The sequence below is a fragment of the Amblyraja radiata genome, chromosome 1, assembly GCF_010909765.2.
Source record: "Amblyraja radiata isolate CabotCenter1 chromosome 1, sAmbRad1.1.pri, whole genome shotgun sequence".
In the NCBI taxonomy this organism is placed as follows: Eukaryota; Metazoa; Chordata; class Chondrichthyes; order Rajiformes; family Rajidae; genus Amblyraja; species Amblyraja radiata.
The window spans coordinates 49,347,135-49,482,241 of record NC_045956.1 but is presented as its reverse complement, the minus strand read 5'-3'; the positions used below and the strand labels follow the sequence as shown (position 1 = coordinate 49,482,241).

Below are 135,107 nucleotides of genomic sequence, written 5' to 3'. Positions count from 1 at the left end.
GGGGGGGGGGAGGGAGGGGCGGAAAGAAGAAAGGAAGAGGAGGAGCCAGAGGGCTGAGGGAGATCTGAGGTATAAACTGCCCAAGCGAAATATGAGGTGCTGCTCCTCCAATTTCTGGTGGTGCTCACTTTGGCCATGGAGGAGGCCCAGGAAGGTCGGATTCGGAATGGGAGGGGGAGTTGAAGTGCTGAGCCACCGGGAGATCAGGTAGGTTATTGCGGACCGAGCGGAGGTGTTCGGCGAAACGATCGCCAAGGCTGCGCTTGGTCTCACCGATGTAGATCAGCTGACATCTAGAGCAGCGGATGCAATAGATGAGGTTGGAGGACGTGCTGGTGAACCTCTGTCTCACCTGGAACGACGGCTTGGGTCCTTGAATGGAGTCGAGGGGGGAGGTAAAGCGACAAGTGTAGCATTTCTTGCGGCTGCAAGGGTAAGTGCCCGGGGAGGGGGTGGTACGGGTGGGAAGGGAAGAATTGACCAGGGAGTTACAGAGGGAGCGGGTCCTTCTCTTGACTCTTGACTCTGTGATCTGCCAGGTTGCCAGGGACACATTGTGAGACAAACGTCATCTGCTCTTGAAGGATCATCAGCTCAATAAAGGATGCATTGTGGTCTGCCTAGATCCTGGTCTTCCAGTGTAAGAAGAACTCTGCAAATGAATGCTGCTGACTGGCAAATTCCAAGATGTCGGTGTAGAATGCTGATAGACACACCAAAGCTCGACACAGCCATTGCTAAATCTCTGTGGGGAAGAGCTACCAGAAGAGCTTTGGGGTTTTTTTTACACTAAATTGGGCTTTTAATTTATTCATGAATTAGTCACAGGAGCAGAATTAAGCCATTCGACCCATCAAGGCTACTCTGCCTTTCAATCATGGCTGATCTATCTTTCTTTCTCAACCCCATTTTCCTCACTTCTCCCCATAATCCCCGACACCCATACTAATCAAGAATCTGCCAATCTCAGCCATCTGTGGCAATGAATTCCATATTCACAGCCCTCTGACGAAAGATATTCCTCTTCATCCCCTTTCTAAAGGTGCGTCCTTTTATTCTAAACTCTCCCACTAGTGGAAATATCCTCTCCACATCCACTCTATCTGGGTCTTTCACTATTTAGTAAGTGTCAATGAGGTCCCACCCTCTACCTTCTAAAGTAAACTCCTGCGGGTACTGGCTGTTAAATGTTATTGCACTTTTATTGTTAGTTTGTTTTTGTTATCTATTGAGTACTGTGTTTACAAACCGGCGGTCCTGCTGCTGCTGCTGCAAATAAGAATTTCATTGTTCCGTTTCGGGATATATGACAGTAAAACACTCTTGACTTTCTTGACTCTTTGACTTCCTTCGTTACAGTATGATGTGGATTCCTGTTCTTCCCTAATACAAGGGAAAAACAAAGAGGTATTTCTGACATTTCTGAGGTCTGCTCTGTGCACATGTGCACAATGCTGCACACATCAAATAGCGACACCACACTTGCTTTCGTATATGATGTTGCAACCCCCATTGAAAGTAAAAGAGTGAACTTCATTTAACACCTTTTGCAGGTTTACAGGGCTTCATTTTCTTCTTGATTTTTGTAACTGTGCTTGATTTGATCTTGGAAACTCAACAGAAGTTGTTGGCACAGCATCCACCTCTGGCCTTATTGGTGGCATTGCCTTGATCCGATTATGTGCCAATCTGCAGACTGAACAATTGCAGGACTTAGAGCAAGAGCAAATTCAAACACGATCCTTCGCACTGTTACACTGGGGACAATCAGTATATTCTGAATCCCTCAATCATAAGAGACAAAACTTGGAATCATATATCACCACAATCTATCCAAGGCCCCATTTCCACACCTCCAACCTGCTGATGGTGTTAGCACAGCAATTCTATCAAGCAAAATGGACTTCTTTGAAAAACATTGAATGTCATGTTTGAACAAAAACCTAAGTAAATATTTATTTATTTCACAGAATATGAGCATCACAAACATTAATTGCCTGTCTCTGTATTAACAATACATGTGCAATTTTTGGGGAATCACAGTCACACGGCGGTGGAGTTGCTGCCTTACAACGCCAGAGACCCGGGTTCAATCCTGACTACGGATGCTGTCTGTACGGAGTTTGTACGTTCTCCCTGTGACTGTGTAGGTTTTCCTTGGGTACTCCAGTTTTCTCCCACCCTCCAAAGACCTACAAATTTGTAGGTTAATTGGCTTCATTTGTAAATTGTCCCTAGTGTAGGATAGTGGTAGTGTGCGGGGATCGCTGGTCGGCATGGATCCGGTGGGATGAAGGACGCTGTATTTCTAAACTAAACTAAACTTAACTAAATTGTAAGATCATAATATGATAGGTGAATTGGTTGAATCAACCAAGCTATTGAAAATAATAAACATATAATATTATTCTTTACATAGATCTTCTGTTGTAGGTGCTCAAGGGAATAGTAGCTAATTTTCCTTCAACAAACTGATGAGTAGCTTCTGGATAATCCAACTCTCCAGAATGTTTTGCATTATCAATGGCAATGTGCATGATAATCCTCTTAACAAAAGTGGAGCTGAAACATCAGCAACTGCATAGTGCAAGGGGATTTTGTTGTATCAACACAGCAGTTTTCTATTGTAAATGAAACTTCCGCAGATCTCTCCAACAATTACAGCCATGAACCAGGGAGGAAACCTGTGTGTCATTGACAGCACAGTGGCGCAGCGAGTAGTGCTTCTGCCTCACGGCACCAGTGACCCAGGATCAATCCCGATCGGGTGCTGTCTGTGTGGAATTTGTACATTCCCACTGTTACTACGTGGGTTTCCTCTGGGTGCTCCGTTTTCCTCCCACATCCCCAAAGACGGTTGGATTTCCTGGTTAATTGGCCTCTGTGAATTGCCCCTAGTGCATAGGGAGTGGATGAGAAAGTGGGATGACATAGAACTAATGTATGAACAGGTGATCAATGGTCGGCATGGACTCAGTAGGCCTAACAGCCTGTTTCCATGCTGTACCTCAACACTAAAACCAAATGGCCTCACACTAAGAGACTGTGGCCCACTGAAAACTGCAATCTACGACCACTTAAGAGGGGGCAGCGTTGTTCCATCTGTAATGTAGCAAATTCAATTTTATTGCTGTGCTATTATTAATACTTGAAAATTATGTGATAATCACCTACTTCCTCTATTTTGTAAGTATTCACAAATTGCCACATTCCCATGCATGGGATATTATTGAGCAAAAATGAGCCACTATGCTTAACATTACAGTAAACACATCAGAAGCACTAAATGTTCTAATGTTTAATTTTGAACATGAGACACAGGGTTTTTAAAAAGGAAGTGAAAGCCACTATATAAATACACACTTCCCTCTTCAGTTTTCTCTGGATGCTAATATAACCAAAAACAACATTTAAAATACATTCAGATACATGGAAATGAAAGTTTTAGAGGGAAATAGGTCAAACATAGGCAAACAGGACTAAGATTGGGTACAAAATGCTGGAGTAAAACAGTGGGTCAGGCATCATTTCTGAAGAGAAGGAAAAGGTGATGTTTCGAGTCGAGACCCTTCTTCAAACACCTGAATCTGAACATCCAACATCTGAAGAAGGGTCTCGATCCGAAACGTCACCTATTCCTTTTCTCCAGAGATTTGGCCTGACCGATTGAGTTACTCCAGCATTCTGTGTCTATCTTTGGTACAAACCAGCATCTGCAGTTCGTCCCCACACCAAGATGGGGCATCTTGGTCTGCATAGACAAGTTGGGCTGAAGGGCCTCTTTCAATGTTGTATGGCTCCAAAACTATGACTGTTCATAAAGTCTTCAGCTCCTTTAATCAAGAATAAAGTGTCACCGAGACATTAATAATTCAATAAAAGAATTGAGACACTGCAGATGCTGAAATCTTCGGCAAAATATAAAATTGCTCACGAAACTCAGCATGATAGTCAGCATTTGTGAAAGGAGCTGTGGAACATGAAGAAGGTTCCTGACTCAAAATAGTGTTTGTCTATTTCTGAGATAGACACATAATACTGGAGGAGGGTGTGTGTCCTCCCATTGGTACGGAACTTTTGCATTTTCAGCAATATTATTCTATAAAAATGTGAGCTTGAGAGTACATAATATTTTCTGTGGTATTCATAACACAACAATGATAAAAAGATCTTTGTTTTGATTGCACCTACCAACATCCATATTATTACATTACAGTTAATATGTACCGAGGGCGTTTTTGAAAGTGGGGAGGCTGAGCGATCACTGATCACTGGCCTTGGGGATACCCGATGAGGGAGTGGAGCAACCGAGTGGGGAGAGAGTGCGGAAGAAGGGTGTCCCCCCTCCCATGTTAGGAATTTTTTGAAATTTAATGTATTAAAATCATGTTTTAGTGCATTGTAGAAGTATGATTTCAATGTTTTTTGTATGAAGTATTTTTAAGAGGTCACTTTTTAAGGGGTAACTTTATCCACACAAAGTGTGGTGGGTGTATGGAACAAGCTGCCGGAGGAGGTAGTTGAGGCAGGGACCATCCCAACATTTAAGAAACAGTTAGACTGATACATGGATAGGACAGGTTTGGAGGTATGGACCAAAAGTAGGTAGCGTAGCTGGGATGTGGGCAAGTTGCGCCGAAGGGCCTGTTTTCACACTGTATCACTCTATGACTACATTATACCTCCACCATGCATGATTGCTTCAAAATCAAGTGATCGAGTTTTATTGCCATATACTCAAGCATAGAAACATAGAAAAAGGTGCAGAATAGGCCATCGGCCCTTCGAGCCAGCACTGCCATTCAATATGATAGACAATAGACAATAGGTGCAGGAGTAGGCCATTCGGCCCTTCGAGCCAGCACCGCCATTCAATGTGATCATGGCTGATCATCCCCAATCAGTACCTCAATCCTGCCTTCCCCCCATATCCCCTTTTAAGAGCCCTATCTAGCTCTCTCTAGAAAACATCCAGAGAACCTACCTCCACCACCTCTCATCCTAAACTCCACAGTGTACAAGCCCAGTTGCTCCACTCTCTCAGCATTTGACAGTACCGCCATCCCGGGAATTAACCTTGTAAACCTACGCTGCACTCCCTCAAGAGCAATGATCATGGCTATTCATCTAAAATCAGTACCTCTTTCCTGTTTTTTCCCCATATCCCTTGATTTCATTAGCCCCAAGAACTAAATGTAACTCTCTTGAAAACATCCAGTGAATTCTCCTGCACTGCCTTCTGTGGCAGAGAATTCCACAGTTTCACAACTCTCTGCATGACGAAAGTTTGTCCTCGTCTCAGTCCTAACTGCCCCCCCCCCCATTATTCTGAAACTGTGACCCATGGTTCTGAACTCCCCCAACATCGTGAACATTTTTCCTGCAGTTACAGTAAGTGAAAATCTAGCAGGCAAGCAGGATGCTTTCTCCAACCACCCCCATTTGAAGTCCACTATCTTCCACCGTTTCTACCCAGTGCTTGGTACTTACTTCCAGTAGCCACTGGTTGTCCTCCAGGATGCACCGAGCCGCAGCCTGATCCATGCCGGTCACCTGGGCGAATTTGGCACAGAGACTCTCACGGCAGCGGCGCAACGCTTCCGATGCCTTGCACTGAGGCTGCTCCATGGCCGGAGCAGTGAGCAACTCGCCAGCCCGGCAAACATTCGCCAGCCCCGCTCCCCGTCCGCATCTGTCCCCGTCGCTGCTGCTGCTTCCAACACCCATGGCCCATGTAGTTGATATGAGTTTTGAAATTTTCGTTGATCACAGAATTTCTCATGACAGAGCGAGAGAAATTTGTGATAAGTGTGGGAATTTGGCGAAATGCGTGATTCTCATGCTCAATGCATGGGAGTTGGCAGCCCTGCCTCTCTATCCCCCTCTCTCTCTCTCTCACCTTTTCTCCCCCTCTCTCCTCCTCTCTCTTTCCACCTTTCTCTCTCCACCTCTCTCTCTCCCCCTCTCTCTCTTTCTACTCTCTCTCCTCTCTCTCACCCCCTCTCCCTCCCTATCTCCCACTCTCTTTCTTCGCTCTCCCCCTCTTTCTTCTCTCTCTCTCCCCCGCTTTCCCGCTCTCTCTCTCTCCTCTCTCCCCCTCGCTTCCCCCTCTCCCCCTCTCTTTCTCCCTCCCTCTCTATCTCTCCCTCTCGCTCCCTCTCCACACACTCTCTCGCATCTCTCTCTCCCATCTCTCCCCTCTCTCTCTCTCCTCTCTCTCACCTCTCTCTCCCTACTCCCTCTCTCTCCTCCCCTCTCCTCTCTCTCCCCCTCTCCCCTCTCTCTCCCAATTTCTCACTCCCACCACACTCTCCCCTTGCTCTCTTTCTCCTCTCTCTATCTCCTCTTTCTCTTTGCCCCCCCATCTCTCTCTCTTTACCCCTCTTCCCCCTCTCTCCTTTACCACCCCTCTCTCTTCCCCCTCTCTCCCATTCTCTCCTTCCCCTCTCCTCCCTCTCCACCCCCTCTCTTCGCCCTTTCTTCCCTCTCACCCCTCTCTCTCTCCCCCCCTCTCCCACCTCACTCTCCCCTCTCTCCCTACCTCACTCTCCCCTCTCTCTCCCCGCTTCTCCCTCTCCCTCTTCCCTCTCCCCATTCTCTCCCTCTCTGTACCTCCCCTCTCACCCCCACTCTCTCCCCCCCCCCCCGTCTCCCTGTCTCCTTCCCCTCTCTCTCTCCGCCTCCCTTTGAGAGTCTCTGTCCCTTCGGCCCTAGGCTTTCTTCCCAACCAATTGTTCAAGCGCTTTTGATTGCAACATGCGCCTTAATTTAGTTCAACAATGAAACTGACAAGTTACTAAAGACTCACTAGGGCCCTGTACAACTGCTGGACCTCCTTGCTCCTATACTCAACTCCTCTTGTTATGGAGGCCAACATGCCATTTGCTTTCTTCACTGCCTGCTGTGCCTGTATGCTTACTTTCATTGACTGTTGAACAAGGACCCCCCAGATCCCATTGTACTTCCCCTTTTCCAAACTTGACACCATTTAGATAATAATCTGCCTTCCTGATTTGCTACCAAAGTGGGTAACCTCACATTTATCCACATTAAACTGCATCTGCCATGCATCTGCCCACTCACCCAACCTGTCCAAGTCACCCTGCATTCTCATAGCATCCTCCTCACAGTTCACACTGCCACCCAGCTTTGTGTCATCAGCAAATTTGCTAATGTTACTTTAAATCCCTTCACCTGAATCATTAATATATATTGTAAATAGCTAGGGTTCCAACACCAAACCCTGCAGTACCCCACTAGTCACTGCCTGCCATTTTGAAAGGGACCCGTTAATCCCTACTCTTTGTTTCCTGTCTGACAACCAATTTTCTATCCATGTCAACACTCTTCCCCCAATACCATGTGCCCTAATTTTGCCCACTAATCTCCTGTGTGCGACCTTATCAAAGGCTTTCTGAAAGTCCAAATACACTACATCCACTGGCTCTCCCATATCCATTTTACTTATTACATCCTCAAAAAATTCCAGAAGATTAGTCAAGCATTATTTCCCTTCGTAAATCCGTGCTGACTTGGACCGATCCTGTTACTGCTATCCAAATGCACCACTATTACATCTTTAATAATTGACTCCAGCATCTTCCCCGCCACCAATGTCTGGCTAACTCGTCTATAATTCCCTGCTTTCTCTCCCCTTCCTTTCTTAACAAGTGGGATAACTTTAGCTACCCTCCAATCCACGGGAACTGATCCTGAATCTATAGAACATTGGAAAATGATCACCAATGCATCCACGATTTCTAGAGCCACCTCCTTGAGTACCCTGAGAAGCAGACCACCAGGCCCTGGGGATTTATCAGCCTTCAGTCCCATCAGTCTACCCAACACCATTTCCTGAATAATGTGAATTTCCTTCAGTTCCTCCGTCATCCTAGATCCTCTGTCCCCTAGTACATTTGGGAGATTGTTTGTGTCTTCCTTAGTGAAGACAGAACCAAAGTACCCGTTCAACTCGTCTGCCATTTCCTTGTTCCCCATAATAAATTCACCTGTTTCTGTCTTCAAGGGACCCACATTTGGCTTAACTAATCTTTTCCTTTTCACACACCTAAAGAAAATTTTACTATCATCCTTAATATTCTTGGCTAGCTTACCTTCGTACTTCATATTTTCTCCCCGTATTACCTTTTTAATTACCTTCTGTTGTTCTTTAAACGTTTTCCAATCCGCTGGCTTCCCGCTCATCTTTGCTATGTTATGCGTCTTCTCTTTTTGTTTTATACTGTCCTTGACTTCCCTTGTCAGCCACGGTTGCCTCTTACCCCCCTTAGAATCTTTCCTCTTCTTTGGAATGAAATGATCCAGCATCTTCTGGATTATTCCCAGAAATACCTGCCATTGCTGTTCCACCATCATCCCTGCTAGGGTCTCTTTCCAGTCAACTTTGGCCAGCTCCTCCCTCATGGCCCCATTGTCCCCTTTGTTCAACTGCAATACTGACACTTCTGATTTTACCATCTCCCTCTCAAATTACAGATTAAAACTTTTCATATTACCTCCTATGATTCCTTTACCTTGAGTTCACTTATCAAATCCAGTTCATTGCACAACACTAAATCCAGAATTGCCTTCTCCCTGGGAGGCTCCAGTACAAGCTGCTCTAAGAATCTATCTCGGAGATACTCCACAAACTCCCTTTCTCGGGGTCCAGTACCAACCTGATTTTCCTTGTCCACCTGCAGATTGAAATCTCCCATAACCACCTTTATTACATGCCAATTTTAACTCCTGATGTAACTTGCACCCTATATCCAGGGTACTGTTTGGGGGCCTGTAGATAACTCTCATGGTGGTCTTGTTGTCCTTACAATTTCTCAGTTCTATCCACAGACTCTACAACTTCTGATTCTATGTCACCCCTTGCAAAGGACTGATTTCTTTCCAAACCAACAGAGTTACCCCACCCCCTTTGCCCGCCTGTCTATCTTTTAGAAAGGACGTATAACCCTGAATATTTAGTTCCCAGCTCCGATCCTCTTGCAGCCATGTCTCTGTAATTCCCAATAACGCCATGCCCACCAATCTCGAACTGAGCCTCAAGCTCATCCACTTTATTTCTTATACGTCACGCATTCATATATGACACTTTTAATAGTAAGATTAAACGAGAACTTACCAGTTTGAAGTTTGATCGTTATTTTATGAGGAGTAACGTTGAGGGATTACATGAAGAACCCGCCTGGATGCACGCGTGTCATTCTTCAAAGCAGCGGTGTGAAATCACAGATAACTGTAATGACTAAACATAGTAAGATTAGAGAAGAGATACCAGTTGAGTATATGATCAAGGGTGGGAGCGGAGGGCACGTAATCCCTCAACGTTACTCCTCATAAAATAACGATCAAACTTCCAACTGGTAAGTTCTCGTTTAATCTTACTATTTTACTTCAGAGTCACGTGAGTGACTACGTGAAGATTTTAAAGCTCTGTGATTTCATGTCGTGGAAACGAGTCCATGCATCACATCTGCCTTGATTATGGGGAGAATAGTGTTAACATCATTAGACATCAATACGATATTGAAAACCCAACGATAAATATATTAACACCAAATTATAGCCCCTATTTATGGGGTAAATTATATTACAGAACTTAAAATTGTTTCTGCAAATGTTCCAGGTTCAATGACTGGTTTGTTATAAAATCGTTGGAAAGTTTTCTCCGTTGACCATCCTGCTGTCTTGAGGATTTGGTCCATAGGAACATCCAACTTCATAGCTGCCGATGTAGCTGCAGCCCTGGTGGAGTGAGATTTAAAAATGCTAGTGTCTACTCCAGCCTTTATTAGGACCTGTTTTAGCCATCTAGAGATGGTCTGGACTGTCACTGTTTTGAGTGGCTGTTTGTAGCTGATTAAAAGTGACAATTCTTTCCCTCTGATGATCTTAGTATACTCCATATATAATAGTAAGTGTGTTACAATACAGAGACGATCATCTGCCGGGTAGGCCCTGAATTCTGTTTTGAGGCCTGCTGACCCCTGTCTGTTTTGTTTGACTAATTCATTGATGTGAAAAGTTAAATTTCCAGATGAAATAGTCATGTTGTCCAGCCTTAGTTTCTGTAGTGACTGGACCCTATGTGCCGTGACCAAGGCCCTCAGCATGATTGTTTTCATAGTCAGTTTCTGTAGGGACAGAGCTGTAGCTGGAGACCAGTTTCTTAACATGGTCAGTACAATGCTCACATCCCATATTTGGGAGTACCTGGTTCTTGGGGGATTAACATTAAAAATGCCCCTCATGAGTTTGGTTACCAGGGTGTGTCCCAACAGAATGCCGCTCTGTTCCTTGCCACAGGTATGTTGACAGAGCACTTCTGGCGCAGTTGATGGCACTATGACTGAGCCTCTCATCGTAATGGAGGCTTGCCAGGAATTCCAGAACAGACGGGATGTTCATAGATCTGTGGGTGATGTTTATTGTTGTGACAGTACTTCCCATTTCTTGATGACACCAAGTATTGTTTTTTGGTGGACTGTCTGTGGGCCGCTGAAATAATATCCACTGTTCGGTCCGTCAGTCCCAGGTGTAGTAGAGGTGCTTTCAAACTCTACAAATTAATAGGTTTATATAATTATGACATGGGTAACTTCCCCTTGTTGTGGGATGAACCAGTAAATTAGGTCTATGATGGATGGTGATGCGTGGTTCTAATACCATGCCGAGTATCACCGGGACCCATGGTTGAGTAGGCCAATCGGGTACTATCAAAGTACCAGACGCGGAGTCTTACTGCATATTCCTAAATACCCGACTGATGAGGCAGAAAGGAGGGAATGCATAAATAAACAATCCCCCAATGCAGCGAAAATGCATCTGTTGCCACTGCCTCAGGTTCTGGTTCCCATGAACATAATTCGATAGCTGGTGTGAGCCTGGATGCGAATAGGTCGATATCTGGTGTTCCATACCGTGCTGTAATTTCAGCAAATACATTTTTATCCAACATCCATTCAGTGTTTTCATTGAATTTGCGTGACCTGTTGTCTGCCACTAAATTTAGTTTACCTGGTAAGTAGGTAGCTGATATCCAAATATCTCTCTCTGGATACACTATTGCCAAATTGTGTTGGCCAGATTGTCACATAATGTCGATTTGTTTCCACCCATATGGGTGATATATGCTACCACGGTGGTGTTGTCAATTTGTAGTCTAACATGCTGGTGATATAACCCAGAATGATATGACTTAAGGCCATGGAATGCACTTAACATTCCCAGGTATTTTATGCCCAGTGTTTGTAATAATGATGCCTCCTGTGCATTCCATCTCCCCCACAGCTGGAGATGGAATTGGTAGCACCCCATCCAAGCGCACTGGCATCAGTTTGTAGTTCCATAGACGGGTAGCTGATAATGTTTGGATTGGAACAATGCCTAATGTTATCTTTCCACTATTTTAGTTCCATTATGGCCTCTGTTGGTAGCTTCATTGGTCTGTCAAAATGACCACCATAATTTTTGAGTGCTCGTATTTTAGCCCTCTGTAATTTTTGATAATGTAAAGGTCCGATTTGTGTGGCTGGAAACGCAGCCATTATAATGCCAATTATTCTTGCTACCAGTCTGATGGATGGTTTTGTGATGTCAATTATTTTGCTGCAAGCCTCCATGAAGGCTGTAACCTTTTCTTTCGGCAAAGTCACTGACATGTGAATTGAGTTAAGGGTGAACCCCAGATGATCCATTGTGTTAAATAACATCTGTGGTCACCTCTAATGGGAACTGTATAGTAAGCATCTTTTAAACGATGCTTGCCATGTAATAACCTAGGAAATCAATTGCTTAGCAGTAACAAAGGTTTCCATCTAGTAATGAATATATAGTACGAAAGTATTCAAATTAGTCAAATCTATGATGATGCGGCAACCACCATCTTGTTTATGATAAAGATTTTGGACTCGAATTCCTGTGATTCGTGTTGGGTTTCCTCCATTACTCCTTTTTTATATGGCCACTGTTGTTCAGCATGCGCTTTTGATTTTTCTTTGCCTGTAAGCATGAACATTCGGTTCGGTACATGCTGATCTGGAGGATTATGTTTTTGTATAAATTCTATGGTATAACCCTATACTTCTGAAAATATAAGTGTCGGTAGTTAATTTATTCCATGCATCCAGATAGAATTGTAATCTCCCACCAACCTCGTAAGGAACCAGACCCACCTACCTCCATGGTTACTATTGGTAGGTTTGTTACTTTTTCGGCATCCTCCGTGGACGTTGAGGCGCCGGTGTCTGGATCTGTAGTTGGGTCGGTGTTGAGGGTTTGGGCATTTTCCAGGAAGGCCGGTCTGGGCCATGGCCTAAAAAGACCGATGTTGAGTGTTCCTGGCCTTTGAGCTTTCACCAGTTTGTCTTGGCCGACTGGTGGTGTGTAGGGGTGCTTTTTCCTGGCCGAATAAGTTTTTAGATGTTGCTTTAATGAGCCCCAGGGTTTTACCCTCTTCGTCAAGTTCTTTTACCTGTTTTGATAAGTTGCCTCCAAATAGTAATATTGGTGGTTTGGAGGTTCCAGGTTTGCATAGGCCTGCAAATTAGGGTCTAAAGCCGGTTGGATGGCACTTCTTCCTAATGCTGTTTACTCGTATTGGTAGTTGCAAAATAAAGCCAGTGCATCCTGGTGATTTTGTGTCATGTCTTTTTCGTTTATTGTGCGGGCGAAAACCGTAATTCCCGCTGTTAGGACTTTCAGAACTTTCTGTAGTTTCAAGTCCCTGGCTCTGATTGAGGCTCCGACATGTTTTCAAATACACTGGTTGACACTGGGAACATTCAGTGTTTTGCAGTTCCCTGGTGGTAAGTGTCTTGCTGTGGTGTCCAATAATGCCTTTCCTTATAGCTGGTTGAATGACAAGTAGTCGATACTTGCAGCTATTTTAGGTTCCAGATTTTGGCCAGTTTGGTCGGGTTGAATAAACTGGGACACCATATCCAATAGGTTTTCTTGCACCCCATGTGCACTAGGGGTATGTTCTGCACCCCTCTTCAGGGTCAGCCCAGAATTGACCCCCTGTACTCCCCTCTGATGAGGGAGAAATACTGTGCAGCCCTACAAGAGGTACTGCTGTAGGACTTACTAGCTGCCCACGGTGACTAGTCTCCATCTCCCGGAGCCTGTCACTTTGGAGTATTTGCTCCAACAGCCGCTCCAACTGGCTCCAATGCTCTCGGGCACTGGCCACTCGCGGCTGCTCCAGTTCCTGCAGCCGCTCCAACCGGCTCCAATGCTCACGGGCGCTGGCCGTCGCGGCTGCTCCTGAAGTCGCTCCTGCTTCAGTTCCTGCAGCCGCTCCAACCGGCTCCAATGCTCACGGGCACTGGCCGTCGCGGCTGCTCCTGAAGTCGCTCCTGCTCCAGTTCCTGCAGCCGCTCCAACCGGCTCCAATGCTCACGGGCACTGGCCGTCGCGGCTGCTCTTGTTCCCCGCTCCCAGCCGCTCCAACCGGCTCCAATGCTCTCGGGCACTGGCCGCTCGCGGCTGCTCCTGAAGCCGCTCCAACCGGCCCCAATGCTCATGGGCACTGGCCGCTCGCGGTTATTCAGAGTTGGACTCATCGGAGTCAACGACTCTGTTAGTTTTTTGCTTCCCTCTACCGCCCGGCCGTGGCCGGTGCGGGAGCGAAGTCGGGCACAGCTGTTCCCATTTCGGGAGATTGCCGTGCCGTTGGCTGCTGCTGCTGGCTGCCCGCAACTCCGCGGTTCTCCCCCGCCAGCTTTTTCGCAGCCTTCGTGGATCTGGTCCATGTCTCAACCTGTAAGGTAAGTGGAAGGAACGCAGAGTCTCCTTACCTGCTGTTCCCGGCTTTCAAATTCTGCCGCTAAGGGGAACGTCGTTCCCCCTGCTGTGACTCGTTGCAATGCGTGTAGCGATATGACACGTATGCGTCCTGGCGGGGTTCTTCACGTAGTCACTCACGTGACTCTGAAGTAAAATTCGGTATTCACCTCCCCTCTCACACCTGTTCCTATTTCACCTGACTTTACTCTCTTATCCCTTCTTGAACTTTCCGTCCCATTAATTCAGATGTCTTTCGTAACTTTACCTGTACTCTCTTTCCCTTTTATTCCATCCTTATACTTCCAATTTGTCAATCCCTCCCCCCTGCTATTTAGTTTAAACCCACACGTGTAGCCCTAGCAAACCTGCCTGCCAGAATGTTGGTCCCCCTCCAGTTAAGGTGCAACCCGTCCCTTTTGTACAGGTCACCCCTACCCCAGAAGAGATCCCAATGGTCTATAAATGGAAATCTCTGCTCCGTGCACCAGTTGCTCAGCCACACATTCAGATCCCCTATCTCCTTGTTCCTGCCCTCACCAACACTCGGTATTGGAAGCAAACCAGAGATAACCACCCTTGAGATCCTGTTTTTCAGCCTTCTTCCTAAATCTCTAAACTCACGTTGCGGAACCACCTTCCTCTTCTTCCCGACGCCGTTTGTGCCGACATGCACAACTGCTCTCCGGCTGCTCCCTTTCCTCCTCGAGGATGCTCAGCAAACGGTCCGAGACATCTTGGAACCTGGCACCAGGGAGGCAACACACCATCCTCGAGTCTTGCCTGTTGCCACAGAATCTCCTGTCCGTACCTCTCAATGTTGAGTCACCTACCACTACAGCGTTACCTGATATACCTCTCCGGTTGAGCCACAGCGCCAGGGTTTGATTGAAAGACCTGCCCGCCACTTGGACTGGAAGTGTCGTCCGCCCCAACAGCTTCCAAGAGGGTATACCTGTTTTCACCAGGTACAGCCACCGGGGTCTCCTGCACTCCACACTCACTTCCCTTCCTCATCATCACCCACCTTCGCTCTTCTAGTATCCTTGGTGTAACAATGTAATTGTAGGTCCTGTCCAGGAAGCTCTCATTTTCCTGGATGATCCTGAACTCATCCAGCTGCTGCTCCAGTTTCCTAACACAGTCTTTCAGGAGCTGCACCTGGACATAATTTCCACATGTGTAGTTGTATAGATGTTCTATTGACTTCCGAAAGAGGCGATGGGATCATGGAGTTTTGCCAAACATGCAGACAGCAAATGGACAACAAGTTCCACAGTTCTTTTATTGTTTCTCTCTTGTGATCTCACTTTCCCTAGCCAACAATGGGCTTACCAGGCACTGCCCTGCCCAAGGTCATTTGTCTCCAGTCTTGGTTGGTCCTGGTTTTTTCTCACCTCCGATGCTTCACCCTCCCCCCCCCCCCCTTCCTCCCTCCCCACCTACTTTTAATCTGAGGAAGGGTCCTGTCCCGAAACATCACCCATCCTTTTTCTCCAGAGATGCTGCCTGACCAGTTGAGTTACTCCAGCACTTGTGTCTATCCTTGGTTATAAACAAACATTTGCATTTCCTTGTTGCTGTATAGTGGAATGATTGTTCGCTCCACGTCTGCCACCAGCTAGCAGCTGTCAATCATAACCTGACCAGGGTGGTCAAGGGCTAACTCCCCACAACTGCACACCCTTGTGTTCGATTCACATAGGGGCACTTTACTCATAAAAATATACATACAGGCCATTCAAACAATCTGTCTACATTGCTATTTACCCCCCAAAGCAGCAAATTATTATAACCTCAATTACCCAACTGGATCCCATTCAGTCCCTCATCCTATTCCACCCAATGCACACATTTATTCAATTCCTCTTCACTTTTTCAAACCCTTGTCTTCTTGAATGTTGGCAGTAAAATCTGGAATATTGGAAGCAAATCACATCCCCAAACACTAGGTATGTTACAAAACTTACCTTTAGCGGCGCTGCAGTTCTGCCGCTGCCCATGTGCGTGACTTAGGCGCCTTTGAGAGGGGGGCAGGTTTAAAACGCGATTTTCTCTAGGGTATTGAAATCGATGTTGATCAACCTGCCTAGTTGCTGATGAAAAATCGCTGCGAGGTTCGTTCGCTACAGCTATTTTAAAACTAAATTGGGTTATTTAATTGTTATAGTAGTTTATAAAATCACCCTCTAGAGCCGCGAACCCCGACAACGGAACGAATCTTATGTCAATGAGATTTAAAAGTCATGTTTTATTGTGAATTCTTGTGTGAATGTTCTTTGGACACTTAGGCTATTTAAAAATGTTAATCTTTCCTTAAGAAATGGATAGATGTTTAGATCTAGCAATTGAATTTTGGAATTAGCTACAATTGGGTAACTAACTAATTATATGCTTTAATTTCAGGTCATCCAAGTAAGATTGTTTAATATTTGTTTCAGAATGCTTCAATCTATAACTGAACATTTCTTTCAGTTCTCTTAATTTTTAATAAAGTTATGGGCATTTCACTGTCCTCGATCACAGCTTTTGAGTTAAGTCAATGGAAAATCAATAGGGAACAAGATGCTAATTTCCAAGTATGAAAATGGCCATAACTTTTTTAATACTTAAGATATGAAAGTGAATTAGGTGTCAAATTAAACTTATCTTTATGCTTTATCAGATGGGATAAATTGCAGACTTGATTTTTAAAATCTCAAAATTTTGTAACATTGCTACAAACACCAAGGAATTTCTCATGTCCCAAATTCAAAATCTCACTGTTTTTCCAATCATTCTGAAACCCAAACCCAGACGGATGGGGCATAGACAGAGGACACCAGACACAGGTGATTACCAGCCTTCTTTACCATAATTTGCCCCCATACACCCACATTAAGTCTCACTTCCATAGGAGCTGCTGTGGCAAAGGTGGAGAGAATTTTAAGCAGCAACATGGAGGAATTGTCTGGTGTAGAAGATTTCCACAAGCCCTGTACAGTAGATTCCTATTCTAATCAAAAGCTGCAGCAAGTAAGAATTTAATTGTTCATTTCTCCATGCATCTGGCAATTAAACACTCTTGCTTCGCTAATCAAACCAAAAAAGGACATACTGTAAAGAAACTGCAAATGCTGGTTTGCAAAACAAAAGGCACAAAGTGCTGGAGTAACTCAGTGGGTCAGGCAGCATCTCTGAAGAACATGAATAGGCGATGTTTCAGGTCGGAACTGAAGAACTGTCCAGACCTGAAATGTCCCCTTTCCTTGTTCTCCAGAAATGCTGCCTGACCCACTGAGTTACTCCAGCACTTTGTGCCTTTTTTTTTGCAAACCAGCATTTGCAGTTTCTTGTGCCAAAATTCAACCATTGCGCCTCGCAGCAAGACCCAGCTCCAAGATCCATAATGATTCACTCCTCTGCTGAAGCAGACCTTGGAGCCTGAAAACAAGAGATGGGAAAGAGCAAGAACATGCATTGATCCTTAACAGAATGCATCCTCTCTACTTGACAGAATGCATCCTCTCTAACACCGGCAATAATTACTTGCTGAAGCCTTTATTCGCAGTTCACGTTTGAACTTATTCACTCACAATTGCAAAAGTAGCAAGTGCCTCATGAGCTTTATTTCCCCAAGGCAGACCTCACAGGTTCCACCACCCACAGGAAATCCCTTGCAAGTTTTGCGGCCAGCTATTTCTGAAACTTGTCAGTGGCTTAGGAATTGAAAATAGCAGATGTTTTTATTTAGGCAAGAATGAAAGGTTTACAACACTTTGTTTTTAATTATATATTACATAATGGGAGACAGGTCTCCCAGATAAATGATTTAATTGCACTTAAACCCCATCATCTCCTTGATCCAAGCAATAACATTGCAAAACAGTAATTAGCATATAATTCCAAATGATTACTTATACCAGAATGAGACTCAGATGATTCAAAACACACTTTTAAATAAACCAAACTTAATGAGACAGCATTCTGTTCACACCCTAGTCTGGGAGACACAAGCGTTGAGCAGTGGTGGCCAAAGGGGCGGTGAAATTAGTTGCATTGTAGAACTGTTCCATTTTGATGCTTCTGGCTGGGTTTTTCTGTTTAGTCTTTGACAGAGGTACTCTCTGGTGGAAATCCTTCTGATTGCCTCCACTTCGCATTACGCTGCTTGAACCATAGCTAAGAGATACAAAAATAGTGACAAGGACATGGTTGTCAATTAATAACAATGATCCAATTAACAAATGGTGTGGAATTTTAAACATGACATTTGAACACATGACAACACAACATCTACAATGATTGCAAAACTAATCCAATCTGCACAATCAAAATTCCTTGTATGCCAAATGGATTTATGAGCATATTAATATCAGGCTCAATTTCATGGAGAAGAATATTTATTATTCAAAATTAGAGAAATATATTCTGATACTGTAGAATTGATTGGGTTGTGGCTTTGGCCGAGACTAAGGGCTGATGGGGTTAAACAGGAAGTAAGCAGGATGTGAAGGAACACAAAATTGCTGGGGAAACTCAGCGGGTGCAGCAGCATCTATGGAGCGAAGGAAATAGGCGACGTTTCGGGCCGAAACCCTTCTTCAGACTGATGGGGGGGTGGGGGGGGGGGAGAAAGAAGGAAAAGGGGAGGAGGAGGAGGAGCCCGAGGGCGGGCGGATGGGAGGGTGGGAGGAGACAGCTAGAGGCTAAGGAAGGGGAGGAGACAGCAAGGGCTAGCAAAATTGGGAGAATTCAATGTTAATGCCATACGGACGCAAGGTCCCCAGACGGAATATGAGGTGCTGTTCCTCCAATTTCCGCTGTTGCTCACTCTGGCAATGGAGGAGACCCAGGACAGAGAGGTCGGATTGGGAATGGGAGGGGGAGTTGAAGTGCTGAGCCACCGGGAGTTCAGGTACGTTATTGCGGACTGAGCGGAGGTGTTCGGCGAAACGATCGCCCAACCTACGCTTGGTCTCCCCGATATAAATCAGCTGACATCTAGAGCAGCGGATGCAGTAGATGAGGTTGGAGGAGATACAGGTGAACCTTTGTCGCACCTGGAACGACTGTCTTACCTGTTGACAGGGAGGAGATGAAACTAGTGCAGAAAGACCTGAGGGTGAGACTGAGACAGAGCAAGGATGACTACAGGATGAAGCTGGAGAGGAAACTTCAGCAGAACAACATGAGGGATGTGTGGAGCGGGATGAAAAGCATTACGGGCTACAAGAAGACCAGTGGCCTGGGGAGGGAACGCAAAGAGGACTGGGCTAATGAGCTAAACCTGTTTTTTAATAGATTTGATGGTGGGGCCTCTGCCCACCCTCCCCACTGCACCCCGACAGTCTCTCCCCCTCAATCCCCCTGGTCCACTTCCTCTGTCCATTCTTTGTCGTGTTGACCATGACGGCTGAGCAGGTGATGAAGGAGCTGAGTAGAATCCGTCCAGGCAAAGCAATGGGTCCCGATGGTGTCTGCCCCAGGGTACTCAAGGTGTGTGCCAGCCAGTTGTGCGGAGTACTCCAGCATATCTTCAACCTGAGCCTGAGCCTGGAGAGGGTTTCTGTGATGTTGAAGACATCCTGCTTAGTTCCTGGACCAAAGAGGACGTGCCCCAGCTCCTCTAATGACTACAGGCGCTGACTTGACACATCATAAAGTCCCTGGAGAGGCTGGTGCTCACTCACCTGCGACCCCTGGTTAAACCCTACCTGGACCCCCTGCTGTTCACATACCAAACAAGTTCAAGTTCAAGTTCAAGTGAGTTTATTGTCATGTGTCCCTGTATAGGACAATGAAATTCTTGCTTTGCTTAAGCACACAGAAAATAGTAGGCATTTACTACAAAACAGATAAATGTGTCCATATACCATGATATAAATATATACACACATGAATAAATAAACTGGTAGTGCAAATAACAGAAAGTGGTTGCTAATAATCAGAGTTTTGTCCGAGATGGGGTTGAGGACGCCATCATCCACCTGCTCCATCATTCGTATGCTCACCTGGATAAGCCAGGAAGCATTGTGAGAGTCATGTTTTTTTACTTCTCCAGTGCTTTGAACACCATCCGGCCGGCACTCCTAGGGAGCAAACTAACAAAGATGTAGGTGGATGCTCTATTGGTGTCCTGGATCACCAACTACCTGACTGGACGACCACAATATGTCAGGCTACAGAACTGTGTCTCGGACATGGTAGTGAGCGACACAGGGTCCCCACAGGGGACGGTCCTCTCTCCCTTCCTGTTCACCATCGACACCTCGGACTTCAGATATAACTCGGACTCCTGCCACCTGCAATTGTGGGCTGCATCAATGAGGGTAGGGAAGCTGAATACAGAGGTGTAGTCAACGATTTTGTTGAGTTGAGTGGGCTGAATCACCTGCAGCTCAACGCGGACAAGACTAAGGAGTTAATGGTGGACCTTAGGAGGAGAGGAACACCCCTGTCCCCTGTCTTCATCAATGGTGTGGATGTGCAGTTTACCAGGGAGTATACATTTCTGGGAGTGTTCCTGGACAGCAAACTGGAGTGGTCCAGGAACGCTGAGGCCCTGTACAAGAAGGGACAGTGCCGGCTGTAACTTTTGGAAGACTCCATTCCTTCAACGTATGCAGTAAGATGTGGCAGATGTTCTATCAATCGGTGGTAGAAACATAGAAACTAGGTGCAGGAGAAGTCGTATCGTAAAAGTGCACCCTGGGACACCACCAGAGCTAGTTTAAGCAAACTCCACCTAGTTAGACTTTTCTGAACATCAATTACGGCTGCCGTTCACTGCTCCAAGATTTTCAATACAACCACATCTTCCTTTACAAATATAGAAATCCATTAGGGGGCCTTTTTTCCAACTCAGGTCTCTCAAGATGTGAATTTTGTGCACACACCCATCTTGGGGAATTTCAGGCATACAACTATTCCAACTATTCAATCATTTTCCATCCAGAAATATAGACACTGTATTGTCACATAGCATGGAAACAGGCCCTTTGGCCAATTCATCCACAGCAAGGTAAATGCTTCATCTAAGATAGTTCTATTTGCCCACATCTGGCCCATATTCCACTAAACCTTTCCTAGCCATGTCAAGTCAAGTTTATTTTTCACATACACATACGAGATGTGCAGTGAAATGAAAGTGGCAATGCTCGCGGACTTTTGTGCAAAAGACAAACAAGCAAACAAACTATAAACACAATCATAACTCACATATACCTTTACATAATAAATAATGGAAGGAAAAACGTTCAGTAGAGTTAGTCCCTGGTGAGATAGACGTTTACAGTCCAAATGGCCTCTGGGAAGAAACTCCTTCTCAACCTCTCCATTCTCACCGCATGGCAACGGAGGCGTTTGCCTGACCGTAGCAGCTGGAACAGTCCGTTGCAGGGGTGGAAGGGGTCTCTCATGATATTGTTGGCTCTGGAGTTGCACCTCCTGATGTATAGTTCCTGCAGGGGGGCAAGTGAAGTTCCCATAGTGCGTTCGGCCGAACGCACTACTCTCTGCAGAGCCTTCTTGTCCTTGGCAGAGCAATTCCCAAACCAGATGGTAATGTTCCCGGACAAGATGCTTTCCACCGCCGCTGCGTAGAAGCACTGGAGGATCCTCGGAGACACTCTGAATTTCCTCAATTGCCTGAGGTGGTAAAGGTGCTGCCTTGCCTTACTCACGAGTGCTGAGGCGTGTGATGCCCATGTCATATCCTCGGAGATGTGGACTCCCAGATATTTAAAACAGTTCACCCTATCCACAGGATCCCCATTTATCCTCAATGGAGTGTACGTCCTCGGATGATGTGCCCTCCTAAAGTCCATAATCAGCTCCTTCATTTTTTTGATGTTCAAGAGGAGGCTGTTATCCTGGCACCAGAGTGCTAGACCAGCCACCTCCTCCCGGTAGGCCTTCTCGTCGTTGTCTGAGATCAGGCCCACCACCACAGTGTCATCAGCAAACTTAATTATTGAGTTGGAGCTGAACCTAGCCACACAGTCATGTGTGTACAGGGAGTACAATAGGGGGCTGAGGACGCAACCCTGGGGCGATCCTGTGCTCAGGGTGAGGGACTTCGATGTATTCCCTCCCATCTTGACTACCTGGGGCCTGGCGGTGAGAAAGTTCCAATTCCATTAGCTTCCCGGCCAGTCTGGTGGGGACTATCGTGTTGAAGGCTGAACTGTAGTCTATGAACAGCATCCTCACGTAGCCCCCCTTCTGGCTGTCCAGATGGGAGAGAGCGGTGTGCAAGACCTGGGAGACCGCATCGTCCGTGGATCTGTTCGGACGGTATGCGAACTGCAACGGGTCCATGTTCCGAGGGAGCATTTCATGACTACCGAGGTAAGGGCCACTGGACTGTAGTCATTCAGACAGGCTGGGGAGGCATTTTTTGGTACCGGTACAATGATGGATTTTTTGAAGTAGGCAGGGACCACGGACTTGTCCAGGGAGAGGTTGAATAATGTAGTGAGCACTGGAGCTAGCTGCGTAGCACAGGGCTTGAGTACTCGCCCCGAGATGCCATCGGGGCCTGCAGCTTTTCTCGTGTTCACCCGTGTCAGAGCCCTCCTCACGTCGTGCTCAGACAGCGAGAATGTGTGCACATTCCTCCCTTCAGCTTCGGTAGCCAGCCCGCTGGCGGTATTGTCGATAGTCGGCAGACCTGAGGTGGTGTTGCCCCTCTCGAAACGAGCGTAAAAGGAGTTCAGGTCATCAGCTAGGGAGGTGCCGGCACTTGCGGATGAGGGAGGGGTGCTCCCATAGTTGGTTACAATCCGTAACCCCTGCCACAGGCTTCTGGTGTCCTGCTGCTCCATCTGTAACTCCATCTTGTCTCTGTACCTCCTCTTTGCGTCCTTCACCACCCTTCGCAGTCGGTAGGACTCTGCCTTGTAGACGTCCATGTTTCCTGATGCCAGGCCCGAGTTGTAGGCAGCGGTGCGAGCATTCAGGGACACACGGACAGACCTGTCTACCCAGGGTTTTTGGGTTTGGAAAGGTGCTTACCCTTACTGTGGGGACGATGTTGTCGGTTATTGTTGCGATGAAGTCCGTGACTGCTTCCGCGAACTCACTGACGTCACTGGAACTTGCTTCGAACATATTCCAGTCGACATCACTCAGTGCATCTTGCAGCATGGCCTCTGACTGGTCGGACCACCGCTTTACGTCCCTCGTCTCTACCGCTTCCCGAACTATCCTCTGTTTATACTCCGGCAACAGGAAAATGGCAGCGTGGTCAGATTTTCCTAGGGGAGGGAGTGAAACGGCCTTGTAGCCTTTCCTGAACGGCGTGTAGCAGTGGTCCAAAGTTCGCTCTCCCCTGGTGGCACACGTGATGTGTTGGTAGAAGTTCGGCATGACCTTCTTGAGATTTGATTTATTAAAATCTCCAGCCACCACCTGTATAAATGTCTTTCAAATGCAGTTGTAGTACTTGCGTCAAATGCCTCATCTGGCAGCTCATTCCATATATCCACTATTCCAAAAAAGAAACCCTAATATTGACAAATGAAAAATTCCAGGGCAAGTACACACTTGATCTGCTTCCTGTGACATACTCTCCCCACTGATGGCAAAATCCATATTCTGCAGACACCAACAGATAATTGTGGACACAGCCCAGCCCATCACACAAACCAACCTCCCTTCCAATGACTCCATCTACACTTCACATTGTCTCTGGAGTCCATCAGCATAATCTAGGAAGAATCTCACCCCAGTCACTCCATCTTCTCTCATCAGATGAGAGGTACAGAAATGTGAAAAGGCACACCTCCAGATACAGAGACAGTTTCGTGCCACATGTTATCAGGCAACTGAACCATCCTACCAACAACTAGCGGTCCTGAGCTACTATCTAGCTCATTGAACACCCTCGGACTATCTATAATCATACTTTATCTTGCACTGTGTGGACGGCTCAATTGTAATCATGTTTAGTCTTTCCACTGACTGGTTAGCACGCAACAAAAAAGCTTAACACTATGCATGTGACAATTAACTAAACTAAACTTAATGGCAAAGGAGCTACCCATCAATGAGGAAAGGGAGTACAAAAATCAAATGCCCTAGCCTTTGTGAAATTGAAAAGGCAACAACCAGAGAATAAGGATCAGAAATATAACACAAAATAGTCTGAGATAGATACAAAATGCTGGGAGTAACTCAGCGGCTCAGGCAGAATCTCTGGAGAAAAGGGTCTTCTCCAGGAAATGCTGCCTGACCCGCTGAGTTACCCCAACACTTTGTGTCTAACTTTGATATAAACCAGCATCTGCAGTTCCTTACTACTACAAAATAGATTTGTAGACCCAAAGCAAGAAATCTTGGAAAACTTGAAGCATCTTTAGAGGGTAACATCTTAGGGAAAACAACAGCTGACATTAACCCACAAAAGGAGATTTGAGGAGGCCCAAGGAACTGCAGATGCTGGAATCTTGAACAAAACACAAAGTGCTGCAGCAACTCAGCGGGCCAGGCAGCATCGATGGAGGAATTGAACAGGCGACGTACATTCACCGGGGAAAGGAGGCTTAAGGGTTTAAAGCGGTACGTTAAAATGGACAGGATAAAGCTAGAAGGATTTCCAGAGTTTAGGGTCTTGACTGATAGGAGCACGGTTATCAAACGGAAGAGCAAATGTGGGCGAGGAACGGGGTCGGAATTAGAGGGCAAAGGGTATTTTGGAAAATTAAAGTAATAGAGATGACAGAAATAGGATTAGAGATCAAGGTGACCGCTTTATGTTCAGAATGCCATTTAACAGGGCGGGGAATAGGGACAATTCCCCGTGTAACCGAGCTGGATAACTCGGCACACCGAGTCCATGCCAACCATCGATCATCTATGTTACACCACTTTACCATTCACTCCCTGTACATTAGGGGCAATTTGCAGAGGCCAATTAATTAACCTACAACCCCGCACGTCTTTGGGATGTGGGAGGAAAAAGGAGCACCCGTTAGAAACCCAAGTGGTGCCCAAAGGGAGAACATGCGAACTCCACACAGACAGCACCCAGAGTCGGGATCGAACCAGGCCGCTGGCGCTGTGAGGCAGCAACTCTACCAGCTGCACCAATAGGCTCTACCTCCTGCGCCTTCAGAGATAGACACAAAATGCTGGAGTAACTCAGCGGGACATGCAGCATCTCTGGAGAGTAGGAATGTGATGTTTCGGGTCGAGACCCTTCTTCAGACTCTAGAGACCTTCATTCCGCGTTACCTGGGCATGAGCTCTAAAGGCGAGCCCCTGATGTAGTCACAGCCGTATGAAGAAGGGTCTCGACACGAAACGTCGCCCATTTCCTTTACTCTAGAGATGCCGCCTGACCCACTGAGTTTCTCCAGCATTTTGTGTCTATCTTCGGTGTAAACTGGCATCTGCAGCTCCTTCCCACACAGTATGAATTTCACCTACCGCTGTCGCCTCCTCCGTCAGCCCGCACTCGGCCGAGATCAACATCAGTGACGAGGCGTCAGGCTGCCTCCTTCGGGCAAAATTATCTTCCAGCAGTTGTATCTGATCTTCTTTCAAAGTTGCCAGAGGGTCGCACTTGCCGACTGTTCCACGATGCATCGCCCCGGGTTCCAGCGCGGTCGCCTACTGGAGAAACAGAGAGAAACACAGAGAGAGAGACACACACACACACACAGGCAGAGAGGGGATGGGCTGTGATGAGGCTTATTTTTTAATGATCCTGAAACATAATGCCACCCCCTTCAAATAAAAACACCGCCCGCTTCTGACTACACATGACTAACGATTCTCACGCACTGGTGAAATTGACGTGAGTTGGTCCAAAAACGACACCTTTTTTGCTCCTGAATTGCCACGGCCACGCTGTAATTACAGTTACAATCACCAAAGTTCCGCCGTTTAATTCAGCAATTACTCAAAGCGTAGTCTGGTGACCTGCAAACGCGCACCCTGTGAGAGCATGCGTCACCTCCACTGCTGTTTATACACTACATGGAAACAAGAGTAAACCACGAGCCTTGCCCAGATCTTACATCGGGGTAACCCGCCCTCGCTGGAGGTTGCTAGGATCTATGCAAACCCGAAGCCAAGAATTGGAGCCTACGAGTTTCCCGCAGTTATTCCCAGATCTCTTTGGTTACCGAGCGCTCTAAATGTTTCCCTGTAGAACTTCCATCCAACAACAGCGAGAGAAACGGATACCGAGGGAAAACAGTAGTGGGGGTGAACTTTGGAGGTAATGCTTATGACATATTGAATCTGGCCCAAAACAAACGGCACGGAACAAGTGTCAGTTCACTTGAACATTATCCTGTTCTTGGAATCAAACAATGACACTGTAATCTGATAAAGACTCTCATTTCAATAGAGCCTTTCACCAGTTCAGGATGTTCCCAACCACTTTCCCACCAATCAAGTACGTCTGAAGCATAGACACAGTTGCCAGTGTTAATGCTTCATTCTCATTGTTCAGCAACAGAACGAAAATGCTTTTAAATTCTATTGACTTGCCTCATTTAAATGTCCCCTGTCACCTTCCATTTGGCCCACGCCACTCATTGCCTGCAGTCCCTGAAATTTTGGGTAAATATAGAAAATGCGAGAAACACTCAGGCAGTATTTGCCGGAAAATATATTTTGTATATCTTCCATTCATTTCTCCTAAAGTACTGTATACCTCACATTCCCCTCTCCCCTGACTGTCAGTCGGAAGAACGGTCTCGACCTGAAACTTTACCCATTCCTTTTCTCCAGAGATGCTGCCTGACCGTCTGAGTTACTCCAGCTCTGCCTTGGGTTTAAGCCAGCATCTGCAGTTCCTGCCTACATGTTAACTCAATTTCTCTTTCCACAGATCTGCTCAGGTTGATTGGTATCTATGTCAATGATTTCGATAAGAATGTTCATGGCATGATTAACAAGTTTACAGATGACACAAAAGTGAGTGATATTGCAGATAGTGCATCTGTAGAAGTATGTTGGAGTATTCGGTGATATGATAAATTTCTAAGTAAGCAGAGGCATTGGCGTGCCTTTGTGATGATTACGTCTATATGCTGGGCCCAGGACAGGTCATCAGACATGTTAATGTCCAGCAACTTGAAGCTGCTATCTTTTGCCACTGTTATCCCAGCACTGGAGACTGGCAAATAGTACCTGGATTTCACATTGAGTGAGAGGTTATTGTTGTGACATCACTTAACCAGATATAAACCAGCATCTGCAGTTCCTTCTTATTAAATATTTGTAACGGTGAATTATACCTGCTATTTTCTCCAACAGCTTTTCAAATTGCAGGTTTATGCTGTGTTGAGTTTTGATTAGATTTACGTTAAATCTGTGGCAGGGCTTGCGTGCTGTTACTTTGTACAAGGGGACATCAGGCGGCACAAGTCGTACAGCACATCACTTCCAGATGAGCTCAACGATTTTTATGCATGCTTTGAAAGAGAGAACAATGGCACATCTCCATGAGACCCCAAGGCCCTTGACGATGCTGTGATCTCAGTCTGAGACAGTCTGGCATCTTTCCAGTGGGCACACCTGACCAAGTGTTAAAGGTCTACCTGGACCATCGTCAAACTCAGCTGAGACAAAGTCAAACTCTCGATTGTGTGTTCTGAGGTTCCAACGTGCTTCCAAGGACCATTTATCGTACTGGTGCCCGAGAAGAGCATGGTGACCTGCCACAATGACTACCATCAGGAAGTGCTTACATCCCCTGTAATGGAGTACTTCAAAACTTTGATTTAGGGTACAAATCAACTCCCATCTCACAAATGACATGGATTCACTTCAATCTGCCTATCAAGACAATAGATTGTTAGCAGGTGCTATTTCATTGTTTCTCCTCTGGACCTTCTGGATAACACAAACACATACATCAGGCTGCTGTCCACCGTAGCTGGTTCAGGATTCAACACAATCATTCCCTCCAAAAACATATCCAAGATCCAATACCTTGTCCTCTGCAATTGGATCCATACTTCCTCATCTGCAGATCTCAATTAATGAGGATCAGTGGAAGTTGTTTTGTTGCATGCTATCCAGTGATCAAAAAGACTATACATGATTACAATCTAGCCAATGCGGGATAAAGGGTATAACCTTTAGTGTAGAATAAAGTCCATTAAAGTCTGAATAAAGATAGTCCAAAGGTCTCCAATGAGGTAGTAGAAAGGTGAACACGACTCTCTAGTTGGCGAGAGGACAGTTCAGTTGCCTGACAACAGCTGGGAAGAAACTGTCCCTGAATCTATACCCATGACTGTGTGGCTAAATCAGTCTTTAGACTTCAGACTTTGGAAATACAGGGCAGAAACAGGCCCTTCGGCCCGCCGAGTCCTTGCCGACTAGCGTCCATCCCATACACTAGCACTATCCTACACACTTTACATTTTTTACTGAAGTCAATTAACCTACAAATCTTTCCATGTTGTATGACTCTATGACTCTATATCCATAAATAGCAGAAGGAGCAATGCCATTTGACAAACTAAGCACACACCCGTCCCGTCCAGCACCACCCACCCACTATAGAAGAGAGTTCAGTTCCCAATCTGAGCTCATCAGTCTCTTCAGTACTCACTACACTGGAATGGTGTCACCTCATCTGTGATCACGGGGAACTATCTAAGACCGATCTTCGCACAAAGATGCTGGAATCTGAAGAACATTCCTTGGCAATACCAGATCGTATGCTTTTCCTGAATGCACTGACAAAAAGCAATGAATATTATGAAAATCAAAGTACTTACCACTGCTAGCTCATCTGAAAAATGTGCTGCTTCAAATTCCACCTGGTTGGTTTGTTTCTGACCAAGCTTATGGTGAACGTCGGCTGCAAACAAGGAAATGCAAACACAGACATTTACATAGATTGCTTTGTGGTAAAACAGGCTGTGCAGGGTGGGTGTGGACCATTTCACAATGATAAACATTCTTGAACACTTCTCAATGTGAGAGATGTTCATGCAGCTCTCAGCAGCTGGGGCAATGTGATAATCAATGGCTGATCTGCTGCCCAAGTTGTGGGGTTTATTACATCGCTGATACCAGGGAACGTGATCAATTTAGGCACAAGGAAACACAGGTGCTGGTTTACCCAAACAATGCTGGTTTACCAAAACAATAACTCAGTGGGCCAGGCAGCATCTCTGGAGATAGACCCAAAGTGCTGGAGTAACTCAGTGGGTCAGGCAGCGTCTGAAGAAAAACGATAGGTGACGTTTTGGTTCAGGACCCTCCTTTAGACCTTTTTTGTCCAGCGAGGCTGCCTGGTCCGTTGAGTTACTTCAGCACATTGTGTCACTTTGGTATAAGCCAACATCTGCAGTTCTTTGTTTCATAACCTCTGGAGAACATGGATAGGGGATATTTCTGGTTGAGACTCTTCTTCAGAATGATTGTACGGGGGAGGAGAAAGCTGGAAGAGCGGTGGGGGTGGGACAAAGCCTGGCAAGTGATAGGTGGATACAGTTGTACTTGTTGAACAAGGAACTGTGACTTGAAGCTTACAGCTGTATTGAAGCTCAAGGGGGAAAGCCTTCTGATTTTTTATAGTAGGAGTACATTGTGGTTCGATTCAGACATTTGGTGGAGAACATTTTGTCTTGCAGATGTTGGGTATAAACCCTTTCCTCATGTATGCTTCAGTGGAAGTGTTGATGATGGCCTGGAGCTCTGTCTTTGAATGAGTGTAAACACAGGCAATATTGATGCACAGGCACGTAGTCATTCCAGCTAATTTATACAAAACAAATTCACCAAAACACAGACAGCATCAGCGGTTCCGTCAAGGGGATAACATTTGCAGTTAAAGTCCAATTCCACATACTTGAGTGCAGAAAGATCTAACTTTCCAGTGTCAGAGTCTACAGAATGGGTATTGAACAGCCAAGTAAGACTTTAAACTGAAGCTTCCGCTATTGTCTCAGGAGCATGTTGAAGATTCTATGATGATACAGGAGCTCCCCGACTTACGTAAGGGTTACGTCCCGTGGTCGTAAGTCAGAAAGAGAGTGCTACTATGCACATGTAAATTTAGTACACGTCACAGAGACCACATGGGGGCATCCATGTGAACAACCGACTGGCTTGCTGAAATGGCCGCATGTGCAGTAACGCGCTGCTCCCAAAAGGCGCAACTTAGAAATAAAGTGGTGGGCTTAAAGAACTGCTTATATGTGCATATAAGTCACCTATTACGTAAGTGCCTATATTAAGAATGGAAAGAACATTATGTACTCCAATGTCGACTGTTCATTTCCTTCCACATTTGCTGCCTGGCCTGTTGAGTTCTCCCGGCAGCTCTCCTATTTTTGCACTGGATTCCAGCATCCTCGGTCTCGGCCGAGAACAAACGGGGACCATTGGGGACTAAATGGAATACTTTGTTGGCACCCTGTCTGTGGCGACTCTTTGCATACTTGTGCATGTAAAACAATGAATTTCACTATGACATGTCACATGTGATAATAAAGTATCATTCATTCATTCATTCATTCATTCATTCATTCATTCATTCACAGAATGTGTGAGACAAAAGGATTGAGGAGTTGTAAATTGTGAAGCTAGAGGAAGGAATATATGTGGAAGGAGAGGGAGAAATAAGTTTGAGTCCAGGTGGGGCATAGGGGAGAGTTTGGTGAGGGGGGGGGGCAGAAAGGAGAAGAACAAGGGTAAGGGTCTGAAGAAGGGTTTCGGCCCGAAACGTTGCCTATTTCCTTCGCTCCATAGATGCTGCTGCACCCGCTGAGTTTCTCCAGCATTTTTGTGTACCCAGGAGAAGAACAAGTGCAAGTGTATGGCGAAACACTTATTACAAAATGTTCAGCAGTCTAGTGGCAGGAGTGAAGATTTAAGTGATACTTGCCTCCTGGCTGCTGCTGAACAATTTGTGAGGCCCTTCAAAGCTTCCTGATAGCTGCCTTTAGACCGTCTATCACACTGATACATTGTGTATCCTTTCAGAGGTGTGTCTCCTCACATGTGTTGTTCTCACATGAGGGTAATAGATGGGGTGAGTTTTTTTCTTAAGATAGAATCAAAAACTAGAGGGCGTAGGTTTAAAGTGCGAGGGGAAAGATCTAATAGGAACCTGAGAGATAACTTTTTCACACAGAGGATGGTGGGTATGTTGAACAAGATTGTTGAGGTAAATAGCTGAGGCAGGTGCAACAACACCATTTAAAGGATATTTGGAGGTACATGGATAGGAAAGGTTAACAGGGATTTGGGCCAAACATGGCTAAATGGGACTTGCTGAGATGGGGCAAATTTGGTCGGTCGGCTTTGGCAAGTTGGGATGAAGGCCCTGTTTCTGTGTTGTACGACTCCATGAATCTCTATTAACAATTTGGTCTTTGCACAACAAGCAATATAAGTTTGGCACACCAAAAGTGGTGGTCCAATGTTTAGTCAACTTACCTTCATTAATGCATTTCAGGGAAGACAATTTCAGTTGAATGTGAACCCAAGCCAACAGCAATATGATTGACTGTAAAGTGGCCTTGCAAACCATTCACTTCAAGGGCAATATAGGATGGATACTAGTGCCCGTGACACCATTGCTAATGACTGCTATGTAAATTCCAGCTGACCATTCTGTTACCCATTATTTCCATGCAAGAATCTAGAATTTCACATCAGGGATCTGGGTGTATACGTACTGCATATAAGCACTGAAGATGTCAGAACGAGCCAAGTTATGACTGCAAATTTGGCTACAACACGCACAGGGTAGGATTGGTTGCCACACAGCTCCAGTAACCAACTTTGAATCCAATGCTGTCTGTGTGGAGTTTGCATGTTCTCCCTGTGACCCCGTGGGCCCCTCCAGATGTTCCAGTTTCCTCTCACATCCAAAAGGCAAATTGATTAGTAAAGTTCATTGGAGTTTGTAAAGTGCCCACGGTGTAGTTGGATGAAAGGAGAATCAGAGTGGAGTTGATGGGTACACAAGAGATAATAGTTGAAGGTATAGGATTCCTTGGTGAGCCAGCATTGAAACGATCGGCCAAATCACCTTTTTCGTTATTGTAATATGAGAAACCAGGGGAAATGGCCTCTTCTCCAATTTCTAGGCTAAGTAAAACAGTTGCTCTAATGAATGGATGAACGCATGGAGAATTCTTGGGCCTGATCCAAAGGGGCTTCTAGTTGAGAGGAACTACAGGACTCTTTAATGGTTGACAGCAAGGTTAGTTGTGCAGATTGTGCCATAACAAGCCGCGGAAAGCTTTCTTCCGCAAGTAGATGACAGGTGCCAGACCCGCCCATTGTGTCTTTGATTTATAATTTAAGGAATAATTATCATTCTTAATGTTGTCTGTAAAAAGCTGTTTGACCACAGCAGAAATATTTTAGCGTGTTGTTCCATATTATGGAAAATCAAAAAAACATTTAGGAAATATCTTTGAAGTGTTTAACTGACATGTTTTGATCCTCTTGCCTCAGAGAAAAATCTTTGCTGCAGGAGACAGGGGCAATCTGTTTTCATTTTTGTTTATACTTGCAAATTCCATAAAGCCCCTGTTTGACTTTGTGCAGCTGCATTTGCTAAAAACATCAATAATCATTTTCTAAATTCTTTAAATGAATTGTGCACCCTCAGTCCCCTCCCCCCATCACTTCTTCAGTCTCTAAGAAACAATATTACATCAGATTTTTGTGGCTAATATTTTTATAGTAAGAACTGCAAGTGTTCTCCAGGGACTCTCCCAACTTTCCACCTGTAAATTAATTGGCTTTGGTAAAATGGTAAATAGTCCTTAGTGTGTAGGTTAGTACTAGTGTACGGGTGATCGCTTGTCGACATGGACTCTGTGGGCTGAAGAGCCTGTTTCCACGCTGTATCTCTAAAAGTCTACAACATTTCTAAAAATGTCGGTGTAAGTTTGCTGAAACTAAAAGAGCCCAGGGCACAGGAAGATTAAACCTTTGCTTTAAGGTGCGAGGAGGAATCTTAGAAGGCCGTGGGGCTAAAGACCCTGTTCCTGTGCTGTACTGTTCAATGTTGTATGTTCTAAATGCATTAAGATAGGGTGTAGGTACATCAAACAAGGCAGTAAGGCAAACACTTAACTTATTTATGAATTGAGGTTTTAAGTCCCTACTCCAGGCTGTGTTCCAGCCAGTGTTATACCACGTGACAATGGTCCAGTAATGGTCACAGTAGTACAAGCAGACATATTTGTGTTTCTGATCATTTCACTCAGGCCTTCATGAAGAAGGCATGTCAGCACCTCTACTTTCTTACATACATGTTTAAAGAGATTTGGTATATCTCCGAATACTCTAATAAACCTCTACATATGTACTGTTGAAAGTACCCTGACTAGTTGCATCATGGCCTGGTACCGCAATACCAATGTAAGAGGCTGCAGAGAGTTGTGGACTCAGTCCAGTCCATCACGTATATAGCCCTCCCCACCATTGAGGCCATCTACACGAGGCACTGCCTCAAGAATCAGCATCTATCAAGGATGCCCTCCATCCATACCATGTCGTCATCTCACTGCTACCATCGGGCAGGAGGTACAGAAGCCTGAATTCCCCCAGTCCAGGTTCAAGAACAGCTACTTTTCTACAACTATAAGGTTATAGAATCTGCAAAAACCCTAATCCCACCTCAACAATGAGATACCACGGTACAACTCTCGCACTGCCTGGGGCACGATTTTTTTTAAAGTTGTGTTTTTATGCTAATATCTTGTTTTTTGCAGTCGTCCTTCCTTTGGAAATTATATCCATAGTTGACATATAATTTGGCTTTGTGTGAATGGGATGCGTCTGTGATGCTGTTGAAAGCAAGATTTTCCATTGTAACTGTACCGCACCGTATGTGTACAACGTGACTCGACTTGACTTAGTTATTATCTGTCCAGTCACACTCTGACTCTTTTTATCCAATATTTTAACAATTAGGCAAGGACTACCGCAGGACTTAAATATGTTAGTTTTTGCAGGGGCACACCCTTAATGTCATTGGGCAAGTGTATGCAAGTGCAGATGCATAATCTCATATAGATTGCTGATTATATCTGTGTCCCTGCATGCCCACCCCTTTACTGTGAACACACCCCTCTAACTAAGTGTTGACAGCTTTTTTTTTAGTTCTTCTTTTAATGGCTGCAACACAGTATGCTTTGAAACAACCCCATCCAAGACCACAAGAACTAGCCCAGTCCATCATGCAAACCGACCTCCGTTCCATTGACTCCATCTACACTTCACACGGCCTTAGCAAAACCATCAGCATAATCAAAGACCAGTCTCACCCTGGTCATTCCCTCTTCTCCCCTCTCCTCATCAGGCAAGAGGTAGAGAAGAGAGAAAACACACACTTCCAGATGCAGGAACAGATTCTTCCCAGCTGTAATCAGGCAACTAAACCATCCTCTCACCGCTCGATAGTGGTTCTGATCTTACATCCAATAGAGACCTTTGAACTCTCTTTAATCAGACGTTACTGGACTACACAATGGTTTGAAGGTCTCTACTAAGGTAGATGGGTGGTCAGGACTGCTCACTAGTTAGCAAGAGGATCTTTAAGTTACACTAATTATTATACCCTTTATCCTTTTTCTGTACACTGTGGATAGCTTGATTGAAATCATGTATAGTCTTTCCCTGACTGGATAGAATGCAACAAAAAGCTTTTCACTGTACCTCAGTACACGTAACACAAATAAAATAAACAAAACTAAGTTAACTTTAACTCCTGGAATCCCACGGACAAGAGTCACGAGTCAAGTCAAGTGACATATGTCAATTAATAATAATAATAATAATAATAATATAAAACTTATTTTCTACTGACAATGGAACAATGAAATTCTTACTTGCAGCAACTCAACAGGCCTATAAACCCAAAGCACACGAGAATATACAATAATTTATAAAAAATCATTACATTAATGACCATAATACTAGGTAACCATTATACTACAAAAGTGAAGTCCATAGTACAACCAAAGAGACAATCAAAGACAATCCAGGAGGAACAGGAATGATGGAGCCTTATTTTAATATGTACTGTACTTATATAGGAAGAATATGGATCCACACAAAATCCTTCATTGCTATCTCCACGGGTTGGGAGCTCATGGTTTTCACAGCAAAATGTGCCAATGCTACTGAATTAGACTCTGAGTCAGATGTCTTGTCCTCCCCATTAAGCTGATGCTGTTCATTCCTGTTGAAATATTTGACTATTCACAGCACTGGGCTTACAGCTGGAGAGGCATTAGCTGCAGCTGTTGTGTGTTAGGAATCAGGATGAAGATAGAACAGTAGAACTGCAGCATTTCCAGGCTCAGTTCTGCCGTCAAAATATAAGCCCAGAAAGCAATGCTTTTATAAAGCAGAGTTTGCCTGCATTTTGTGGACACAAGGAACTGCAGATGCTGGTTTGCCAAAAAAGGCACAAAATGGTAGAGTAACTCAGCGGGCCACGCAGCATCTCTGGAAACATGGATAAGCAACATTTCGGATAAGGACCCATCTTCAGACTGATTGTAGTAGGGGGGAGAAAGATGGAAGAGAAGTGAATGGGGAAAGCCCAGGAAAGTAAAGTCAGTATGGGAATGGGAAGAGGAGTTAGAAGCAACCAGGAGATCCAGCAGGCTTTGGCGGTCTGAGCGCGTATTCGATGAAATGGTCACCCAATCTATATTTGTTCTCGCCAATGTAAAAGAGGCCACTTCAGGAGCACCTTATGCAGTAAATGAGGTACGAAGAGGTGCACATAAACCTCTGTCTCACCTGGAAGGAGTGCTGGGGTACTTGAGTGGGACTTCCTCCGTTGCCAGAATGAGGCCACATGCAAGCTGAAGAAACAGCACCTCTTATTCTGCTTGTGTACAAAAATGATCCCAGGAATGATTTGGTTAACATATAATGATCGTTTGAAGGCACTGGGCTTGTACTCGCTGGAGTTTAGAAGGATGAGGGGCCCCCTCATTGAAACTTACCAAATAGTGAAAGGTCTGGATAGAGTGGATGTGGAGAAAATGGTTCCATTAGTGGGAGAGCCGAGGACCAGTGGCCACAGCCTCAGAACAAAAGGACATACCTTTACAAAAGAGATGAGGAAGAATTTCTTTAGTCAGAGGGTTGTGAATACGTGTGAATTCATTGCCACAGAAAGCTGTGGAGGCCGTTAATTGATTTTGTTAAGATGGAGATTGACAGATTCGTGATTAGCAAGGGTGTCAGAGGTTATGAGGAAATGGCAGGAGAATGAGGTTGAGAGAGAAAGATAGATCAGCTATGATTGAATGGTGGAGAAGAATTGATGGGCTGAATAGCCCAATTCTGCTCCTTAAACGTATGAACTTATATTAAACCTGTTCAGCCACATTCTGAATAATGTTCATTGGCCATTAACATTCCAGAAGTCAACACGCATGTTGACAAGCAGAAAAAAAGAAAAACCTCTTGGTATCTAAATGTTGTTTATAACTTCAGTGAAACCTCGACTTTTCCATGTCATAGAATCATAGAGTGATACAGTGGGGAAACAAGCCCTTCGGCACAACTCGCCCATACTGCCAATCTTTCCTCCTCTCAGCTTTGAGTTATGTCCTCTATGGTAAAAACAGTTTACTATTAGAGCAAATAATTTATTGTGCTATTGGATGCCGAGGGAGCAAGTCCAAGTAGCTTTCAATGTGGACATAAGCTCACCCACCCAGGAATTTTTGAGCTGTGCATTTCTTACTACATACAGCCAATGGCTGCAGCTTCTCAGAAAGAAATTCTTGAATTGTTTTGTGTCATAAATGTCTGGAACCTATTGCTTCACTGTTAGAAAATTATTGCTGCACTTACAGCTTGGTGTGGAATCTGCTTGCAATCCAATCCCTGAATTGTTTAAAACAACTTGATCTGGAATTTGCCAGCTTACTTTCACAGAGAGTTAGGGTAGGAGTGAGCTACTGCACTTCTCTTTGCAAGCTCTGCCTTTTTCAACTGCATCATGACAGGCTTGTTCAATGTCAAATGAACAAAAGTTTTTTAACCACAGTATTGGAGTATATTATGACTTGTCTGTGTCCTCTCAAATCATGGAAGTCATTGTGGACTTCCAAAAGAAGAGAATGTTTTAATTTCTGACTATCTGGCATTTTTCATGCCAAATTTTTATTTTGTGATCTGAATTCCAATTTTTATACAGTGTTCCACTGGATTATCAATAAACGGTTGTGGTTAATTAGTTAAGTAACAAGACAACTCTGCTACTGCTCATCATAATGTGGTTGCTGCATTTAAAACATGGACTCGAGGGAGGGAACTGTGCATCTGTAGCAGAATGGAGAATGTAAATCTTATTGTGATGAGACCTAGGAATGTCCAACTTAATATTCAATTTTCCTGATTTCTGCAAATTAAATGTTCAGCCCCACCACGAGCCTGAGAGTAACCAAAGAAAATCATGTCAAGGACAAAAGTTTAAAGGAGATGTGCGGGGCATTTTTTTTACACAGAGTGTGGTGGATGCCTGGAACACCCGTCCAGAGGTGGTGCTGGAGGCAGATATGATAGCGGCATATAAGAGGCTTTTGGATAGACACATGGATATGATCACGTACAGGCACAGGAGGTTAGTTTATCTTGGCATCAAGTTCAGCATGTCCACAAAGGTTGGTGGGTATGTGGAACAAGCAACCAGAGACAATAGTTGAGGAAGGTGCTATAATAATATATAAAAGGCATTTGGGAAGGTACATGAATAGGAAATTTAGAGGGATATGGGCCAAATGTGGGCAGGTGGCTCTAGTGTCGATGGAGTGCCTTGGTCGGTGTGGGTAAGTTGGGCCAAAGGGCCTGTTTCCATACTGTACACGCGACAACATAGTAGACTGACAGGCTTGTTCCTGTGCTGTGTGTTCTATGTTCCTGCGTATTAATATATTATTGCAAATACTGCTGAAGTCTTAATATTTCAGTGTATTATGATAGTACATTTCACTCTGTGGTGAGTCATGCAAATATCATGTGTATATCTGTATGTGCTGTGCGTGTATGCCATGATATATATTCCTGGACATTGTGGTCACTGGATATGTGCAAGTATATATGAAATTTATACAGTAAACTTGAATTTCTAACTTACCATTGCCAACTATATTGAGCATGAATATCACCAAATATATTTTTGTTTGCTGAAAATGAAACTGAACAATCAGACAGTCAAAAAGCAGGTTATTGTGAAGTTGTGAAATCATTTTATTCACGTAATTTTTAACTCTTTCTACAGATCATTGCTTGGCCATAAGTAAAGCGATAACATTGTTGTCAAGCAGAGGTACAGAAAACAAAATACCTCGGAGGTTCCCAGAGTGTGGCAGTCATTATAAAATGTACGGAGAGCACAATCATTTCCATGTTACTGTTATTCTAAATGGATGTCTGGAGAACCTCTAAACTAAAGTATTCACCTGGTTCTTTACTCAGAGAGTGGTAGCGGTGTGGAATGAGCTTCCAGTGGAAGTGGTGGCGGCAGGTTCGTTGGTATCATTTAAGAATAAATTGGATAGGCATATGGATGAGAAGGGAATGGAGGGTTATGGTATGAGTGCAGGCAGGTGGGACTAAGGGAAAAAAATTGTTCGGCACGGACTTGTAGGGCCGAGATGGCCTGTTTCCGTGCTGTAATTGTTATATGGTTATATGGTTGTAAAGCACCATACACTCAGCTTGGTTTTTTTGGGTAATGCTGTGCTGAGTAATGATACTATATTCCCTTCTGGTATCCATGTCAAAGAATACATTTCGACTGCATGCCAAGCATCACCAAGGCTCAGGTTCTCCCAATATGGTCAAACAATGATCTGTTCCAGAGTATAATGTAAAAGGGACCAGTGTTGCCAGGTTTTTGTTTTGATCTATCCAGGGATTTGTTATGGCTTTTATGGAAAGCAAGCCTCTAATTGTGTGGAATTAAACCATGTTATTGAAAGCGGACATAGGAAACTGCAGCCCCAGTTAGGAAGGAAAATGTCAGGTTTCCACTGAGGTGTAAAACACTGGTTCTTTGCTCTGAAACTAATCCCACTGCCACACTCTCTTCCTGGAACCTTGCATCGACATGAAATATTTAACCTCTCTCCACTTAAAAGCTACAGTGGACTCTCGTCTATTTCTGGTTTTAAAACATATAAACCTGCACGTCTATGCAATGTAGGAGGAAACCGGAGCATCCGGAGGAAACCCTGAAATCACAGGAAGTCACACCGCAGTTACATGCAAACTCCACACAGACAATAGACAATAGGTGCAGGAGTAGGCCACATGGCCCTTCAAGCCAGCACCGCCATTCAATGTGATTATGGCTGATCATCCACAATCAGTACCCGCCTTCTCCCCATATCCCCTGACTCTGCTATCTTCAAGTTCCACATCTAGCTCTCTCTTGAAAGTTTACAGAGAACCGGCCTCCACTGCCCTCTGAGGCAGAGAATTCCACAGACTCACAAACTCTCTGTGTGAAAAAGTGTTTCCTCATCTCCGTTCTAAATGGCTTACCCCTTATTCTTAAACTGTGGCCCCTGGTTCTGGACTCCCCCAACATCGGGAACATTTCTGCCTCTAGCGTGTCCATACCCTTAATAATTTCATATGTTTCAATAAGATCCCCTCTTATCCTTCTAAATCCCAGAGTATTCAAGCTCAGCCGGTCCATTCTCTCAGCATATGACAGTTCCGCCATCCCGGAAATTAACCTCGTGAACCTACACTGCACTCCCTCAATAGCAAGAATGTCTTTCCTCAAATTTGGAGACCAGAACTGCACACAATACTCCAGGTGTGGTCTCACTAGGGCCCTGTACAACTGCTGGACCTACTTGCTCCTATACTCAACTCCTCTTGTATGGAGGCCAACATGCCATTTGCTTTCTTCACTGCCTGCTGTACCTGTATGCTTACTTTCATTGACTGTTGAACAAGGACCCCCCAGATCCCATTGTACTTCCCCTTTTCCAAACTTGACACCATTTAGATAATAATCTGCCTTCCTGTTTTTGCTACCAAAGTGGATAACCTCACATTTATCCACATTAAACTGCATCTGCCATGCATCTGCCCACTCACCCAACCTGTCCAAGTCACCCTGCATTCTCATAGCATCCTCCTCACAGTTCACACTGCCACCCAACTTTGTGTCATAAGCAAATTTGCTAATGTTACTTTAAATCCCTTCACCTGAATCATTAATATATATTGTAAATAGCTAGGGTTCCAACACCGAACCCTGCAGTACCCCACTAGTCACTGCCTGCCATTTTGAAAGGGATCCGTTAATCCCTACTCTTTGTTTCCTGTCTGACAACCAATTTTCTATCCATGTCAACACTCTTCCCCCAATATCATGTGCCCTAATTTTGCCCACTAATCTCCTATGTGGGACCTTATCAAATGATTTCTGAAAGTCCAGATACACTACACCCACTGGCTCTCCCTTGTCCATTTTCCTAGTTACATCTTCAAAAAATTCCAGAAGATTAGTCAAGCATGATTTCCCCTTCGTAAATCCATGCTAACTCGGACCGATCCTGTTACTGCTATCCAAATGTGCCGCTTTTTCATCTTTTATGATTGACTCCAGCATCTTCCCCACCACCGATGTCAGGCTAACTGGTCTATAATTCCCTGTTTTCTCTCTCCTGCCTTTCTTAAACAGTGGGATAACATTAGCTACCCTCCAATCCACAGGAACTGATCCTGAATCTATAGAACATTGTAAAATGATCACCAATGCATCCACGATTTCTAGAGCCTCTTCGTTAAGTACCCTGGGATGCAGACCATCAGGCCCTGGGGATTTATCAGCCTTCAGTCCCATCAGTCTACCCAACACCATTTCCTGAATAATGTGGATTTCCTTCAGTTCCTCCGTCATCCCAGATCCTCTGGCCACTAGTACATCAGGAAGATTGTTTGTGTCCTCCTTAGTGAAGACAGATCCAAAGTACCTGTTCAACTCATCTGCCATTTCCTTGTCCCCATAATAAATTCACCCTTTTCAGTCTTCAAGAGTCCAACTAATTTTTTTCCTCTTCACATACCTAAATAAGCTTTTACTATCCTCCTCTATATCCTTGGCTAGCTTACCTTCGTACCTCATCTTTTCTCCCCATATTGCCTTTTTAGTTATCTTCTGTTGCTCTTTAAGCGTTACCCAATCCTCTGGCTTCCCGCTCGTCTTTGCCATGTTGTGCTTCTTCTCTTTTATTTTATACTGTCCCTGACTTCCCTTATCAGCCACGGTCGCCCCTTACTCCCCTGCTAGGGTATCTTTCCAGTCAACTTTGGCCAGCTCCTCCCTCATGGCTCCATAGTCCCATTTGTTCAACTGTAATACTGACACCTCCAATTTATCCTTCTCCTTCTCAAATTGTAGATTAAAACTTATCATATTATGGTCACTACCTCCTAATGGCTCCTTAACTTCAAGTTCCCTTATCAAATCCGGTTCATTACACAACACTAAATCCAGAATTGCCTTCTCCCTGGTAGGCTCCAGTACAAGCTGCTCTAAGAATCCATCACGGAGGCACTCCACAAACTCCCTTTCTTGAGGTCCAGTACCAACCTGATTTTCCCAGTCTACCTGCATGTTGTAATCTCCCATAACAACCGTAGCATTACTTTTACGACATGCCAATTTAAATCTTGATTCAACTTGCACCCTGTATCCAGGCCACTGTTTGGGGGCCTGTAGATAAGTCCCATTAGGGTCTTTTTACCCTCACAATTCCTTAGTTCTATCCACACTGACATCTCCTGTTTTAATGTCACCCCTTGCAAGGGACTGAATTTCATCCCTCACCAACAGAGCTACCCCACCCCCTCACCAACAGAGCTACTCCACCCCCTCTGCCCTTCTGTCTGTCTTTTCTATAGGATGTATATCCTTGAATATTCAGTTCCCAGCCCTGGCCCTCTTGCAGCCATGTCTCTGTAATTCCCAATAGATAGCATTTGAGGTCGAAAGTTCTGTATAAATTTATTCTACCCCCTTTTCCTCGCTGTTGGAAAAAAAACGTAATTATCCCTTGTTATTCATTTACTGGGCAGAGGAATATTATCTTTTCCATTTAAAAATTCTTCATGGTGTTAAAACGTTGGATAATTTCAAAACCATGATTAATTCTCCATTAATTTCCCATCATTGGTCGGAGGATTCCAGTCTTAGTTCTCTCTCTCTCTCTGTCTATGACTATAGCTAACCATCCCTGTACCAGCATAGGCATCACTGGGACTTCTGGAAAGAAACTAGTTGCCCAGGTAATGTACTGACCAGGATAAACAAATGGGCTTCTTCTTCTTCTTCTTCTTAAGTAGTTTGGAGGCAGCACAGTGGTGCAGCTGGTAGAGCTGCCACCTCATAGCACCAGAGAACCAGGTTCGATCCTGACCTCGGATGCTATCTGTGTGGATTGTGCACATTCTCCCTGTGACCGCATGGTTTCCTCCAGACGCTCTGGTTTTCCTCCCACATCCCAAAGACGTGCGGGTTTGCATGTTAATTGGCCTCTGTAAATTGTTCCTAATGTGTCGGGAGTGGATGAAAAAGTGGGATAACATAGAACTAGTGTGAATGGGTGATCAATGCATGGCGTGGACCTGGTGGGCCAAAGGGCCTGTTTCCATGCTGTATCTCTAAACTAAACTAACATTTGTTTTCCACAAACGGGTCAGAGAGCATTTGACGGGAATATGGATCGGCAAAGTTTCGTGTCGGGACCTTTCTCGGACTGACTGTAGATGGGGGTGGAAAGAATGCAGGAGGAAAGGAAGAGCACAACAAAGTCTGGCAAGTAATAGGCTGACAGAGGTGAGGAGGGTTATTTGATGGACAGATGGTTGGACAAAGGCCAGAGATGGAAAGACATGCGTGAGATGAAATGAGTGAAGAGTTATGAATTGGGAAGCTGGAAAAAGAAATATAGGTGGATAGGGAAGGATTGAGACGGAGACAAAATAGGTACAAATCCAGGTGGGGCACGGGGGGTGGGGGGGGTGGGGGTTGGGGGTAGAAACAAGGAACTGTGGGTGCTGGTTTACAGAAGAAGACACCGGGTACTGGAGTAACTCAGCGGGTGAGGCAGCATCTTAGTATTTTGCACGGATTCTAAAATATCATTTTTAATTAAACAATTAGTCTGATTTCTCTGATGTTGACAGAAAAGAGGATAGAGATTTTGAAATGTTTAGAATGTCAAACTGGCCATTCAATCACTGGCGCAGGAACCTGACATTATGAAACTTTAAATCAAGGTGTGGATTTACCACCATTGATGGAAAGGATACGTTTAGTTTAGATTTTGGATCAAACATACAGATTAGTTGGAATTCAAAACAACCCAGAGAAAAGCTTCCTCTGCATTGTTGTCAAGACCTACTCTTGCTCCTACTTCATTCTCGTGTCCCATTGTATCTCATTGTCATTTAGTACAACCTGATCTGACTAAGTAAGTAAACTGCCCGTGGCTTTCAGCTGTGACTTGTATTCGCCTAGTCTACTTGATCTAAATTCTTGCAAGGCAGTTCTTGCAAGGCCCTCATTAATGCCAGAGCTCTGAAATCTTTGTCACATCAGTCTGGCCTGGATTCAACTCAAGTCCCACAGGAATTGACAGCACCCTAACTCACGTTTCCTTTGTTTTACTAAACAATATTGATTGGGCAACATTTAGTGAACCTGCATTATCCGTGAGATATGGGTCAGACCAACGTTGCATTTGATGGATGGCTTACAGTACATCTCCAATGGCCATTTTCTCCTCCGCAAATGGGTAGAGCCATTTTGGGACCACATAAGGTTCTGAAGCTTTTGTTCCCAATCTTCTTGCAATATTGTCCGTTTGTTTCACAACCTGGGAATCTTTCTGTGTCTGAGGTTTCAAGTGCAAGGTTGTATTGTCTGCAGATCACAACAGATTGTCAACATTATGAAATTATCAACTGGAAATCTTCAAACTACCACAAAAATCAAAAGGAAAACAACAATAACATTTAATTATTCCAATATAACAAGAGGATTTTGTGTCAGTTCTGCTATAGTTGTGTCTACATCAGAAGTTTTCAATTAATAGTAAAGCAAGTTATTAAGATTCATGAAATGTGAACATCTTTCTCATTTGAATAATGGCACTTACACCACTGATAATACTACTTCCAGGAACCACCTTAGAGATTGGTTCAGGTAGCTGTGTAGCAAATGGACATTTAGTTATTCAGTTTAAAATCAAAAATGAGATTTTTCTGGGGATTTTCTTTGTCGATTGCCAATAAAGATGAACAAGTGTGAGATAGACACAAAAAGCTGGAGTAACTTAGCGGGACAGGCAGCGTCTCTGGAGAGAAGTAATGGGTGACGCTTCTTCAGTCTATCTTCGGTTTAAACCAGCATCTGCAGTTCCTTCTTTAACAAGTGTGAGAATGGTTTGCAATAATCTACTAAACAAAATGAATCAAAGTACAATACAAGATATTGGTGAGGCTGCACATGGAGATTTGTGAGCATTATTTGTCACTCGGTTATAAGAAAGATGCCCTTAAGCTGGAAAGAGCTCAGAAAATATTTACGAGGGTGTTGCCAGGACTCGTACGACTAAGTTTTAAGGAAAGAATAGGCAGGCTGAGACTTTGTTCCTTGGAGTGCAGGAAACTTAAGGGTGATCTTAAAGAGGTGCAATAAATCTTAAGGGGGACAGACAGGGTGAATGCATTCCATCTTTACCCAGGGTTAGGGAATCAAGAACCAATGGGTATAGTTTTAAGGTGAGAGGGTAAGAATGTAATAGGAACACATGAGGCTACTTTTTCACACAGGGGGTGATACATATATGGAATGGGCTGCCGAAGGAAGTGGTTGAGGCAGGTACAATAACGGCATTTAAAGGACATTTGGACAGGTACATAGCTAGGAAAGATTTAGTGAGATATGGAGTAACATGGAAGGACATCTTGTTCAGTGTGAACAAGTTAGGCTAAGGGGCCAATATCCATGCAAAATGACTCTATGAACCTATGATTCTATAACAGAGATAAAGGTTTTTAAACTCCTATTTAGGTGGACGCTTTGGAGAGAATATATTGAGGGCATAAAATTAATTGGTAGAATTACAATGCTAGAACAATGAGTTTCAATGGGAATGTATGAAAGGGCTTTAGCCACCAGGTGGCACCAGCAATGGCTGCCTCGCCAACAGTCTGTTTGTCCCTTGTTGTTTTTTAGTATGTGTTAAATATATGTTTCAATGTTCTTTAGCATGTTTTATGTGAGGTGTGGGGGGGGGGGTTGGGTGAACTTTTTTTAATCTCTTACCTCGACAGAGTCGTCATTTTTTTCCCGTATCGTATCTCCGTCCTGCAGCCTAACATCAAGGAGTTGGTGGCCTTTGCTGGAGTCCGACTTCGGGAGCTCCAACTGGGGGAGCCTGCGGGACTTAACATCGTGGAGCTGACGGTCCCTGATTGGAGACCGACTACGGGAGCTCCAAACCGCAGGAGCATCGACCGCCCCAACGCGGGGGCTTCGATCACCCCACCGCGGGGGCTTCGATCGCCTCGACGCAGGGGCTTCGATCACCCTTACTGCGGGAGATTCGATCGCTCCGTCTGCGGATGGTTTGACTGCCCTGACCGAGGGAGAACTAAGGGGAAGAAGATTGGACTTTATTGCTTTCCATCCCAGTGAGGAACGTGGGGAATCTGCTGTGGATGTTTATGTTGACTTTTATGTAGTTGTGTGTCTTGTTGCTTTTTTTTTTAGTATGGCTGTATGGTAATTCGAGTTTCACTGTACCTCAATTGGTACATGTGACAATAAACTGACCTTTGAACCTTTGAAATGTCTCAGTTTTGAAGCTTTGCAATTCGGGTTGAATATGATCTAGCATATTGCTATCAGATTTAAAGCTTAAAGAAAGCACCAGACTAAAAAATAGAATGCAAGGCTAATGTTCAGTAACATGCATGGGTTAATTCAGCACAACAATACCCTTTGACCTTCTTACAAAGAAGATGGCGTGCATAGTGGCGTAGTGGTAGAATTTCTGCCGAATATGGATAGGAGAAGTTTCGGGTCGGGACCTTTTTCAGACTGACTGTAGATGGGGGTGGAAGAGACGTGTAGGTTTGTAGGTTAATTGGCCTCTGTAAATTGCCCCATGTTTGTAGGATGCAAAACTCGGATAACATAGAACTCGGGTACCAGTGTTCGGCGTGGACTTGGTGGGTGGAAGGGTCTGTTTTCGCACTGTACCTCTGAACTAAACTAAAGATCTTTCATGCAGTATAGAAATGGGCTGAACGACCCACTGATTCCATGGCCAATTTTTGTGTTGAAGGAGAATGGCCATTTGAGCTTCTCGGTCTCTGTAAGAATCATCTCTGATCTCCATTCCTGCAGTCTACCAGCACATCCTTTTGTCCTCAACAACAAACAAAGCATTGCAAGAACTCAGCGGGTCAAGCAGCATCAATGAAGGCAAACGGTGCAAGTCGATGTTTCAGATTAGGAACCTGCATCACGGAATGGAAATGGAGCAGGGAAGATTGCCAGTGTATAGCAGTGGAAAAGGTTCCTACATACTGTAAACTTTTCCCATTCCTCAGTCCTGATACAGGCTTGTGACCCAAAACATACACCTTTTGCCTCTGTAGATGGTGGTTGACCCACTGAGTTCTTCCAGAATTATGTGTGTTGCTACAGATTCCAGAATCTGCCAACTTTTTTGTCTTCATAACTTTCTTTCCTCGTGTATTTCAGGTTTTTTCTAGCATGGATCTCTGCTGTTCATCTCATCCACCTGGTGTGATAACACTGGTCATATTCCAGGTGAGGGAGGAGTTAGTCACAGATCTCTGTACAGTGAAGTGCAAAAGTAGTATAACCATTAGATTAACATCCAGAGGCATTGACTAACGGTCTATAGACTTGAGTTCAAATCCCACCAAGGCAGGGTGGACATTTAATTTTGAGCGATTTAATAACTTTGCATTTAGCATTGATTATAAAGCTATTGTTTTGATGTAGAAACCGATTTAGTTCACTGATATTGTGCAGAGAGGGAACACTGCGGTACTGCAGGGCAGGACAGTTGCACAGCGGTAGAGTTATTGCCTTACAGTGCCAGAGACCTGGGTTCGATCCTGACTCTGGGTGCTGTCTGTATTGCGTTTGTACATTCTCCCTATAACCGCGTGGACTTTCACTGGGCGCTCCGGATTCCTCGCATACTCCAAAGACGTGCAGGTTTGTAGGTTAATTGACTTCTGTAAATTGTAAAATTGTCCCTAGTGTGTACGATAGATCTAGTGTACGGGGTGATTGCTGGTTGGCGTGGACTCAGTGGGCCGAAGGGCCTGTTTCAATGCTGTATTTCTAAACAAAACTGTGACTGAGAGACTACAATCCCTAACAATGCAAGACTGAACTACCCTCAATAGTAATTGGGAAACAGATAACAATTCCTGGCTGATAGTGTGTCCACTTCCCACAGAAAAATAAAAGAAAGAAAATAACTGATTGAATAACAATTACACAAGCAATTTCTGCTGAATTTCTAATTGGCTTTATTACAGACTATATATTGTAAATAGCTCACTTCATCAGACAGGATTCTCTCCATCCACAGTCCCAGCGTGAGACTGTTTAACTGAATGCGAGGCAATATTTAGATTCAAGTCACGTCTACCAATTCAGTTGGAGCACTCTTCCTGGTACCAACTACTTCACTGTGGTCACCAGCATTGTTTGATGCCAATGACCAACAATGTTGCCTTTTAGAAGAATTCAACTAGGAAGTTCTGCAACAGCGTATTGTTGGTAAAATACCATGTGACAGCATTAAAGTACTATACTATGAATATGCAATCAGATTCAGATTCTGTGCCAATATTGATTGTCCCATTCCACTTTATAACATCAGCAAAACTTTGCTTAATTTTCATAAATATGACAGCAGATGGAAATATTTAAACAACGTGTATTGTATTAGTCCACATTGAATGCATTCAGCTTCCCTGAGTGAGATCAACAAGTTAAAATAACAACAGCAGTCATACAAACCCACACTGCTGGTTAAGTTTCGGATAGTATGAAGATTCTGGAGATGGGCCAAAATGGGATGAACTGAAAACATATTCATTATAGGCAAAATGCCAACTCCCACATCCCAAATGACATTTATAGATATTCAATGTACAGTCATTGAACAAAAGGTGAAAGAACCCTTTGTTACTTGTGGTGGGTGAAGGATGTGTTCCCCCCTGCAAAGAGTTACAATCAGGAATTACATCAGAAGTCCAAGTGTCAATAAAGTTTGGGCTGAAATATTATTTTAAGGTTAACTGAATGCATTCTTGGAAGGGAAAAAGAACAGGAGATTAAGAACGTAGAACAGCACAGGAACAGATCAGGAACAGGCCCCATGGCACATAATGTCCTTGCCAAACTTGATGCACAGTTAAACTAATCTCTACCTGCCCATAATCAATATCCCTCCATTCCCTGCATATCCATGTTAACCTTTTAACCTTTTAAATGCCCCTATCATATAGGGATCAGTGTTAGCTGTGAGGAGGATGTGGGGGCAGTGTTAGCTGTGAGGAGGATGCTAGGAGGCTGCAAGGTGACTTGGATAGGTTGGGTGAGTGGGCAAATGCATGGCAGATGCTGTATAATGTGGATAAATGTGAGGTTATCCACTTTGGTGGCAAAAACAGGAAAGTAGACTGTTATCTGAATGGTGGCCGATTAGGAAAAGGGGAGATGCAACGAGACCTGGGTGTCATGGTACACCAGTCATTGAAAGTAGGCAGGTGTAGCAGGCAGTGAAGAAAGCAAATGGTATGTTAGCATTCATAGCAAAAGGATTTGAGTATAAGAGCAGGGAGGTTCTACTGCAGTTGTACAGGGTCTTGGTGAGACCACACCTGGAGTATTGCGTACAGTTTTGGTCTCCTAATCTGAGGAAAGACATTCTTGCCATAGAGGGAGTACAGAGAAGGTTCACCAGACTGATTCCTGGGATGGCAGGACTTTCATATGAAGAAAGACTGGATAGACTCGGCTTGTACACGCTAGAATTTAGAAGATTGAGGGGGGATCTTATAGAAACTTACAAAATTCTTAAGGGGTTGGACAGGCTAGATGTAGGAAGATTATTCCCGATGTTGGGGAAGTCCAGAACTAGGGGTCACAGTTTAAGGATAAGAGGGAAGTCTTTTAGGACCGAGATGAGAAAATCATTTTTTACACAGAGAGTGGTGAATCTGTGGAATTCTCTGCCACAGAAGGTAGTTGAGGCCAGTTGATTGGCTATATTTAAGAGGGAGTTAGATGTGGCCCTTGTGGCTAAAGGGATCAGCGGGTATGGAGAGAAGGCAGGGATGGGATACTGAGTTGGATGATTAGCCATGATCATATTGAATGGCGGTGCAGGCTCGAAGGGCCGAATGGCCTACTCCTGCACCTATTTTCTATGTTTCTATGTTTCTATATCTGCCTGGTTCCTGGGCTTGCATATGTCCGAAGATCTGTCCTGGGCCCAGAACATCAATGCAACTAAGAAACTCTACTTCCTTAGAACATTGAGGAGATCCGGTATGTTGAGAACAATCTCTTGAACTTCAATGTGTGGTAGAGAACATATTGTCTTGTTGCATCACGGCCTGGTTTGGCAACTTGAATGTCCAGGAACGAAGGAGATTACAAAAAATAATGGACACTCCCCGGTCCATCATGGATACTGATCTCTCCACCATTGGTGGGGTCTAGAGGAAGAACAGCCTAATAAAGCCAGCCAGCATCATCACAGACCCACACTGCCCTGGCCATGCTCTCATTTCACTCCTGCCAACATGGTGGGAGCTAGGAGACCAGGTAGGAAACCAGGTAGGAAACCAGGTATGAAGGAAGGGAGGCAAGTATGTTTTAATATAGGAGTCCAGGTCAGAGACAAAGACTCTCCTTATGGGACTCGGAGGAGCAGACCTGCACTTGTCTATTACTGGTTGTTCAACACATTACCTTTGTGGTCGCTTCAATCTTCAGAGCAGCTTTAACTGAGAAGGGTGGTCTCAAACAGACTTTAGTTAAGAGGTTGTTGAATGCAAAAGGAGATTGTATTTGAATTCAAAACAGGGTTGAGTTTTCTGCATGACTTAGAGAGGTTACATCCATCCCCAAAAGATGCTAGAACATGCGAATGCAGTTGAAAAATCGAGTCCCAAAACTAGCCTACTCTTCTGAGTTCTGTCATGGGATGAAATTATCAGGGGAACAACGCAAAAGATCCACAAGTTCTCAAAACCTACTTTGAAAATGCACCTCTATTTTTTTCTTTAAAAATTGCAACTTTGACGCTGACTGAGCAATTCTTATCCATACTACTTAGTAGAGAAGGAACATGACGAACTACCACTATCTCATTGAAGACCTTTGAACTGTCTTTAATTGGACTTTACTGAACTTTATCTTGCACTAAACATTATTCCCTTTATCCTGTATCTGTACACTGTGGACGACTTGATTGGAATCTTATATAGTTTTTTCGCTGACTGGATAGCACACAACAAAAAAGCTTTTCACTGTACCTCGGTACACATGACAATAAACTAATCTAAGCTAAACTAAATGCACAGAGTGATATTGAAAACCACAATTCCATGCAACGGGAATACACAGAAGTTCTGACTAAATATCTGGTGCGCACCACCTCACAAACCATCCGATCGTCAGCTCTGGCCACCTCCGACCCCATTTGTGGAAGAAACTGCAGATGCCAAATTGGGCTCATTGGTTTCCTCAGAAGCCACAGAGCGAGTGTGAAACCGTGGATCAGCCCAAGGAAAAGGGGAGTAGATCTTTAAATAGTTCTATTAATTTTTTATCCCTCCTCTGACCTATTATCGTGTGGTTTCCGAAGCTTGATAGAAATGACCTGGCCCATACACAATTGCTACCACAATAAATTCTGCCAGCTATCAACTCTAGGTTCAAACTGTTTGCCTACCTTTTCAATCTTGGCTTGAACGTTCTCATTTAATGCCAACAGTTTTGCATCCATATTTTGCAGTGATTCCCATTCCAACTTTTCCATTAACTCCTCGTTTTCTTTTTTCAGGAGGTTTAAATTCAGTTGCTGGGTTTTAATCTTTTGAATAGAGTTCTGTCAAATAAAAAATATAAACTGGTGATGTTGTGTCTCTCATATCCACACTTCTTCAGATAGATCTAGCACAGAATGTCCCATTGTATTAATACAGCAGGCATGCACCTTGGAAGGGAGACTGATAATCCGTGTGAGAGCTGAATTTAAGATTAATGTAGTACCAGAATTAACTAAAACAAATTATAGATTTAATGTTGAGTATAATGTTGAATCTGTAGTGCCATGCCATCTTCCTAAAAGTCCTTCTTTGTTCACCATGGTGATTGAAGCAGAATCCACAACCATTTCTGGCCAGAAAGTTTAAATCATGGTCAGGACTTGAGGTGTGGAACTCGGCAGTCTGCCTTCATGTCTTAAAATGGTCATATGGAGGCCACTCAAAGAAATACCAAAATGTTCTAGGTTTTTTCTTCTGTAGAGTGGCAAGGATCAAGAATTGTCCTCTTCACCCCACAAACAGTCGTGGTCAGCTCTCAGCTCTCATAGTGTTTCCACACTTTATCTTGGGGATTGGCACAGCCTGAAATTCATACAGTTCTGACAAGTAAGCTAAGATACAAGCACAGATTGGTGGCTGCCGATTTCTCAGTTGATTCTGCACTTTATATGCTTATTTATGTGTGTGTGTGTATATATATATATATATTCAATGGTATATGGACACACTGATCTGTTCTGTATTATTTATGCTTACAATATTCTGTTGTGCTGAAAGCAAAGCAAGAATTTCATTGTCCTATCTGGGACACATGACAATAAACACTCTTGAATTTATGGTCCTCAGAGAAATATATTTGGTCCTCGGTCTCTTTGTTCTGTTGTACAATCACAAGGATCTCACCCAGCTTGGGAAACAAAGGAATTTGGGCCCCTCTGTCTCCTATTGTTCACATGGCACTCTTTGGTCTCTTTGTTGTCTCTATTTTGATCAACATGTCTTTACACTCTGCACTATGGTCTGCCAGTTATCCTTGCAAAAAGTGCAGGAATCTCTGGATTAGAAATGGATTTCACTTTAGACTTTAGATTTTAGAGATAGAGTGTGGAAACATTAGATTAGATTAGATTAGATTAGATTCGTTTATTGTCATTCAGATCTTTCGGTCTGAACGAAATGTTGTTTCCCTGCAGTCATACATATAATTAAAAAATGACAAAAACACACAATCAATACAAATTTAACATGCCCTTTGGCCCACTGAGTCTGCGCCGACCAGCAATCACCCTATACTCTAACACTATCCTACACACACTAGGGACAATTTTACAGAAGCCAATCAACCAACAAACTCACATGTCTTCGGAATGTTGGAGGAAACCAGAGCACTCGTAGAAAACCCACGCAGTCACAGGAAGAATGCACAAACTCCGTACAGACAGCACCTGTAGTCAGGATCGAACCCGGGTCTCTGGCGCTGTAAGACAGCAACTACAGCTGCGCCACTGTACCGCCCCCAACTGGCGGGAAAGACTCCTCTGCCACAACACAATGCAGAACCCATCATCTATGGGACAAATTATCATCCAACTTTATTGTTTCCCAGATCCACGCAGCCCGTTTTTACCTTCTCCCCAAAATTCACAAACACAACTGCCCTGGCAGACCCATTGTTTCTGCCTGCTTCTGCCCACTCTACTCCGCTTAGTGTAAGTAGAGAGAAATTGGATGGTTCTGCAGTTGAGGAAGAAAAGGAGGGCTTTAAGGCCTTCCTGGTGGGGGTTGGTGTAGAGTTACTGAATGTTCATAGTAAAGATGAGGGAGTGGGGGCTAGGAAAGCGGAAGTCATTAAAGAGACGAAGGGCATGTGAGGTACCTAGGACACAACAACTTCTCCTTTGACTACTCCCACTTCCTCCACGTCCAAGGCATAGCTATGGGCACACGCATGGGCCCCAGCTATGCCTGCCACTTTGTAGGGTACGTTGAACATTCCCTGTTCCAGGCATACACTGGCCCTATCCCCGAACTCTATCTCCATTACATTGATGACTGCATCGGAGCTACCTCCTGCACCCATGTAGAACTCATGTACTTCATCAACTTCACCATAGACTATTGACTGACGTCTATTACAAACCGACTGACTCCCACAACTATCTTGACTACACTTCTTCCCACCTTGCTTCCTGCAAAGGCTCTATCCCCTACTCCCAATTCCTCCGTCTACGCCGCATCTGCGCCCAAGATGATGTGTTCCATACTAGAACATCCGATATGTCCTCATTCTTTAGGGAACGGGGGGTTCCCCTCTCCCATCATTGATGAGGCACTTACTTGTGTCTGCTCGATACCCTGCAGCAAAAATCTTATAGCGAGCAAGATGGTCCCCTCCGCTAAAAAGCCATAGTATGGTCATGGGTAATCTTCAGCGCTATTTCCGTGACGTCATGACGTCAAGCTAATTCAGGGAGATTCTGCTATATTAGGCTGAGAGATTAAAGGATAGACACTAAATGCAGCGGGTCGGGCGGCATTTCTGGACAAAAGGAATAGGTGACATTTCGGGTCGAGACCCGTCTTCAGACTGAGTCGGGGGAAAGAGGAACTCAAACCATCCTCACCCCCCCTCCCTCCGACACGGACACAGAGCGATCGCTGCCCCCTCCCCCCCTTTTTGTGTTAAACATCTATTTCCTTCGTTTAAAAAAAAATTTCCCCCTTACCATTTCCGTACTTTCTCGATAGCTGCCATGATCCATTTGATGTCATCCTTTGCATTGCTCCTGGTCTCGGCCCGCACCGATCTGCCGGACATGCTGTGTGTGTGTGTGTGTGTTTGTTTGTTTGGCGGAGTTTGAGGGGAGAAGCGCCGGCACCAAGGGCAAGCGAACGCGCGGACAGACGGACGGACAAAAACAACGATCAGAGAACGGAATAGGTGACCAAAGATCTTTGTAGGTGACATTTCGGGTCGAGACCCTTCTTCAGACTGAGTCAGGGGAAAGGGGAACAAGAGATATAGACAGTACTGAAGATAGTGTCTCGAAATGCCACCTATGCCGCTCTATGATCTTTGTTTACATCTGCCTGTCCGCGCGTTCGCTCGATCTTGGTGCCGGCGCTTCTCCCCTCAGATGATAATAATCCATAAATCTATCGCAATGATAGATAATCCATAAATTCAGATCTCCCATTGGTGAGCATGAAACTAATGGACAGTTCTCAAACCTACCTCATCCAGTAACATCTTCCAAAGAAGGAAATCTGCCCCTCTTATGCACTCAGGCCTAATTGTGATTCTAAATCTACAGCTAAGTAGTGATTCTTAATTATCCTCTGCAATAAAGTAATAAGTCAACCAGTTGTACAAACCTCACCATAATAAATTGCATAAGGACTGTAGCAGGCATGGAAGATGATTCACCTCCTCTGGGACAATTAGGAATGGACATTAAATACAGATTTTTATAGTAATGCCTGCAACCCATTAGAGGATAAACAACCAGATTTTTAAAAACAGTTTGTTACTTTGCACACTTCATGATAACTGGTGTTTTTTTTATCACCTCCATAGCAAGAAGTGTAGGGCGGCACAGTGGCACAGCGATAGAGTTGTTGCCTTAGTCTGCCAGAGATCCAGGTTCGATCCTGACTGTGGGTGCTGTCTGTACAGAGTTTGTACATTCTCCCTGTGACCACGTGGGTTTTCTCTGGGTGCTCCGGTTTCCTCCCACACTCCAAAGATGAGCAGGTTTGTAGTTTAATTGACTTCTGTAAAAAATCGTAAGATTGTCCCTAGTGTGTAGGATAGTGTTGGGTACGGGGTGGTCGCGGGACGGTGAGGACTCAGTGGGTCGTAGGGCCTCTTTCTGCACTATATCTCTAATGTCTAAAGTTTCTGTCACCTCCTAACTGTCTGAATTACTGGGTCATCTTCATGGAGGCAACAACATAGTTAACTGCAGCTTAAGTTAGTGGATAAAAGAAAATAATTCAAAGGAGCTCATTGTTTGCACACTAATGTCACACCGTCATTTCAAAATACAAATCATTCAGAATTAATGACTTCATGTTATTGATGGTGAAGTTGAATCTGACACTTTTATTTAATATAGCTTACTGACCTTAATTAAACGTACCCGGTTGATCCAATCAGCTGATAAAATATCTTGAGGACAATCTGTGCTTTGCGAGATTGTTTGATAAGCTCTCCTCAAGTGGTGAAGTTCAATGATCAGAGCTGTGAGCTGTTGAGTAGTATAGAAAGTATCGGATTGAGCTTGCTTGGCTCTCTCTCATGGGCACAACCTGCTGACACCAAACTACGACCACGTTTGACAAAAATGTCCAGAAGCCACGTCCATGTTCCATGCTGGTAACCCTTACTCTTGCTGATTGAAGTCTTGTGCCGAAATGCCACAAAAGCCTTAATTCTAAATAGCAGCGAGCTATGGATGAGAAGACTGCCAATGGCGGCAATTTTACCTTCCAAAACACCTAGGTTGATGTCCTTGGTCAACTGTGCACTTTGTACGGGCAAGAAAAAACATCTATTTGGTGGGCAGGTATATAAGCCTGGAGAGCAGGGGGTCATTGGTGGGCAGCAAAGGGCAATCTCTGGGGAGAGGGTAAGCCACAGTCACAGAAGAAAGTGCGTGGGGTGGAGTTGCAGGGGGACTTTAGACTTTAGAGATACAGCATGGAAATAGACCCTTCGATCCACCGAGTCCGCTCTGATCAGCAATCACCCATACACTAGTTCTATCATACACACTAGGGGTAATTTACAGAAGCCAATTAACCTACAAACCTGTACGTCTTTGGATTGTGGGAGGAAAGGTTTGTACGTCTTTGGAGTGTGGGAGGAAACCTGACCACACGTGGAAAACCCACGCGGTAACAAGGAGAATTTGTAAAGTCTGTACAGACAGCAATCAGGATTGACCCGACTGTAAGGCAGCAACTATACCACTGCACCACTGTGCCGCACGACTAGGAAAAAAACATAGGGAAGTCTAAATTTTCCTTGCAAATGGCAAAGGGCCAATTCATTTTTAGTTTTGAGGTACAGTATGGACCTTAGCCCACCATGTTTACACCAACCATTAATAACATGTTCATACCAGCTCTATGTTTTCCCACTGTCTCATCCACTCCTTACAGTTCAGGGGCAATTTACAGAGGCCAACTAACCTACAAACCTGCACGTCCTTGGGATGGGGGGGATACACATCGTGCTAGTGTATGGGCATCGCTGGTTGGCGCAGAAGGGCCTGGTTCTATGCTGTATCTCTGAACTAAACTAAACATGAAGCAAAATAATAATAATAATAATGGATGGGATTTATATAGCACCTTTCTAATACTCAAGGCGCTTTACATCGCATTATTCATTCACTCCTCAGTCACACTCGGTGGCGGTAAGCTACTTCTGTAGCCACAGCTGCCCTGGGGCAGACTGACGGAAGCGTGGCTGCCAATCTGCGCCTACGGCCCCTCCGACCACCACCAATCACTCACACACATTCACACACATTCACACACAGGCAAAGGTGGGTGAAGTGTCTTGCCCAAGGACACAACGACAGTATGCACTCCAAGCGGGATTCGAACCGGCTACCTTCCGGTTGCCAGCCGAACACTTAGCCCATTGTGCCATCTGTCGTCCCATGACGACATGGGTCCTCAGTGCTGGGACAGTTACAGAACCAGCACTGGTCTGGGAAGAGATTGATTGCACCTGGGAGATGAAGATAGTGGGCATGGCAGGGTAATTAAAGTTATCGGAGCCTCCTCTGGACTGCTGCCTCACACCAGGCCTCACCGGCAACTTCAGACTGCTAAAGAAGCCTCACAATTAGGCAGTTTCTCCATCATTGCAACATCAGCTTCAATTCCTTTATGGAGAACCTATGCCACTGTCTGACAGCTTTCCAGCTTTGACTTAAAATTCAATTGCATAATCAGCCTTTGCAACTTCATGCAACTAAAAGTCAATTTTGATATTTATGAATCACAAAAATGACCATTTCCAAATTGACTTGCAAAGAAAGTCAGCCTTGCATTCAAAAATCTGCATGTGATGATGTTGTTCCACCTTCAACACTCCTCATGGGGGTTGTCAGTAAACCTGGACCATGTTGTCTGCTCTTTGGCACTGATGGGACAACAACAGTATGAAGAAGGGTCTTGACTCGAAACGTCACCCTGTCCCACTGAGCTACTCCAGCATTTTGTGTCTAGCTAAAGTTTTACTAGCACAGCTTTGGACTAGGATGCCACCCATTCTTCATTATTTGGCATGCACCTCCTACCGCTAAACACTAAATTAACTAATATCGTTCTATTACACATTGTCCATAATTTACAACCCAATACCAAATCCCTGATCGGCACCTCTGATCCTGCAGTCGCATTATTTAATATTCCATTTGGCATTCCAGTCCCACTTCCAGTCCCTTGTAATCCACCCCTGTGGTACCACCTGTCTCTTAATATTCCCTTCCTCTCCCCAACTTGATAAACTGCCAATCCCCGATCCCTTGCCAAATTGAGTATAAGCAATGGGACCAAAGACAGACACAAAATGCTGGAGTAACTCAGCGTGACATCTCTGGAGGACATGGATAGGTGACTGAAGAATGGTCCCGATCCGAAACATCACCTATGCTACAGAGATGCTGCCTGACCCTCTAAGTTACTCCAGCACTTTGTGTTATATGCATGTTCTCTTTGAACGAAAGACAAAGTGAGATCTTCCAAAATAAGTTCATATGTTGATAAGTCATAGGAGTAGAATTAGCCCATCAAGTCTGCTTTGCCATTCAATAATGGCTGATCTATCTTTCCCTCTCAACCCCATTCTCCTGCCTTCTCCCTATAACCCTTGCCACCTTTGCTAATCAAGAATTTGTCAATCTCTACCTTAACAATACCCAATGACGGCCTCCACAGTCATCTGTGGCAATGAATTCTGCAGATTCACCATCCTCTGACTAATGTAATTCCTCCTCATCTCCTTTTTAAAGGTACATCCTTTTATTAAAATGCTTGATTTGTGACTGAAACCGAGAAGAACATCTCACACTAAAGCCCGCTAAGCCCAATTATTTGCTTTACATGTCGGCGATGCCATACTAACCCAACACTCGGCAGCAATTGACACTCATACCTGGTTGACCTTTATTTGGTTCTCGTGCCTGAGATCAATATTCTTTCTCAGAAGATGTAGAAGTTGTTTTCTGTTCTGTTCACTGGATAGTTCAAGGCCCTACACATACATAAAAAATAAAATCTAACATGTGACATTTAAACATATTATATCGAGATGTATATATTTTTTACTCTTATTTTCAACTCTAATTTTTTGGGACATATTTTTTGCACTTTGTTTGACCAGGCCATTTCAGTTACATAGAACATAGACAGCACAGGAACAGGCCCCTTCCCCTTCGGCCCACAATGTTTGTGCCAAACATGATTCCAAGATAAAACTGATCTCATCTGCCTGTACATGATCCATAGCCCTCTATTCCCTGCACTTCCATGTGCCTATCTAAAAGCATCTTAAACACCACTATCATCTTTGCCTCCACCACCACCCCTGGTAGTGCGTTCTAGGCCCCCACCACTCTCTGTGATAAAAACTTGTCCCCCACAACTCCATTAAACTTCCTCTCACCTTATAGCTATGCCCTCACATGTTGGAAATTTCTACCCTGGGAAAAAGGTTCTGACCGTCTCTTCAACGTATGCCTCTCATGATTTTATATACTTGTCAAGTCTCCCCTCAATCCAACGTTTCAGAGAAAAAAGAAGTAGAAGAAGGATTTTTTGTTTCTTCACAGAATGTGGCTTAACTGGTTTAATGATTAGGCCAGGCATGCTGAGCCACATCAAAGCATAAGAGTAAACTAGGTACGTAGGTGTGGGCCTGTGGTTACATATAAACTAGACTGGGTAACGATGGCAGATTTCCTTTCCAAAAAGATCTAATGAACCAGATGTTTTTTATGATAATATGATAATTCCAAATCCACCACTACTGAAAATAGCATTTAAGTGCAGTATTTTAAAATTATTTAAATCTAAATCACTCACATGCCATGGTGAGATATGAAGTCCCATCCCCAGGTTAACTAATCAAAGCCAATGGATACCAGTTCAGCAACTTAACCACTCCCACATTTAACTGTACTTGATAGAATTACTTGAGCCTTCATTAAATAAGGATATTAAAATAATAAACTAGCTTACTAATTTTGGGGCTGCTGTATTATCTTGATGGTCAAGCTTCTCTGCAGCTCAGATTAATCCATGGTGACACATCCCCATCTTTGACGTGTTCCATGGAGATTTATTTTAGACTTTAGAGATACAGCGTGGACATGGGCCATACGACCCACCGAGTCTGTGCCGACCAGCGAAACCCCGTACACTAACACAATCCTATACACGTGGGACAATTTTACAATTTTACCAAAGCCAATTAACTTACAAACCTGTACGTCTTTGGAGTGTGGGAGGAAACCGGAGCACTCTGAGAAAACCCACATATTCACAGGGAGAACACAAAAACCCCATACAGACAGCACCCATAGTCGAGATCGACCCCGGGTCTCTGGTGCTGTAAGACAGCAACTCTACTGCAGTGCCATTGTGCCAACCCAAGATGTTCCAAGATAGCCAGCATGCCTTGACTAACTCCCTACTGCCGAGTCGGACTTTATGTCCAATGTGTCATCTCACCTTTGTTTCAGCTGTCTGCATTCCAAGCTGGCATAATACCTGGTCTCTCTCATTCTCCAGTTTCAAATTTAGTTTCACCAAACCTAGAAACATAAAACCAACTCAATATTTATTTTGAATAGACCACTGTTCCAGCGGTGTTAATGAAATATCTCATTACTGCAATATTGATGTGGCAAATCCATTCCATCAATTAGAAAGCGAGAAAGATTTGATACTGTATTATGATCGTAAAGGATTCATTATCGTGGCCTAGGTTTGAAAGACTGGGCTATAACAGCAACATTTTTAATGCAACATTTTAAATATAGGAAACATCACAGCATTGTTAAAACTTCCTGTTTTACACAAAGGGTGTAACGAGTTGCCAGAGGAGGTAGTTGAGGTGGGTACTATCATTACATTTAAGAGATATTTGGATAGGTACAAGGTTAGGATGGGTTTTGAGGGTTATGTTTCAAGTGCGGGCAGGTGAGACTACAGTAAATGGGGCATGTTGGCCAATGTGGGGTAGTTGGGCCGAAGGGCTTCTTTCCACGCTGTTAGATTCTATGACTTGGCGATAGCTGAACCTATGAAAACTTGAGATACAAGAAGCTGTAGTTTCTGTATTCTTAGACAAAAAACAAGGAGGAGCTCAGTGAGTCAGGCAGCAACTGGCAAGGGATAGACGATATTTCAGGTTGGGATCTTTCTGCAGACTTGTCTGTCCACTTCCCTCCGCAGATGCTGCCTGTTCCTTTAGCACTTTGTGTTTTGCTCAAGACTCCAGCATCTGTAGTCTCTTGTGTAACCATAGTTCAACCTCGTTGCTTTATGAATTATTTTCTTGAACAATCAGATGGGATAGACAAAGCAGGCATCCAAATTACTTGTGCACATTTCATTCATTAAATCTACTTCATAAAACTGAACAAATATTCAGAACAAAGATAGGCACAAAGTTCTAGACTGACTCAGCGGGTCAGGCAGCATCTCTGGAGAAAATGTACAGCTGACGTTTCGGGTCGGACCCTTCTTCAGACCGGAAGAAGGGTCCCAAACCGAAACGTCACCTATCCACTTTCTCCAAAGATGTTGCCGCCTGACTCACTGAGTTACTCTAATGCCTTGTGCCTCTCTTTGGTATAAACCAGCATTTGCAGTTCCTTCTTATTAAATATTTGTAACAGTTGGTGAATCATACCTTCTATTTTCTCCAACAGCTTTTCAAATTGCAGGTTTATGTTGCGCTGAGTTTTGATGAGATCTCCATTTGGCAGCTGTAACCTATTTTTTTAAGAGTGCATTTCATTAATAGAACAAAAAAAAACTTTAGTAAGCAAATGTTAGTGTTTCAAGTAATGATGTAGGTGAGTTAAATCCCAAGAAGCACTGTATCTACCACTGTTGTACAGAGAAGCAAACACTACCCTTTCACCAGAAAAATGCATCTCTGTCTCAGTCTTGGTCACATGTTGGCACCCAGGGAGTCTTTGACCAACCTTCCATTCAATAACAGTGAAGGTAAATAAAATGAGAGAGTGGAAATCCATCTATTGCCTTCAAAAGAACTGGATCAATTTCAACATAACTGTATGCTTCATCACTTCTAAGCTATTTCCAAAAGGACACATTCAGCACGTCACCGAATACTCTAAATCAAACTTCCACAGGTGCATGGTTGAGAGCTTACAGGTGTCAAGAGTGTTTTATTGTCATATGTCCCAAAGCAGAACAATAAAATTCTAACTGGCAGCAGCACAACAGGTATGTAAACATAGTACTCATTGGATACCATAATAAACAAAAAAAAGTTAAAAAACAACAATATAGTTCAAAAACAAAACAAAGCCCAAAGTTCCCAGTGCAATCAAGGCAGTTCATAGTTTAGTTGGAGTTTGTAGTGTTCATTAGCCTGAAGGTGGTAGGAAAGTTTTTCCTGATCCTGGACATTTTGTAGTTTTCAGTCTCCTATACCTTCTTCCCGCTGGCAAAAGTGAAATGAAAGCATGGCCAGATTGGTGTGGATTCATGATAATGCTGGCTGCCTTTTTGAGACAGTGCCTCCCACATAGATCTCTTAGATGGTGGGGAGGTCAGTACATGTGATGGACAGGGTAGTGTTCATCACTTCTGTAATCTTCTTCATTCCTGGGTGTCCGAGTTGCCAAACCAGTTGCTTTCTACAGTATTCAAGAAGGAACTGCAGATGCTGGAAAATCAAAGGTACACAAAAATGCTGGAGAAACTCAGCGGGTGCAGCAGCATCTATGGAGCGAAGGAGATAGGTAACGTTTTGGGGCGAAACCCTTCTTCAGACTGGGCTCTCTACAGTACACCTGTCGAAGTTCAAGGGAGTATTTGTTAACATACCAAATATCCTCAATCTTCTGAGGAAGTAATGGCATTGATGGGGTGTCTTTACGATTGCATCAATGTGGTGGGTCGAGGACAGATCTTCAGTGATATGTTCGCCCACGAACTTTAAGTTGTTGACTCTTCGTCAATGACCTGTCTATGATGACAGGTTTGTGGATCCTTGGCCTTCCTCGTCTACAGTCAATAATCAGTTCCTTGGTTTTACTGACGTTGAGAGCAGGGTTCAACGTCAGTCTGGCACCATTCAATCAGATGATCAATATCCAATTCTTAAAGATTTGGTCTCCCTTTATCGACTTATTACAAGCATATGGTGCAACACAACCTTAGGAATTAACTTTCAGAACTGGGTGAGGAGTGTGTAAAGATACAAAGCAGGTATATCCCTTTTAATTTCTCTTTCTTTTCTCTTCTCTATCCTTTGTTTTGTTTTTTCTTTGTTTCATCTCTCCCTTTTGTTTTCTTTCTCGGGCTTTATAGCTCTATGGGCTCTCTCTCTATATTTTTTCATGAACTATCAATATCACTACTTTATTTAATATTCTCCTTCTCTCTTTTTCTTGCTTTTGTTACTTTTTTTTACTACTAAATTTAAAACAAGAAGTTGTACATGAAATGTATTATGCTATTCATGTTTTATATTATTGTACATTGCTTCTAATAAAAATATTAAAAAATAAATAAAAATAATATATATATATCCTTCTTATACTCTGACTCATCATTACCTAGGATTATTGATTATTAATTTATTGTATCATTGATTATTGTACATTTATTGGTGTGTTTTGTATTAATGGGCTTGTAAAGCTGTAGCAAGTAAGGAATGAATTGTTTTGTTGTTTTGTTGTTGCCGCTACATCTGACAATTAAACACTCTTGACTCTCTTGGCATTTCTGCATGCCAACATAAATAAATGCGAATTTTAGTCTGAATGTGAGTCCGCATGCCCCAGTGTTTTTTTTTAAGAATCTGACTTCAGTTAAAGCAAACTGAAAAATAAAAAAGACCAGTTCCACATCATAAGAAATATTCCCAACTGGTTCTCCAATATTGTTTAGTGACAGAAACACCCATCGTTATCTGATTTGACATGTGCACCTTTCAGTCTCACTCTGAGACAGATGAATTTTAACTCCATCTGTGGTGGCCAGGAAGCCATTTCAATACCACCCACTTCTCAAGAAAGGATGGGATGGGTAATAAGTTCTGATCTTGTCATCCCAGAAATCAACAAAACATAATTTGAAGGTAGACAAAAATGCTGGAGGAACTCAGCGGGTGAGGCAGCATCTATGGAGAGAAGGAATAGGCGAAGTTTCGGGTGGAGACCCTTCTTCAGACTGATGTCGGGGGGAGTGGGAAAAAGAAAGGAAGAGGCGGAAGGGGGAGGGGAAGGAGGGAGAAAGCAAGGACTGAGCGGAGGTGTTGGGAGAAGCGATCACCAAGCCTGCTCTTGGTCTCGCCGATGTAGGGAATTTGACACATGGAACAGCGAATGCAATAGATGAGGTTGGAGGAGGTGCAGGTGAATCTCTGCCTCACCTGGAAAAACACCCAACACCTCCACTCAGTTCGCACTAACCAACCTGATGTCCCAGTGGCTCAGCACTTCAACTCCCCCTCCCATTACTAATCTGAACTTTCTGTCCTGGGCCTCTTCCATTGCCAGAGTGAGGCCCAGCACAAATTGGAGGAACTGCACCTCATATTTTGCTTAGGTAGTTTACACCCCAGCGGTATAAACATTGACTTCTCCAATTTCAGATAGTCCTTGCTTTCTCCCTCCTTCCCATCCCATTTCCAGCTCTCCCATAAGCCTACTGTCTCCGCCTCTTCCCCGCCCCCCCCGACATCAGTCTGAAGAAAGGTCTCGACCCGAAACGTCGCCTATTCCTTTGCTTCACCCGCTGAGTTCTTCCAGCAATTTTGTCCACCTTCAATTTTTCCAGCATCTGCAGTTCTTTCTAAAACATAATTTGAGATTTTTTACCTGAATTATCCATCACTATCACAAGTCGCAATCAGTCAGTTCTTCATGAGCCGGGATTTGACTTAGTTTTATTTTACTCTTGAACAATGTTGAAAGGAAATAAAAAGTATTCAATTTACCCTTCCTCTGAATATCTTGATTCTTTCTGTGCTTTTCCATTTTCTTGTGGATCTAGTCTGAGCATTGTGACTGTCTTCAGAAAGAAGTAAAATGTGATAAGTGAGAACAATTGACTGGGGTAATAAGTGACCATGCATGCAAAGAATATGTATAATATCGGCACAGTGGACCCTCACATACTCGTCTCCGGCCAGCAGTTCCACAGAGAGCTGCCAGTGACATGCTCCTCGCAAAATAGCTCTGCATTCATTCCTACGCCTTCTCATTGGAACACAGTGGTCAGATACCAACGCATGATCTCCTGCTCCATCACTGTGCTCACCACCAAGTCCAGCGGCAAAACAGAAATGTACCAAACTGAGGGACAGGATGCACTTCGCATCTGGCCCTTCAACTTTACACGAGCTTGGCTGGTGGAAGTTATGTAACCCCATTCACAAGTTCACAAGTTGTAGGAGTAGAAATAGGCCCATCGAGTCTAAACCGCCATTCAATCATGGCTGATCTCTGCTTCCTAATCCCATTTTCCTGCCTTCACCCCATAACACTTGACACCCATTCTAGTCAAGAATTTGTCTATCTCTGCCTTCATTCATTCATTTGAATGGAGTCACCGACATTAAAAGAAAAGGTATGTGTCGGGAAATGGCTTGTTTGTTTTTCTTTATTATAATGATTTTGATTCATTTCTGGTAAATTTAAGTTAACAATTTTTCAAATAATTGATAATTATTCAAGCCTATTTGAATTAGTTATCAGAGATATTTAAAAATAGTTGAATAGGCTTCTGACATAAGCAAAATGTCAATGGACTGCCGGGAGGTTTTGGAATAGAGTCTCAAACTACTGCCACTAAAACCCATCACAGGTCCTGTGCAGCACTGCCCCTTGGGATGAACGGCATGGAGGTGGGGCGAGGGGGGAGGGAGTGTTGGGGGGCGGGGGGGGGAGAGAATAGCTGCTCTCCATCCCAGGATTATGTGACTATGAGCACTGGCACTGAGGATTTCAGGGGCTCAGTCAAAGGGTCAGATGCACTATCATCTTCCCCAGAGCAAGGGACCTCCAGTCAATAGACCCAACTATTGCTGGCTTGACAAAGGGGACGTTTTGGATCTTAATCAGGCTGAAACAGCATTTAAAATAATAATAATCCAGATTTTTAGGATGACGACAAGATCATTTATATCTTTGGTCAATTTTGTGTATTGCCCTCCCTCTATTAGTTTGAAATTCCCCCGTTCATCAGACAGGAGCTGTTGTTTTCTGCACCTGAAAATGCCCTGGATTTGGAATACAGTCAGTGGATGAATACAGTAGTGGGCAGGTACAGCAGCTCACCATGTCAATACCTCTCCAACAGGTCTGTGTAATGTTTAGATTTCAGTTCTCTGCCATGACAGCCCCTACTAACAAACATCTTATTTCCGTAGAAATGTAAAATAAGCAGATTATATAATGGGTGGTTGACAAAATTGGTGAAAGCTTCCTGTCCCCACTAAGTCTGAAAATGACTTCCCAGTGTCTAAATGATGCTTTAAAGAGTATAAATATATTGAGAATTATGAACAGGCATTGATTCCGTAAAAGGGTTGCATTGATAATATATAACCTTGCATGAAAATCTATGAATGGTGCACAATTACTGACTAAATGTATATTTACTGTGCTGACCAAGCATCCTTGGTGATTCTGCTTTCTGTATTGCTAACATACAGTTTTTGGACTTATCATGTATGATGGTACTTTACCGTATGAATATAATTGTATATAACAACAAAACATTTTTGGTCTATGAATAACGCAAGTGCCATGATCTTTCAATCACATGCATTTGCTAAAGATTTTTTCCCTACAACAGTGTTTGCTGAAATGTGACAGGCTTGCTGGTGGCTGCAACTATGTAGGTTTAATATTTTTGTTTCAACCCCTGCTGCAGTATTGAAAACCAGAAAGAACATGTCTTCTTTTGCATTCAATTTAGTTTGGAGCTCTGATAAGGGTCCTTATTTGCTTTAGTTTTACGAAGATTATCCTCCTCTTACCTCCTGTTGCTGCTCTGTTTCTATGTCAGACTTCTGCAGTTTTGTTGTAGTGACCTTGTCGGTGTCGGCGACAGCACTCAGGTCTTCCTTACCACCTTGCTCTTGCTCCCAACAAATAAACAGCTCCTTCTTCTTCGTCCGTTCGGGTATCCTTGGATGAAACTTACACTGCGGACATGACTTGGAGCGGATCTCCTCACAGTCTTTTGATGGCACCCTATGGATTGAATTGTTAATTGTCATCACTGAGAATTAATTAAGGGCTGGACAAGGGCTATGGATGGAACATTTCACCTGTTGGTCATATACATTGAGATATCCTGGCACGCTTAGAACAATCCGATTATTATTCGCTGGTAATTTGGTAATTCGTGCCAATGTTACTTTAGGCCCGACCCCCGGATATTCGGAGGCTGCAACTGCGGGTCTGGCGGACGGCGGCACCGGGAGCCCGCGGGTCCCTGGAGGGAGACCGCTTTTCAGGGCTCCCGCAACGGCGACTTCTCCCGCCCGAGTTGCAGGGTTGAAGAGCTCCTGGAGCGGGGCCTTACATCATCGCCCCGCGCGGCTTGGAATGGCTGCGGGACTCTGCGAGCGCACGCCGGGGGCTCTAACATCAAGAACCCGGTGTGCGACCTTGCATCACCCGGCGTGGCTTTAATGGCCGCGGGACAATTCGCCATCGCCCGCCGGGGGCTTTGACTTTGACTCTGACATCGGGGGGGGAGAGTGCAGTGGAGAGATAAGTTTTTTTGGCCTTCCATCACAGCAATGTGATGGATGTTTATGTAAATTATGTTGTGTCTTGGGTCTATTTGTTTGTAATGTATGGCTGCAGAAACGTCATTTCGTTTGGACCTCAAGGGGTCCAAATGACAAATAAATTGTATCGTATCGTATCGTATGTTTTTCGTTTGGCAATAGTGCTGAAAGTTTCTTCACAACTTACATGGTAAGAACAAATTCAAATAAGACAAACAATAAGACATCATTGTGTTTGGAAATTGATTCTTAATTGGCAGCATGAAATACACTGTACATTTGTGGCTCCATGTTTTAGTCTGTTTCCCAAATCCGGTGTCACTAACCCACTGTGCAACTGCTGCCACTGTCCAAGGATGGAGTGTGTGAGCTCAATCATCTCCTGACCTGGCAGGTAACAGAGCTAATGAAATCTGCCATTTTATACTACTCTAAGCAACAAGAAACTAAGCAAAAGTCTCCTATTTGTAAAATAGTGACATCAGCCAACTTCTTATTTCACTCTAGAGCTAATATAGTGATTATATGAAAAATCATCAGTATTGTTAGTATTCTGCAATCCATACACTGCGGGAAACATCTCGTTGCATTACAGCTTGCTCATGGCATTCTTGTTTATCCTCTCTTCAAAGTCATTAGATTGTAGAAGTAAGGCAGATGCATAGCGAACTGTATGAATAGAATAGAATAGAATAGAATGCTATTTATTGTCATTCAAACCTGGGTTTGAACGAAATTCCATTTCTACGTTTTTTTTACATTACAAACACAATCCAAGACCCACACTTAACATAGTTTACATAAACATCCATCACAGTGAGTCTCCAACATCTCCTCACTGTGATGGAAGGCAAAGTCTTTATCTCTTCCCTTTGTTCCTTCTCCCGTGGTCCAGCAGACCAACTGCAGTGTCGAGGCGAACTGGGGCTCTGATGTTAAAGCCCCCGGCGGGCGATGGTAAGTCCTGAGGCCGTTTAAGCCACGCCGGGCGATGTTAGGCCCCGGCTCCATGTCCTTCAAACCCGCGATTCCAGCGGGAGAAGTCGCCGTTGCGGAGCTCGGAAAAGCGGTCTCCCACCAGGGACCTGCGAGCTCCCGATGTTCCCGTCCACCGGGTCTGCGGCCGGTGCCTCCGAACTCCAAAAGTCGGGTCGCAGCCGCACGCCACCACAGCTCTTCCCGCTCCGAAGTTGGCCAGCTCCGCGATGTCAGTTCCGCAGGCTCTGCAACTGGAGCCCTCAGGTTAGTCCCGGCCGGAGGTCACCGCCGGCTCCACGATGTTAGGCCCAACGACATCCGAGACCCGGCAGGGAATAGTCGGGTCCCCGCACAGGGAAGAGATTAACGGTTTCCCCCACAGCCCCCCCCACCACCCCCCACATATACACAGCTAAAAAAATTAATAAAAACTGACTCAAAGACATACATTTAACAAGACAAAAAAAAAAAAAAGACAGACGACTGTAGTCGAGCCGCTGCCGTTAGGCGCCGCCACTCCCACTTGGCAATGAAAGGCTCAATATTAATACCTTGATTACTCTGATTTCAAAGCCACTTGTTAAATAATTGCTTTATTTCCAGTAAGTCTGTGGAAAATGACAGTCTTGAACTACTATCTACCTCGTTGGTGATCCTCAGACTATCCTTGATTTTGCTGGCTTTACCTTGCACTAAACGTTATTCCCTTATCATGTATCTATACACTGTAAATGGCTCGAATGTAATCATGTATTGTTTTTCTGCTGACTGGATAGCACACAACAAAGGCTTTTCACTGTACCTCGGTACACGTGACAATAAACTGTAAATTGTAAATGACTCCCATCATTCCAGTCCCTTCAATGATTATTCTGACTCTTGGTACCATTAGTGAATCAACAAAACACAAACAAAATTACCTGCCATCGGCTTCATTCGGTGATAAGAAATCACTGCACTTGTGACATTTCATACTTTCCATCGTTTCCATCAGCAGCTCTTTTTCATTGAATATCTGCTGGTGTTCAGATTCCAGAGTCTTCATTTGAGAGGATAAAATTGTCTTTTCGCTCTGCAGGTTCAGAATTTGTTTTTCCAAAGCCTGGAAACTTTGTTTCAGTCCTGCTGTCTCCAACAAAAGACTTTCATTTATCTGTTGTGTGAAAAGAAAGTACATGTCTCCACATGTTTTTGAAACAACAAAAGTGACACCATGGTTACTGTGAAGAGATGTTCAGTGAAATACCCATTGGCTTTCCATCAGAAAGGGGATTTGTAGTTTGGCTGATTTTAATAGTTGCTCTGTCTAGGTATTGTTAGAAGTATTGCCAATTTAACTAAGGAATAAGACTGGAGCCATTTGTATAATCTACCATTGCAGAAGTCTTCTGCAAAAATGGGATTCAGACCTGGATAGGTGTTGACAAGATCATCTAAACCTGATGGCAGATCAATAACTTATTTCACATCTGTCCCAATTTTGAGATTAATAGAAGACTTGATCTTGACTTCTCTCAAGAAGGGTGGAAGCTCAATTTTCTGAGTGTCACTACAATTCAAAGGAATAAATTCAGCATCTTCCTAAGTCACCAGATTGCAAACAGCAAATGCATAAAGCCACACCGGCATTAAGGATCAAGCCGCATGGTAACATAAACCACTTTTGGATTACTCAGGTCTTTGCGATACATCACAAGCTGCAAGGTTTTACAGTAAGGAAGAAAGACTGAAGCTGGGAATGCAGATGTGACCAAAAGGCATCATCACTGATGTACTGAACAGAATGTCAAGTTGATAACTAGGTTTTTATCAGACCTGTCAATATCACACTAAATACAACAGGGTAGAACAGACTCTTTATGTAAGTGTGCCAGTACACTTTTCAAAAACATCACTCAAGCTTCATGGAAGGACGGGGCACTGATTGAAAACCAATCAGTCTGTGCACATTTGAAGTCCAATGAGCCCACTATAATAGACAATGTATATGGTGAAACATACAAAGAAGGCAGGCCGCTTGGTCCCCTGATCATGTACATCCCCCTATTCAATTAGAAATGCACCTTCATTCTATTTGCTCACTATTTGCTGCACATCCACCAACAACAACAACCCATTGGCTTCAGTTATGACTAGTGGCCACTGTGTTACGGGGGAAACATTCTCTGATATCGAGCTGCAATTTTCCACATCATCCACACAATTTCTGTACGTCTGGTGTATTCTCTAAACACTTCACAAGATTGTCACTAACAAGCTTCGTTCCTCCTTGCGGAAGAGAGCGAATGGAGTAACCTGAACCACTGTCCATACTGGGCGACTTAGGTGGGCACAGGAGTGCCAAGGCTATGGTGAGTAGTGAGTAGGGGGAGGAATTGCCCTGTGTTTCACACACCTCTATCCTCTCTATCCTCTCTTACTTCTCCAACAACACTTGACAACTTTTGCCTGCCTGTCATCTTTCTTTCCTACTCTCCTTTCGCTTCAACTCATATATTCCTCTTGGGTGCTGGGATGACCATCCAAACCACTCTGGGCAACTTTCCTACTCTTTTCTAGCTCCTCTTTTGCATGCAAAAGGGTTGGCTCAGTGAATTCCCACTGAGGCATCCAATGGGAACCATCAGTAATCACCCAGGAGATCTGCCACAGGGTCTCAGTAACAGAAAGTAACCAATAAAAATGCATCGAACCAGCCTAGAATCACTGCAAAGCCCTCACCTTACATCCCTGTCCCCATTAATCTGTGACCTTAGCATATCATCCCCACAAACCTTGGGTGCTCCTGGCTTTCCACTAGGTGCTTTTCCTGTTATCAACCCATTCTCTTGGTCCGTGCAAGAAAATCCTGCAAGAAAGTCAGGAGGCCTCGAATGAAGGAACTAAACAGACCTGCGCAATGTTACACAATAACGTTTGACTGGGTAACAGACTACCCGATTACAGCGTGCGTTGGTGCTGCCACACCACTGTAAATACAAAATGTTATAAAACCTCTTGCCAAGCTACTAATACCGCTGACCTCTCAGCAGGAGGTCAACGGGGCCAAACAAATATTCTAAGTTATTTCTGTGCACTTTAGTTGAGTCATAGGATCATAGAGTCGTACGGTAGGCACACAGGCCCCTTGCCCCAAATGCCCATTCTGACCAAGATGCCCCATTCACACTAGTCCCACGTTTGGTCCATATCCCTCTAAAACTTTCTTATCCATGTATCTGTCGAAACGTCTTTTCAATGCACTCTCTAATACATGTTCTCACTATTCACTCATTATTGAGCTAGGCTAGTTCCAACTGCTTCTGTAGCATGGATGACCTCCATACATCCTTACACTTCTGTTGGCGGTTAATTGTGAATTGGACACGAGGCATTGCTTTTTCAGTCCATAGCTCTCACACTTAGTTTGGAATAGCTGAGTGTGCAGATCTGATACTTGATGCTCCAGTGACACTCTCTCAGTTTCAGCCCCATCGAGGCGAGATGCAAGCTCATGGAGATCATCTTCCTGGAAAAATCAGAAAGAAAATACATGGGAAAAAGAATTATTTTAGGTTCCATGTGGTAAAGTTCATTGATTCTTCTTGGTGAACGACTTTTCCCCAACATAATCACTGCCAAAGATTCATTGCCCTCTGGTTCTCTCAGTTCTGAAAGCATACTGTCTGGTTGTATTACAGCTTGATTTGGGAACAGCGCTGCCCAAGACTGCAAGAAATTACTGAGAGTGGTGGACATTGTCCACTCCACCACACAAACCGGACTTCCTGCCATTGACTCTATCTACACATCATGCTGACTCGGTAAATCAATCAAGATAATCAGACTTGTCCAAGCCCAGTCACTCCTTCTTCTCCCCGCTCCCGTAAGGCAGAAGGTATAGAAGTTTGAATGCATGCACCAACAGACTCAGAAACAGCTTCTTCACCTCGTTTACCAGGCTTCAAAATAGTTCTTCTATAAGCTGGGGTACTGACTGATACACCTCTACCCCATTGCGGGCTTTGTCTATGGAACTAGTGCAATACAATGCCAAAAGCAATATTCTGCACTCTGTATCTTCCCCTTTGCTCTACCTATTGTACTTGAGATTAGCTTGATTTACAGGTACGTCTAGTATTAATTGATTTGAACGGATAGCAGCAAAACTATTTTGTCACCGAACCTCAGTACACATGACAATAATAAACCTAAACCTAAATCTAAACCTGAATAGCTTGCCACTTATTAAGGGATGGTGACACTAACTTCCAAACACCCCCTCCAAGGAGAAACAATCCCTACAACCTCCCTGTCAAAACTCAGTAATGATGCAGTACGTTTCCTTTATAGAAGAACAGGGGGTTCCCAGATAGCTGCTTTGGATTTAAAGGTTTAATTGTGCTGTCTCAGCTGTCTGTGTAAAATTGGTAAAACAAACAGCACTTTTTCTATTATTATAAATCTTGACAGGTAAGAGACAGGTTGAAGACCTTAACTCCAGTTGAATTCCCAAGCATCAATTCCATTCTGATGCCACTGACCATATGAAATGAAATAGACATTACATTGAATTCTAAAATAGATTACTCATCTCTTATATTCTATAGGGATTGCTCTGACCACCTCCCAGAACTATGTCATTTTGTGACTTAGGGACAGCTTAACATCATCTCTTTGTAACAGTAGACATCATGAAGATAGATATAAAGTGCTAGAGTAACTTAGTGGGTCTGGCAGATTCTCTGGAGAAAAAGGATGGGCGATTACTCATTGTTTTTCTACAGAGATGCTGCCTGACCTGCTGAGTTCCTCCAGCACTTTGTGTCTATCTTTGGTATAAATCAGCATCTGCAGTTCTTTGTTTCTACAGTAGACATCTGAACTTCAGCTCTAACCTGCTTGAACATGAAGTAGAATTTGGAGAGCAACCCTGTATGTAGTCAGGGGCTTTGTCTCTTTCCTTGGAATGAAAACACTTAAAAAAAACAAATATGTCTAATGTTTGACAGCTTGCACAATAAATTACCAGGGACTCTGATTGTACTCATGTATAGTCTTTTCTTTGACTGGATAGCACACAACAAAAAAAGCTTTTCACTGCAGAAAGAAGGAATTGTAGATGCTGATTAATACCAAAGCTAAACACAAAGTGCTTGAGTAACTCAATGGGTCAAGCAGCATCTCCGGAGAACATGGATTGGTGACATTTTGGGTCGGGCACCTTCCGGGTCAGGAAACGTCACCTATCTTTGTTCTCCAGAGATGCTGCCTGACCCATTGAATTACTCCAGCATGTTGTGTCTAGCTTTTCACTGTCCCTCGGTACATGTAACAATAATAAACGAAACTAGAATTGGACCTTGCTCTACTAACAGACAGGTTTAGTGAAAATACTTGTTTTATATACATGTTTTAATACTTGCATGTGTGACACTGGCCAGATCACCACCTTCACTCACTTCCTCGACATTCCAGCACTCTTCATGACGCTTCAAGGAATCGCTTAAAATTTCCAACTGGTTCTGTGGCTGACTTTCAGGCTAAGATAATCAGGAAGAACAAGCTTATTGAACATCATGAGTGATAAAACATATTTTTTCACTGACTAATAGCCCTGCCCCACGGTATGAGTTCATTCCACGAGCTCTCCCGAGTTTAAAAAAAATCAAACTCGTGGTAAGCACGGAAAATGAACATAAAAGGTACGTCGGAGCTCGGGGACGTCTCTTAGCGGCTCGTAACGCTAACGGCAGGTACTTGGGAAGACTCGCTAACGGCAGGTAAGCACGGGAAGACTCGTGAAGATTTTTCAACATGTTGAAAAATATCCACGAGAGCCCCGAGTACTGACGAGTGGCCATTACCGTAAATCTCCGAGTTCGAATCAGGGAAAACTCGGGAGAGCTCTTGGAATGAACTCGTACCATGGGACAGGGCTTTAACAATTATTTCTATTGATTTCTTAAAATGTAATTTGATGAGTGCCTATTCCCAATGGCAAACCTATCCACCGTAGCACATGATAGAAGTTCAGTCGCATTTTCCCTAGACTTTCCACAGAAACACACAAGTTGTAATAAACATAACAATTTTTACGGGGGTGACAATGTTGGTGCGGGTTAGAGTACTGGGAGTAGTGGGGTAGGGACTGGAGACAAACACTGATGGGCGACTGCTTTGCAGAACATTTACATTCAGTATCTAAGAGTGACTCTGAGTTTCCAGCAGCCTCTAACTTCAATTCTCCATCCCACTTCCACCCCATTGTCCTCACTGTTCTAACAAGCTAAACATAAGCCCAGGCAACATCATTTTGATCTTGTGACTGGGCACACTGCAGCCCTTGGGAGTGAATATTGAATTAAAACATTTCTGATCACAAATCATTCATGTTTGTATCAGCACTGGCAAGTTCTGGTGTAAGGTCATAAAACTACAACATTAACTTCACTCTCTCCACAGTCAATGCCTGATCTGCTGAGTATTTTCAGCATTCTCTTTTGTTTCAGATTTGCAGAATTTCTCCCCTCTCATTTAAAACTATGCCAACATGTTCTAAACATCCCTGCACTGAGAAAAAGACACTGACTATCAAGGGTAGTTATAACCCCTCATAAACCTCTATAAGGTCATCCATAAGGTCAACCAGACATATGTCAGAATAAGTGTTCAAGAAGGAACTGCAGATGCTGGAAGATCGAAGGTACACAAAAATGCTGGAGAAACTCAGCGGGTGCAGCAGCATCTATGGAGCGAAGGAAATAGGCGACGTTTCGGGCCAAAACCCTTCTTCAGACCCTCTTTGTCTGAAGAAGGGTTTCGGCCCGAAACGTCGCCTATTTCCTTCGCTCCATAGATGCTGCTGCACCCGCTGAGTTTCTCCAGCATTTTTGTGTGCCATATGTCAGAATAAACCTAGACCATCCAATCTCTCCTTTGAACTACAGTCTTCCATTCCAGGAATATCCTAATGAATCTCTTCTGTACTCTCTCTATTGCTACCATATCCATCCTGCAGTGCAGCTCATAGAGGTGTGTAAGTATAGCAGATTTGTCCCAATATAACACTGCCAAAGATTCATTGCCCACTGGTTGAGATCATTTCTTCTCCTATCAATCCCAAATGCCTGACCACTTATTTAGGGAAGTTGACACTGTTTCTAAACACCATTCCCTCGGAGAAAGAACCCCAACTTCTGCCATGTCAAGCGCCATAAAAATGCCACACGTTTCCTCCATTCAAGATAATTACTCCACTGATATTTCTTTGAGTGCTTATGTTTAAGTGTGCTGGCTCTTTTGGTTGATTCACTATGTAAAATTAGGAAACAACAACACTTTTGATATCATTATAAATCTTGAGCAATATCTAAGTAAGTGTCTGAGATAACACATATATTCTAGATGGGAGCTAACTGGTTAAATTCTCATTCGCAAATCAGCAGCTCCATTGCAATGCCACTGACTGTATGAAATGAAGTAGATATTACTTTGAATTATAAAATAGATGACTAGATTACTCATCTCTTAGTTTCAACAGGGATTGTTCTGACCTCCTCCTAGAACGTTGTCCTTTTGTAACTTAGGGACAGCGTAACACTGTCCCTTTGTAACAGTAGACATCTAAGCTTCAGCTCTAATACCATTGGAAATGAAGTAGCATTAGGGGATGAACCCCATGTGTATTCATAGGATTTTACTCTTCCCTTGGAATGGAAACAAATATTTGACAGCTTCTACAATATATTGCCTGGGAGTCTGCTCTAGAATTGGAACTTTTTGCATTAATAGACAGGTTTAACGAGCGAGACCATGTTTTAATACTTGCTTGTGCGATACTGGCCAGATCACCACCTTCACTCGCTTCCTTGACATTCCAATGTTCTTCATGATACTCAAAAGAATCACTTGAAGTTTGCAACGGGATCTGTGACTGTTTTTCAGCCTAAGATATCAGGAAGATTAAACTCATTGAACATCATAAGAGTTCAAAACATAGTTTTTTTTCAACTGAGAATTTTTTCTATTGATTTCTTAAAATGGAATTGTGTCTGAATTCCTGGTCCCATTGGGAAATCATATCCATCTGCAGCATATGATAGAAGTTCAGTTGCATATAAAAACATAGAAACATAGAAATTAGGTGCAGGAGTAGGCCATTCGGCCCTTCGAGCCTGCACCGCCATTCAATATGATCATGGCTGATCATCCAACTCAGTATCTCGTACCTGCCTTCTCTCCATACCCTCTGATCCCCTTAGCCACAAGGGCCACATCTAACTCCCTCTTAAATATAGCCAATGAACTGGCCTCGACTACCCTCTGTGGCAGAGAGTTCCAGAGATTCACCACTCTCTGTGTGAAAAAAGTTCTTCTCATCTCGGTTTTAAAGGATTTCCCCCTTATCCTTAATATACCCTGGACTTCCCACAAAGAAACACAGAAAGTTGCAATAAACATAACTTTAATTATCATGGCGTTCCCAATGGGCAATGTTCTGTATTAGTAACAATAACATGATATTAACATTTTAATCTCAGAACAGGTTCATATTTTGAATGGTACAATGCAGAATGGTAAAGGGGGGGGGTGGTAATGTGGATGGGGGCTTGGAGTAATGGGGTGGAGACTGGAGAAACAATCAGTGGTCCGAGTGGGGGCGCCATCGAGTGTGGCAACCTCGCCAGCAGCTGTCCATCCTTTCATCCTTTTTTTTATTTTTAGTCTGTCTAAAGTTTTGTTTTGGAGGTCTTTTAGTCTTTTTATGTGGGGGGTGGGGGAGGGGGAAGGGAGAAACTGTTTTTCTCAGTCACTACCTGGTCAAGGATGCGTCTTTTCTCCGAGCCGCATCTTCGCCCCCTCCTCGCCGCCTACCATCTGGATTGGCGCGACCTTTCCTGCTGGAGACCGGCCAGAGCTTCAGCTTCAGCAGCGGAGTAGCACTGAATTCCATCGTGGAGTGGGCGATGCCTTACCAGGATTGCTGTGTTGGAGCTCCGGAGTGCTGGGACTACCGACTTTCACACCGTGGAGCTGTGGTCTGCGGGGCTTCCAGCCGCAGGCGGCGCTGACTCTTTCATCGCAAAGCCTGGGATCTCTCACCGAGGTCGCCAGCGTTGAATCTCCGCCCAGCTCGGCATGTGGACTTTGGGTGCCGCGGTCTCCGGTAGGAAGCGGCCGATTCGGAAACTCCAAGCCGCTGAGAGTGTTCTTCCGTTCAAGGGCCTGAAACATCGGGCCGCCATTGTGGCGACTGCGGAGGCCTCAATAGGCCCCAACCACAGGCGAACATGAGGAAGAGGACTGAACTTTGTTGCCTTCCCTCACAGTGTGAAACGTTGATTCCACTGTGGGGGGATGTTTATATGTTTTAAGTTAAATTCTATAGTGTTGTGTTTATCTTATTTGTGTGCTGCATGGTAATTCAAATTTCACTGCATCAATTGGTGTATGTAACAATAAATGGTCTTTGTCCTTTGTCCTTTGGATGGGCTGACTGCTTGGCAAATCACTTACATCTATCTATACATAACTAAAATGCTGATCTTGTTATCTTCCGGTTTGCGCGGTCTTTCTATTTATGCAAAAACGGTACGCGACAACGCTACGAATTTTCTCCAGCTCATTCACAGTTCTCCTGTGCTGCAATTGCACCAAGATTCGTTCCGATCGGTTGAATGTTGTAAAAGTTAGCGTGGTTTAAAAATCTTCAAATCCGCGCATGCGCAGATCGATCTCCTCTCCTGCCAATCAACACGGCGCGGATTAATCTCTTCTCCTGTCACTGCCCGGGACGGTCCGCCCCTTCCTGCGCCATCGCATCTTTACTGGAGCTGAGGGACGCTCTGGATGGCCGGCGGATGACAATTTTCGGAGGGACCGGACGCGACGCGGCCCAGCTCAGCCCAGCCCAGCTCGCCAAACGGAAAACGGAGACTCTGATCCTAGCGGAGGAGAACGACCAGCGACAAGCGCCCACTGTGAGTCTCCATTGCACGGCTAGCTCCAGCCCCTACCCCTCTGGTCCCCCTCGTGGGCTCCTTCCCCCCTCCCTCGTGATGCCCCCATCTCCCCCATGGATCTTCCCCTATCTTTTCTCTGACCTCTCTTCCCCCTCCCCCCGCCCACTCTTCCCCCTCTCCCCGCCCACACCCCTCTCTCCCTACAATCCCCCCCCCACACCCCTCCCGCCCATACACACCCATCCCCCACGCCCACACACACCCTTTCCCCCACAACTCCCCCGCCCACACAGCCCTCCCCCCACAAGCTCCCCCGCGCACACCACCCCCGCCCACACAGCCCCCCCTGCCCACATACCCCCCTCCCTCACACACCCCCCTCTCCCACACATACCCCCCCAGCCACACACCCCCCCCAATGCACCCCTCCTCCCTCACTACCCCACGCCCCTCCCCTCCCGCACCCATCTCACCCATACACACCTCCTCTCCCAGCCCATACACCCCCCTCTCCCACACTCCCCTCCCCACACCACCCTCTCCCCCCCTCCTACACCTCCCCGTCCACACACACACCCTCCCCTCCTACCTCACCCTCCCACCATACACCCCACGTCCCTCCCCTCCCACACCTGAAGAGGAGGGGGATGGAGTGCTTGGGGGTGAGGGGAAATGATCCGCATCTGCGCAGTTGGGGGCTACGGGTGAGTGGTGGAATATTGTGTTGGGGGAACGGATTGCCCCAACACAAACTCAGTGACCCTGAGTTTCTAGCAGCCTATAGGGGAACTTCACTCCATTCTATGTTTTTTTCTTATCGTTTGCTTTGATTTGTCATTTTCACACCTTACCCCTCCATATCTCCAGACTCCCAATCACCTGGCTCTCAGTCTGAAGAAGGGTCTCGACCCGAAATGTCACCCATTCCTCTCATACGAGATGCTGCCTGTCCTGCTGAGTTACTCCAGCATTTTGTGTCTAATTTCGATTCTCCATCCCACGCACCCTATTCTCCTCACTGTTCCATCAATTCAATGTAAGCTCAGGGAACAACATTTCCATCTTCTGACTGGGCACATTGCAGCCCTTGGGAGTGCATATTAAATTGAAACATTTCCGATCACCAATTTTTCCTGCTTGTACAGGTCCACATCGATATTGCAGCAATTGTAGACTTTAGAGATACAGAGCAGAAACAGGCATTTTGGCCCACCAAATCCACGCCGACCAGCAATCACCCTGTATACTACGACTAGGGACAACTTACAGTTTTTACTGAAGCCAATTAACCTCCAAACCTGTACGTCTTTGGAGTGTGGGAGGAAACCGGAGCACCCTTTAAATATCTATACTCTCACCAAAAGCTATGACAACAAATTCTAGACACCCTGCCCTGGGAAAAGACACTAACGATCTTTCCTAGATATGCTTCTCGTAATTTTGTAAACCTCTATTAGATCACCCATCTACGTTCCAATGAGAATAAACCTAGACTATCCAATCTCTCCATTGCAAGCAACATCATGATGAATCCATTGTGCACACTCTCTCTCTCGCTATAGCATCCTTCCTATAGTGTGGTGACCACAACTGTACACACCACCCTGAATTGCCATGTGACCAATATTTTGTGCAAATGAAACATGACATCCCAACTTCGATACTCAAATTATTGAATATACAATTTTTTTAAAAATCTAAAAAGTCCATGAAACTGTACACCCTGGGCCAAAACATTTGGACGGTACATGCATTGGAAAGGTTTAGAGAGATATGGATCAAACGCAGGCAGGTGGGGTTAGTGTAGATGGGACATGTTGGTCAGTGTGGGCAAGTTGGGGTGAAGGGCCTGTTTCCACACTCTATCACTCTATTACTCTATGACCTGCATCATCTGCCAGTTGCTTGGTTGCCTTCCCTCACAGTGGGAAACGTTGATTCCGCTGTGTGGGGATGTTCGTGTTAAATTCTATCGTGTGTTGTGTTCTTTTTATTTGTATCCCAAATCTCGCTGTACCAATTGGTGCAGTGACAATAAATGTAAACGAACTTGAACTTTTACACTGGTTGAGGTTTTCTGCTTTGCTTTGCACTAAAACCACCAATATTCTATTTCCTTCACTAAACATAACTCTTGGCCCAGATTTTATATCAATAGAGCAGATGGAATTTGCCAAATGAAGTACAGGAACTGATTGTGTGACAAAATGAGATCATATCGGGGAAATTTAGATACATCACTGTTGCCTCACAGGATATTTTACTTTTTCTCTTATCTGTACCCTAATTCATCAATTAACTGGACAGCACTGAACGTATTGTGTCACCAGAACAACACCAGACATTCCCTCTGTTTTCTCCACCCATTCCCCAGCTGCAAAACATAATTGTTTTCTCATTTTTCGGTTCTGATGAAAAGTCATTAAACTATAGAGTCCTGCATCAGTGGTGGGAGAATTAATGGAGAAAATTCAAAGGAATCGGATTTATGTATAGTTGGAAAGACAGGGGCTGATCGGGAATAATAAGTATGGCTTTGTGTGAGACAAGTCCTGTCTAAAGAAGGGTCTCGACCTGAAACATCACCTATTCCTTTTCTCCAGAGATGCTGCCTGTCAGGAGTCAAGAGTGTTTTATTGTCATGTGTCCCAGATTGAACAATGAAATTCTTACTTGCTGCAGCACAACAGAATATGTAAATGTAGTACATTGTAAACGATTTGATAAACGAGAGAAATAAAAAAGTTCACATACTCACGTACACACACACACATATATATATTACTAGACCAAGTGCAGACCCGTTGGGTCTGTTCCCCCAACGTGCAGTTGTGGGGGGGGGAGGCGGCATGCAGCGTCACACACACTAACTATCCCCCCCCCCCCGCACTCACGCTAATTACCCCCCTTGATATTATATTAATATTATTAATTTGCTCCTTTTACCCCTTAACCACCCTATCTACTGACGCATAGCCCCCAACTTGCAGTCACATCTAGAGAGGGGGGGAGGAGGGGGGGGGTAGAGAGTGAGGGCAGAGAGAGAAGGGGCAGAGACAGAGAGAGAGGGGCAAGAGGGAGAGGGGGTGGCGAGGAGGAGAAGAGGGAGGGTGGGTGAGAGGGGAAAGGTGGGGGTGAAGGGGAGGAGAGAGAGAGGGTGAGAGTGAGGGGAAGACAGGGGGGGAGAGGTGAGGGGAGGGGGGGGAGAGGGGAGGGGGAGAGGTGAGGGGAGGGGGAGAGGTGAGGGGAGGGGGAGAGGGGAGGGGAGGGGGAGAGGTGAGGGGAGGGGGAGATGTGGGGAGCATGGAGGGTGGAGGGAAGGGGGTAGGGGTGTGTGGAGGGGAGGGGGGTTTAGGGGAGGGACGGAGGGGGGGGGGTGGAGGGGAGGAGGGGGAGAAAAAGAGGGGAGAGAGAGAGGGGGGGAGTGGAGAGGAGAGGAGGGGGGGGGAGAGGAGAGGAGGGGGGGGAGAGGTGAGGGGGGGAGAGGAGAGGGGGGGAGCGGAGAGGGGGGGGAGAGGAGAGGGGGGAGAGGAGAGGGGGGAGAGGAGAGGGGGGAGAGGAGGGGGGGGGGGAGATGAGAAGAGGGGGGGGGGGAGAGAGAGTGCCTTTTTATTTCAACCCAAACCCCCCAAACAACCATTTGCAGGCAGTGCTTTTTTACTTTAACCATATTTTCATTTTCAAACCACATTAAGGGTACTTACTCACAGTTGTGTTGACATGTGTTCAGTGTTATTCACAGCTCAGAGAAACGTGACCCTCTACCTTCCTCCAGCTTGTAAACTAATTGAGGCACACCACTTCCTGGTTTTATAGTCCAACCCCCCTGCCGCCAGCGGGGGCAGCAGAGAGAATGGGGAATTTTGTAAAATCATTAATATCTCTGTCACTTTTCATCGACTGGAAAAATCCTCGGCACACATGCGGCGGAGGGGGGCTCTGAGCGAGGTGGCCAAAAATGACGGCCGTAGGTGGCGGCGTTCTCTCAGAAATCGCAGCACAGTTGGCCAAAACCGGTCAAGAACAGACTTTTAGTAATATAGACTAGATTAAGTGGGACCCGTTGGGTCCCAGTATCACACAGGAGGGCTGGTCATCCAACGCAATATTCCACCTCTCCACCAATTCTAATATTGGTGGCCATTTGGGGGGGGGGGGGCTTTCTGGAGTGCTTTTATGGGTGTTGTGGGCTGAAGGGACTGGTTTCCAGAAGGCTAGTATGCAAATTGTGCGCCAAATGGATCCTTGGGCTGGCGTCTCAGTCAATCAAGCCTGTTGTGCTGGCAACTCACTCACTCACGGCTGGTGGGCTGGTAGTTGACTCACGGCTAATCCTTGAAATTGTATTTCAAGCAGGGTATAAGGCCACCAAATTCAAGTGCAGTTTCTTACCACTTCTAGCAGGGTGCAAGGCCACCAAATTCAAGTGCAGTTTCATACCATTTGAAGTAGGGTGCAAAGCCACTAAAGACAGCGAGTCGTGACCTCTCCCTCCTCCATCTTGCAGAGACTGAGCCACACCCACATTTCCGGGTTTTATAACCCCTGCCCCCCCCCCCCCTCCCGCCTCCACCGGAAAAGGTGTGGCTTTCATGGAGTGATTGACAGGAGATAGATTCTCAACATTTAAAAAAAAACTAATAACACTTTTATTTTTCATTGATGGGAAGAATTCTCTGCACCTGCTCAGCGGAGGGGGACTGAGTAAGATGGCCAAAAATCACAGCCGTAAGTGGTAGCGTTTTATCTAAAATCAATATACAGTGCAAACAGGAAGTAAGTGCATTTACAGTAGTGCCTTTTAACTTCAAGCCAAAGCACCCAAGCCACCATTTGCAGTAAGTAGTGCATTTCAACTTCATGCCACCATTTGCAGTAAGTGGTGCCTTTCAACTTCAAGCCAATGCACCCAAGCCACCATTTGCAGTAAGTAATGCCTTTTAACTTCAAGCCATTGCATCCAAGCCACCATTTGCAGTAAGTAGTGCCTTTCAACTTCAAACCAAAGCTCCCAAGCCACCACTTGCAGTAAGTAGTGCCTTTCAACTTCATGCCACCATTTGCAGTGCCTTTCAACTTAATGCCAAAGCACCCAAGCTACAATTTGCAGTAAGTAGTGCCTTTCAACTTAAAGCCAAAGCACCCAAGCCACCATTTGCAGTAAGTAGTGCCTTTCAACTTCAAGCCACACCCAAGCCATCATTTGCAGTAAGTAGTGCCTTTCAACTGCAAGTCAAAGCTCCCAAGCCACCATTTGCCGTAAGTAGTGCCTTTCAACTTCATGCCACCATTTGCAGTAAGTGGTGTCTTTCAACTTCAAGCCACACCCAAGCTACCATTTGCAGTAAGTAGTGCCTTTCAACTTCAAGCCAAAGCAACCAAGCCACCATTCGCCGTAAGTAGTGCCTTTCAACTTCATGCCACCATTTGCAGTAAGTGGTGTCTTTCAACTTCAAGCCACACCCAAGCCACCATTTGCAGTAAGTAGTGCCTTTCAACTTCATGCCACCATTTGCAGTAAGTGGTGTCTTTCAACTTCAAGCCACACCCAAGCCACGCCCAAGCTACCATTTGCAGTAAGTAGTGCCTTTTCAACTTCAAGCCAAAGCAACCAAGCCACCATTCGCAGTAATAGTGCCTTTCAACTTCAAGCCAAAGCTCCCAAGCCTCCATTTGCAGTAAGTAGTGCCTTTCAACTTCGTCAAAGCTCCCAAGCCACCATTTGCAGTAAGTAGTGCCTTTCAACTTCATGCCACCATTTGCAGTAAGTAATGCCTGAGGAAGGACATTATTGCCATAGAGGGAGTGCAGAGAAGGTTCACCAGACTGATTCCTGGGATGTCAGGACTGTCTTATGAAGAAAGACTGGATAGACTTGGTTTATACTCTCTAGAATTTAGGAGATTGAGAGGGGATCTTATAGAAACTTACAAAATTCTTAAGGGGTTGGACAGGCTAGATGCAGGAAGATTGCTCCCGATGTTGGGGAAGTCCAGGACAAGGGGTCACAGCTTAAAGATAAGGGGGAAATCCTTTAAAACCGAGATGAGAAGAACTTTTTTCACACAGAGAGTGGTGAATCTCTGGAACTCCCTGCCACAGAGGGTAGTCGAGGCCAGTTCATTGGCTATATTTAAGAGGGAGTTAGATGTGGCCCTTGTGGCTAAGGGGATCAGAGGGTATGGAGAGAAGGCAGGTACGGGATACTGAGTTGGATGATCAGCCATGATCATATTGAATGGCGGTGCAGGCTCGAAGGGCCGAATGGCCTACTCCTGCACCTAATTTCTATGTTTCTATGTTTCTATGCCTTTTAACTTCAAGCCATTGCACCCAAGCCACCATTTGCAGTAAGTACTGCCTTTCAACTTCATGTCACCATTTGCAGTAAGTAGTGCCTTTCAACTTCAAGCCACAATTTGCAGTAAGTAGTGCCTTTCAACTTCAAGCCAATGCACCCACGCCCCCCCATTTGCAGTAAATAGTGCCTTTCAATTTCAAGCCACACCCAAGCCATCATTTGCAGGAAGTAGTGCCTTTCAACTTCAAGCCAAAGCAACCAATCCACCATTTGCAGTAAGTAGTGCCTTTCAACTTCATGCCACAATTTGCAGTAAGTGGTGTCTTTCAACTTCAAGCCACACCCAAGCCACCATTTGCAGTAAGTAGTGCCTTTCAACTTCAAGCCAAAGCAACCAAGCCACCATTTGCAGTAAGTAGTGCCTTTCAACTTCAAGCCAAAGCAACCAAGCCACCATTTGCAGTAATAGTGCCTTTCAACTTCAAGCCAAAGCTCCCAAGCCACCATTTGCAGAAAGTAGTGCCTTTCAACTTCAAGCCAGAGCAACCAATCCACCATTTGCAGTAAGTAGTGCCTTTCAACTTCATTCCACCATTTGCAGTAAGTGGTGTCTTTCTTTTTTTTTTTTTTTTTTTTTTTTTTTTTTTGAAAATATTTTTTATTGGAGATAGGTACATAACCAAAATACATCATTACATGTCAATTATTATTACATTGTCTCCAATACTTTTTACCTTTTTTTTTTTTAAACTAGATAGAACTAAAGAGATAGATGAAGTAAAGAAAGAAAAGAAAGAGAAGAAAAACAAAAAACAAAAACAACAAACAAAAAAAAAAAAGGGTAGTTAAAGAAGAATGGAAAAATTTGTTAAAATAAAAAAGACTTCATTCGAGATATATTCGTACATTTCAGAGTATAATATTTCATCCATTCTTTAGCCCGCGTGCTAGTCAGGTTCCTGTGCTGAACCATTCTGACCCTTTAAGTAATCAATAAAAGGAGACCATGTTCCAACGAATGATTCCTGTTTATCCAACAGGGAAAATCTGATTCTTTCCACGTTTAAGGTCTCCGTCATTTCTATAATCCACATTTTGATTGTGGGGGCCGTAGGGCCTTTCCAAAATTTTAGAATTAATTTTTTTCCTGTTATTAAACTATAATCAATAAAGTTTCTTTGTGTTGTTCTAAGTGTTTGATTTAATTCTAATATTCCGAGTATTATTAATTTTGGATCTGGGTCCAATTGTATGCTGGTTACTTTAGATATTATACTAAAAATATTTACCCAGAATTTTTTTATTTTTATACAGTTTGCAAACATATGAGATAATGTAGCTTCTAAATGTTGACATTTATCACATATAGGTGAGATATGTTGAAAAATTTTATGTAGTTTTGTTTTTGAATAATGTAACCTATGTATTACTTTAAATTGTATTAGAGAATGTCTGGCGTTTAGTGAACACTGATGTATGTGTTACAAACTTTCTTCCCAAGTATCTTTCGTTATTACTTGATTTAATTCTTTTTCCCATGTTTGTCTGTGTAAGTCCGTCGAGGGAATGTCACTGTCTAATAAAATATTGTATATATAAGATATTAATTTTTCTGTATTAGGATGTTTGTTCCAACATTCATCAAGAATTTCTGAATTTCTAATTCGAAAATTTTGGGAGTTCGATTTTACATAATCTCTAAGTTGAAGATATCTGAAATAATCATTTCCTCGAAGTCCATAAGTCTGTTGCAATTCCTGAAATGTCAGAAAAGTACCTTCCTTGTAAAGTTGTCCCATATTTTTAATTCCATAATTCTTCCATTGTGTAAAACCCCCGTCCAACCATGAAGGCTTAAACAAAGGATTATTCACAATTGGAAGAAAAAGTGATAAATTATCTAATTTTAATGTCTTTTTTAATTGTTTCCAGATTCGTATAGCACTAAATATTATAGGGTTTTCCCTATAAATTTTTTTGTTTAATTTAGACGTAGCAAATAATATCGAACCGATATCAAAAGGTAAACAATCTTCCTTTTCCATTTTTAACCAGTCTGGTTGATGATCTATTTCTTCCAACCAGAAATTCATATTTTTAATGTTAACTGCCCAGAAATAAAACAAAAAATTGGGTAAAACCAAGCCTCCATTTATTTTTGATTTACACAAGTGTCTTTTGTTTATCCTATGATTCTTATAATCCCAGATAAAATCATTAACAATAGAGTCCAATTTTTTAAAAAAGTTTTTTGCCAGATATATCGGAATTGTCTGAAAAAGATATAGTATTTGCGGTAAAAAAATCATTTTTATGGCATTGATTTTGCCTACCATTGAGATAGGAAGTGTTTTCCAGTATTGAATATTCTTATGTAGTTTGTTCAGTAATGGGGGGAAATTTGCTTTAAATAATGATGTATATATCTTAGTTACATAAATACCTAGATATTTAAATTTTTCATTTACTATTTTAAATGGAAATTGTTGTATTGTCTGTTTGTTATGTTCCCTTATTGGCATAATTTCACTTTTATTCCAATTTATTCTGTATCCTGAAAGTGAACCAAATTGGGTTATTAGCTTTAATAAGTTTGGAATACTAATTTCTGGTTTTGTAATGTAAATTAATACATCATCTGCGTATAGAGAAATTTTATTCACTGTGTCCTTTGTGTTATACCCATGTATTTCCGGATGCCCCCTAACTCTTTCTGCCAGTGGCTCAATAGCAAGCGCAAATAATAATGGAGATAATGGGCATCCTTGTCTACAACCTCTAGATAGGCTAAATTTAGGTGACAACCTTTGGTTTGTAAGTATTCTAGCCGTGGGATTTGTATATAACAGTTTTATCCATGTACAGAATTTCTCCCCTAGCTGCATATTTTCCATCACCGAAAATAAATAAGGCCATTCGACCTGATCAAATGCTTTTTCAGCGTCAAGTGAAATTATTGCTAGATCTTCATTAATAATTCTCTTAGAATATATAATATTAAATAATCTTCTTAGATTATAATATGAGTACCGTTTCTGAATAAAGCCTGTTTGGTCAGGGTGTATTAATTTATTCATCACTGTACCTAATCTATGCGCTAGTATTTTAGTTAAAATTTTCTGATCTGTATTTAAAAGTGCAATTGCTCTGTATGATCCCGGGTCTTCCAGATCTTTATCAGCTTTAGGAATAAGTGTTATTATTGATTCATTTAAAGTGTCTGGAAGTTTCTGTTGAGTATAGATATACTCATACAGTCTTTGTAAACGTGGGCTAAGCAAATCATAAAATTTTTTATAAAATTCGGAACCTAAACCATCTGGTCCTACTGCTTTACCATTTTTTAAAGAGCCAATAGACTCCTCAATATCCTTTATAGTAATCTCCCTTTCTAATAATTCTCTATCGTTTGAATCTAAACCTTTTAAATTACATTTTATTAAAAAATCTGCTATTCCTTCTGATTGTGCTACGGTTTTAGTTGAATAAAGGTTATGATAGTATTGGAGAAATCTATCATTTATATCCTTGGGCATTTTTAATAATTCTCCTGTCTCTGTTCTAATTTTATGAATTGTTTTTTCCCCTTCCATTTTTCGTAACTGACGTGCTAATAATTTTTGTGGTTTGTCTCCAAATTCAAAATGTAGTTGTTTGGTTTTTTGATAAAGTTTTATTACTTGTTCTGAATACATTTTATTTAATTTATATTTCAATACAGCAATTTTATTATGTTTTAAAGTAGATGGCATTCTCGCATTTTCTATATCTAGTTGCTTGATTTCAATTTCCAATGTTTGTTGCTTAATCCTGTTCTCTTTATTATAAAATGCTTGAGCAGAAATTAATGTACCTCGAACATACGCTTTAAACGTTTCCCACATAAGAGAAGTAGGTGTTTCAGGGTTGTCATTTACCTCAAAAAATATTTGAATCTGTTTAATAATATATTCCTGGCATGATCTTTCGTTCAAAATTTGTGGGTTAAATCTCCAATATGCTTGTTTCTCGGACATTCCATTTAATTTAATCATGAATGTTACAGGTGCGTGATCTGAGATTATAATGTTATGGTATTTTGAATTATAAATAAATGGGATAAACGTAGAGTCAACTAAAAAATAATCTATTCTTGAGTATGTTTTGTGTACTGGTGAGTAAAATGAATATTCCCGTCCCGTTGGGTTTTCTATTCTCCAGATATCCTTAATATTAGTGGTATTAATAAATGAATTTAGAAATACACTTGATTGAGATTTTACTTTTTTTTGCCTTGATGATCTGTCTAAGTATGGATCTAGTGTACAATTGAAGTCTCCTCCAATTATTAATTTATATTGTGTAAATTCAGGAATTTTATTAAATGTTTTATTAAAAAACTTGGGGTTATCAAAATTAGGCCCATAAACATTAAGAAGAATCACTTTTTCTCCATTTAACTCTCCAACTAATATAATATATCTACCATCAATATCCACTATTGTTGAAGAGTTCTTAAAAGGTATTCCTTTACGAATTAGTATTGCAACTCCTCTGGACTTATGGGAAAAGGAGGAATGATATGATTCAGCGATCCACTTAGCTTTAAGTCTATGTTGGGATTCCTTTTTAAGGTGTGTTTCTTGTAGAAATATTATATCTGTTTTGATTAAATTTAGATGTGCCAAAACTTTACCTCTCTTAATTGGTTCATTAATTCCCTTGACATTCCAACTACAAAATGTTATTCCCTTTTTTTAAATGTTATTTCAACTTCAAGCCACACCCAAGCCACACCCGCCACCATTTGCAGTAAGTAGTGCCTTTCAACTTCAAGCCAAAGCAACCAAGCCACCATTTGCAGTAAGTAGTGCCTTTCAACGTCAAGCCAAAGCAACCAAGCCACCATTTAGAAACATAGAAACATAGAAATTAGGTGCAGGAGTAGGCCATTCGGCCCTTCGAGCCTGCACCGCCATTCAATATGATCATGGCTGATCATCCAACTCAGTATCCCGTACCTGCCTTCTCTCCATACCCTCTGATCCCCTTAGCCACAAGGGCCACATCTAACTCCCTCTTAAATATAGCCAATGAACTGGCCTCGACTACCCTCTGTGGCAGAGAGTTCCAGAGTTTCACCACTCTCTGTGTGAAAAATGTTCTTCTCATCTCGGTTTTAAAGGATTTCCCCCTTATCCTTAAGCTGTGACCCCCTTGTCCTGGACTTCCCCAACATCAGGAGCAATCTTCCTGCATCTAGCCTGTCCAACCCCTTAAGAATTTTGTAAGTTTCTATAAGATCCCCTCTCAATCTCCTAAATTCTAGAGAGTATAAACCAAGTCTATCCAGTCTTTCTTCATAAGACAGTCCTGACATCCCAGGAATCAGTCTGGTGAACCTTCTCTGCACTCCCTCTATGGCAATAATGTCCTTCCTCAGATTTGGAGACCAAAACTGTACGCAATACTCCAGGTGTGGTCTCACCAAGACCCTGTACAACTGCAGTAGAACCTCCCTGCTCCTATACTCAAATCCTTTTGCTATGAAAGCTAACATACCATTCGCTTTCTTCACTGCCTGCTGCACCTGCATGCCCACTTTCAATGACTGGTGTACCATGACACCCAGGTCTCGCTGCATCTCCCCTTTTCCTAGTCGGCCACCATTTAGATAATAGTCTGCTTTCCTGTTTTTGCCACCAAAATGGATAACCTCACATTTATCCACATTATACTGCATCTGCCAAACATTTGCCCACTCACCCAGCCTATCCAAGTCACCTTGCAGTCTCCTAGCATCCTCCTCACAGCTAACACTGCCCCCCAGCTTAGTGTCATCCGCAAACTTGGAGATATTGCCTTCAATTCCCTCATCCAGATCATTAATATATATTGTAAATCGCTGGGGTCCCAGCACTGAGCCTTGCGGTACCCCACTAGTCACTGCCTGCCATTGTGAAAAGGACCCGTTTACTCCTACTCTTTGCTTCCTGTTTGCCAGCCAGTTCTCTATCCACATCAATACTGAACCCCCAATGCCGTGTGCTTTAAGTTTGTAAACTAATCTCTTATGTGGGACCTTGTCGAAAGCCTTCTGGAAGTCCAGATACACCACATCCACTGGTTCTCCCCTATCCACGCTACTAGTTACATCCTCGAAAAATTCTATAAGATTCGTCAGACATGATTTACCTTTTGTAAATCCATGCTGACTTTGTCCAATGATTTCACCACTTTCCAAATGTGCTGCTATCCCATCTTTAATAACTGACTCTAGCAGTTTCCCCACTACCGATGTTAGACTAACTGGTCTGTAATTCCCCGTTTTCTCTCTCCCTCCCTTCTTAAAAAGTGGGGTTACGTTTGATACCCGCCAATCCTCAGGAACTACTCCAGAATCTAAAGAGTTTTGAAAGATTATTACTAATGCATCCACTATTTCTGGAGCTACTTCCTTAAGTACTCTGGGATGCAGCCTATCTGGCCCTGGGGATTTATCGGCCTTTAATCCATTTAATTTACCCAACACCACTTCCCAGCTAACCTGGATTTCACTCAATTCCTCCAACTCCTTTGACCCGCGGTCCCATGCTATTTCCGGCAGATTATTTATGTCTTCCTTAGTGAAGACGGAACCAAAGTAGTTATTCAATTGGTCCGCCACATCCTTGTTCCCCATGATCAACTCACCTGTTTCTGACTGCAAGGGACCTACATTTGTTTTAACTAATCTCTTTCTTTTCACATATCTATAAAAACTTTTGCAGTCAGTTTTTATGTTCCCTGCCAGTTTTCTTTCATAATCTATTTTTCCTTTCCTAATTAAGCCCTTTGTCCTCCTCTGCTGGTCTCTGAATTTCTCCCAGTCCTCCGGTATGCTGCTTTTTCTGGCTAATTTGTACGCATCATCCTTCGCTTTGATACTATCCCTGATTTCCCTTGTTATCCACGGATGCACTACCTTCCCTGATTTATTCTTTTGCCAAACTGGGATGAACAATTTTTGTAGTTCATCCATGCAGTCTTTAAATGTCTTCCATTGCATATCCACCGTCAACCCTTTTAGAATTAATTGCCAGTCAATCTTGGCCAATTCACGTGTCATACCCTCATGGTTACCTTTCTTTAAGTTCAGAACCATTGTTTCTGAATTAACAATGTCACTCTCCATCCTAATGAAGAACTCAACCATATTATGGTCACTCTTGCCCAAGGGGGCACGTACAACAAGACTGCTAACTAACCCTTCCTCATTACTCAATACCCAGTCTAAAATAGCCTGCTCTCTCGTTGGTTCCTCTACATGTTGATTTAGATAACTATCCCGCATACATTCCAAGAAATCCTCTTCCTCAGCACCCCAGCCAATTTGATTCACCCAATCTATATGTAGATTGAAGTCACCCATTATAACGGTTTTGCCTTTGTCGCACGCATTTCTAATTTCCTGTTTGATACCATCTCCAACTTCACTACTACTGTTAGGTGGCCTGTACACAACACCCACCAGCGTTTTCTGCCCCTTAGTGTTTCGCAGCTCTACCCATACCGATTCCACATCCTCCAAACTAATGTCCTTCCTTTCCATTGCGTTAATCTCCTCTAACCAGCAACGCTACCCCACCTCCTTTTCCTTTCTCTCTATCCCTCCTGAATATTGAATATCCCTGGATGTTCAGCTCCCAGCCTTGGTCACCCTGGAGCCATGTCTCCGTGATCCCAACTATATCATAGTCATTAATAGCTATCTGCACATTCAACTCATCCACCTTATTACGAATGCTCCTTGCATTGAGACACAAATCCTTCAGGCTTGTTTTTACAACACTCTTACCCCTTATACAATTATGTTGAAAAGTGGCCCTTTTTGATTTTTGCCCTGGTTTTGTCTGCCTGCCACTTTTACTTTTCACCTTGCTCCCTATTGATTCACCCAATCTATATGTAGATTGAAGTCACCCATTATAACTATTACATGCCACCATTTGCAGTAATAGTGCCTTTCAACTTCAAGCCAAAGCTCCCAAGCCACCATTTGCAGTAAGTAGTGCCTTTCAACTTCAAGCCAAAGCAACCAATCCACCATTTGCAGTAAGTAGTGCCTTTCAACTTCATGCCACCATTTGCAGTAAGTGGTGTCTTTCAACTTCAAGCCACACCCAAGCCACACCCAAGCCACCATTTGCAGTAAGTAGTGCCTTTCAACTTCAAGCCAAAGCAACCAAGCCACCATTTGCAGTAAGTAGTGCCTTTCAACTTCAAGCCAAAGCAACCAAGCCACCATTTGCAGTAATCGTGCCTTTCAACTTCAAGCCAAAGCTCCCAAGCCACCATTTGCAGTAAGTAGTACCTTTCAACTTCATGCCACCATTTGCAGTAAGTAGTGCCTTTCAATTTCAAGACACACCCAAGCCAAGCCAACCAAGGGGGAGGGGGGCTTTCTGGAGCGTTAGTATGAACCATTTTAGAACCAATAGACATATTTTTGCAAGCTTTAGAACCAATAGAGACACTTTTTGCAAGCTTTAGAACCAATAGACATTTTTTTGCAAGCTTTAGAACCAATAGACATTTTTATGCAAGCTTTAGAACCAATGGACATTTTTTTGCAAGCTTTAGAACCAATAGACATTTTTTTGCAAGCTTTAGAACCAATAGACATTTTTTTTGCAAGCTTCAGAACCAAGACATTTTTTTGCAAGCTTTATAACCAATAGACATTGTTTTTCAAGCTTTAGAACCAAGACATTTTTTTGAAAGCTTTAGAACCAATAGACACTTTTTGCAAGCTTTAGAACCAATAGACACATTTTGCAAGCATTAGAACCAATAGACATTTTTTGAGAACCAGTTTGTTGTGCTGGCATCATTTGGTCAATCGGTCGATCTCACTTCTATACTCTGACTCATCACCATCTGTAATTCGTCCATCAACGGTGGTGTCGTCGGCAAACTTGAAGATGGAGTTCCCGCTGAGTTATTCCAGCTTTTTGTGTCTATCTCCTGTCTCACTAATTTGATTGAGCTTTTTCAGAAGTTTGATAAATTCAGCACAGTAGATGCTGTCTAGATGGACTTGCGTAAGACATTAGACTAGGTCTTGCATGATAGGCTGGTCTAGAAGGTTATGGAACAAAAGATCCAAGGCAGACTGTCTTATTGGATTCAAAACTGGCTTGGTGATAGATGGCAGATGGCAGAGGGCAGTGGTAGAAATATGCTTTTCTAATTGGAAGTCTGGACCAGTGGTGTATAGCAGGGATCTGTGCTGTGCTTTGTTGTGGTCTATATGGTTTAATTGAGTTTTAAAATACAGCATAGAAACAGGCCATTCAGCCCACCAAGACCTTGCCTACCATTCTTCACATTAGTTCTATGCTATGAGAATACAGGGTGACTTGGACAGGTTGGGTGAGTGGGCAGATGCTTGGCAGATGCAGTTTAATGTGGATAAATGTGAGGTTATCCATTTTGATAGCAAAAACAGGAAGGTAGATTATTATCTAAATGGTGTCAAGTTGGGAAAAGGGGAAGTGGGGGTCCTTGTTCATCAGTCAATGAAAGTAAGCATGCAGGTACAGCAGGCAGTGAAGAAAGCAAATGGCTTGTTGGCCTTCATAACAAGAGGAGTTGAGTATAGGAGCAAAGAGGTCCTTCTGCAGTTGTACAGGTCCTTAGTGAGACCACACCTGGAGTATTGTGTGCGGTTTTGGTCTCCAAATTTGAGGAAGGACTTTCTTGCTATTGAGGGAGTGCAGCGTAGGTTCACAAGGTTAATTCCCGGGATGGTGGGACTGTCATATGCTGAGAGAATGGAATGGCTGGGCTTTAGAAGGATGAGAGGGTATCTTATTGAAACATATTAGATTATTCAAGGGCCTGTCCCACTTAGGCGACTTTCTAGGCGAGTGCAGGAGACTCTGCCCTCACCTCATGATCACCACATGGTGGTCTCTGGTGAGTCTCCTTCATGGTCGCGAGGAGTTCCCGCATTCTGGGAACTAGTCATGGCCTCAGTATGGTCGCCATGTAGTTATGGGTAGTCGAGGTTCCAGTTCCTGGTTTTTCAGACGAGTGCCGCGAACTTGACAGTCGCAGCACCCTTAAGGGTTTGGACACGCTAGAGGCAGGAAACATGTTCCCGATGTTTGGGGAGTCTAGAACCAGGGGCCACAGTTTAAGAATAAGGGGTAAGCCATTTAGAATGGAGATGAGGAAACACTTTTTCACACAGAGTTGTGAGTCTGTGGAATTCTCTGCCTCAGAGGGCGGTGGAGGCCGATTCTCTGGATACTTTCAAGAGAGAGCTAGATAGGGCTCTTAAAGATAGCAGAGTCAGAGGATATGGGGAGAAGGCAGGAACAGGATGCTGATTGTGGATGATCAGCCATGATAATATTGAATGGCGGTGCTGGCTCGAAGGGCCAATTGGCCTCCTCCTGCACCTATTGTCTATTATCCCATTTAAGAGACAGTTAGACAGGCACTTCACTTGGCAGGTCATGGAAGGATATGGATATAATGTCTATGTTATTATACATGTAATATATTAGAGCATTTGGGCAAAAAGATCAGTATGACTGTATTGGCCCATAGAGCCTGTTTCTATAGTTTACAGCGCTAGAACTCAATGAGTCTCAAAGACTCAGTAACCTCCTTCTTCATAGATGCTGCAACACTCTCTGCTTTTATTAAACAAATAGTAAAATATTTAAATTAAAAAATGCCTCATGTAACTTTGCACTTTAAAGTTGTTTGTATAATGGAACTGGTTTACAGAATCTGTTGACATTAAGTTAAAATTTGTATTACATGATGGTCAATAAATGATGCTATCTGTAAAGAATGTGCTGAAATAGAATTACTGCATGTTTAAAAGCTTCAGACTGTGAAGGGCAGGACACCAATTTATTGTTTGGTGTTACATTGGAAGCAGATAGAAAAAGAGTGTCAGAACAAGGGCGGCACAGTGGCGCAGCGTTAGAGTTGCTGTCTTACAGAGCTTGCAGCGCTAGAGACCCGGGTTCGATCCCGACTAAGGGTGCTGTTTGTACGGAGTTTGTACATTCTCCCCATGCCCTACGTGGGTTTTTTCCTGGATCTTTGGTTTCCTCCCACATACCAAAGACGTCCAGGTTTGTAGGTTAATTGGCTTGGTATAAGTACAAATTGTCCCTAGTGTGTGTAGGATAGTGTTAATGTGCGAGGATCGTTGGTTGGGGCGGACTCGGTGTGCCAAAAGGCCTGTTTCTGCGCTGTATCTCTAAACTAAACTAAAGTAAATTAAATCTACCAAGAAGCTAACACACAATGTCCTTTGGAACAAGACAGGACACTAATTGGGAGATGGAGAGAATAAAAGGTGGGTTGAGGCAATCAGAGGACCATGTTAATGAAGTAGACATATTTGTGACGGAATGCTATTTAATTAGTGTGAGGTTTCTACTCGAGCAATAGCTCAATCTGCGAGACAACGTGCCAGAATGATAAGCACTTTCCATATGGGAACATTACCGACTGGCATATTACAATGCTGGAGTACCTTCTGAGGGACGCACTGAAGCTTGGCTTAAAGGCTCTATGGGGGAGGTCCACAGCCTATGGTCCTTCTGCTACTGAGCATTGGGGGGCTAATTTCAGTGGGGACATCCTTCAAACAAGGGAAGAGATATCATCCCAGGGGGCCAAATGAGTGGCCATGTGTAATGAAAAAAGGAGGTGCCAGCACTATTGGATATAGCACTAGCAATATTCAACATGGAGATACACAAAGAATGTTTGCAGTTTTCTCTCACTAAGAAGTTTTGCAAGGTTTTTCTTTAGCATATATATTCTTATAACAAAATATGTTTATTTTTGAAATATAAGTAGCTCAATCTGCAAAGAAATTTAGTAAATAATGAATAAAACATAAAATGTTGTTTTTAAATGCTGGGGGTAAGATGGCTCAAGAAATTGCTAGCTAGCAGGGAACGTTGAGGGGGGGGAAGCATATAATGAAAAGGGACTGAGTGTGTGAGTGGGTGAGTGAGTGGGTGAGTGGTTGTGAGTGAGTGGGTGAGTGGGTGAGTGAGTGGGTGAGTGAGTGGGTGGGTGAGTGGGTGAGTGGGTGGGTGAGTGGGTGAGTGGGTGAGTGAGTGGGTGAGTGGGTGAGTGAGTGAGTGGGTGAGTGGGTGAGCGATAATCTCTTAAAGGTACGTCAGGAAATGTTATAGTGCTGAGCATGGATATACTGGATCTACAAGTACAGACAGAGTTATCAGAGTTTGAACAAACACTCGCGAGTATCCTTTCAGCACGAGGTGGGTGTTCCATGGGGAACAGGTTAATCATGAGAATTGGAAGTCAGTCTATTGCAAATATTGCCAAACATGTGTCGTACAGAGTAGGATTGTGAGATTATCATTGCTCAGAATTAAGATATCAGAGTTGTGAATCAGATTGAGCTTCAGAAGTGTCAAGTGGTCCAGGCAAGAGGGACAGAAGTTTGAAAACACACATCTCCAGACTCAGGGACAGTTTCTGCCCAGCTGTTATTAGGCAACTAAACCATCCTATCACCAACTAGAGCGTGGTCCTGACCTACCATCTACCTCATTGGAGACCCTCACACTATCTTTAGTCAGACTTTACTGGACATTATCTTGCACTAAATATTATTCCCTTTATCCTGTATCTGTACGTTGAGGAGGGTTTGAGTATAGAAGCTGGGAGGCCATGTCGCAGTTGTATAGGATGTTGGTGAGACTTCATTTAGAGTATTGTGTTCATTTCTGGGCACCATGTTAGAGGAAGGATGTTGTCAAACTGGAAAGGGTTATAGAGAAGATTTATGAGGATGTTGCCAGGAGTCTGAGCTATAGAGAAAGGTTGAGTAGACTGTGACTATTCCTTAGAGCACAGGTTTAGGGGTAATCTTATAAAGGTGTATAAAATCATCAAAGGTATAGATGGGTGGATGCACAGAGTATCTTGTCCAGAGTAGGCGAATCGAGGACCAGAGGAAATAGGTTCAAGGTGAAGGGGAAAATATTTAATAGGAATCGAGGGGTAACTTTTTCACACAAAGAGTAGTGGGTGTATGGAACAAGCTGCCTGAAGAGGTAGTTGATGCAGGGACTATCCTAACATTTAAGAAACAATTAGACAGGTACATGGATAGGACAGGTTTGGAGGGATATGGACCAAATGCGGGCAGATGGGACTAGTGTAGCTGGGACATTGTTGGCCGGTGTGGGCAAGTTGGGCCAAAGGGCCCGTTTCCAAACTGTATCACTCTATGACTCTATGATTGTAATCATGTTTAATCTTTCCGCTGACTGGATAGCAAGCAACAAAAAACCTTACACTCAACAATAAACTAAGCTAAAACTAATTAAGGTCTATGCTTAATGCGTGTATAAACCCACATGTGGTGAAAACTTCCTAAGGTAAGAGAAGGGAAAAGTCAGTCCAATGTACGTTGCTAGTACTCTGGCTGTGATAGCGGGGGAAGGGAGCTGCAGATCACTGATCAAATGCAGCTGCCCCAGGAGCCATAGAGACAGGTGCATTTTTTGGATCACAGTCCCAGTTTATTCTTAGTTACAGGCCTGAGTGTAACAGTTAGATTCAATTCCCCACAAAACATACCCCATAGAATTGAAAGGGCACCTGCAAGAGTTTCTTTATTTGGATGATGATGACATAAAGCACATTGTGTTCACTGCATTTTCCTCAGAATTACGAATTACAAAGCAACCTTCTCTTTATTGTCTTTATTATCTATGCACAAGCCTACATAATGTGATTGTTGTTATACAAACTGCTGTAAGGATAGATGGTGTATTCTTGTGGGCTCCCCATAAAAGTCTTGCAGCATTCAGGAATTGGTTATAAGATGTTTCAAGTGTACTCCAGCGAAACACACTTATAAGGAAAATAGTTAAGCTTCTTTTGTAAAGCATCCAAAGAATACACAGCCTTCATTGCAACTGCCTTGAGTCATCCCATTACCACAACACAACTTGAGCTTAATTCCCACAGGACATGACATAACCAATGTCTTGACTAAAATTCAAAATCAGTGTAGATTGAGAAGCTATAAACTTAAAATTTGCACTCGTCCATCTGTGCCATTCTGTTAAGGGGTCAGCAATGTACAGGAAGCACTAGAAATGTCAAGCAGACCAGGCAACATAAAAGACCCCAAAAGGTTGGGTCTTTCTTCCCTAGAACATAGGAGGCTGTGGGAGTGACTTTATAGAGGTTTATAAAATCACAAGGCACATAGATAAGGTGACTAGCCACAGTCTCTTCTCCAGCATAGGAAAGTATAGGCTTAAGCTGAGAGGAGAAAGATGTTAATGGGACCCGAGGGGCAACATTTTCATACAGAGGTCGGAACTTCCATGGATCGAGCTGCCTGTGGAAGTGGTAAAAGAGGTGGAGGGGCAGGACAAATGGCAGAGATTAAAAAAGAGACAAAAGGATTGAAGAGCTGTGAGTTGTGAGGTCAGAGGAAGGAATGTAGGCAGGGGGTAGGTGGAGAGGAGAAATAGGCGCATCCAGGTGGGGCACAGGGGAAGGGAGAGGAGAAGACACTGCCTGCGACAGGGAAATATCCAGGTCTCCAGACTGTGTGCACTCTGTTGATGTTCATCTGGCAGCCAAAGCTTGGCTCACATTGGATGATGTGTGTGGCATGATACTCGGTCACTGCGTTAGCATGCACCTGTGAATAGTTGCAAGTGAGGCAACAAGAGAATATTGTTTAAACTATCACTGCCCTGGCACAAGCCTGATAGGGAACATTGACCCTGAGTCACAACATTCATACATTGATAACAAGTTCCTGGGGAAAAATTAAGGTTACAAACAAACAAAAGGATACAAAGGACATTTAGATAGATAGATAGATAGATAGATAGATATAATTTATTGCCACACAACCAGGGTTGGTGGAAATTTGGGTTGTCAGCAGCAGTACAATAATAAAGAACACACAATAAAACTGTAACACAAACATCCACCACAGCATTCATCACTGTGGTGGAAGGCACAAAAATTTGGCCAGTCCTCCTCCATTTCCCCCCCGTGTACAGGACCAGAGTCCAGTCAGTCCAGGATCGGCTCTTCCTCATCCTCACCGGAGACCGCGGCTTTAGATTGTTGTAGGCCGCAGGCCGGCGGTCGAGATTTAAAGTCCCCGCCGCAGCCAGAAGCACCGTAGACTGCAGGGCCGGCGGTCGAAGCTCCCCTCCAGGGGTGATGGTAAGTCCATGCCGGCCCCGCGGTAGAAGTTGGCCGCGGGCTGGCAGTGATGGCTTCTTCTTCCCCCGGGTCCCCCACGAGGGATCCCGGGCTGTAGACGCCGCACCAGCTGGAGCTCTGCAGACCGCGGCTTCAGGCTGCGACTTCAGGCTGCCGGTTGCCCCGGGCCAGCGAAACGGAGCGCTCCCCTCCAGCGAGCCCCAGCGAGGCTCACCCGCTCCACGTCGAGACTCCACGCTGCGCCCGCCGCTGAAGCCCCGGGCGCGTCTCCGGGAAAGGCCGCCCGATCCTTGATGTTAGGCCACGGGGGAGGCGACCTGGAAAAAGTCGCCTCTCCATGGAGGAGGCGACCGAAGCGGTTTCCCCCTCACCCCCCCCCCCCCACACCACCCCCCACACAAAACACACGAAGAAACACAAAATACATACTTTAAAACATACTAAAAAATAAAAAAAAGCTGAAAAAACTGACGCGCTGCTGACATGGCTGCACACAGAGGAGCGCCCCCTATTTATTGTCACATACACCAATTGGTGTAGTGAAATTTGACTTGCCATGCAGCACACAGATAAAGATAAGACACAACATTAAAAATTTAACAATAAACTTAAAAACATCCCCCCACAATGGTTCCCACTGTGAGGGAAGGCACAAAGCCCAGTCCCCATACCCATGTCCACCCATAGTCAGGCCTACTGAGGCCTCCGCAGTCGGCGCTACGGAGATCCGGTGTTCCAGGCCGTTCTCGCCAGGTGATGGTGCTCCGGTGTCGGGAGAATCCTCTCAACGGCTTGGGGTGGCAGGAACGGCTTCCCCCTTACCAGAGACTGCGGCTTCCAAGCCGACAGGACACGCCGGATGGAGCTCCAACACTGGCAATCTCGGCGAGAGATACGAGAGATGTTTAAGGTCAGCGCCGCCGCCCGCGGCTGGCGCTCCATAGTTTGTTGCGATGTATTTTGTTGGCGGTCCCAGCATACCGGAGCTCCAGCGCGGCAACCCAGGCAAGGCATCGAACGCTCCACTCCGCGATAGCGCTCTAGCGTTGCGCTGCCGCCGAAGCCGTGGTTCTGGCCGGTCCCATCAGGAAACGCCGCTCCAGACCCTCTGGTAGGCCGCGAGGACGGGTCGAAGGTGCAGCCCGGAGGAAAGCTGCCTCTCCGACCAGGTAGGGACTTGAAAAAGCAGTTTCCCCTTCCCCCCACCCCCCCACCCCCCACCCCCAACATATAAAAGGCTAGAACTCCGAAAACAAAAACTCAACTAACTAAAAATAAAAAAAAGAGATGAAAAAACGGACAGCTGCAGGCTGGGCAGCCATACCCGTACAGGACGGCGCTCCCCTATGTAATGCTTTGAGATGATTACCTATAAGAGGGAGGTGATTGAAAAGGGAGACTGAAAAGTCTTTGTCGATTTTTGCCAATGAGGCATTATAATTTTCTCAAGTTGCATATTATTTATAGAAGTCAGAATATTAACCAGAATTACTATACCTCCAATAGACAACAAGTGCTCATTGGGATGAGCTTTTTAATTATCATAACAAAGCAAAACGATGTCACATTAAGAATTTAGTTGAGGTCTATTCAATCCAGCACAAATAGGTAGTCACAAGGTAGACCCTTCTCAAGACTCTCAGTCTTGAGAAGGGTCTCGACCTGAAACGTTACCCATTCCTTCTATCCAGAGATGCAGCCCACTGAGTTACTCCAGCATTTTATGTCTATCTTTAGGATTAAAGATCCCTGCTGGATTAGAATAACTTTATTAACACAGCTTATCGAGCGCCAAACAGAATCACAAATGTGATATGAAGCAAATTATCTGAGTAAAGAAATGGGGGTGCCCCCGATGAAATATGGTTTGAGTAGAAACAAGGAACTGCAGATGCCGGGTTACAACAAAAAAGACACAAAGTGCTGGAGTAATTCAGCAGGTCAGGCAGCATCTCTGGAGAACATGGATAGGTGACGTTTCAAGTCAGGACCGTTCCTCACACTGATTCAGTGTTCGAGTAGTTGACATAAAAATGTCTCCCGCTCAAGGCAAAGATTTGCAACATGTAGCTTAAATAAATAATAACGTTTTAAATGTAAACACTAATGTTAAAGTGTTTCTGACATGACTTAATTTTTTTATTAAATTTTGTTGATGTACTGCAACAGTTGCGTAAAGTTTGTTAAAATTATGTTAAAGATTCTAAAGTAAATAAAATGTGTTAACATGGCGAATGGTCAAGAAGCAAAGCATGATGGTCAAAAGAATGTGCTGAAACTGAGTAAGATTTAAAACTAACAGACAATTTAAACTATGGTGTTTTGTTAACATAGGACAGAACGAGTATATTAAATCTACATGGGTGCCAAAGTCTGTTATTTGAAACAACATTATTGAAGCGATGGAACAAAGGAGCCAAAAGAACCATGTCAATGAAGCAAACATCATTTGTGATGGGATGCAAGTCAGCCTAATATGGCAACTGTACTGCGTTTGAATGCCTGAACCAACCGAGAATGGTGAACACAGCTCAGTCCATCACAGGTTCATCACTTCCTTCCATCCAGTCAATCTTCATGGCGCTTTGCATTAGGAAGGCTGTAAATATTATCACGCATGCCTGCCACCCAGACCATTCCCTTTTCTCTCTTCTACATACTGTAAAAAGATACAGGAGCTTGAAAGCATAAACATCCAGCCTTTAGAAGTCTATCAGATTCCTGAAATAATGTCCTCATTCATTGCCTCTTTCCAAAGGTTTGGGTCATAGAGTCATACAGGGTGGAAACGGGCCCTTCGGCCGAACTTGCCCATGCCGACCACCTTGCCCGCTCCCAATTCTCCGCTCTCCCCCAATAGGCAAGAGGTACAGAAGTATGAAAACGCACATCTCCAGATCCAGTTTCTTCCCGTTTTTTTTAACCAGTTTTGAACTTTTGAAAAAAAACGTCACATGTTCATCCTCTGTGGGATCTGTCCTAAGGCGATGATTACAAGATCCATCTCTATGCTGCATCAAAATTTCAAATGCAATAAAAGCATTGATGAATGATTAACAACACAGCAAAGCAATCTACCAGAGACACGCGGAACAGCAGATGCTGGAATCCTGAGCAAAACACAAAGCGCTGGAGCAGCAGAACAATTCAGGCAGCATCTGCGGAGGGAATGGATAGGTGACATTTCGGGTCGGGACCCTTCTTCAGACCGATAGACCTTTCAGTCTGAAGACAGGGCCTGATCTGAAAGTTTGCCAAACTGCCTGCCAAATGCAGGATGCGTTTTTCCTTGGAAAACTACCACTGACCAGGAACAAAAGGACACGAAGTGCTGGAGTAACTCAGCGGGTCAGGCAGCATCTCTGGAGAGCATGGATAGATGACGTTTCGGGTCCAGTAACAACCAGATGGTGGAACTGCTCTGCTTCAAATCTCCTCACAGTTTTCAAGAGACATTTGGGACACCCATAGGGTTGCCAACTTTCTCACTCCCAAATAAGGCACAAAAGGTCAAAATAAGGGACAAATTCCCAACGGCAATTCGTTGACCGACTCAGCTGTTGCTGGTTGAATGATGAGTTGGCCCGGATGCTGGACTGCACACAAAGCCCAGCCGGCGGGCCAGCTGAGGAGTTTTGGCCTGGGTGCCGGACTTTGAACGCGACATCGCGCGCAAAGTCCGGCACCCCATCCAACTCATGAACCGATGATCCGCCATAGTGGTGTCGGCGGTAAGTGAAAGTCCGAAGGTCAGACAGCTGGCCGGGCTGCCGACCAATGGGGCCACAGGCGAGGCTGTGCACTCCATGGGCTGCAGTACGTCGGGACAGGTGAGGCGGGGCCGGATGCGGCGCTCTGACCAGACAGTCCCCTCGACCCGAGTAGTAGCAGTCAGATACGGAACAAGGGCGGTCCCGTATGGGACAAACCACTTTAGCCCAATAGACGGGCTGTCCCGGATAATACGGGACAGTTGGCAACCCTAGACACCCGATATGATTTTTTTCAACTCCAGGTGCAGTGAACATGGCTCAAGGACTCATTCACAAAGTCTATTTAATTTAATTACTGTACAAATGATTACCAAACAATAAAACTGCTAATGCAAGAAATGTTCAACAAATCACTGTAGCGTCTGAGGCACGATCGGCATGCCCAGGCTCGTTGTGTTTACACAAAACCTGTTTGATGAAGACCATAAGACTGAGGCCTTGTTCTCCAAACAAGATGGAGAGATTGACATTGATTAAACCACAGGCTTTTGCCCAGCAGGCAATGCCCCCTCCAGAGATCGTCACTTGTTTCCAGAACCTCCCAAAGCAGGGCCTTAAAATCCAACAAGGGAGCAAAGGTGTCAGCTCAACTAATCACTGCTGGCTGAATCTAATTAATTGCAGCTATAGTTGAAATTCAAAGTAGTTTGTGGTGTGTGGTATATTAATCTCACTGCAACTGGATCTGAATCTGTGCCCGTTCAATAAAGTTGGTGACCAAAACAATTTAGATTAATTATTCATGTAAATTAGCTAGACTAGAGGAATGTAGTACACTATTCTGATCTTGATTAAGAATAATTCTCATTATTGCGTGAAGAAAGCTTTGCATTTACATACAGCAAGAACCCAGATTCCGTTCCTGAGAACAGTTCATAGCTAAACCCCCCCCCCCACTCCTGAGTTTAGTTTAGAGATACAGCATGGAAACAGGCCCTATGACCCACAGGGTCCATGCTGACCATTGATCACCTGTTCACACTAGTTCTATGTTAATCAACTTTTGCATCCACTCCCAACACACCAGGGGCAATTTATAGAGGACAATTAACCTACAAATCAGCACGTCGTTGGGATGTGCGAGGAATCCGGAGTACCCGAAGTAACCCTGGGGATCACAGGGACAACGTGCAAACTCTAGACATACTGATCCCGAGGTCAGGATCAAACGGGTCTCTGGCATCGTGAGACAGTGGCTCTACCAGCTGAGCCACTGTGCTGACCTGGCAGTTAGTTCCAAGCAGAAATGTCCAGGCTAATAATCCAGTGCTGTATTGGGAATGGGCTTCAGAGTCAAAAGGCAGGTGAGGTCTTGATTTAACATTTCAACCGGAAAATACAATATACTGTACATTCCCTGAGGAGAATAGGCTTCCAGTGTCCTGGTCAATCTCACAGCCTTGGACAAACAACCTGGTCATTATCATTTTGTGTTGACTGGCTATCATTTCCTGGCACTAAGACAGTGACGACAATCAAAGAGGAGTTTGTGCACTGTAAAATGATTTAAGTTTTGGACATTTTCTTGGAAATCTTACACTGAAGTGGAATAAATCAAGTATTTATTTAAAGAAGACGCAAGGAAGGCAGATTATTATCTGAATGGTGCCAGATTAGGAAAAGGGGAGGTGCAACCAGACCTGGGTTCATCAGTCACTGAAAGTAAACATGCAGGTACAGCAGGCAATGAAGAAAGCTAATGGCATGTTGGCCTTCATAGTGAGAGGATTTGAGTTTAGGAGCAAGGAGGTCCGACTGCAGTTGTACAGGGCCCTGGTGAGTCTGCACCTAGAGTATTGTGTGCAATTTTGTTCTCCTACTTTGAGGAAGGACATTATTGCTATTGAGTGAGTGCAGCATAGGTTCACCAGGTTAATTCCTGGGATGGCGGGACTGACATATAAAAGAATGGGTCAACTGGGCTTGTATTCACTGGAATTTAGGATGAGATGGGATCTTATAGAAACATATAAAATTCTTAAAGGATTGGACAGGCTAGATGCAGGAAAATCTTTCCAATGTTGGGGGAGTCCAGAACCAGGAGTCACAGTTTAAAAATAAGGGGCAGGCTATTTAGGACTGAGATGAGGAAAATTGTAAATCTGTGGAATTCTCTGCCTCAAAGTGGAGTGGAGGCCGATTCACTGGATGTTTTCAAGAGAGAGTTAGATTTAGCTCTTAGGGCTAAAGAAATTAAGGGATATGGGGAAAAAGGAGGAACGGGGATACTGATTTTAGATGATCAGCCATGATCATATTGAATGGCGGTGCTGGCTCGAAGGGCTGTATGGCCTACTCCCACACCTATTTTTCTATGTTTCTGTTTCTATGAACTACAGATGCTGGAATTTTGAGTAAAATACAAAGTGCTGGAGGAAATCAGCGGGTCAGGAGGTATCTGTGGAGGTAGTGGACAGGTGATATTTCAGGTCGGGACCCTTGTTCCTCCCCAGTGGCATGAAGCGTGGGATAATGGTTGATCATGAAGGATGTAAAGTGCTGGAATAACACAGCAGGTCGGGCCGCATCTCTGGGAAACATGGATAGATGGATGTTTCAGGTCGGGACCTGTCTTCAGACAGACCCTATTGGTTCTTCCTTCCAAAAGAATCTCAATAATGACACCATTGTGTACTGCTGCCCTCCCCCCTATATTCTAACCTTGCTACTTCTCCTCCCCCCCCCCCCCCCCACCACTAACTACCCCTCACACCCCCATCTCTTCTCTGTCCCCATCATCCACAGTACCTTGCCCGAGGCTCCCTCCACCCCTCTGGCCCCATCCCTCATCCCTGTTGTGTTTTTACCATCTACCCCTGACCTCCCTCTTTCAGATGCAGTATGGTTAGTCCTCAACAGAGGCCTCAACATTGTACACTTCCGTCCCCACCTCAACAAGTTCTGGGCCCGCCATGATGTTGAACTCGTTTTTCTTAAATTATAGTCAGCTATCCATGTTCGGCTCGGATGCTGCCAGACCCGCTAAGTTACTCCAACACTTTACGTTCTTCTTTGTAAAGCAGCATCTGCAGTTTCTTGTTTCTATAATGGTTGAGAAGTGTTTCGTGGGCAGAAGGTTGCAACCAATGGATTCCAACATATCCAGCCCTTTGCTTTTTGCAATATACTTTAATGATAACAATGTAATTGTAGAGGTAAGATTAATTTATTTAACATGTATAAACACATAGTCACCTCCTCGTTCTCCTGCCTCAGGTACCAGGAGACTGTGGACATGGACTGTGGACCTCTTCTGCTCAGGGCTAGTTGTCCCAATCTATGATTAAAACGTTCTACTTCCTCTTCTAAGATGCAGATCCTGTCAATAATGAATAATTATGAACTCAATAACATTAGATAACTTCACAATGTCTCTCAGTTTCTACTGCCAAATTAAGAATAGTCATCAAGTAGTTAAACGCCTTCACGCTGTGCACTCAATGACGAGCCATGCTTTCCGAAGGGTCTACCAGGAATTGGTAATTGATTATCTGACCAGGGTAAATCTTGCTCCAGATGTATATTTTCTCTGATATGCACTTTCAGAAGGAAAGATTCTCTTACTGGGGGACGGGAGCAGAGTGCAAAGATGAATTATATCATTTGGGGCATGTCCTGATATAGTCTAGGACCTAATTATTTTTTTAAACTGGTTGGAAACCAGAGCGCCAAAAAGCTGTGTGATGCAATTAGGGCAGAATTACTCTCATAGTTATTAGTTAATTTGATGTGGTCAATATGATTTTTAGCAAGGTTGTTGACAAGGTCTCACATGGTGGACTAGTCAAAATAGTAAAAGTAAAGGATCTTAGAGGCAGCGGCAAATAGGATGCAAAATTGCCCCAGTGGCAGGAAGCAAAGGATTTGTGCCATTTAAGCTCGAAAGAGCGCAGAGAAGATTTAAGAGGATGCTGCTAGGACTTACCACCTGAGCTACAGGGAGAGACTGGGCAAGCTACAACTTTATTCCTTGGGGCACAGGAGGCTGAGGTGTGATATAAAATCATGAGGGCAATTGATGTCAGATAAGGAAAGAAGATGAGTGAACCGTAAACCCAGAGGAAGGGAGGAAGGTGGAAGGGGGCAGGACGGAGGGGAAAGGGGGGGGGGAATGAAAGGGAAAAGGATCTCAGGGTTGGGAGGAGTGGGAGTTGAGTGTAAGGAGGAGGGGAAATGAGCAAGATGACTAGGTTAATGGGGGAAATGGTGGGAGAAATGTGTGCACACCAGGACAGTGGGAATGGGAAGAGGAAAGATAGGGGGGCAGGGGGTAGGTGGGGGGGAGTATTACTTAAAATTAGAGAAATATATGTCCATACTGAAGCAATGATAAACAAAGCACACCAACACTACTTCCCAAGAAGGCTTAGGAAGTTTGGCATATCTCCAACAACTCTCACCAACTTCTACAGATGCGTCATAGAAAGCATGTTATCGGGATTGGGAACAGCTCCAACCAAGAGTACAAGAAATTGCAGATACCCAATAAAGGGAATAACATTTAGTGCAAGATAAAGTCCAATTAAGTCCGCTTAAAGATAGTCCGAAGGTCTCCAATGAGGTAGATGTGAGGTCAGGACTGTACTCCGGCTGATGAAGGACCTTTCAGTTGCCAGGTAACAGCTGGGAAGAAACTGTTCCAGAATCTGGAGGTACGTTTTTCCAACTTCTGTACCTCTTTACTGCTAGGACAAGGGAGAATAGGGAGTGACCGGGGTGAGACTGGTCCTTGCCCAGGCAACATGAAGTGCAGATGGAGTCAATGGAAAGGAGGTTGGATGCATGATGGCCTGGGCTACGTCTTCAACTATCTGGGCTATGTCCACAGATGGGAGGGATGGGGGGTTCATAATGAAACTTTGATTGCATTATACTTATGCCCACTTTGAGGTGGTTTACCTATTCTGGAGTTCACTGTCTCTTTGAGCTTCATCCAGTCTAACTTCATGCACAGTCTCTTCCTCTTTGTGGAGCAATCCCACTTTAGCTTCCAAAAGCTGAGGATACAGAAAAAGAACATTCAACCCTCTCACTGAAACTATTCCTTAGTAGTTATTAATTAGATAGACTTTTTGCTCGATACGTCTAGTAATTTATCTAACAAAGCTAACCCATAGTGTGGTGATTCCACTTTTCACTGTACTTTAACATGTTTTTATCTAAGCAAGGCTGGGAATTACTCACCTGTGGTATTGAATCTAAAAACAGTTTGGGGGAGTGTGTCAATGGAAATAATATGGACCATTTTGGAATTTTCCCAGACTGGTAACTTTGTACCAATGAAATAAAGGCAGATTCCTGCTCTCAAGACTGTCCATAGCTGATAGAGTGTAGTTCCAAGATGGCAGCGGTGGCAGACAGAGGAGAGGATCAATGCCAGTGAGCAGGCTGTGGGCTCACCTCCCGCACCCTCAGTGGCGCTCCTGGGTTCCATGGTCAACTGCCCCGGTGCACAGAGCTGAAGCGGTGGCTGTGGTAGGCGAGGGACCGTGCATTCACGGTTTCAATATGTGCTTTGTGTGAGCATCTGGAGGCCCTGCAGCAGCTTTGGGATCGCGTGGACCGGGCGCTGCTAGAGGCCCCATAGAGGTCGGACGAACGTGCGGAATGGACGCATCCTTCAACGGCACAGAGTGGTGGAGCAGCATTGGAGACCATCGATGTCACCGCCAGGCCGGGCCAATCCCTACATCACTGACCCGGTGCCTCCGCTATGACAACGGGTATTTAAGGCCATGATAAGACTATATTTGTTAAGAACTTTCAAACTTGAAGGATACTAGATGGCGCAGGAAACGTGGTAAATCTTAATGTACTGTTTCAGTGTAGCCTACTATTCTTACACTACAATTATTGTACATTTATACTTGGGTATGATTGTGCCTATGTACCTATTTTACTGAATTCTATATAAAACATAGAATTTCACTGATTCGAGGTACATGTGACAATAAAACATTATTGAACCATTGACTCCCTTATGTTCCTCTCCTTGTTCTTTGATTAACTGTTCTCTGTGGAAACAAGAGCATTTTTTAATAGTTATCACAGAAAGCTAGCATGTCTCCAGTTATAGCCACAAGCTGAGGTAAATGATTAAACAGAAAAGCAGGCCATAGGAAAGATCAAAGGTTAATGGGCTAGTGACTGCTGTTGCCTGGAGACGGTGAAGTAGAAAGACAGGTGAGCAAGGCGAGATTGGGAGAGTTGCGTGCTGTCAGGCCACTTATGAGGTAATGTCAGGCCTTGCAGCTTTGCTCCACCTTTCCCAGATTTGATACATAAGTAATCTGCTCTTTTAGTGAGAAGGTAGTTAATCTGTGGAACTCATTGCCACAGAGGGCTGTGGAGGGCAAGTGTGTGGATATTTTAAAGGCAGAGATAGACAAATTCTTGATCAGAACGGGAGTCAAGGGTTATCGGGAGAAGGCAGGAAAATGGGATTAGGCGGCGATCAGCCATGATCAGGGCCGGATTTACCTATAAACTAGACAAGCTTAAGCTTAGGGCCTCGAGGTCTAGGGGGGCCTCCGGCCAAGGCAGGACACCTACCGTTCAACTCTGGGCGGGCCCTCACTCTATCTCTCGCTCTCTCCATCTCCCCCCGCTATCCGTGTCCGGGCCGCCGGGCTCCGCTCGCTCCTCATCCACGGCAGGCCGCCCTGCACATGCGCATTGCTGCTGCCTGCACGTCTTCCCCCCTGCACATGCGCACAACCACGGCCAGCACATCATCGGCCGCCCTTTGCATGCGCACTGCAATGGCAACTGGTCAGCGCTTGGCACTTTCTCCCTCGCTTTGAATTGTGGGGAATTTGGCCGCCATGGCTGTCTCGCCGCCAGCGCTGAAAACCAAGGCGGAGGGGGCCTCACAAGTGGAACAGCTTATCCGGCCCTGGCCATGATTGAATGGCGGAGTAGATTCAATGGGCCAAATGACCTAATTCTACTCCTATAACTTGTGAACTTGAATTATGGGTAGTCATCAATGATAGGAAGAAGAAAGTTATTTCCCCCTTGAATGAGACTAATTGTTTTTCTGAAAGGAATTATTGAACCTGCCATAAAACAGGACATGAGCCTGTTGATTCAAAACACTTCATTAGATAGACTCTTTAGATGCTCACAGCATGAAGTGATTTGCCTGCTGTATTTTTTAATAGCATCAAGTTATTTTGGGATACAGTTTCAAATAAATTAGTTTATTTAAGACCATAAAACATAGGAGCAGAATTAGGCCATTTGTCCCATTGAGTCTGCTCTGCCATTCGAACATGGCTGATCTATTTTTTTCCTCTCAACCCCATTCTCCTGTCTTCTCACCGTAACTTTTGATGCCATTACTAATCGAGAATCTATCAAACTCCACTATAAAAATATCCAATGACTTGGCCTCCATGGGCGTCTGTGTCAATTAATTCCAGTTATCTCTGACATTTATTTTTCACCTAATTACCTACAGCAGAGCAAGGTATGTGGCCCGGAAGAGTTATGAAGTCTGTTTCTCTCTCCTTAGATGCTGTCTGATGAGGATATTGAGCATTTTTTATGTTATTCTAGATTCTTAGGCATCAGGACAGCACGAATCAGCAGATTTTCTGCTCGGTATCAGGAAAGAGGATCAAGGGGTGTGTAAGAAGAAGAATGTTGGTTGTTATGTTTTACAAGGAACTGCCGATGCTGGTTAAAGGGTTACTCCGCCAATTCAATCTGGACTTCCACTGTTACGCTGATGACACCCAGATTTACCTTGGCACCAAATCCCCCCACAACCCCCCCCCCTCTCCCATATCAACTCCTGTTTGTCAGCTATAAAAACCTGGATGCAACATAATTTCCTCAAACTCAACAGCGATAAGACAGAATTCCTCCTCATAGGCTCCAAAGCCACACTCAGCAAAATCAATAACCCCACTCTCACCATCGACGGCACCACTGTCTCCCCATCTCCCCAGGCCCGCAACCTTGGCGTGATCTTTGATTCCACCCTCTCCCTTGAGCCTCACATCCGCCATGTCATTAAAACCTCCTTCTTTCATCTCCGCAACATCGCCAAACTCAGACCCTCTCTCACACCGCCTGCTGCTGAAAGACTCATCCATGCCTTCATCTCCTCCCGACTGGACTATTGCAACTCACTTCTCCTTGGCATCAGCTCCACCTACATCAACCGACTCCAACTGGTCCAGAACGCAGCCGCCCGACTCATCACCCACACCAAATCCTGGCATCACATCACTCCAGTCCTCAAAAAACTTCACTGGATTCCCATCTCCCACCGGATCACCTACAAAATCCTGGTCCTCACCTACAAAGCCCTCCACCATCTGGCCCCCACATATCTCACTGACCTCCTCTCCCCCTACCAACCCTCACGGTCCCTCAGATCCACATCAGCCAGTCTCCTCTCCATCCACAAGTCCAACCTCCGCAGTTTTGGGGACAGAGCCTTCTCCAGGGCAGCTCCCAGGCTCTGGAACTCCCTCCCCCAACTGATCCGCAATTCCGTGTCCCTCCCCATCTTCCAGTCCCGCCTCAAGACCCATCTCTTCACCTCTGCCTATCCTTAGCCCCACGTCCCCGTCCCTTTTCATCTGTGCATTAATTGCCTCATGCTGTGTTTTGTATTGAATTCTGTCTTTACTTTGTGTACTAGCCATGTCTCTACTATTTATTTCATTCCCCTTACATGTTTTTCCTATACATGCTCAATTTTTGTAAGGTGTCCTTGAGACTCTTGAAAGGCGCCCATAAATAAAATGTATTATTATTATTATTTGTGCCTTTTGTTGCTCGTGTATGCTTGCTTCAATTAGAGCGCCACCTGGTGTGCAGTTGGAAATATGCAAGGGCTTATTCTTCTTAAGGTAGACAAAAATGCTGGAGAAACTCAGTGGGTGAGGCAGCATCTACGGAGCGAAGGAAATAGGCAACGTTTCGGGTCGAAACCCTTCTTCAGACCTTTTTACAGGGTATTTACAGAGACACCAAGAGATCTGCGTGGACAGACAAACAGATCACGGGGCACACAATCAAGCATGGTCAAGCAGAGTAATGAGTAACCTGGTATGCAGATCTTCCCTGGTATGTGTGATTTAACTGCTCAATATCTTATCCAGTTCATTTATCTATAGATAATATTTTGAGCAAAACAGCCTCTTCTATCTGGCATTTAACCTTTAAGTTCCAGGACCAAGAGAGTAAATAAGTTACTAAAAATGGCTGATTAGCCTCTTACAGTGAGCAATTAATATTCAGTCATATTGCTGTAGTGGGGAGTTACATATATGACCATCCAGGTAGGAATTGTCAATATCCTGTCTGAGGGAACTGGGTGAGGACTTTTAACAACACCTAATAGTTTCATGGTCACCATGACTGAGACGAGCTTGGGAGTTGGTTTATTTAATAAACGAAGTTCACCTTCCCTAACTGCTCCAGGTAATTGGTTTACTAGTTCAATAATAAATCCTTATATTCTGGCATGCCTGCATTGGAGCGGCACAGTGTTGCAGCTGGTAGAGCTGCTGCCTCACAGTGCCAGAGACACAGATTCAATTCTGACCTCAGATGCTGTCTATGTGGAGTTTGCTCATTTTCCCTGTGACTGCATGGGTTTCCTCCCACATCCCCAAAACATGCGGGTTTATAGGTTAATTAGCTGCTGTAAATTGTCCCTAGTGTGTCGGGAGTGGATGTGAAAGTGGAATAATGTAGAACTAGTGTGAACGGGTGATCAATGGTCAGCGTAGGCTTGGTGGGCCGAAAGACCCGTTTCCGTGGTGTAACTTTCAATCAATTAATTCAATCAATCGCTACACCCATTACTAGAACAGGCTTGGCTGCTCCTGTTGCAATTTCGTTCTTACTTTCATGTATAACAACGTAAAAAGGCATATGTATTTTTCTAATATAATTAATAATTAACTGAGTGCAGAGATAAAATGGGATGAGTTACTCTACCTTTTGCTTTAAGATCAAGCTGTCAATTACAGCACCGTGATTGACTACTTCCATATTCTTTTTGCTTATACGTTCTCGTTGCTCTTTTAATGCACACCAGGCAGTCTGTAGACTCTCAGTAAGGGCGCACCTTCTGGTCTCAGACTGCAGCAATGTTAATGTGAGCTTCCTCTCACCGTGTCTGTCATATCGATTTGCTCTACTGACATCCTCCATGTCAACAGGCGAGAATATCTCTTTTCCCACGTCGTACGTTTCAAAACTTGACGCATTGCTGCAGGAAGCAGATATTCAACAGGTTGTTGAAATATTAATAAACTTTTTATTTTGCATGAAAAAGGTAGCGCACGTGAAGATGACAGTAATATCAAGTACAGATCGGAATGTGAACAATAACAATTTTTAAATTTTATATTAAAAAGCAATAACGTTTAATAATGTTTGCAATGTGGGGACTGAATTTTTGCTTGTGATAATGTAGGTATTATTGGGACATTGTCTGCAAAATATGGAACTCAGAAACAGTATCTTAATAATACAGGTGCACAACCTTTTATCCGAAGATCCAAATAACGAAAACCTCCGAATAGCGGCCATTTTTTCGGTCCTTGAAGAAAGGTCCTTGAAAACGTTCACCGAGGGCGGCCCGCAGAGGTGACAGCGGAACCTCCGGTCGGTCCTCGAAGAAAGGGGAACTAAATCTCCATTCATAAAAGTGAAGGTGAGGCTATATTGCGCGGGAGGGTTAATAATTGACAATATGCTGCTGCCTGCCCGCTGAGTTAAAAAGTTCCCACGGTAGACTCACGATACACAGTGTATCGTGAGTCTTGCGTGGGAACTTTTTAACTCAGCGGGGCAGGCAGCAGCAGATTATCGCTCCCTTCAGTTTCACCCCACCTACACCCCTCTGCTTCCCAGCCATGTGTGTGACCCCTTCCCTCCCCTCTCCAGCTCCCCGCCCATTGCACCGGCGTGGGGGCTTTGCACTGTCTTCACGTCGGCGATTGCAGCAGGACCGTGCCAGTCACCGGAGACGTCAGGACCAACGGGACACCGACCCCCCAGGCCCACTGCAAGCACGGAGATCCCAGAGACCCACAGCCAACAGCAGCCCAGCCCAGCCCCGTTCCAACTCCAGAGGAAAACTGCAAACTGGCCGGAGACGTCAGGACCACCAGAAGCCGTTCCCCGAGCTGCGCCCCCTCATCGGGACACCGACCCCCAGGCCCACTGCAAGCACGGAGATCCCAGAGACCCACAACCAACAGCAGCCCAGCCCAGCCCCGCTCCAACTACAGAGGAACCTGGGTTGCGGATGACGGGGCGCAGCTCGGGGCGTCGTAGGGGCCCATCGGGGAGCGGGTTCCTGTTGGTCCTGACGTCTCCGGCCACCTGCCATCCTCCGGGAACTGTACCGCCCTTGCAGGAGAGTGGGGTTGTTTGCAGTTGCAGAGGGAGGGGGCAAGGGCGGTACAGTTCCCAGTCTCAGCTCCTGTCCAGGGGGGTGGCCGGAGACGTCAGGACCAACGGGACACCGACCCCCAGGCCCACTGCAAGCACGGAGATCCCAGAGACCTACAGCCAGCAGCAACTCCAGCCCAGCCCCGCTCCAACTCCAGAGGAACACGTAGCGGCAGAAGCTGATGGTGTGCAAGGTACGTCTTGTTCTTAGGGTGGCGGATGAGGGGGCGCAGCTCGGGTTGTGGGAAAACTGCCACTTGTCGCCGTAGCGGCCCATCGGGGAGCGGATTCCTCTGGAGTTGGAGGGGGAGGGGGGTATTGTGCTGTTTGATCGCCCCCTGCTATCCCAGGGACAGGGAGACACAGCGGCGTTTTAGACTGGTGGGCAATCACTTCCAAAGTTCTGCCCACACAGTCAGTACACCTCTCCTACACTGCATTTCATACAAACATTTATTCTGCAAGAAAAAACTACATTGAAGACTCAAACTCGCGACCGAGTTTACTGCCGGGATCAAGGCGCAAACTCGCGACCTTGCGGATATGAGCCGAGCACTCTACCACTGAGCCAGCCTTTAAAATCTACGCTAAAAAATTTCCATTCCGAAGACCGACAAATTCTGAATTACGAAAAGTGTCTGGTCCCAAGGCTTTCGGATAAAAGGTTGTGCACCTGTATAGGTAATTATTATCAAGCAAAACAAAGCAGATATTTGGACACATATCTATGACTTGCTGCTATATTGATACTTCCCATGCATTGAAAGGCTTTGGGTTATCAAATAATTTGTTTGACCAGAGTTAGAAGAAGAGATTGCAGGTAGGGCAATGAGAAAGTAAAACCTTTCTAATCCTGCTTAACCCTGTTAAGCAATATACAAACAAACTACATATTCATCATTGAGGGATACATTTTTGTCATTGTGACATTTCCTTGTGTTACCACACAGCTTAAGTCCTCCTGATCTGGCACTTTGCATCAACATTAAAGATATTTTCTTTACACCAGATAACCTAGCCTAAAAAACAGTTGACTATTTAACAGTACCTCAGTATTCCACTGTCTGTGTCCAATATTTTATTGAGTGGGAATCTTGGAGAACTCCAAGATGTTGGGCTTGATGACATCTGTGAAGAATTTAAAATATATTTAATAATGCGCATTATTCTTTTTAATTGACATTGGAATTAATAGAGCTGAAAAGAAACAGGACATTGCATATATTGGCACAAAAATAAACACTTAAATGATATTGGAATTCAGAAATTAAATATAAAATCCTGGAAATACACAGTAGGCCAGCAATATCTGAAGAAGAGAGAGTTAATATTTCATGTCAGAACTGGATTGATGTAATGTTTTGTCACTACAAATGCTGATTGACCTGTTGTGTATTTCCACCGTTTGCTGCTTTAAAAAAATATAGTACATACCTTGAAGTTGCTTCACAAAACAAATACGGCAGATATGACAAAAGTGAGGAGTATATATGGCACTGAGAGCTCTGGGCCTCACAGATTGAAAATACCATCTCATTCACTTGCACTGGAGGAGCCAGGTTAACATTTCATGTCCATCAGAGATCAATGCTTCTTATATATGAGTTCACACATAAGATTAGAAGTTGTTCAGCCAGAGCTGAACACACTTCTCGGCAACTGCATACAATGGTGTCTGTCTTGTCACTTCTTGTGCGTGGTGGTGGAAACAGGGCCGCAACGTGAACGCTCTTTCCTTGACCCCAGGTCAATGCTGAGGTATCGACTCTTTCACATTTTAAAGATCCATAAACTGTTGAACATGCATTTAATTTGAGTGGATTTCCAAAGCAGACCAATTAGGCATTTGCTTTTATATATACGCATTCAGCCTAGCCACTAAAGAGAACAAGTTTAAATTCAAGTTTAAAAGAACCTTCTTGGCTAGTTGGGTGAATTTTTGAGACAAATTGACAACACTTCTTGCATTTTTTAATTTTTTAATTATCAGAGCGCAATTATTGAAAATATTGTTCCGTCAGTTTGATTTTATTGTTATTGTGTATTAGAATTTTAAGTGTTTTAGCCATATTCTCATAACATTGCGTTAGTGCCTGATGTTCTAAACTTAATATATAGTGGGGAAAAGAAAAACATCACATGCATTAGAGGTTAATCAAACTGACGGAACAATATTTTCAATAATTGTGCTCTGATATTTTTTTTTAAATGATCTTGGTCAGGAGAGTAATAATTTCCTGGAACCCATTGCCACGGGTTGTGGTGGAAGTAGAAATGACAGTGGTGTTTAAGGCGCTTTTAGATAGGCACATGGATATGCAGTGAATGGAGGGATAAGGATCATGTAGGCAGAAGAGATTAGTTTAATTTCTTTCAATTTCAAGCAAAGCACCCAAGCCACCATTTGCAGTAAGTAATGCCTTTCAACTTCTAGCCAAACCACCCAAGCCACCATTTGCAGTAAGTAGTGCCTTTCAACTTCAAGCCAAAGCTCCCAAGCCACCATTTGCGGTAAGTAGTGCCTTTCAACTTCAAGCCAAAACACCCAAGCCACCATTTGCAGTAAGTAATGCCTTTCAACTTCAAGCCAAAGCTCCCAAGCCACCATTTGCAGTAAGTAGTGCCTTTCAACTTCAAGCAAAGCACCCAAGCCATCATTTGCAGTAAGTAATTCCTTTCAACTTCAAGCCAAAGCACCCAAACAACCATTTGCAGGCAGTGCCTTTTTTACTTCAAACAAACCATATTTTCATTTTCAAACCACATTAAGGGTACTCACAGTTGTGTAGACATTTGTTCAGTGTTATTCAGAGCTCAGAGAGACGTGACCCTTGGCTTCATCCATCTTGCAGAGACTGTGAGGCACACCACTTCCTGGTTTTATAGTCCCTCCCCCTCCCTCCAGCAGGGTCAGCAGAGAGAATGCTGATTTTTTTTAAACTTCAAGCCAAAGCTCCCAAGCTACAATTTGCAGTAAGTAGTGCCTTTTGAACTTTAAACCAAAGCTCCCAAGCCACCATTTGCTGTAAATAGTGCATTTCAACTTCAAGCCAAAGCACCCAAGCCACCATTTGCAGTAAGTAGTGCCTTTCAACTTCATGCCACCATTTGCAGTAAGTAGTGCCTTTCAACTTCAAGCCAAAGCACCCAAGCCACTATTTGCAGTAAGTAGTGCCTTTCAACTTCAAGCCAAAGCACCCAAGCCACCATTTGCAGTAAGTAGTGCCTTTCAACTTCATGCCACCATTTGCAGTAAGTAGTGCCTTTCAACCTCAAGCCAAAGCACCCAAGCCACCATTTGCCGTAAGAAGTGCCTTTCAACTTCAAGCCAAAGCACCCAAGCCACCATTTGCAGTAAGTAGTGCCTTTCAATTTCAAGCAAAGCATCCAAGCCGCCATTTGCAGTAAGTAATGCCTTTCAACCTCAAGCCAAAGCACCCAAGCCACCATTTGCAGTAAGAAGTGCCTTTCAACTTCAAGCCAAATCACCCGCCACCATTTGCAGTAAGTAGTGCCTTTCAACTTCAAGCCAAAGCACCCAAGCCACCATATGCAGTAAGTAGTGCCTTTCAACTTCAAGCCAAAGCTCCCAAGCCGCCATTTGCGGTAAGTAGTGCCTTTCAACTTCAAACCAAAGCTCCCAAGCCACCATTTGCAGTAAGTAGTGCCTTTCAACTTTAAACCAAAGCTCCCAAGCCACCATTTGCAGTAAGTAGTGCCTTTCAACTTCAAGGCAAAGCTCCCAAGCCACCGCTCCCAAGCCACCATTTGCAGTAAGTAGTGCCTTTCAACTTTAAACCAAAGCATCCAAGCCGCCATTTGCAGTAAGTAATGCCTTTCAACCTCAAGCCAAAGCACCCAAGCCACCATTTGCAGTAAGAAGTGCCTTTCAACTTCAAGCCAAATCACCCGCCACCATTTGCAGTAAGTAGTGCCTTTCAACTTCAAGCCAAAGCACCCAAGCCACCATATGCAGTAAGTAGTGCCTTTCAACTTCAAGCCAAAGCTCCCAAGCCGCCATTTGCGGTAAGTAGTGCCTTTCAACTTCAAACCAAAGCTCCCAAGCCACCATTTGCAGTAAGTAGTGCCTTTCAACTTTAAACCAAAGCTCCCAAGCCACCATTTGCAGTAAGTAGTGCCTTTCAACTTCAAGGCAAAGCTCCCAAGCCACCGCTCCCAAGCCACCATTTGCAGTAAGTAGTGCCTTTCAACTTTAAACCAAAGCTCCCAAGCCACCATTTGCAGTAAGTAGTGCCTTTCAACTACAAACCAAAGCTCCCAAGCCACCATTTGCGGTAAGTAGTGCCTTTCAACTTCAAGCCAAAACACCCAAGCCACCATTTGCAGTAAGTAGTGCCTTTCAACTTCAAGCCAAATCTCCCAAGCCACCGCTCCCAAGCCACCATTTGCAGTAAGTAGTGCCTTTCAACTTTAAACCAAAGCTCCCAAGCCACCATTTGCAGTAAGTAGTGCCTTTCAACTTCAAGCCAAAGCGCCCAAAACAACCATTTGCAGGCAGTGCCTTTTTATTTTAAAAAAAAAAAAATTTCATTTTCAAACCACATTAAGGGTACTCACAGTTGTGTAGACATTTGTTCAGTGTCATTCCGAGCTCAGAGCGACGTGACCCGTGGCTTCATCCATCTTGCAGAGAGTGAGTGAGGCACACCACTTCCTGGTTTTATAGTCCCTCCCCCTCCCTCCAGCAGGTGCAGCAGAGAGAATGGTGATTTTTTTAAACTTCAAGCCAAAGCTCCCAAGCCACCATTTGCAGTAAGTAGTGCATTTTGAACTTTAAACCAAAGCTCCCAAGCCACCATTTGCAGTAAGTTGTGCCTTTCAACCAAGCCAAAGCACCCAAGCCACCATTTGCAGTCAGTTGCGCCTTTCAACTTCAAGCCAAAGCTTCCAAGCCACCATTTGCAGTATGTAGCGCCTTTCAACTTCAATCCAAAGCACCCAAGCCCCCATTTGCAGTAAGTAGTGCCTTTCAACTTAATGCCAAAGCACCCAAGCTACAATTTGCAGTAAGTAGTGCCTTTCAACTTAAAGCCAAAGCACCCAAGCCACCATTTGCAGTAAGTAGTGCCTTTCAACTTCAAGCCAAAGCTCCCACACCCCCATTTGCAGTAAGTAATGCATTTTAACTTCAAGCCATTGCACCCAAGCCACCATCTGCAGTAAGTAGTGCCTTTCAACTTCATGCCACCATTTGCAGTAAGTAGTGCCTTTCATCTTCAAGCCAAAGCATCCAAACAACCATTTGCAGGCAGTACCTTTTTATTTCAAACAAACCATATTTTCATTTTCAAACCACATTAAGGGTACTCACAGTTGTGTAGACATTTGTTCAGTGTTATTCAGAGCTCAGAGAGACGTGACCCTTGGCTTCATCCATCTTGCAGAGAATGAGTGAGGCACAACACTTCCTGGTTTTATACTCCCTCCAGCAGGAGCAGCAGAGAGAATGGTGATTTTTTAAAAAACATTAATATCTCTCTGATTTGTCATCGATGGGAAAAATCCTCCGCACCCATAAGGCGGAGGGGGGCACTGGGCGAGGTGGCCAAAAATGACGGCTGTAGGTGGCGGCGTTCTGTCGGAAATCGCAGCACAGTGGGCCAAAAGCGGTCAAGATCAGAGGTTTAGTAAGATAGATGTTTTATGTATCATTCTTAACTGTCACTGTATGCCATGTTGTCACTTGCGGGTGGAGCACCAAGGCAAATTCCTTGTATGTAAATACTTGGCCAATAAACTTATTCATTCATCTGGAAAACAGTGTGCCATATTTTCCAATGACTGGCGAGTGGTCACCTGCCCTTGGATCACATTCTTTTCCCGCAAGGTCCTAGGCATAGTCTTCCATTAGTAGCCTGCCTACTAGTTGATTGATGAGGTACCGTGGGACCTCTCTGAGTGCAGGTGGTCAGCTTCACCACTAGAATGGCTTGGATGGGTGATGAGGCACTGCCCTCAGGTTCACCGGCTGTCAAAACTGTCAGTGAGATTGAAATGATTAAATATTTCAGTCACTTTAAAGAATAAAAAATGATAGTGATCATATCACACTTGAAGTACATTAAGCAGTTCTGAGCGCTGCAAATTAGAAAGCCTGTATTGATTTAGGATGATGTGCAACATACATTTACCTGAATGATACCAAAACTCCATAGATTAAATGAAGAAGAGATTACATAAACTATCAATATATTCTCTGCAATCTGAACAAAGTTACTCCACAATTTTTACTTTAATGTCCTCGTTGAAAAGCCTATTCTTTGTAATAATCACTAATGGTGTGATGAAGTGCTTCTTAACGTCACTTTGAATATGCCTTTTCCATTTTCTCCGAATGTTGCACCTCAATTTGCTGATGAACCTCACAATCTTCTCCAAGAAAGACTCATTTTAGTTACACCCTTTCAAGGTTGATGAGTCTACCGTTACTTATTGCTCAGACTTCTAACAGTGGTTAGAGATTTTGTGAGACTTGTCTACATTATTTTAAGAATATAATTATGTCTCTCAATTCATAATGACTGACACAGGATCTGATGTTCAAGATATACAAGCAGATGTTGGTGACACACTGGTGCAGAGGTAGAGCTGCTGCCTCACAGCACCAGAGCGATCTTGACTATAGATGCTGTCTGTGTGGAGTTTATACGTTCTCCCTGTGACAGCGTGTTTTTTCTCCGTGTGCTCACCAATTCCAAAGACATGCAGGTTTGTAGGTTAATTGGCTTCTCTATATTGTCCCTAGTGTGTACGATGCACAAAATGGGATATCATAGAACTAGTGTATGGGTTGGTTGGTGTGGACTCGGTGGGCCAAAGGGCCTGTTTCCACCCTGTACCTCAAAGGTAAACAATGATCAAAGCACTATGTACTTTCAGGATTGTTAGACTTAATCACTATTGACTTTACAATATCACTGACTAAACAGTTTTGTTTGTATAATTGTCGCTTTACTTTTACTAGATGGGTTCACACTGAGCCTTTCAAACCCAGTCCTGTTCCAATAAGTACAACAATTTTACCAAAGCCAATTAATCTACAAACCTGCATGTCCTTGGAATATGGGAGGAAACTGGAGCACCTGGAGAAAACCCACACGGCCATGGGGAGAACATACAAACTTCATACAAAGGGCACCCGTAGCGAGACCTTACATCAGCTAACATTGTCCAATTATCAGTGTTTGATGCCTCAGTCTCTGTCCGATTTGACTGGTTCTGCTATCTTCCAAATTTCGCCTTATCTTAACAGTTTGCATAAAACAGCTTAGCTATGAGTCATATAGTGTGAAGACAGAGCCTTCAGTGCATCAAGTCCACACCAAGCTTCAATACCCGATTATTCTAATCCAATTTTATTCTCTGCACATTCCCACCAATTCCCCCCCTCCATAATTCGCCTACAATCGTGGGGCAATTCAGTGGCAATATGACCTACCAACTCAGATATCTTTGAGATGTGGGAGGAAAGCAGAGTACCTGAAGGAAACCCATGCACATAGAGAACATTCAAGCTCCACATGAACAGCACAAAAGGTCAGGATCAACCCCAGACTGCTGGAGCTATGAGGCAGCAACTCTACTAGCTGTGTCATGGTGCTGCAGCTAAAGCAGAGGTAGGATGGTGAAATATTCCTATACTGTATTTCAATATGGCTTGTTCTTTGTTATAAAGATGTAAAGATCAGAAAATTGATTTCACCTATTTCTGATGAGCTAAAAGGGTGTTGTTTTTAATCCTAACCTTCTTCATAGGGAGTCCCTCTGGATTGTGAATGTCTTGTCTCCACTCCAGTTCTGCAGGGTCTGAGGAAGCTGAAGGACCAGCTAGGTAGGAGGTCTTTGACTGGGTGTTAGTTTGGGAGTTGATGCATTCCTTCCAATGTTTATGCTCGACTTCAGTGTGCCTTTGATGAGTGGGCCTGAGATGGTCAATGTCATTCCAAGTGCTTCTCTATTTTAATGGTCATGCGGTCATGGGTAAAGGACTCCCAGGAGTTGATGACAATTCATTTTTAAGAATTTTCAAAAAGTACAATTCCAAGTAAGCTCAGAGAACATCTTTCAATTGTTTCTTCCATCTGCTAGGGATTCTCTTGCCTTGACATAACTTGTAACAGAATGTCAAGAGATTGGTGACCCTCTGGAGGAAAAAGTTGCCCCTCAGTTTCCAATTAAATCTTTCCCCTCTCAGCATAAACCTGTGCTCTGGTTCTCGATTCCCCCACATTGCATAAAATATTGTGCATCCACCCTACTATCACCTTATGATTTTATACACCTCTGTACGATCACACATCCTCCTCCTGCATTCCAAGGAATAAAGTCCTAGCCTACCCAACCTCGTCCTTGTAGCTCAGGCCCACAATTCTGGTAACATCCACGTACAAATATTTGCCATGTTAAAACGCTACCTGCCTGATTTCCAAAGATAACTACTTGTGGGATCACAGCTGGTGCATCCTAGCACAAGAATGTCTTAGAAGAATGCAAAAATCTTAAAGAAGCATCTCAATGGTGAGCAGAATAGTTGTGGGGAGGGCTGCCATGGAGATCTGGTAAAATTCAGAAGGAGGGGTGATACATATCTTGTTTGCACAACATCACCAGATGCCCAATCCCACATTCACCAGTGCCGATTGCTTCCTGTGTTGCAGGTGGCTTCATGTCGCTATAAGCAGCCTTTGAAAGTTGCCCATCAGCAGGCAGGGATGGCAGCATGAATGGGTGCTCTGATTACATTAATTTGGCACTGAGACCCAGTAATGATGTTTGCAGTAAAATATCAATCCGGCAGATACATTGAGCAAATATTCCAGTGAAGGCCCCTTTATTCACATGGTGCAGGATCACCTCCTTGTTCAGCTGTATATTAAAAACATTGCTGTAATTGCATTGTTGGTCTAAGCGATGAGTGTTGATCACAGTGGTGGCATAATCACAAATAATGCCAGAAATCGTTAGCGACAGTACAATGAATCATGTCAGAAGGTCCTGGTCCAATTCTGAAATGGATGCGAGCCCAGCCAAGTGCAGAAAATGGATCTCATAAACACTTTGAGCATACAGAAGAGGAAGTACATGCTCTATTTTTAAGGCGATGAAGTTGAACGCAGAAGAACATCTATAAAGATGAACTATTCTCTGAAATATCCTAATTGGGTTGGCGGCGCCACCGACATCGCAGCGGCCTCTGCAGTCCGTCTGTCTTTTTTTATTTTATTGTCCTGTAGAGTGTAAAGTTTGTGGTGGGTTTTTGACTGTGTATGTGTGGGGGGCGGGGGGGTGGGTGGGGGAAGCTTTTAGATCTCTTCCCTGTACAGGGACCCGACCTTTTCCCTGTCGGGTCTCCGTTGCCGTTGGGGCCTAGCACCGTGGAGCGGCCTCCAACCGGAACGACAACTCAAGTCACGGAGCCTGCGGAGCTGCGGACCTACCATCGTGGAGCTGGCCAGCTTAGGAGCGTGGAGAGCTGCGGTGGCGTGCTCCTGCGACCCGACTCCGGTGGATGGTAACACCGGGAGCTTGCGGGTCCCCGGTGGGAGACTGCTTTGCGGGGCACCGGCAACGGCGACTTCTCCCGCTCGAATTGCGGGGTTGAAAGTGACCTGGAGCGGGGCCTTACATCACCCGGCGCGGCTTTAAATGGCCGCGGACTTGCTAGCGCCCGCCGGGGCCTCCAACATCAAGACCCGGGGCAGGGCCTTACATCACCCGGCGCGGCTTTAAGTGGCCGTGGGACTAGCTAGTGCCCGCCGGGGGCTTTGACTTTGAGTTCGGGAGAGGAATGGAGAGCAGGGGAGAGACAAGACTTTGCCTTCCATCACAGTGAGGAGGAGATTCACTGTGATGGATGTTTGTGTAAATTGTGTTGGTGTGTGTCTTGGTTCTTTTCTTGTATGACTGCAGAAACCAAATTTCGTTTGAACTTCATGTGAGGTTCAAATGACAAATAAACGGTATTGTATTGTATTGTATTGTATGTCTTCAAGTTTTGATGCATTATCACTTGACCTGTTCAACGTTGACACTGCACTTGATTTGGATCATTTTTTATTTGTCTCTGCAGCAGGAGGAGGATCAAAATGGTTAGAGAAGGAAAACTGCACCCATGCACCCCTTCAGAAGGTCATGAGTACATTAAATGGTGACCTGTATGAAGCTAAAAGGAACTAATGAGTAATTGTCAAAATCTACGCTACCTATAAAAATGCAGGCAACTAATAAGCACAATTAGTCTCTGAAACCATAATGTTACTTAGAGGAAAACTGTTCATGAATTATATTCAAAAGCTTGCATTCTTCACAGGGTACTGCAAAACAAAGGCGAGGCTTGCACTTAAGTGATACATAGAAACATAGAAAATAGGTGCAGGAGTAGGCCATTCGGCCCCGAGCCTGCACCGCCATTCGATATGATCATGGCTGATCATCCAACTCAGTATCCTATCCCTGCCTTCTCTCCATACCCTCTGATCCCTTTAGCCACAAGGACCACATCTAACTCCCTCTTAAATATAGCCAATGAACTGGCCTCAACTACCTTCTGTGGCAGAGAATTCCACAGATTCACCACTCTCTGTGTAAAAAATGATTTTCTCATCTCGGTCCTAAAAGACTTCCCTCTTATCCTTAAACTGTTACCCCTAGTTCTGGACTTCCCCAACATCGGGAATAATCCTCCTGCATCTAGCCTGTCCAACCCCTTAAGACTTTTGTAAGTTTCTATAAGATCCCCCATCAATCTTCTAAATTATAGCGTGTACAAGCCGAGTCTATCCAGTCTTTCTTCATATATATCCAGACTTTCTTCATAATACCTTTTGCACCAGCCCAAAAAATGTTTATAGCTAATTCTAAGTACTGTCACTGATGCAATGTAAAAAGGTGGCACAATTGTTGAATCGCTGCCTTACAGTGCCAGAAACCCGAGTTTGATCCGGTCTACGGGTGCTGTCTTTGCGGAGTTTGCACATTCTCCCTGTGACTGGAAGAAAAATTAATATATTTCCTTAATTTAATTTTGATTGGAAATGAACAAGGTAACGAAAGGGTGTTTTGGATGTGACAATTGCCATCTCTCGCTTGACCAGGTGCAGAAGAAGGCAAAGTGGGATTAGACGTATTACCTCTTGTCTGGGAATGTGTTGAAGGGTGGATGGTGAATGTAAACATGAAATAGTAGAGGAGATAACAAAGCTTGTTTTTCCTTTGTGAGAAGTTACAGTAGACCACCCGCACCCCCTACCGCTAGTGGCATAGAAATGTTACTGTAAATGGGGGGCTTATGGTTGGCTTGGAGAGGGGATGGTGGCGCGGGCCACCTAAAAGGTGCGATAGAATAATGTCAAGATGCCTTTGTATTGTGTTTGACTTGTATTCACCATCTGTTGTTGAATAAGATTTACATAGACAGAAATAATTTTATGACTAATGAAATAATTGGTACCCATGTAGTAGATAGAACATTTTCGTAGAGTAGTATCTAACAAAAGTAAACAAAAGTTATTTACTGCGCAGTATGACTGTCGACTAATTTTGCTGTGAAGTCAGAGAACTGCTGCAGTCACCAACTGCTGCCATCTCTCCATGATATCATGCAATAAACTCTCTTGAAGCAAACCAGCGAAGTCTGTTACTTTTCGTTTTCCTTTTATTTCCCTCTAAATTAATTTCTTCCACAGTGACCGTGTGGGTTTTATCTGGGTGCTCTGGTTTCCTCCCACATTCCAAAGACGTGCAGGTTTGTGAGTTAATTGACCTGCAAATCTGTTCCTAATGTCTCGGAGAGGCCTAGTGATTATCGGCCAGTGCAGACTTGGTGGGCCAAGAGCCTGTTTCCACGCTGTATCTCTAAAGTAAAAACTAAACTATAAACAAAAAACATGGCAGATAATTCATACATCGCAATAATAACACAGGGCCTATAACTGGACCAGAGTAGCATGGATTGACCAATGACCAACATCAACTGTTGTGAGCATGAACAAAGGTGTTCTGCTTAAACAACAAATGCTGGCTTTTCTATTATAATGGTGGATCTATTTTTAAGTGTTATGATCTGATATTATTATCACAAAATACTGCTCACATAATAGATCACTGAAACATTCAATGCTTTTCCCTTCACAGATACTGCCTGACCAACTGAGCATTTTCAGGGCCCATGGTTGACATAGGAACATGTTTGCAGACCACAATCAGCACAAATTGCCAACAAAACATACCCTTTGATAACCATCAACAGAGCTCCTCGAGGTTGTGTGTTCAGACCCCTGTGCTACTTTCTCTATACCCATAACAATGCAGCCAGATACAGTTCCAATTCCATTTTTAAATTTGTTGACAATACCACAGTTGTTGGACGAATAATAGGTAATGAGGAGGCAGAGTACAGAAGAGAAAGTCTGATTGAATGGTGCCAGAACAACAATCTTGCTTTCTACGTCAGCAAACCTAAGTAGCTAAAGAGGGAGTGACGAAGGACGTGAAAACACATACCTTCACATTCAGTGACAGTTTCTTCCCAGCTGTTAACAACTAGTTAGCAGTCCTGAGCTACCATCTACCTCATTGGAGCTCGGACCATGTTTAATTGGACTTTACTTTACCTTGCACTAAACGTTATTCCTTTTATCATGTGAGTGTGCACTGTGTATAACCGACTGGTTAGCACGTAACAAAACCTTTTCACTGCACATTGGTACACACAGAAATAAACTAAACTCAAACTAAACTAATTATTGAATTCATGGGGAGATAGCGGAGGATCAAAGAACCTCTGTTCATTGATGGGACAACAGTGGAGAGAGTCAATAACTTCAAGTTCCTGTGCATGCATATCTCTGAGAATCTGTCCTGGGTACAGTATGTTGATGCAATCACAGAGAAAGCTCATCAAAGCTTTAGAAGATTGAAGGTATTTGGTATGTCGACAAATAGTCTATTGTATGGTGGAGAGCACACTGACTGGTTGCATCTCAGCCTCATTTGGCAACTCAAACGCCCAGGAGCAGGGAATACAGTCATATACTGTACATTGCCCTGTCCATGACAGGTACTGACCTCTCCCTAAAGTGATCAACACGGGAAGCTACTCCAAAAAGGCAGCAAATATCAAAGACACACACCATTCTGGCCGCACTCTTATTTTGCTCCTACCATCCAAAAGAAAGTACAGGAGTCAGAAAACCATGACCACAAGGTTCAAGGATAGCTTCTTCCAGCAATCATCACGCTCTTGAACACTACACAACACCAACCTGAACTATGAGCATCTATGGACTGTGTCTATGGTTGCACTGCGGACTTTGTTTTTTTATGCTTATTAATTTATAGATTTTTAAAGTATTATATTTATCTCTGTGTGTTGTGCTTTCGGGCTTATTAAATTATTGCAAATAAGAATTTCATTGTTCATTTGTCAGCACATGGCAATTAAGCACTCTCGACGTTGCTGCATTTCTTCAAAATAGTACTATGGATTTAGAGGTTTAAGGTTTCATCTGATAGACATGAAGTAGAATCGTGTCTTCTATTTTATGAGTGAAACAATTGCCTTTGCCCTTGTACTCCAACAATTCTGCTTTTTCAGTTTCTAGAACTGTATTTCAGAGAGGAGTTGGACGTTCATACGAACCACCTCTTGCATCCAATTAGCACAGCTCTGCACTGTTAGTCTAGATTTCTGTATTGTCGCTGGAGTAGCATTTACTCCTAAAGACATCTAGTAGTGGAGGGAATGTCATCAACTATTATTAGCTTCATGGGAAAATCATTTAATATAAGTAACCAAATTGTGCCTGTGCTATTAAACCAACACAGTTGCACAACTAGCCGAGATGTTACTTCAGATCACCATCAAAACCAGTTCAATCCTGTTGTCGGAGTGCTATTTCCTTTCCTATATGACCCTCTCAGGGTCCATAAGAGTTTACAAGGATGATCCCAGGAATGAGTAGGTTAACCTATGATGAGCGTTTGTCAGCACTGGGCCTGTTTAGAAGAATGGAGTTTAGAAGAATGAGGGGGACCTCATTGAAACATACAGAATAATGAAAGGCTTGGATAGTGTAGATATAGAGAGGATGTTTTTACTAGTGACGGAGACTAGGACTAGAGGTCATAGCCTCAGAATTAAATGACGTTCTTTTAGGAAGGAGATGAGGAGAAATTTATTTAGTCAGAGGGTGGTGAATCTGTGAAATTATTTGCCACAGAAGGCTGTGGAGGCTGTCAGTAGATATTTTTAAGGCGGAGATAGATTCTTGATTAGTACAGGAGTCAGGGGTTATGGGGAGAAGGCATGAGAATGGTGTTAGGAGGGAGAGATAGATCACCCATGATTGAATGGTGGAGTAGACTTGATGGGCCAAATGGTCTAATTCTACTCTTATCACTTATGACCTTATATTTTGTATGTTGTATGTTCCCCCTGTGGGTCAAAACACTTTCATCACAAATCCCAAAGATGTGGAGGCTGGAGTGGTAATTCACCACTGAAGTTTGTTCCCAATGATTAGGATCTGCTTCTTGATTAGTACGGGTGTCAGGCCTAATGGGGAGAAGGCAGGAGAATGGGGTTGTGAGGAAAACATGATCAGCCACGATTGAATGGCAGAGTAGACTTCATGGGCCGATTGACCTAATTCTGCTCCTATTTTATGAACAATGTCTACATCAATGTATTGTGGGATTAAAATAGGATTAGTGTAATTGTACATTTGGTGGTGTGCGTGGATTCGATGGGCTATTTCTGCGCTGCATTTCTATAAAACATTGAAAGGCACAAGGTGCTGGGGTTACTCAGCGGGTCTAATCGAGGCAGCATCTCTGGAGAATAGCTAAGATGCCAGAGATGTTGTCCGACCCGCTGAGTTACTTCAGCATTTTGTACCTTTTTTTTAATGTAATCCAGCATCTGAAGTTCATTGTGTCTAAAACCTTCAAACTTCTTTAAGGCGTTGATGCGATTCACACAAAGTATTCCCACTTGCTCCTGACAATACTTGATCCTGGCATTACGCGAGTAAGATCAGCAAATAATTCCACAATCCTTTGAACAAATCTATGTTTTCCCCCCTTGCTCCTCGACCCGCAGAGATTTCTTACATTGTGCAGGGATACAAATCTCTCCCTGTTCTAGCTCCAACCCTTTGAACGCCGCTGTTATGGAAACAACACGACAACAGTTGCAAGTAAGTGCTGTCGAACTTTGTGCCCAGACCCGGTCTTGCTAACCGCTTTGAAAGAACCGAAATCGCCAAAGAAACGGACTCACCGGGCGGTGGTGTCGGCACCGTTTGTCCACTCCGAATAAATCTCTGTGAAAGGCTTTTGTCTCCATGTTTTCCTTGAGGTAGGGCGGGATCGGCGGCACCAAGGCTGTTTGCGGGTGGACCCGGCGACGCTTGCTTGCACCACTACAGGTGCTGTTGTGAGCTACAACGCTGCCATTCCCGGCAATGCGGCTCCCAGCTCCGCCCACGTTGGACATATAGGAGAGATACACAGCAAGAATATGAGTTATCATATTCCACCAACACAGCTGAGTATAGAATGGGAATCGACATGAGCTCTCATGCCCGTTTCCAAACCGAGCCCCGCATGTACATTTAAATTCATTGGTTCTATGAGCAGAATTAGGGCATTCGGCCCATCAAGTCTACTCTGCCATTCAATCACGGCTGATCCATTTCCCCCTCTCAACTCCAATCTCTTGCCTTCGCTCCATAACCCCTGACACCATTATTAATGAAGAATCTGTCGATCTCCACCTTAAAAATATTAATTGTCTTGGCCTCCACAGGCGTCCGTGGCAATGAATTCTACAGATTCACCATCCTCTGTCTAAATCAATTTCTTTTCATCTCCTTTCTAAAGGTACATCCTTTTATTCTGAGGCTATGGCTTGGGGTCATAAATTCTCCCAATGGTGGAAGCATCTTCTCCACATTCATTCTATTCAGGCCTTTCACTTTCAGGTAAGTTTCAATGAGGTCCCCTTCTTTAAGACACAAAGATGCGTTAAGATGCAAAGTGGTGCGGTCAGCAGAGTTGCTGGTTTGCATCTCAAGAAATCCAAGTTTAATTCTGACCCCTGGTGCTGCCTGTGTGCAATTAGCATCTTCTCCCTGTGATCTGTGTCATACAGCATAGAAACAGGCTCTTCGGTCCAACTTGCCCACACCGACCAACACGCCCCAGTACACTAGTCCCACCTGCGGTTGGCCCATATCCCTCCAAACCTGTCCTAACCATGTACTCCCTCCAAATGTTTCTTAAAAGTTTGTATAGTACCTGCCTCAACTACCTCCTCCGGCAACTCATTCCATACATCCACCACCCTTTGTGTAAAAGTTACCCCTCAGTGTCCTATTAAATCTTTCCCCCCTCACCTTAAACCTATGTCCAATGGATCTCAATTCTTCGACTTTGGGTGCTCTGGTTTCACCCACGTCCGAATGACATGATGGTTGGTAGGTTTCATTAGCTGCTGTAAATAGTCCCTCATATGTCTGTGAGGCGTAGAACCTGGGGGGAATTAATGGGTATGTTGGGAGAATGAAGGGTATGTTGGGAGAATGAAGAAAATGGGATAAATGGAGGATTCGTGTAAACGGATGGTTGATGTGGCCTCAGTGGGCTGGAGGACCTGCTTCGTGTTTTCTCTATGGCTCTGATTGGACACAATGGTCTGATGAATTCATGAATTACAAGGCCATGTTTGCATAGATATCCATTACTATCAGCATAACCTGGAAAAAGCATTTATTTAATGCTTCGCAAGTTAGTGTATCAATTTGCCCAAAGACCAGGCAAATTTCTCCGTTGTTCCATGGCTAGTTTATTGTCATGAGTACCGAAGTTAAGTACAATGAAAAGCTTTTGTTGCGTTCTAACCAGTTAGCGGAAATACTATACATGATTACAATGGAGCCATCCAGTGTAGACACAATAAAGGGAGTACAGTTTAGTGCAAGATAAAGTCCAGTGACGTCCAATGTCCTGACAAATTGCCTTAAATTTCGTGACTTTTGGTTCAGTTTGAGGTAAGTTGAGAACACGAAATGCAATTTTATCAATAGCACAGCGAGGTCCAAAGACTGGCACTTATAACATATGGAAATAATTTCAAGTTAGAGTGAACCTCATATGCTTAAAAGTTCTTTCCAGCTAATTAGGTACCTGGGGAATACCAACAGCAAATGCATGAAATGTTAACACTCATCAATCTAAAATGTTAGCTATTTTTCCTTCCTTGCTGCTAGTCGTGTTGTGTCCAGTGTGTCCTTTATTGCAGATTTTTAGTAATGGCAGCATTTTAACCTTTGTTTTAACTTGAAAAAAGTAAAACAACAGAGGAGACACAGTGCTCACCATAATGTTTGGGACAAAGACCCATCATTTATTTATTTGCCTCTGTACTCCACAATTTGAAATTTGCAATGGAAAAAAAATCACATACGGTTAAAGTGCACATTGTCAGATTTTAATAAAGGCATTTTTATACATTTTGTTTTCACCATGTAGAAATTACAGCAGTGTTTATAGTCATTTCCTCTCTCTCTCTTTCTCCCCCCCCCCCCCCCCCCCCCCCCCCCCACCCCCCACCCCCCCCCCCCCACATTTGAGGGCACCATGGCTTCACGGGTGTTTGTAATTGCTCAGATAGGTAATAATTGCCTCCTTAATGCAGCTATAAGAGAGCTCTCAGCACCTAGTTTTTCCATCACCTTGAGAAACTTTTATTGCTGTTTATCAACATGAGGACCAAAGTTGTGCCAATGATAGTCAAAGAATGAATGAATGAATGAATGAATGAATGAATGAATGAATGAATGAATGAATGAATAAGTTCATAAGTTTATTGGCCAAGTATGTACACATACAAGGAATTTGCCTTGGTGCTCTGCTTGCAAGTAACAACACGACATACATAAAACATTAAGAATAAAACATTATAGTTTGAACATGTAAATGAAATAAAATACCAGAGCAAAAGGTGGCTACAGACTTTTGGTTATTGAGTAGAGCTACTGCTCATGGAAAAAAGCTGTTTTTATGTCTGGCGGTGGTGGCTTTGACAGTCCAGAGTCGCATTCCAGAGGAAAGTGCTTTAAAGAGTTTGTGCCTAGGGTGAGAGGGGTCAGAGATGATCTTGCCCGCTCGCTTCCTGGCCCTTGAAGTGTACAGTTCTTCAATGGGCGGAAGGCTGCAGCCAACAACCTTCTCAGCTGATCAAACAATTCGCTGCAGCCTCCGGATGTCATGCTTGGTGGCTGAGCCAAACCAGAGCATGATGGAGGTGAGGACAGACTCTACGATGGCAGTATAGAATTGGACCATCATTGCCTGTGGCAGATTGTGTTTCCTCAGCTGCCGCAGGAAGTACATCCTCTGTTGGGCCTTTTTGACTGTGGAGTCGATGGTGGCCCCCCGTTTAAGGTCCTTGGAGATGATGGTTCCAAGGAACTTAAAATACTCCACCAACGTGACTGTGGTATTGTTGATGGTGAGTGGGGTGAGCTCTCCTAAAGTCTACTATCAATTCCACTGCCGTAAGAGCATTGAAATCTAGGTTGTTGCAATGGCACCAGGATGACAGCTGTGTCACTTCCTGTCTGTTGGCAGCTTCCTCCCCATCCTGGATCAGTCCAACCAGGGCTGTGTCGTCCGCAAACTTGAGAAGCTTGCAAAGGGGGGGGGGGGTCTGTGGAGGTGCAGTAGTTGGTGTAGAGCGAGTAAAGGAGAGGGAAGAATATGCAGCCTTACGGTGCTCCTATGCTGAGGGTCTGCGGGTCCAAGATGTGCTTTCCCAGCGTCACATGCTGCTTCCTGTCTGTCAGGAAGTTGGTGATCCACTGACAGAAGGATTCAGGCAGTCAACTGGGAGGGGTTGGTGTGTAGTAGCTCTGGCACAATAGTGTTGAATGCAGAGCTAAAATCCACAACAAAATACTTGCATAGGTCCCCTGACAGTCTGTGCTGGAGGATGAAGTGCAGGCCTGAGTTGACTGCGCCATCCACTGATCTATTGGCCCGGTATGAAAACTGCAGAGGGTCCAGCCGCGGGTTTGTGATATTTTTCAGGTGGGCCAGCACAAGTCTTTCAAGGGTCTTCATGACTACAGAGGTCAGTGCGACAGGCCTGTAATCATTAAGACCAGTAATCCTTGTCTTTTTGGATACAGACAATAGTGGAGACTTTGAAGCAGGCAGGGACAGTACAGGTTTGCAGGGACCGGTTGAAAATGTCTGTGTAGACTGGTGCCAGTTGTTCGGCACAGAGCTTGAGGGTAGAGGGGGAAACATTGTTCGGCCCTGGAGATTTCCGGCTTTTCTGTCTTCTGAATAGCCTCTCCACCTCCTCTATTTTTATTGTTGATGATGGAGAAGTGGCCAGACTTATGTTGGGCAGCATGGAGGGGGTGGGTAGTGGACAAGGGCCCAGTCTTTGCAGACTGGAGTCAGGCTGTGAGTGGTGTTAGGGTGTTAAGCAAAGATCCTATAGCGGAGCAAGATAGGCTACTCCTGCGAAATACAATGGGATGACGTGTTGTACGCTATAGAGGGGATCATGGGCATTTTTCCCCGCCCATTTTAGTAACCTGAGCCTACCTGACCCGACCCGACTCGCAGTGTAATCAATGTTGTGGGGCAACAGTTTGTGTGGGTTAGATTCATAAATCTGTCAGTTCATACTTCTTGTCAACAATAAAATTTGATTCTGGTAATTGTCTTTTTTAATGTTTTTTAAATCATTTCTTTTTAAATGGTTCACAAGCAGTGTTTGAGTTGATTTTGTAGTAACCGGAACCGACCCGACTCGCAGGGTGATTGACATTGCGGGGGGAAGTTTTTGTGCGTGATATAGGGTTAGATTCATAATTCTGTTAGTTCATAATTCTGTTAATTCTTGTTAAAGAATAAAATGTTTATAAACACACATACATGAAAATTATATAAATGTATATAATCATATAACACACACAATTATATTTCTTCTGATCCAATAATGAACTTTATTTCAGACTAGACAAGGGACATTAAATAAGAAACATTGTAAATAAGAAACATTGTAAACCTCCCCGCAACTTCACACACTAGGCCTTATCCCCCCCGGCACTCCCTCGCCTGCCCCCTCACTACAGTGTCTCCCCCCCCTCCTATGCCCCTCTCCCCGCACTCCCTCTCCCCGCTGCCCCGGGCCCCGCACTCCTTCTCCCCGCTGCCCCGGGCCCCGCACTCCTTCTCCCCGCTGCCCCGGGCCCCGCACTCCTTCTCCCCGCTGCCCCGCACTCCTTCTCCCCGCTGCCCCAGACCCCGCACTCTCTCTCCTCTCTGCCCCGGGCCCCGCACTCCTTCTCCCCGCTGCCCCGCACTCCTTCTCCCCGCTGCCCCGGACCCCGCACTCTCTCTCCTCTCTGCCCCGGGCCCCGCACTCCTTCTCCCCGCTGCCCCGCACTCTCTCTCCCCGCTGCCCCGGGCCT

At 44.2% G+C, this 135,107-nt stretch overlaps 3 protein-coding genes across 3 annotated transcripts; all 3 read right to left on the bottom strand.

Moving 5' to 3' along the window:
- Nucleotides 1-17,499: 17,499 nt before the first annotated feature.
- hopx (HOP homeobox) lies at nucleotides 17,500-28,638 on the bottom strand. The gene is made up of 3 exons (XM_033021546.1): nucleotides 28,530-28,638; nucleotides 25,213-25,395; nucleotides 17,500-17,961 (listed from the first exon to the last, which is right to left on the bottom strand). The coding sequence occupies exons 2-3, from the start codon at nucleotides 25,369-25,371 to the stop codon at nucleotides 17,884-17,886; spliced, it is 237 nt and encodes a 78-aa protein (XP_032877437.1). The 5' UTR covers nucleotides 25,372-25,395; nucleotides 28,530-28,638; the 3' UTR covers nucleotides 17,500-17,883.
- A 14,240-nt stretch (nucleotides 28,639-42,878) lies between these two features.
- Nucleotides 42,879-74,908, bottom strand: LOC116978206. Its single transcript, XM_033029224.1, has 12 exons — nucleotides 74,900-74,908; nucleotides 73,357-73,437; nucleotides 71,250-71,423; nucleotides 68,836-69,068; nucleotides 66,176-66,392; nucleotides 64,130-64,203; nucleotides 60,842-60,924; nucleotides 59,656-59,738; nucleotides 58,079-58,177; nucleotides 55,032-55,154; nucleotides 50,808-50,963; nucleotides 42,879-43,705 (listed from the first exon to the last, which is right to left on the bottom strand). The coding sequence occupies exons 1-12, from the start codon at nucleotides 74,906-74,908 to the stop codon at nucleotides 43,685-43,687; spliced, it is 1,353 nt and encodes a 450-aa protein (XP_032885115.1). The 3' UTR covers nucleotides 42,879-43,684.
- Nucleotides 74,909-75,593: 685 nt separating this feature from the next.
- On the bottom strand, nucleotides 75,594-130,111 carry LOC116978093. The gene is made up of 6 exons (XM_033029147.1): nucleotides 129,896-130,111; nucleotides 115,643-115,722; nucleotides 113,131-113,404; nucleotides 108,067-108,164; nucleotides 106,363-106,486; nucleotides 75,594-75,842 (listed from the first exon to the last, which is right to left on the bottom strand). Exons 1-6 carry the CDS (start codon nucleotides 130,109-130,111, stop codon nucleotides 75,594-75,596), a joined length of 1,041 nt encoding a protein of 346 aa, XP_032885038.1.
- Nucleotides 130,112-135,107: the final 4,996 nt, after the last annotated feature.

Bases quoted from the DNA above. Each gene is read 5' to 3' on its own strand.
- hopx (XM_033021546.1), bottom strand. From the start codon at position 25,371: ATGCATCGTGGAACAGTCGGCAAGTGCGACCCTCTGGCAACTTTGAAA. The intron at 17,962-25,212 runs GTAGGTGAAATT...TGTATCTCTTAG, and splicing joins TGACGGAGGAGGCGACAGCG to CTATGGTTCAAGCAGCGTAA.
- LOC116978206 (XM_033029224.1), bottom strand. The intron at 64,204-66,175 runs GTAAGAGGAGGA...TTCTTTCTGAAG, and splicing joins AAACAGAGCAGCAACAGGAG to ACAGTCACAATGCTCAGACT. The intron at 59,739-60,841 runs GTATGATTCACC...TTATGTTTCTAG, and splicing joins GCTGTTGGAGAAAATAGAAG to GTTTGGTGAAACTAAATTTG.
- LOC116978093 (XM_033029147.1), bottom strand. From the start codon at position 130,111: ATGTCCAACGTGGGCGGAGCTGGGAGCCGCATTGCCGGGAATGGCAGC. The intron at 115,723-129,895 runs GTGAGTCCGTTT...AATTCTTCACAG, and splicing joins GGTGCCGACACCACCGCCCG to ATGTCATCAAGCCCAACATC. The intron at 75,843-106,362 runs GTGACTATGTGT...CTGATATCTTAG, and splicing joins TGAGGCAGGAGAACGAGGAG to GCTGAAAAACAGTCACAGAT.